At 38.7% G+C, this 144179-nt stretch overlaps 7 protein-coding genes and 2 long non-coding RNA genes across 19 annotated transcripts in view; 4 read left to right on the top strand and 5 right to left on the bottom strand.

The window, feature by feature from the left end:
• Positions 1-7607: 7607 nt before the first annotated feature.
• Positions 7608-45720, bottom strand: LOC122869871 (complement C1q-like protein 4). Its single transcript, XM_044183242.1, has 3 exons — positions 45615-45720; positions 10432-10557; positions 7608-9074 (listed from the first exon to the last, which is right to left on the bottom strand). The coding sequence occupies exons 1-3, from the start codon at positions 45703-45705 to the stop codon at positions 8794-8796; spliced, it is 498 nt and encodes a 165-aa protein (XP_044039177.1). The 5' UTR covers positions 45706-45720; the 3' UTR covers positions 7608-8793.
• LOC122869877 lies at positions 20497-22319 on the top strand. Its single transcript, XR_006376430.1, has 2 exons — positions 20497-20684; positions 20770-22319. It is a non-coding gene; the product is annotated as an uncharacterized LOC122869877 (long non-coding RNA).
• Positions 45721-53236: 7516 nt separating the features above from the next.
• LOC122869874 (complement C1q subcomponent subunit C-like) lies at positions 53237-57149 on the bottom strand. Its single transcript, XM_044183246.1, has 3 exons — positions 56577-57149; positions 56204-56329; positions 53237-55104 (listed from the first exon to the last, which is right to left on the bottom strand). Exons 1-3 carry the CDS (start codon positions 56629-56631, stop codon positions 54824-54826), a joined length of 462 nt encoding a protein of 153 aa, XP_044039181.1. The 5' UTR covers positions 56632-57149; the 3' UTR covers positions 53237-54823.
• Positions 57150-57761: 612 nt separating this feature from the next.
• On the bottom strand, positions 57762-60161 carry LOC122869875 (complement C1q-like protein 2). Its single transcript, XM_044183247.1, has 3 exons — positions 60117-60161; positions 59480-59608; positions 57762-58439 (listed from the first exon to the last, which is right to left on the bottom strand). Exons 1-3 carry the CDS (start codon positions 60121-60123, stop codon positions 58159-58161), a joined length of 417 nt encoding a protein of 138 aa, XP_044039182.1. The 5' UTR covers positions 60124-60161; the 3' UTR covers positions 57762-58158.
• Positions 60162-64050: 3889 nt separating this feature from the next.
• vbp1 (von Hippel-Lindau binding protein 1) lies at positions 64051-71335 on the top strand. Its single transcript, XM_044184526.1, has 6 exons — positions 64051-64207; positions 66391-66515; positions 67429-67495; positions 68434-68532; positions 68883-69021; positions 70378-71335. The coding sequence occupies exons 1-6, from the start codon at positions 64127-64129 to the stop codon at positions 70452-70454; spliced, it is 588 nt and encodes a 195-aa protein (XP_044040461.1). The 5' UTR covers positions 64051-64126; the 3' UTR covers positions 70455-71335.
• Positions 70603-75649, bottom strand: LOC122870387. Its single transcript, XR_006376577.1, has 2 exons — positions 72522-75649; positions 70603-71397 (listed from the first exon to the last, which is right to left on the bottom strand). It is a non-coding gene; the product is annotated as an uncharacterized LOC122870387 (long non-coding RNA).
• A 9923-nt stretch (positions 75650-85572) lies between these two features.
• rab39bb (RAB39B, member RAS oncogene family b) lies at positions 85573-101013 on the bottom strand. The gene is made up of 4 exons (XM_044184531.1): positions 100531-101013; positions 96512-96784; positions 90481-90661; positions 85573-89272 (listed from the first exon to the last, which is right to left on the bottom strand). Exons 2-4 carry the CDS (start codon positions 96724-96726, stop codon positions 89027-89029), a joined length of 642 nt encoding a protein of 213 aa, XP_044040466.1. The 5' UTR covers positions 96727-96784; positions 100531-101013; the 3' UTR covers positions 85573-89026.
• Positions 101014-102866: 1853 nt separating this feature from the next.
• On the top strand, positions 102867-116642 carry zgc:162171 (uncharacterized protein LOC565931 homolog). 4 transcript variants are annotated; one of them, XM_044184530.1, is made up of 5 exons: positions 102868-103162; positions 103312-103650; positions 107880-108010; positions 110563-110712; positions 113347-116642. In XM_044184530.1, exons 2-5 carry the CDS (start codon positions 103452-103454, stop codon positions 113566-113568), a joined length of 702 nt encoding a protein of 233 aa, XP_044040465.1. In that variant the 5' UTR covers positions 102868-103162; positions 103312-103451; the 3' UTR covers positions 113569-116642. The 4 variants fall into 4 exon arrangements, with proteins under 4 accessions (XP_044040463.1, XP_044040462.1, XP_044040465.1 ...); XM_044184528.1 differs by having other exon boundaries at positions 102867-103162; positions 110563-116642; XM_044184529.1 differs by having other exon boundaries at positions 102868-103650.
• Positions 116643-130727: 14085 nt separating this feature from the next.
• The window catches only part of si:ch211-200p22.4 (phosphatidylinositol-binding clathrin assembly protein), an 80122-nt gene continuing 66670 nt past the window's right edge, over positions 130728-144179 (top strand). For 4 of the 8 annotated variants that reach the window (XM_044184535.1, XM_044184539.1, XM_044184541.1 and 1 more), the window contains exon 1: positions 130731-132016. In XM_044184535.1, the coding sequence (XP_044040470.1) occupies positions 131887-132016 (130 nt within the window). In that variant the 5' untranslated portion in view covers positions 130731-131886. Of the gene's footprint in view, positions 132017-144179 lie in introns of all 8 variants that reach the window. The other 4 variants (XM_044184536.1, XM_044184537.1, XM_044184538.1 and 1 more) reach the window with 4 other exon arrangements.

Genomic DNA, 144179 nt, shown 5'->3' on the forward strand with positions numbered 1-144179 from the left:
TGCCAGGCAGGAGGTCTAGAGGAAGACCAAAGAGGAGATTTATGGATGTAGTGAGAGAGGACATGAAATTAATTGGTGTGAGTGAAGAGGATGCAGAGGACAGGGTTAGATGGAGGCACATGATTCGCTGTGGCGACCCCTGAAAGGGAACAGCTGAAAGGAAAAGAAGAAGACTCATTAAATGCATTTAGGTCTGACACTGTCCCATAATGAAGGATACGTGGAAATCACTTTAGTTTTTGGCTAAATCAAAGTGAAATTAATTTGACTGATTTTAATATTATCTGTGATAAATACCAATAGGGTCTGTAACACCAGAGGATATTGTGTTGGCTGGTATTTGTGACCTTATCTCACCTATCCTGACAGAGACTGAGCTTCAGTTTCCACGACAACAGCTCATCAAGTTTGCATATATTCAGGTTTTACTTATAATTTGTCCCCTGTCTGTCTATTTGTTATTGTATATAATTTCTAACTGTGGAAATCACTTTAGTTTTTGGCTGCCCTGCTGTCCAGACGCCGGCTTTCTGCCCGGCGGTCCCGACGCCGGCCCCCCTGATCTGGCTGGCAAGCCTCCAGGAGTCCCAGTCTTCGCTTCCTCCTCAGGCCGGCAGGTTCCAGGGGATCCCCGCCTTCGCCGCCAGGTTCCAGAGGGTCCCCGCCTTCACCTTCACTGCATCAAGCCTCCAGAAGGTCCCCACCTTCGTCTTCGCCGCTGGCTTCCTGTAACTCTCCGTCTTCGCTGCCGGCCTCCTTTGACCTTCCTCCTGTGCCACCGGCATTCCGCCAGGCCTCCAGATGGTGTTGATCTTTGTCACAGACCTCATGCAATCAGCTCCGCACCTGCCCAGCCCCCAGGCCATCCGCCCGAGGTCCCCAGCTCCGCACATGCCCAAACCCTGGTCATCCACCCTGATCACCCCTGCTGACGTGGTAGTCGTCCTCCACCACGGGGAGCGGGGTTTTTCGGCCCTCGGGAGCTGGCCGTGGAGGGGGGGATGCTGTCATGGATACGCCAGGCTCCACAACCTACTAATCATCCACACCTGCTCCCTATCTCACTCCTGCTCCCCATTAGCTCCCAATCCCAGCCTGCATAGAAGCCCTGCACTCACCTCAGTCTAGGTCCAATCTCGTTTGTACCTAGGACTCCCTATGTTACGCAGCATAACATTTATCTCCAGCGTTCTGCTGTCTCCAGCGATCCCCCTCTCAGCGAGTCTTCCCTCCTATAGACTTCCCTATCTACGTACCTGTACACCTGTACTATCTGGCTGTCATCCAATAAAGAACATTCTATCTCCATCTCGGTGTCCCCTGCATGTCTGTCCATAACATAGTCCTAGTTGATACAGAAATTTACGAGAGAAATATAAATATGACTTTAGTCATGTATAATGTAAGAATTTTGTTTTTATTCATGAGGTAATAATAACCCACACTTTCCCCTGACCTCAACAGTACAAATTGTTTTGAGGCTGGTTAAGGACAAACTCTACTGTCTCTTAATCTTGCTGAGAGAACGTACTGTTCAAACACATGAGAAATGTATAAGGGTACTTTTGTGTCTATTATTTTGTCAGCCTGTAAGTTAGCTGCTAGCTTAGCTCAATAAGTTAGTCGCTACAGTTACATGCCCAGGTTGCCTATTAGCCTGCGTGACGTTGTGCATGTCGCTACTAGTTAACAGGACTATTTGTGTTCAACGATCAAACGTTATTTAATGTTGTCATATTTTTTCGATTTATTAGTTTTAAACCTGATAAAGCCAAAAACTGATATAAATAGCATGTTCAATGATCAAACATTATTTAATGTTATATTTGTGAATATAAAATTTCAATCCGATGTCTTTACCAAAAGTAGCTTAACCTTTAATAACTGGATTATGTAAAACATGCAATGAGAGTAATTCAACCACGTTTAGAAACAAAAGAATTGAAATTGGACATCCTTGACAAACTGAGCTCAAAACAGGAAACCTTTGTGTAGTGTTTGGATACAGCATCACACCGCTGTCAACATTCTTATAAAACATTTCAACTGCCGATACAAAGTTTTGCAATTTAGGTCTGACAGTCTTAAATTATGGTGAAACAACAGCTGTGAGAGATGAGGAGAAAGCAGAAATTCTTGTTTAAATTCACAATTCGGACTATATTAGTTCAATCAGGAGAGACCAGCAAAAAGTGAAGATTAAAAAAAAAGTTAAAAAGTTAATTTAAACAGATGATGTGAGATGTTAATCTTGACACAGTCTTTGGCGCTTAGACTCCGCTTAGAACATGAAATCTGCAGCAAGCACATCTCTCAAAAAGTTAGATAGTTTTCAATATCAGGCTTTGAGATTATGCACAGGTGCATTTAAAACAACCCTAACAGCAGCATTACAGGTGGAAATGGGAGAAATGCCACTGGAAATGAGAAGGATACAGCTATCATTGAATTACTGGGTTAATTTACAGGGCCATAGTCAAGATCACACAACACATACCATATTCACATAACCCAGGTTTCATCAGACAGTGCTCTCTCCCACCATCTCCATAAGACCAAATGATATAATGTAAACTTTCATCTTCAGATCTATTTAGTGATGTCTGACTTCTTTCTAGCTGCTGTACTCAGGTCTGGCTTGCAAAAGAGATATTAATCTCAATGAGATTACTTGATTAAAATAAATATTAAATATTATGTATTCTCTTTTTTACTTTCATCCTTCACCAAGGCTCAGTTGTTCTTTTCCCCTGTAAGAATTTCCTCATTTGCAGCTTTTGTTTCGACATTGGTGTTGATTTCATCCAGTGTTTCTTAAGAAATATTGTAAGATATTGCTCAACGCCTGGTGAAACGTCTTGTTGATGCATGCCCAAAGTTTCCTGAAATATTAAACTGTGTGTGCGTTCCCATAAAAGGGGGTGTTTCACGTGCCATTTGAGCCTTTTTCTGCACAAATCATTCATTATCATTATAATGAAGTGTATATAAAAAATTATTACAGCAAAAAGCAACACTGTTGTTGCAAATAAGGCAAAAGAGGAATGTTGGCAGAAAATTGTTAATCGACTCAACGCACTCTCTATGCCTTCCATTTATGTGTATATTTGTATATATTTAAACATTGTACTCATTAAATCCGAAATGACACTGTCCCATAATGAAGGATACGTGGAAATCACTTTAGTTTTTGGCTAAATCAAAGTGAAATTAATTTGACTGATTTTAATATTATCTGTGATAAATACCAATAGGGTCTGTAACACAATAGATGATATTGTGTTGGCTGGTATTTGTGACCTCATCTCACCTATCCTGACACAGAGACTGAGCTTCAGTTTCCACGACAACAGCTCATCAAGTTTGCATATATTCAGGTTTTACTTTTAATTTGTCCCCTGTCTGTCTATTTGTTATTGTATATAATTTCTAACTTTGAGAACACACACAGACTAGAGCAGACACAAGTCCATAAAAATGAAAACACATCACACAGCTTTTCCCCAGTTCACCGAGACATTTTCAGCAATCTTGCCTTGATCACGGCGTTGTCAAAGGATCCAAAACAATATAAAAAGGTTTTTACAAAATACAATCGTTAGTCCTAGTTGATACAGAAATTCACTGAGAACGTACTGTTCAAACACATGAGAAATGTATAAGGGTACTTTTGTGTCTATTATTTTGTCAGCCTGTAAGTTAGCTGCTAGCTTAGCTCAATAAGTTAGTCGCTACAGTTACATACCCAGGTTGCCTATTAGCCTGCGTGACGTTGTGCATGTCGCTACTAGTTAACAGGACTATTTGTGTTCAACGATCAAACGTTATTTAATGTTGTCATATTTTTTCGATTTATTAGTTTTAAACCTGATAAAGCCAAAAACTGATATAAATAGCATGTTCAATCTGATGTTTATCCCTTAGAAATAGAGCTGTATCATCAGCTAACTGGGTCAATCCGATGTCTTTACCGAAAATAGCTTAACCTTTAATAACTGGATTATGTAAAACATACATAATGAGAGTAATTCAACCACGATCAGAAACAAGAGAGGTAAAATTGGACATCCTTGACATACTGAGCTCAAAACAGGAAACCTTTGTGTAGTGTTTGGATAAAGCATGACACCGCTGTCAACATTCTTATAAAACATTTCAACTGTCGATACAAAGTTTTGCCCGAAACTAAAAGTTAGGAGCGCTTTAAATAAGAAACAATATTCTACAGCATTGACTGCCTTATAAAAGTTTTCAATATCAGGCTTTGAAATTATGCACAGGTGCATCTAAAACAACCCTGAGAGCTTTTGTTTAGACGTTGGTGTTGATTTCATCCAGTGTTTCTTAAGAAATATTGTAAGATATTGCTCAACGCCTGGCGAAACTTCTGGTTGGTGCATGCCCAAAGTTTCCTGAGAAATTGTGTGGCCGTTCCCATAAAAGGGGTTTTTGCCCGAAATCAAAAGTTTGGAGCGCTTTCAATAGGAAATAGCAATGACTGCCTTAGAAAAATCAAGAAATACAATAAGAGCATCAGTTTCAATGTTACCAGTGTAAATCAAGAACAAGTCTTGTGTGTGTGTGTGTGTGTGTGTGTGTGTGTGTGTGTGTGTGTGTGTGTGTGTGTGTGCGTGCTGCAGGGCGTGGCCTCCAGTGAACTTCCAATCAGAGACTGACACACCTGCTACTCATCTGCTGCTGCTCACCTGCTCTCCATCCACCAGTCAGCACCTGGCAGTAAATCTACCTGGTACTTCTCACCAGTCTTCGCGAGGTCGTCCGTGTACTCAGAGTCTCTTCATTTGTATTTCCTCTTCCTCTAAAAGATTATATTTAATCATTAATGTATTTCATTGGTCCATAATGCTGATTTCTTTAGCTATATTATACATTTTTTTATTTAGCATTTATCATTGCTAATTCCCTGATCTTGAACTTGAAATGGTAAATGGGCTGTACTTGTGTAGCGACTTTCTAGTCTTTCCGACTACTCAAAGCGCTTCACACTAAGTAAACTCTTTGGTATCAGTATTTAAGAACCGCCAAACATCTATAACTGAAAGATGTTCACAAATAAATGCAGTACTTCTGAATCTTGAGTGCTGGACAGTTCCTGCAGGTACTCGATCTATAAGATCATCTGGAGCATCATTATAATCTCCTCCAATGACCATGTGTGCTTCCTAAAATTTGTTTTTGAGTGCTTCTAGTTTCATACAAAGTTGCATAAACATTATCTTTGCTTGAGTTGTGTTATTATGGCTATATAAATTACAAACTATAAAAAAAAGTTTTATCTCATTTGAAAACCAGGATTATCCATCGACCCTCATCTGAAGTGTCTGACTCAACAATGTCTCCTGTAAACTTGTTAAGGAGGACGGCGACACCTGCTGAATGTTGAGAGGCATGACAAAAATTATATTGGTCACCTCATTGTGCTTTCCAAAACTTCATATCACTGTCACCTGAATGAGTCTCTTGAAAAATATTAAGTCAGTATTTTTGATCTAGAGAACATAAGAACTGATTTCCTTTTAGTACTGTCATGGATACCTCTGGCATTAAGAGATATTATCTTTAAGGAACTATAATTTAAGTCTGGCATAAAGAAAGAAAAATGACATGAACTGGATGTCTGTTGAAGACAACTATGAACTTAAGGCTCTGAGATTTAAACTGTTCCTAAAAATCCTTAGGATCTCTCTCGTTTTCTAACCAATGAAGTGAACATATGGCTTATTTGAAAATGAAAATAAAAAGTAAACCACTCAAAATGTAGGTTACACAGTAAACCTAAAGTAGTTGAATCACCTTATGCAGTAAATCTCACACAGTCAATAATGGCAACAGCGCCCTGCCATGTGGTCGTCTTTCCCCGCTTCACAAAGGGCCAAAGTTTATTTCCGCACTGTCTAAGTAAGTTAGATCCTCCGCCATCCGCAGATTCTTTTTCTTCGTGACATCAGCGTTGAGGGAAGCCCTCCATACTTTGTGCCTGAAGGTGAGCGTGGTAAGCTGCATAATGATAGGGCACAGGGGCGTTTGTGGGATTTGAGGACATTCGGGGCTAAGCCTGGAGCTCTGTAGAGGGGTCCGGGGGGGATCCTCCCCTGTTATTTTTGTTTTTTAATACACAAGCTCTATTTTGATGCTTTTTAATGCACTCTGGTACCTTTTTATTTATATTCAAAGTACACAACTTAATCTTTGAAAAATTAAAATGTGTTCCTCAAAAACTGTTGTTTAACTTTCCAGATTAATTATGAATTGTGATCACGGAAATGAATCGCCAACAAATAACTGATAATCATGTAAGTCATCTTTTAGGCAAGAAAAACTCCAAAATTCATTGGTTTCAGCTTCTCAAACTGAATATTTGGAATTTGAATATGTCAGCTTGGGAAATTATGATGGGCATTTTTCACTATTTTCAGACATTATATAGACCAAATGAAATGATTTTGTACTTATGGCGCCATTTATTTATATATATTAATTCTATATGATTGCTCTTTTTAGTAAATGTAACTAGTAGAGGAAAAAAATACAATATAAAGTATATTTCCTCTAAATGAGTGAAAAATAAAATGGATGAAATGACAGTCTGGAGTGATGAACTTGGTAATAATGTTTTTACAGAATGTCTAAGATACATGGGTTTTATTTGTCCAAGCAGTGAGAACATTTAAAATCGAATTTGAAATTTAGCTTCTACTTTGCATCCAGATCAGTGACAGTAAATGTCCATGTGGTTCACTTCGTGGGGCGCAGGCCTTAGAGGGATTATTTTCTAAATCACCCACAACAGTGGAATAATTCAAATCAAGTTAAAAACAAAGATCAGGCTGCTGTTGGGGAGAAGATGTCGTCATTTGGAACTGACCAACTACATCCAACAAATGTTACCATCTGATTGGACCTTTTGATTGTAGCTTGTGTTTATTGGTATTAGAGTCCATTACAGTCCACACCTGCATATTAATTTATAATTTTAGAATTTAAAGAACCAAATCATTTTATCTATTTTAAAGGAAAACACACAGGCTTGCTGCTTTTTAAGTTTTAAGACATATTTACGACAAGCTGAAGTTGGACATACGGGAGTGAACGATATGTGCAATAAGTATGTATTATGTTGTGGTTCCATTTTAACTTTTGAATTCCTATAAAACGTATTTTTACTTCATCATTTTTAATAAAAGTTCATAATTCAGGGTCAACTTTGGACAAAAGTTTTTCATGTCGGTCTCATTACCATACCACTCCCTTTGCACTGCGCTCATTCCCACCACTACAACAAGGCTTTGCACTATAACTTGCATATTACGGTGATATTGCATATATTGTATATTCTGTTTTGTATGATTTGTGTGTATATGTGTATCCATATATATGAGATGTGTGTGAATATTTATAAATGTTGTAAATCTCGACACAGTGATGTATGATGACATGTAAGTGCATATCTTTGTATCAAATATGATGTTACGTATTTCAACAGCAGGCTTCACTCATTAGTTATATGTAAATGTCGTGGAAACTGAAAAATCAGTTCTCGTCTAGTGCGGGTGAGAGTTGGTACTCAAATACCAGATGAAACAATATTCAGATTCTCAGTCAATCTTTATTGCTTGCAAGCAAGAGCCATCATCAGCATTACACAGATATGAGGAGAGGCAGTCCCTCCTCGGTTCTTCTAGTACTTTGAGATAACATTAACTGGAGCCAACAACAAGAGGATGTTGCTCAAGGTGTTATTCGACCTTTCTTTACTTGGTCAAGACATTGTTCTTCTCTTAGCCTTCGTACCTCACAACATCTCAAACATCTGCCACCTGCACCTACTCCTTAAACTCCTCCACACATACATCCCGTTGTTGTACAGATATATTATCAACATTCAGAGCACATGTACACAGGAAGAGGTTTCAACCCCCCCTCCAGGCTAAACTCTTTTATAATGAGTTTACTTGTATTTAGTTTCCCAACAACTTAAGCATTGTAATATCATGGTGGATATATAAGACACATCTATTCATGCTAGCAAAAGCTGAATTAGATTGGAAAAAAACATGATTATAACAGGAATTTCCCTCACATACAGTCTGAGATCAGTAATTCAATATTTAATATTTGAATTTTATCTGGTAAATTTAATTAGATTATTTTAGAATAGATTCAACTTTCTTGTCAATGAGCAAGTTCAGGTACATAGCCAACGAAATGCAGCTAGCATCTGACCAGAAGTGCAAAACCAAGGTAACCCCACTGAGCCTCTCGTAAAAAGGAAACATTTGGAAACATCCAACCTGTCTAAGGTTGTCGTAAGCTGTTGTATTGTTCCCCTCAAGTGTTGGACAGAACCAACAATAAAATGGCCATTTTGATTTAGTTTCCCCTGTGGATGGTGAAAAGGGAAAGGCCACAGGCTATGTAATATCAAATGGGTTTTGGGGAAGATGACACAATTTTAGCACGATTTTGGCCAAATTGCCTAATAGTACATGTGATATCGCGTGTACAAAACTGACAAGTGGACCTGAGGGTGGTATGAGAGGAAAGCTCATGCAGTGTCCAAAATGAATGGGGTTGATCCTCTGTGGACCATTACATTTGGATGTTTCTTGTCACATGACATGAAACAGTCAAGACTCATTGGACTAATGTTTTAATGATATATTTCATTTGTCCTGGCATCTGTTTTAATTTAAATTTTAATTTTAATGGTAATATAGTAGATGCATCATTGATCTCAGGTTTTTGGAATCATCTTTCTGAAATCATCGATTCTCACAGTTGAGTGACCAGAAAACCACTGAAGGAGGTAGTGCTGCCGGCTGCCCAAACACGAGAATTTGCAGGCAGACGCACAGACACCTCTTCTCCTGCTTTCAGGTGCAGGAATGCTGCGTTTCCTGCATTAATATCTGTGTCAGAGCCTGCACTGTCATCAGATGTCGTGACAATGACGTTGTTGCTCTTGATCAGTGACAGCGCTGATTTACGTGCTCCTCCAGCATGATAGAAGAAGGTAAAATAATAAACAGCTGCATAAGGTGCAACAAAGATACCTGTGGAAACAAAAGAGTATTTAAAACTATCAAATTTAATGGTTTCTGAAAAGCTTTAAAATGAGTGGATCAAATTGAAAGTAATCTCTTTGATCTCTTTTAAGTAATGTTTATCATCACTACACGTTAGGGGTGTAACTGAATGCAATTATTTAGTTACACCCCTATAATAATTACGCATGCGCTCTGAATGGATACAAAAAATGAATACAGTTACATGGTTAAAATATTAGATTATTTTGTTAGCAAAATAAATGGTAATGGTAATGAAAACAATTTAATGCAGAAAATGAAGCAGACTTGACAATGTCTAACAATTTCCGGCATAAACCACGCCAACTTCTGGTTCAATCCAAATACAGATATTTTTGTGACAGACAGATACAGATAGTAGCGTTCCCCCCCCACTACACAAAACAGAGACTACTCTCGAGCATCAACTATTAACATCATGTAGAAAATCTTAAAGTTTGAATTGATATGTTAGATAGTTCTGTAACATTCTGCCTGCATTACGATCAAAGACATATCAAACAGTGCATATTAATATGGTTAAATGAATAACTCCGTAAACTGTATCCACAAATAGAAAATATGCTGTTTTCTGAAACTAAATGGAATAAAATGGATTGAAATTAGCATTAAAATACATTCAAATCTTATTATGTATAAAGGCTACATTTTTATATTCTGGTCATTTTCCATGTATTTATTTATTTCAACAAATTAATGAGACAGATTTCTTTAAAACCTAAATAAGTAAAAAAAAACTACAGGTAAGTAATAAAAGTTATGAAGACATAAATACTGTTAATACTGTATAAACATACTGTATGGCGTACTGAATATATACTGTATACTATGTAACCTATGTGGAGTTTTCACATCATTTGAGTAATCTTTAAGAAGATGTTGTTGCAAAATCTGCTGCAAAAAGTTCTGATCATGTCTCTCTTTAAATCTGCATTAATTACTATATTTGGACGCTTTGGGGCAAAAGAACTCCACAACAAGCTGTATGACACACACTTGTGATGTTCCCCCATCAAGTGGTTATGGCTAAGAAGTGACTATTTACATATTTATTTGGAGTCGTGTGTCTCATGTTTTTTGCTAAAAACAGCTGCCTTTCACCTTACATTAAGTCATTTGATCCCTTGTTAATATAGGAAATATTGATTATTGGAGTTTTATTGGTCTGGAATTGTGCTGGTTATCAGTAATTGGATTACTTATATGATTTATGATACACAGCTACAGTATATTCATGAAGCCAGTATGTAAAATGTCTCAACAATACTCAAACCAAACAATCAACATAGGTGATTATGAGTGTGGCTGCATGTGATGTATTTACCTGAAGTGGAATTGTAGGCATCACCATTGTTTGTAATCACTCTGTTGAAAATCAGAGTTCTGTCTGTCGAGAAGGGTCCATACTCCCCACCGTGATCTGCCACTGCAGTGAACATCACCTTTTTGTCTATACATAAAACAGAACATTATAATAACATTAACATTAAAATGAAATGTTATTTTGTTAAAGCATTTCTGTTCTATTTATCTTTTGTATTTCGTCACAACAAATGCATTGCTTAAAGTGAAACATTTTGGTTGAATTTCTGCTTTACAAGCAAGCAAAAATCAGAGAAACGATGTCCTAAAAAAAGCTTTATTTATTTATTTTTAACATCATATCAGATTATGTCACATATAATAAGGCAGTCTATTACTCCACAGTGCATTGAGCAGTAGTAGGTGTTAGTGAGTCTGGGCAGTGTCCATAGGCTGGACTCCATTTGGCTATGCCACTTCTATATGTAGCAGCAAAGGTGCAGGTTGGTACATTAGGTGGCAGGTATGATATTGAATATGTATCACCTAATAATCAAACAACAGCAGGTATTGGAGATTTACATTTGGATTTAGCCACTACAAGCCATGTGAAATTAGTTTTATTAAATAATTTTATTAAATAATTTTTTTTTAATCGACACCACTGTGGGGCACATAAAAAACACCACGTGTATCATTTACAGCACAGACCAATCAATATTTCACAAGGCTGGTATTGGCTGAATCTTGATGTAAAATGTGTCTCTCTCAACACTTAAAAGTTGTTAAAAGATGAAATCAAAGTTTACCATCTCCACTACCTGCAGCTGTTTGATTATCAGCTGATTCAACATCATACCTGCCACCTCATGCACTCACTTCAAGCGAATTTCCCCACCCTTGCCGCTATGTAACAAGCGTCACGCTGGTGTTGAACTGAAGTCTGCTTCGCCATTGATTTGTGTTTCCCCTTACCTTATCCTGAGCTCAATGTTTCCCCAACCAGTCTTCAGCTAACCATAACCTAACCATAGTCCTAAACCCAACCACTGTGGGCAACGGAACGGGAAACACTATTTGAAGGGGGGGAAACTGTATTTGAGAGGGAAAGAGACTTCGACACAAGACCTATTGGTCTCTCTCTCCCACACTGTAAATGTGGAGTTTTGTCTGGAAATACCCAACAAAATGGCTGAGCACTTTCCTTGCACTTTAGTTTCTGTTGTATCTCTCACCAGTATCAGACGATCCCTACTTTTGGTTTCTACCAAACGTGATAGCAAACTTTAAAACACTGTGAAGTGAAACAACACAGCGTTAGGTATCTTTAGCTAATGCTGGTCAGCTCTCCAACAGCTCTCCTAACACTACAACTCAGTTTAATGCTGATGGCCGTTTCTCCTCATTCCTGCCCATTACTGGCCCCCTGGATGCTTAGCAGGTTCAAAATTAGAAGAATGAGGTCCATCATATGCATTTGAATATGTATTTTCAACCTCATTATTGTCAAAACTAGCAGTGGAATCCATATTTATAACAATTAACTTTAAGAAATTCTTCATTAAAGTCTTGAAAGAGAAAGTGTCACTCTACCTCCCATCTCTGTCGGTCGATCACTCGTGTTGGGATGGCAGGCAGACTGTGTTTCGCTAGTCTTCGCTCCGTCTCCAAAGCTGTGCTTCATAGATCTCTGTGGCTGCTTTTATGTTGTTCGATCGATGATGATGTGTCGTCATGTCCCTCCCTTACCGCAAAGGCATTGAGCAATATCTTAAAATATTTCTTAGTATAAATGTTGATAACGACAATGATTAACAGTTTGCTGCTTTTCTTAGGAAACTTTGGACTTAATTGTTTTACTGGTTTGCAGAAGTTTTTTCCAAAAATCCTCCATAATTGTTCAACTGGGGTGAGATCTGAGGTGTGTACTACGAAGCAAGTTCAACACAGCCAGGTTTTCTTAGCGTTAGCTGGCTCGACAAAACCTAAAAGCCCAATCAGAGATAATGGTTATCACGACAGTGGTCATCAACTTTCTTCTTTAACCCAGGTTTCATCAGACAGTGCTCTCTCCCACCATCTCCATAAGACCAAATGATATAATGTAAACTTTCATCTTCAGATCTATTTAGTGATGTCTGACTTCTTTCTAGCTGCTGTACTCAGGTCTGGCTTGCAAAAGAGATCTTAATCTCAATGAGATTACTTGATTAAAATAAATATTAAATATTATGTATTCTCTTTTTTACTTTCATCCTTCACCAAGGCTCAGTTGTTCTTTCCCCTTTAAGAATTTCAACATTTGCAGCTTTTGTTTCGACATGGAATTGATTTCATCCAGTGTTTCTTAAGAAATATTGTAAGATATTGCTCAACGCCTGGTGAAACTTCTGGTTGATGCATGCCCAAAGTTTCCTGAAATATTAAATTGTGTGTGCGTTCCCATAAAAGGGGGTGTTTGACGTGCCATTTGAGCATTCTTCCGAACAAATCATTCATTATCATTATAATGAAGTATATAAAAATTTTTTTACAGCAAAACACTGTTGCTGCAAATAAGGCAAAAGAGGAATGTTGGCAGAAAATTGTTAATTGACTCAACGCACTGTCTATGCCTCCCGTTTATTTGTATATTTGTATATATTTAAACATTATACTCCTGTTTATTTGTATATTTGTATATATTTAAACATTATACTCATTAAATGCATTTGTGAATCGTGACAATGACTTCCATACAGGATCGGTCGGGGCCCGGGTTAACAACGACCGCCACCGGTGCTGTTGACCTACAGGGTACCGGTGGAAATTGGACTACTGTTGGTCGAAGACGAAGAAGGAGAGGAGGAAGGTGTGTTCGTAGGCAGAGAGAGAAGAGGAAAGCTAAGAATGTAGGACTGACAGTAGGGACTTTGAATGTTGGGACTATGACAGGGAAGGCTAGAGAGTTGATTGACATGATGCAGAGAAGGAAGGTGGACATACTGTGTGTCCAGGAGACCGAGTGGAAAGGTAGCAAGGATAGAAGCTTAGGAGCAGGGTTCAAGTTGTTCTACCATGGGTCAGATAGGAAGAGAAACGGAGTAGGAGTTATCCTGAAAGAGGAGTTTGTCAGGAGTGTTCTAGAGGTGAAAAGAGTTTCAGACAGGTTGATGAGTCTGAAGCTGGAAATTGAACGGGTGATGTTCAATGTTGTGAGTGGTTATGCCCCACAGGTAGGATGTGAGTTAGAAGAGAAGGAGAAATTCTGGAGTGAGTTAGATGAAATGATGCAGAGCATCCCCAGAGGTGAGAGAGTGGTGATTGGTGCAGATTTCAATGGGCATGTAGGTGAAGGGAACAGAGGTGATGAGAATGTGATGGGCAGGTTTGGTCTTCAGAACAGGAACGCAGAAGGACAGATGGGGGTAGACTTTGCAAAGAGGATGGAAAAGGCTGTAGTGAACACTTTCTTCCAGAAGAGGCAGGAACATAGGGTGACATATAAGAGCGGAGGTAGAAGCACTCAGGTGGACTACATCTTGTGTAGACGTTGTAATCTGAAAGAGACCAGTGACTGTAAAGTAGCGGTAGGGGAGAGTGTAGCCAGACAACACAGGATGGTAGTGTGTAAAATGACTCTGGTGGTGAGGAAGATGAAGAGGACAAAGGCAGAGCAGAGGACGAAGTGGTGGAAGTTGAAAAAGGAAGAATGTCGTGTAGTTTTCAGGGAGGAGCTGAGACAGACTCTGGGTGGTCAGGAAGTGCTCCCAGATGACTGGACCACTACAGCTAATGTGATCAGGAGACAGGTAGGAGGGTACTCAAAAGGTCGTCTGGAAAGAGGAAAGTGGACAAGGAGAACAAAGAAGTTCAGGAGTGGAGCAGGAAGTTGCAAAGATAAGCAAGAGTGAAGTGAGGAGGATGTTGAAGAAGATGAAGAGTGGAAAGGCAGTTGATCCTGATGACATACCTGTGGAGGTATGGAAGTGTCTAGGAGAGGTGGCAGTAGAGTTTGTTTAACAAGATCTTGGAGAGTGAGAGGATGCCCGAGGAATGGAGGAGAAGTGTCCTGGTGCCAATTTATAAGAACAAGGGAGATGTGCAGAGCTGTGGTAACTGCAGTGGAATAAAGCTGATGAGCCATACAATGAAGTTGTGGGAAAGAGTAGTGGAAGTTAGGCTAAGGGCAGAGGTGACCATTTGTGAGCAGCAATATGGTTTCATGCCTACAAAGAGTACAACAGATGCAGTATTTGCTTTGAGGATGCTGATGGAGAAGTACAGAGAAGGTCACAGGGTGTTGCATTGTGTCTTCGTAGATTTAGAGAAAGCGTATGACAGGGTGCCGAGAGAGGAGCTGTGGTATTGTATGAGGAAGTCTGGAGTGGCAGAGAAGTATGTTAGAGTGGTGCAGGACATGTATGAGAGCTGTAAGACCGTGGTGAGGTGTGCTGTAGGTGTGACAGAGGAGTTCAAGGTGGAGGTGGGTCTGCATCAAGGATTGGCTCTCAGCCCCTTCTTGTTTGCTCTGGTGATGGACAGGCTGACAGATGAGGTTAGACAGGAATCTCCATGGACTATGATGTTTGCGGATTACATTGTGATTTGTAGTGAGAGCAGGGAGCAGGTGGAGGAAAATCTAGAGAGATGGAGGTCTGCTCTGGAAAACAGAGGAATGAAGCTTAGCCGCAGTAAGACAGAATACATGTGTGTCAATGAGAGGGACCCAGGTGGAACGGTGAGGTTACAGGGAGCAGAGGTGAAGAAGGTGCAGGACTTTACGTACTTAGGGTCAACGGTTCAGAGCAATGGAGACTGTGGAAAAGAGGTGAAGAGGCGAGTGCAAGCAGGTTGGAACGGGTGGAGAAAAGTGTCAGGTGTGTTGTGTGATAAAAGAGTATCAGCAAGAATGAAAGGAAAGGTGTTCAAGACGGTGGTGAGACCAGCGATGTTGTACAGCTTAGAGACAGTGGCACTGAAGAAAAGACAAGAGGCAGAGCTGGAGGTAGCAGAATTTAAGATGTTGAGGTTCTCTTTGGGAGTGACGAGGATGGACAGGATCAGGAATGAGTACATCAGCTCATCAGTACCAACAGCTCATGTTAGATGTTTCGAAGATAAAGTCAGAGAGGCCAGATTGAGGTGGTTTGGACATGTTCAGAGGAGAGACTGTTAATATATTGGTAGAAGGATGCTGAGGTTGGAGCTGCCAGGCAGGAGGTCTAGAGGAAGACCAAAGAGGAGATTTATGGATGTAGTGAGAGAGGACATGAAGTTAATTGGTGTGAGTGAAGAGGATGCAGAGGACAGGGTTAGATGGAGGCACATGATTCGCTGTGGCGACCCCTGAAAGGGAACAGCCGAAAGGAAAAGAAGAAGACTCATTAAATGCATTTAGGTCTGACACTGTCCCATAATGAAGGATACGTGGAAATCACTTTAGTTTTTGGCTAAATCAAAGTGAAATTAATTTGACTGATTTTAATATTATCTGTGATAAATACCAATAGGGTCTGTAACACCAGAGGATATTGTGTTGGCTGGTATTTGTGACCTTATCTCACCTATCCTGACAGAGACTGAGCTTCAGTTTCCACGACAACAGCTCAGCAAGTTTGCATATATTCAGGTTTTACTTATAATTTGTCCCCTGTCTGTCTATTTGTTATTGTATATAATTTCTAAATTTGAGAACACACACAGACTAGTGCAGACACAAGTCCATAAAAATGAAAACACATCACACAGCTTTTCCCCAGTTCACCGAGACTAAACATTTTCAGCAATCTTGCCTTGATCACGGCGTTGTCAGAGGATCAGCGTCTTATATATAGATACTAAGTATCCAAAACAACATAAAAAGGTTTTTACAAAATACAATAGTTAGTCTGTCACGGATACGCCAGGCTCCACAACCTACTAATGATCCACACCTGCTCCCCATTAGCTCCAGTCACAGCCTGCATAAAAGCCCTGCACTCACCTCACAGGTGCATCTAAAACAACCCCAACAGCAGCATTACAGGTGGAAATGGGAGAAATGCAACTGGAAATGAGAAGGATACAGCTATCATTGAATTATTGGGTTAATTTACAGGGTCATAGTCAAGATCACACAACACATACCATATTCACATAACCCAGGTTTCATCAGACAGTGCTCTCTCCCACCATCTCCATAAGACCAAATGATATAATGTAAACTTTCATCTTCAGATCTATTTAGTGACGTCTGACTTCTTTCTAGGTGCTGTACTCAGGTCTGGCTTGCAAAAGAGATCTTAATCTCAATGAGATTACTTGATTAAAATAAATATTAAATATTATGTATTCTCTTTTTTACTTTCATCCTTCACCAAGGCTCAGTTGTTTTTTTCCCTTTAAGAATTTCAACATAAAAGGGGGTGTTTGACGCGCAATTTGAGCCTTCTTCCGCATGAATCATTCATTATCATTATAATGAAGTATATAAAAAATATTATTACAGCAAAAAGCAACACTGTTGCTGCAAAAGAGGAATGTTGGCAGAAAATTGTCAATCGACTCAACGCACTCTCTATGCCTCCCGTTTATTTGTATATTTGTATATATTTAAACATTATACTCATTAAATGCATTTAGGTCTGACACTGTCCCGTAATGAAGGATACGTGGAAATCACTTTAGTTTTTGGCTAAATCAAAGTGAAATTAATTTTACTGATTTAACATTATCTGTGATAAATACCAATAGGGTCTGTAAGACCGGAGGATATTGTCACTACGCCAGGCTCCACCGTCTGTTAATCACCCACTCCTGCTCCCCATCAGCACCCAGCACTCACCGCAGCCAGTTGTCCGACTTCGTTAATCGAAGGACTCCACATGATAGTCTTTATTCCCCCTACATACCGCTCCAGCGAGTCTTCCCTCCAACGGGCTTTCCCATCTCCATACCCGCTGACCTGTCTGTTCTGGCAATTATCCAAATATACCTACATCTGTCTCCTGCCTCTCTGTCCGTAACAGATATTGTGTTGGCTGGTATTTATGACCTCATCTCACCTATCCTGGCAGAGATTGAGCTTCAGTTTCCACGACAACGGCTCAGCAAGTTTGCATATATTAAGGTTTTACTTTCAATTTGTCCCCTGTCTGTCTATTTGTCATTGTATATAATTTCTAACTTTGAGAACACACACAGACTAGTGCAGACACAAGTCCATAAAAATGAAACACATCACACAGCTTTTCCCCAGTTCACCGAGACTAAACATTTTCGGCAATCTTGCCTTGATCACGGCGTTGTCAGAGGATCAGCGTCTTATATATAGATACTAAGTATCCAAAACAACATAAAAAGGTTTTTACAAAATACAATCGTTAGTCCTAGTTGATACAGAAATTCACGAGAGAAATATAAATATGACTATAGTCATGTATAATGTAAGAACTTTGTTTTTATTCATGAGGTAAAACTAACCCACACTTTCCCCTGACCTCAACAGTACAAATTGTTTTGATGCTGGTTAAGGACAAACTCTACTGTCTCTTAATCTTACTGAGAGAACGTACTGTTCAAACACATGAGAAATGTATAAGGGTACTTTTGTGTCTATTATTTTGTCAGCCTGTAAGTTAGCTGCTAGCTTAGCTCAATAAGTTAGTCGCTACAGTTACATGCCCAGGTTGCCTATTAGCCTGCGTGACGTTGTGCATGTCGCTACTAGTTAACAGGACTATTTGTGTTCAATGATCAAACGTTAATGTTATATTTGTGATATAAAATTTCAATCCTATGTTTACCAAAAATAGCTTAACCTTTAATAACTGGATGATGTAAAACATGCAATGAGAGTAATTCAACCACGTTTAGAAACAAGAATTGAAATTGGACATCCTTGACAAACTGAGCTCAAAACAGGAAACCTTTGTGTAGTGTTTGGATACAGCATCACACCGCTGTCAACATTCTTATAAAACATTTCAACTGTCGATACAAAGTTTTGCAATTTAGGTCTGACAGTCTTAAATGATGGTGAAACAACAGCTGTGAGAGATGAGGAGAAAGCAGAAACTCTTGTTTAAATTCACAATTCGGACAATATTAGTTCAATCAGGAGAGACAAGTGAAAAAAGTAAAGATAGTGTTAATTTAAACAGATGATGTGAGATGTTAATCTTGACACAGTCTTTGGCGCTTAGACTCCGCTTAGAACATGAAATCTGCAGCAAGCACATCTCTCAAAAAGTTAGATAGTTTTCAATATCAGGCTTTGAGATTATGCAAAGGTGCATCTAAAACAACCCTAACAGCAGCATTACAGGTGGAAATGGGAGAAATGCAACTGGAAATGAGAAGGATACAGCTATCATTGAATTATTGGGTTAATTTACAGGGCCATAGTCAAGATCACACAACACATACCATATTCACATAACCCAGGTTTCATCAGACAGTGCTCTCTCCCACCATCTCCATAAGACCAAATGATATAATGTAAACTTTCATCTTCAGATCTATTTAGTGACGTCTGACTTCTTTCTAGCTGCTGTACTCAGGTCTGGCTTGCAAAAGAGATCTTAATCTCAATGAGATTACTTGATTAAAATAAATATTAAATATTATGTATTCTCTTTTTTACTTTCATCCTTCACCAAGGCTCAGTTGTTCTTTTCCCCTTTAAGAATTTCAACATTTGCAGCTTTTGTTTCAACATTGGTGTTGATTTCATCCCGTGTTTCTTAAGAAATATTGTAAGATATTGCTCAACGCCTGGTGAAACTTCTTGTTGATGCATGCCCAAAGTTTCCTGAAATATTAAATTGTGTGTGTGTTCCCATAAAAGGGGGTGTTTGCCTTCTTCCGCATGAATCATTCATTATCATTATAATAAAGTATATAAAAAAATTATTACAGCAAAAAGCAACTCCGTTGCTGCAAATAAGGCAAAAGAGGAATGTTGGCAGAATATTTTCAATCGACTCAACGCACTGTCTATGCCTCCCGTTTATGTGTATATTTGTATATATTTAAACATTATACTCATTAAATGCATTTAGGTCTGACACTGTCCCATAATGAAGGATACGTGGAAATCACGTTAGTTTTTGGCTAAATCAAAGTGAAATTAATTTGACTGATTTTAATATTATCTGTGATAAATACCAATAGGGTCTGTAACACCAGAGGATATTGTGTTGGCTGGTATTTGTGACCTTATCTCACCTATCCTGACAGAGACTGAGCTTCAGTTTCCACGACAACGGCTCAGCAAGTTTGCATATATTCAGGTTTTACTTTTAATTTGTCCCCTGTCTGTCTATTTGTTATTGTATATAATTTCTAACTTTGAGAACACACACAGACTAGTGCAGACACAAGTCCATAAAAATGAAACACATCACACAGCTTTTCCCCAGTTCACCGAGACTAAACATTTTCGGCAATCTTGCCTTGATCATGGCGTTGTCAGAGGATCAACATCTTATATATAAATGCTAAGTATCCAAAACAACATAAAAAGCTTTTTACAAAATACAATCGTTAGTCCTAGTTGATACAGAAATTTACGAGAGAAATATAAATATGACTATAGTCATGTATAATGTAAGAATTTTGTTTTTATTCATGAGGTAAAAATAACACACACTTGGATACAGCATCACTCCGCTGTCAGTATTCTTATAAAACATTTCAACTGTCGGTATGTCGGTATGTTTTGCCCGAAACCAAAAGTTTGGAGTGCTTTAAATAAGAAACGATGTTCTACAGCATCGACTGCCTTATAAAAATCAAGAAATACAATAAGAGTATCAGTTTCAACGTTACCAGTGTAATCCAGTAAATGAAGAACAAGTCTCATATTAGAATTTACGTGACGGTTTCTCATAAAGCCTGTTTGCGCTTCACATGAGATCTTTTTTTAAACGCTTAGCAAATATCAAAGAGAAAATCTTGCAATCTAAGTTTAGGAGAGTAATAGGTCTCCATGTCATGGTACAGCTGTACCATTCCTAGTGTATCTGTCTGTTTATCCTCTGTGGGTTTCCCTCCTGTGTTTGTCTGTATATGTGTGTGTGTGTGTGTGTGTGTGTGTGTGTGTGTGTGTGTGTGTGTGTGTGTGTGTGTGTGTGTGTGTGTGTGTGTGTGTGCTGCGGGGCGCGACCTCCGGTGAACTTCCAATCAGATACTGACAAACCTGCTCCTCATCTGCTGCTGCTCACCTGCTCTCCATCCACCAGTCAACACCTGGCAGTACATCTACCCGGCTCTTCTCACCAGTCTTCGCGAGATCGTCCGTGTACTCAAGTGGTACAACCTCTGACTTACTGCTCTGAAAGATTTGCCTGCATGTTATCTGAACTCCTGACTAACTGCTCTGACTCCTTGAGTTCAGGTTGATTCCTCTCACCTGCCTTCCAGAGAGATCTCACCACGGACCCTCTGCTGCTCCACCACAGCCCGCTGTCCTCGCTCCGCCCGCCTGCTCTCACCAGTCTTGCCAGCCCGCTGTCTTCACCCAGTCCACCGGCTCATAGTGATTACCTCCAGACTCCTGGTTACTCCTTGTGTTTTTTACAATAAACTGAAAGTACTACTTTAACTCCCTCTGTGCTAGTTGTGCTTTTGGGTCCAGCCTCTGTGTACCATAACACTCCAATTATCTATTAGTAAAGGATCTTTATCAAGCTTAGAGTTTTATACCCTGCTTCATAGTTGTGGACATTTATTTTCTAACATTACATTCTTTAAATAATTCCAATGAAGGATTTTCAATGGTATCCCAAAAATGTACATAGAATTCAACAGAAAGCCCCTCAGTGCCTGGTGATTTCCCTTTTTTCAATGAGTGAATTGCCTCTGAGATTCAGAGTTTTGCAATGGATTGTTCACATTTCAGCTGAAAGTGTTCAGAGACAGTGGGTGATAGTACAATGAAGTGAACATATGGCTTATTTGAAAATGAAAATAAAAAGTAAACCACTCAAAATGTAGGTTACACAGTAAACCTAAAGTAGTTGAATCACCTTATGCAGTAAATCTCACACAGTCAATAATGGCAACAGAGACCTGCCATGTGGTCGTCTTCCCCTGCTTCACAAAGGGCCAAAGTTTATTTCCGCACTAAGTAAGTTAGATCCTCCGACATCCACAGATTTTTTTTCTTCGTGACATCAGCGTTGAGGGAAGCCCTCCATACTTTGTGCCTGAAGGTGCGCGTGGTAAGCTGCATAATGATAGGGCACAGGGGCGTTTGTGGGATTTGAGGACATTCGGGGCTAAGCCCGGAGCTCTGTAGAGGGGTCCGGGGGGGATCCTCCCCTGTCATTTTTGTTTTTTAATAAACAAGCTCTATTTTGATGCTTTTTAATGCACTCTGGTACCTTTTTATTTATATTCAAAGTACACAACTTAATCTTTGAAAAATTAAAATGTGTTCCTCAAAAACTGTTGTTTAACTTTCCAGATTAATTATGAATTGTGATCACGAAAATTAATCGCCAACAAATACTTGATAATCATGTAAGTCATCTTTTAGGCAAGAATGCCAAAAATTCATTGGTTTCAGCTTCCCAAATTGAATTTTTGCAATTTGAAAATGTCAGCTTGGGAAATTATGATGGGCATTTTTCACTATTTTCAGACATTATATAGGCCAAATGAAATGATTTTGTACTTGTGGCACCATTTATTTATATATATTAATTCTATATGATTGCTCTTTTAGTAAATGTAACTAGTAGAGGAAAAAAATACAATATACTAAAACAAGGCTTTTCACTATAACTTGCATATTACGGTGATATTGCATTTTATCTTCCCTGATCCAGATTTTTACTCAAGAAGAAGAAGAAGTTTTATCATCACTTTAAACCCTATTTGTCTATATTGAAGTTAATTTCCTTTTTTTCATACACAATTGCATGTTTAGATATTTCTAGTGTCATATAGAACAAGCAGTTGAAGAAATTGAGTTGCAACTTGGGAAACAGGTCAAAAATGTTTCTTATCATACATTGTTGATCAGTCGGCCACCGCTTTGGTCCAGGCTGAAATATCTCAAGAGTCATAATTACTATAATAACGTTTGTCAGTTGAAGGTAAACATAACAAACCTGGCGGTGTAGTCCCTCATTCGTCCAGGAGTGTTCTATCGTAGAAAAGGTTTCAGTCGTAGTCATCTGGACACTGTTTTCAGAATCAAGACGTTTCGGCTCCCATCCAGAAGTCATTCTCAATTGTGAAAAAATTGGACGGGAACTGGAAATTTAAACTACTCTGAGTTACATAAGCCCTGCCCTCAGGAAGGAATCTGCCTGAGTATCTGTAAATAGCTAGTTTCACCTGAAACTGACCTAATAGTTTCAAGATGGCCCAGTAATCAGTAATCAGGCCTATTGTTCTCTGGCTGCATCTACTTCATCACTGCTAAGTGCCTGATTAGCATGTGATAGGCGTGACCAAGGTGATAATACACTCTGATAGACTTTGGGCAGATTAAATCTCAGACCACCATTTCTGTTCAAAGAGGGGTTCTCTTTCTTCACAAAAATGGCTTCCTTGACGCCCCGTTCAAACCAACTCTTCTCTCTACTAAGAATCTTCACCTCGCTGTCTTCAAATGTGTGGTTTGTAGCTTTTAAATGCAAATGCACGGCGCTCTGTAATCCTGAGTTAGCGTGTCGTCTGTGCTGATAAAGTCTTCTGTGAAGTGGCTGTTTGGTTTCGCCTATGTACCGTTCTTTGCAGTTTTCCTCACTGCACTGAATGGAGTAGACAACATTGCTCTGTTTCTGTGTGGGTAACCTGTCCTTAGGGTGAACGAGTTTCTGTCTTAAAGTGTTGCCTGGTTTAAAGAAGACAGGAACATCGTGCTGTCTAAAGATCCTTTGTAGTTTTTCAGACAGTCCAGACACATAAGGAATGGAGACACCGTTCCTTCTTGGTTCAGTTACACTTTTGTCCTGTTTTTTGGCTCTTTTAACTTTGTTGATAGCCCAAGTAGGATAACCACAGGCTGAGAGTGCATTCTGGACATGCCTTTCCTCTTTCTTCTTACCCTCTGAGCCTGTGGGCACTTCTTTGGCTCTGTGCTGTAATGTCCGGATTACACCCAGCTTGTGCTGTAGTGGATGGTGTGAGTCAAAGAGCAGGTATTGATCCGTATGTGTTGGTTTCCTGTACACTTCTATCTGGAGCTTTCCGTCCTCTCCTCTGAGAGTAGAACAATCAAGAAAGGCCAAGCGGTTCTCTTTGCATCCTCACACGTGAACTTGATGTTGGGGTCCACCGTATTAATATGCTCTGAGAACGCTTCCAAGTCTTGTTTCTTGATTTTCACAAAGGTGTCATCCACGTAACGGTACCAATGACTTGGTGGTGTGCCCGGGACGAGGATAATGCCTTCTTCTCAAACTGTTCCATGTACAGGTTGGCCACAATGGGAGAGACCGGAGAGCCCATAGCACAACCGTGAATCTGTCTGTAGAAGTGTCCCCGGAATTGGAAGTAGGTTGTGTTGAGACAGATGTCTAATAGTTTACATATGTGTTCAGGTGTAAGCTTGGTCCTTTGCTGCAAGGTGGAGTCCTCCTGCAGTCTTCTCATCACCGCTGACACTGCTTCTGAGGTTGGGATGCAAGTGAACAAGGACACTACATCATAAGAAACCATAACGTCATCTGACGACACGCTAACTCAGGATTACAGAGCGCCGTGCATTTGCATTTAAAAGCTACAAACCACACATTTGAAGACAGCGAGGTGAAGATTCTTAGTAGAGAGAAGAGTTGGTTTGAACGGGGCGTCAAGGAAGCCATTTTTGTGAAGAAAGAGAACCCCTCTTTGAACAGAAATGGTGGTCTGAGATTTAATCTGCCCAAAGTCTATCAGAGTGTATTATCACCTTGGTCACGCCTATCACATGCTAATCAGGCACTTAGCAGTGATGAAGTAGATGCAGCCAGAGAACAATAGGCCTGATTACTGATTACTGGGCCATCTTGAAACTATTAGGTCAGTTTCAGGTGAAACTAGCTATTTACAGATACTCAGGCAGATTCCTTCCTGAGGGCAGGGCTTATGTAACTCAGAGTAGTTTAAATTTCCAGTTCCCGTCCAATTTTTTCACAATTGAGAATGACTTCCGGATGGGAGCCGAAACGTCTTGATTCTGAAAACAGTGTCCAGATGACTACGACTGAAACCTTTTCTACGATATAACAAACCTGCTGCTGTCTGCAGAAAACCCGGACTTGGGAGAAATACAATGAGCTCAGGCATAAAGCCAGAGCCTTAACAAAGGGACTTGTTGACAAGTAGAAATTTATATACATATAGAACACCAGCCTTATCCTTTAACATTCACATTTTTGACCAATGTGATCTGGCACTGTTAAAGAACTGTTACCTCATTGTCAAAAATGAGGTCACAGTTCTTTAACAGTGCCAGATCTGTTTCATGTTTTCCTCCAGCATGATAGAAAAAAGTAAAATAATAAAAACCTGCAACAGGTGCAACAAAGATACCGGTGGAAACAAACGAGTATTCATCAAATTTAAAGGTTTCTGAAAAGCTTTGAAAAACCTAGTGGGGAAAACAATCCTTCTTTTGCCTTCAAAGGTTTTCAAAATGAGTGGATGAAATTGAAATTACTTTTTTTTTTATCTCAACACTTCTCTCGAGAATCAACTATTACCATTGTGTAGAAAATCTTAGATAGTTACATAATATTCTACCTGCATTACAATATCAAAAGAAATATCAAACGATACCAAACAATCCACTAATGCATATTATTATTATGTTTGAATGAATAACACCAAAAACTATCCACAAAGAAAATTTGTGTAACTGTTTTCTGAAAAGGATACAAAACTGAAATTAAATTGAATAAAATGTATTGAAATTAACATTAAAATACATTATAATCGTATTACGTATAAAAAGTAACATATTTAATTGTATTATTGGTTTTCCATGTATTTATATATTTCAACAAATTAATGAGAGATTTTTTCAAAGCCAAAAGAAGTTTAAAAAACTACAGGTAAGTAATAAAAGGTAGACAATATGAAGCCATAAAGACATAAATACTGTTTAAACATGCTCTATGGCGTACTGAATATATACTGTATACAGTGTACCTATGTGGAGTTTGTAATCTTTAAGGAGATCTTGTTGCAAAATCTGCTGCAAAAAGTTCTGATCATGTCTCTCTTTAAAGCTGCATTAATTACTTTATTTGGACACTTTAGGGCAAAAGAACTCCACAACAAGCTGTAAAACATACACACATCCAGCATACATGGAGTAGCGTTAATATTTAATTGGCAATCCAGTAAATGTAAGTCCAATATTCACCTTCCTTTTTACCTCTGGTTTGGTCTCCACCAAATCCTCCTCTTGCCAGATGCTCCACTGTGTTTTCTAGCTAGTCTCTCATGTTTCTTGTCTGCAGTTTGGTGCTGGGCAGGTGGTGTACAGTAAGTTTAATCAGAGCTTTTTTTGCTAAAAACAGCTGCCTGATGCTGCTGGAAACGAGGTGGATCGCAACAATAAGACTGAACCAACCAGTAAAACCTGGTGCTGTAAAACCTAAATAATCAGCGACCCCTTTCACCTTACATGAAGTTATTTTATTCATTGTTAATATAGAAAATATTGATTATTGGAATTTTATTGGTCTTGAATTGCACTGGTTATCACTAATTAGATTACTGATATGATTTATGATACACAGCTACAGTATATACATGTATGTAAAATGTCTCAACAATACTCAAACCAAACAATCAACATGGGTGATTATGAGTGTGGCTGCATGTGATGTATTTACCTGTAGTGTTATTGTAGGCACCACCAAGGTTTGTAATCACTGTGTTGTAAACCAGAGTTTTGTCTGTGTTGAAGGGTCCATAGGCCCCACCATGCTCTGCCAGTGAACTGAATGCCAGCTGGGTTTTCTCTATATAAAACAAAACATTCTCATCATGTTATTTCGCAAAGCATTTCTATTCTATTTCTCTTGTGAATTTCATCACAACACATGCATTGCTTAAAAAGCAACTTGTTGGTTGAATTTTGGTGTATGTTGAACTGTTGTAAGTATCTCTCGCCAGCATCAGACGATCCCTACTTTTGGTTTCTGCCAAACGTGATAGCAAACTTTAGAACATTGTGAAGTCATTCAACATTCATACTTACAATCCCGCCCGTAACAGTTACGCTGTTCAGTGCTGATAAACACCTGTTCAGACATGGTGTCACATCACCTACACTGACATTTATCTCAGACTTCAAAACTGGACTTTTATTCATGTTTCACCAGTTTATTCATGTGTTGTGGGTTGTTTGTCCTTAAGCCAACTTTCACTTCCCCATTAGTTAAAGTTCATGCATAGTTCATCAGCACAGCAGACAGGGCACACACCGGTCATAGTACTTTTCTGTTGATCACGCAGTGTGCACACAGTCTCTGTGTTTTACAGGGCGCGGGCTGTTAGACAGAGATAGTCAGTCACCCTTACAGGCTGTTAGACATCTTTAATGCACGTGTAAGCTGTTATACATTTCAACACAGGTTAATACCATAATTTCCACTACACTGTACGTTAGGAATGCCACCAAACCAAGCTGTGTAATGACAATAACACAAACTGTATGTGTGGCGTTGTGTTTTTTTGCCACAGGAACCTACATGCATTCAGTTGGTGATGCAGAAAATCAGTTTTCCCGTTTGCTTCACAATTCATTCAGTAAAATTAATGGTTTGTGCGGAAGAAGGCTCAGATGACGCGTCAAACGCGTTGTTAAAAGATGAAATCAAAGTTTACCATCTCCACTACCTGCAGCTGTTTGATTATCAGCTGATTCAACATCATACCTGCCACCTCATGCACTCAGTTCAAGCGAATTTCCCCACCCTTGCCGCTATGTAACAAGTGTCACGCTGGTGTTGTACTGAAGTCTGCTTCACCATTGATTTGTGTTTCCCCTTACCTTATCCTGAGCCCAATCCTCAACCAGTCTTCAGCTAACCATAACCTAACCATAGTCCTAAACCCAATTACTGTGGGCAACGGAACGGGAAACACTATTTGAATTGCTGACAATAAGAAATATATATATATATATATATATATATATATATAACACCAGCCTTATCCTTTAACATTCACATTTTTGACCAACAGCAGGTGCATTTGCACAGCTGACCAGGTGGGAAATTTCACACTGCAACAGAGTAAATGGCCTTTTAGTAAGTGGTTTCATGGTTGATTCAAATGTGGTGCTGAACATAGTCCAGCATTTAAGAATTCAAGCTCCAGGGTCATGTGAGAATATGGGAGTTTCTTGTTTCCTGGTTGGACTCTAATGCAGAAAAAAAGTCTTTCTGTGCAAGAGACAAATCTTATATTTAAAATTCCACTCAAGCATTTAACCCACAACACTCCCTGTTACTAAACCTGCTAATAATAATAATGAAGTTCAGATGAGAACCACAGCTGGATCCGAATTATTATCAATATTATTGTTATAAATATTATCAGTTACCTAACATATACAGTATATAATAACGTAGCTCATAGGGATGAACAAACGAGTCAGACTGCTTATTGTTGCTACAGTTACATCAATTAGTTTTGCTGCAAATGTGGTGAGTATCAAGGCTCCAAATAAACTCAACTAAAATTTAAATGTTCTTCTAAAAATTGCCTCTTAGTTAATTACTATGAATTTGAATGAAGCATGGCTTGTTTGAAAAAAATTCTTGATCTCAATGGATATTAAGGATATAAAACAGATGCTTGTCTAATGCAAACTGTATATTGAACTGAGAAGTGTCTTCTTTTAGCATGAGCGTACAAACCATAATCTAAAATCTGAGATTATGCTAACAAATGTTCTGTGACAGGACAGTGACGGTGATGTCACACAACAAGTCAGTCAGATACACATTACACACATTAAACAAATACCGTGGCTGAAGTTGGACATACGGGAGTGAACGATATGTGCAATAAGTATGTATTATGTTGTGGTTCCATTGTAGCTTTTGAGTTCCTATAAAACATATTTTTACTTTTAATACATTTATTTTTAATAAAAGTTCATAATTCAGGGTCAACTTTGGACAAAAGTTTTTCCTGTCGGTCTCATTACCATACCACTCCCTTTGCACTACGCTCATTCCCACCACTACAACAAGGCTTTGCACTATAACTTGCATTTTATGGTGATATTGCATATATTGTATATTCTGTTATGTATGATTTGTGTGTATATGTGTATCCATATATACATGTGTGTATATATATAAATGTTGTAAATTTGGACACAGTGATGTATTTTGACATGTAAGTGCATATCTTTGTATCAAATATGATGTTACGTATTTCGAACAGCAGACTTCACTCATTAATTATATGTAAATGTTGTGGGAACTGAAAAATCAGTTCTCGTCTAGTGCAGGTGAGATTTGGTACTCAAATACCAGATGAACCAATATTCAGATTCTCAGTCAATCTTTATTGCTTGCAAGCAAGAGCCATCATCAGCATTACACAGATATGAGGAGAGGCAGTCTCTCCTCGGTTCTTCTAGTACTTTGAGATAACATTAACTGGAGCCAACAACAAGAGGATTTTGCTCAAGGTGTTATTCGACCTTTCTTTACTTGGTCAAGACATTGTTCTTCTCTTATCCTTCGTACCTCACAACATCTCAAACATCTGCCACCTGCACCTACTCAAACTCCTCCACACATACATCCCGTTGTTGTACAGATATATTATCAACATTCAGAGCACATGTACACAGGAAGAGGTTTCAACCCCCCCTCCAGGCTAAACTCTTTTATAATGAGTTTACTTGTATTTAGTTTCCCAACAACTTAAGCATTGTAATATCATAGTGGATATATAAGACACATCTATTCATGCTAGCAAAAGCTGAATCAGACTGGAAAAAAACATGATTATAACAGGAATTTCCCTCTCATACAGTCTGAGATCAGTAATTCAATATTTAATATTTGAGTTTTATCTGGTAAATTTAATTAGATTATTTTAGAATAGATTCAACTTTCTTGTCAATGAGCAACTTCAGGTACATAGCCAACGAAATGCAGTTAGCATCTGACCAGAAGTGCAAAACCAAGGTAACCCCACTGAGCCTCTCGTAAAAAGGAAACATTTGGAAACATCCAACCTGTCTAAGGTTGTTGTAAGCTGTTGTATTGTTCCCCTCGAGTGTTGGACAGAACCAACAATAAAATGGCCATTTTGATTTAGTTTCCCCTGTGGATGGTGAAAAGGGAAAGGCCACAGGCTATGTAATATCAAATGGATTTGGGGGAAGATGACACAATTTTAGCACGATTTTGGCCAAATTGCCTAATAGCACATTTGATATCGCGTGTACAAAACTGACATGTGGACCTGAGGGTGGTATGAGAGGAAAGCTCATGCAGTGTCCAAAATGAATGGGGTTGATCCTCTGTGGACCATTACATTTGGATGTTTCTTGTCACATGACATGAAACAGTCAAGACTCATTGGACTAATGTTTTAATGATATATTTCATTTGTCTTGGCATCTGTTTTAATCTAAATTTTAATTTTAATGGTAACATAGTAGATGCATCGATGATCTCAGGTTTTTGGAATCATCTTTCTGAAATCATCGATTCTCACAGTTGAGTGACCAGAAAACCACTGAAGGTGGTATGGCGTTCGTCTGCCCAAACATGAGAACCTTTTTCCAGGGATACATACACCTCGTCCCCTTTCTGCAGCTGCACGAACACTGCATTTCCTGCATTATCAGCCTTGTCAGAGCTTGTTTTGTGATCAGTTGTCCTGACAATGAGGTCGCAGTTCTTGAACAGCAACATCCCTGATTTATGTGTTGTTCCAGCATGATAGAAGAAGGTAAAATAATAAAAACCTGCAACAGGAGCACTGAAGATACCTGTGGAAACAAAAGATCATTCATCAAATTTAAAGGTTTCTTTAAAGGTTTCTTTTGCCTTAAAAAGTTTTCAAAATGAGTGTATCAAAATGAAAGAAAACACATTAGGGGTGTAACTGAATATGAATGCATTATTTGGATATGCACAGATAATGCGCTCTTAACAGAATTTCTGCAGTAAAATAAATTCAGGTACATGGTTAAAATATTATATTTTTTGTTGGCAGCTAAACTTATAGATGAATGAATGAATGAATGCTAGTAGACAACAATGTAATGCACAAAATGAAGCAGACTTGACAATGTCTAAAACTTCTGGTATAACCACGACCACTTCTGGGTAGAATCCAAATACAGATATTTTTGTGATGCCAACAGATACAGATATTAGCGTAACACCCTACAAAAGTAACAAAAAAACCTTAAGCAGGTAAGATAAAATATATGAACAATATATGAACAAAATATATGACAATATGAAGACATAAAGACATAAATACTGTTAATACTGTATAAACATTATGTATGGTGTACTGAATATATACTGTATACTATGTAACCTATGTGGAGTTTTCACATCATTGTTTGTGTAATCTTTAACAAGAAAATCTGCTGCAAAAAGTTCTGATCATGTCTCTCTTTAAAGCTGGATTAATTACTTTGTGTGTTGTCTTCTGGCAATCCAATGAAATTATGTCCAATATTCACTTTCCTTTTTAGCTCTCGTTTGGTTTCCACCAAATCCTCAACTTGCCAGATGCTCCACTGTGTTTTCTAGCTTTCTAGCTGTTTCTTGTCTGCAGTTTGGTGCTGGGCAGGTGGAGTACGTTAAGTTTAATCAGAGCTTTTTTGCTAAAAACAGCTGCCTGATTCTGCTGGAAATGAGGTGGATCGCAACAATAAGAATGAACCAACCAGTAAATGTGATCAGTAATAAGATTACTGATATGATTTATGATACACAGCTACAGTATATTTACAAAGCCAGTATGTAAAATATCAGTCAACATGGGTGATTATGAGTGTGGCTCCATGTGATGTATTTACCTGTACAGTTATTGTAGGCACCACCAAGGTTTGTAATCACTGTGTTGTAAACCACAGTTTTGTCTGTGTTGAAGGGTCCATAGGGCCCACCATGCTCTGCCAGTGCACTGAATATCACCTTTTTGTCTATATATAAAACAAAACATTCTCATCATGTTATTACATCAAAGCATTTCTATTCTATTTATCTTGTGAATTTCATCACAACACATGCATTGCTTAAAGAGCAACTTGTAGGTTGAATTTTGATGTATGTTGAACTGTTGTATCTCTCGCCAGCATCAGACGATCCCTACTTTTGGTTTCTGCCAAACGTGATAGCAAACTTTAGAACACTGTGAAGTGATACAACACAGCGTTAGGTATCTTTAGCTAATGCTGGTCAGCTCTCCAACGGCTCTCCTAACACTACAACTCAGTTTAATGCTGGTGGCCGATGTTTCTCCTCATTCCTGCCCATTATTGGCCCCTTGGATGCTTAGCAGGCTCAAAATTAAAAGATTGAGGTCTCTCATATGCAATTGAATATGTATTTTCAACCACATCATTGTCAGAACTACCACTGGAATCCATATTTATAACAATTAACTTAATAAATTCTTCATTAAACTCTTGAAAGAGAAAGTGTCACTCTACCTCCCATCTCTGTCGGTCGATCACTCGTGTTGGGATGGCAAGCAGACTGTGTTTCGCTAGTCTTCACTCCGTCTCCAAAGCTGTGATTCATAGGATCTCTGTGGCTGCTTTTATGTTGTTCGATCGATGATGATGTGTTGTCATGTCCCTCCCTTACCTCAAAGGCATTGAGCAATATCCTAAAATATGTCTTAATATAAATGTTGATAATGACAATTATTAACAGCCTGCTGCTTTTCTTAGGAAACTTTGGGCTGAAGTTGTTTTACTGGTTTGCAGAAGTTTCACCAGGATACATCTTGAGATATTTTTTTTAAGAAACCCGAATGATCACAAAACCAACATCTAAACAAAAGCTGCAAACGTTGAAATTCTTAAAGGGAAAAGAACAACTGAGCCTTGGTGAAGGATGAGAATAAAAAGAGAATACATAATATTGAATATTTATATTAATCTCATCGAGATCAAGATCTCTTTTGCAAGAGAGACCTGAGTACAGCAGCTAGAAAGAAGTCAGACATCACTAAATAGATCTGAATTTAGTGCATTTAGGTCTGACACTGTCCTATAATGAAGGATACGTGGAAATCACTTTAGTTTTTGGCTAAATCAAAGTGAATCAATTTTATTGATTAAATATTATCTGTGATAAATACCAAAAGACTAATCCATTTTCTAATTATTGTTCTATTGTTCTGCAACACCAGCCATGTAAAACGGACTTGACAGCAAATCAGGACCAAGCATAAAACCGTCATCCACAGTGGTATGTAGTTGCAACTTGCCAGATGCTCCACTGTGTTTTCTAGCTACTCTCTCATGTTTCTTGTCTGCAGTTTGGTGCTGGGCAGGTGGTGTACAGTAAGTTTAATCAGAGCTTTTTTTGCTAAAAACAGCTGCCTGATGCTGCTGGAAACGAGGTGGATCGCAACAATAAGACTGGACCAACCAGTAAAACCTGGTGCTGTAAAACCTAAATAATCAGCGACCCCTTTCACCTTACATGAAGTCATTTGATTCATTGTTAATATAGAAAATAATGATTATTGGAATTGTATTGGTTATTATTGGAATTGCACTGGTTATCACTAATTAGATTACTGATATAATTTATGATACACAGCTACAGTATATTCATGTATGTAAAATGTCTCAACAATACTCAAACCAAACAATCAACATGGGTGATTATGAGTGTGGCTGCATGTGATGTATTTACCTGTACAGTTATTGTAGGCACCTCCAAGGTTTGTAATCACTGTGTTGTAAACCAGAGTTTTGTCAATATTGAAGGGTCCATAGGGCCCACCATGCTCTGCCAGTGCACTGAAAATCACCTTTTTGTCTATATAAAAACAAAACATTCTCATCATGTTATTACATCAAAGCATTTCTATTCTATTTATCTTGTGAATTTCATCACAACACATGCATTGCTTAAAGAGCAACTTGTAGGTTGGATTTTGGTGTATGTTGAACTGTTGTATCTCTCGCCAGCATCAGACGATCCCTACTTTTGGTTTCTGCCAAACGTGATAGAAAACTTTAGAACACTGTGAAGTGAAACAACACAGCGTTAGGTATCTTTAGCTAATGCTGGTCATCTCTCCAACGGCTCTCCTAACACTACAACTCAGTTTCTTGCAGATTCCTGCCCATCACTGGCCCCTTGGACGCTTAGCAGGTTCAAAATTAATAGACTGAGGTCCATCATATGCGTATGAATATGTGTTTTCAACCTCATCAGTGTCAAAACTAGCACTGGAATCCATATTTATTACCCTTCATTTTTTGTTTAATGAATTTTCCATTTTTCTTTTTCAAATCCAGTATTCCAACACAATAATTAACTGAGGACACCGACACACAACTTGCTCTTTAATAAATTCTTCATTAAAGTCTTTAAAAAAAGTTTCATTCTACCGTTTCCCTCCAGTTCCTTCAGCCTGGTTTCCAAAGCTGCCAGTTGTTCTTTCATGGCATCCATCTCTGTCGGGCGATCACTCGTGACAGACTGTGTTTCACTAGTCTTGGCTTTGGCCTTCCTTTGAGATGAAACTCTGGAACAATAAGTGCTACTCCTGTTTTATTAACTGAACTAAACTATCTATATATGCCTGTATGGTATGTGAATTACACACCCTATCCTTGTTCTTCTTTTCTAATAATGTAAAATCTACTGCGGCGTGAGGAAGTATCCAAGGTGGTATTGCTGGCAAAGGTCCTGTTGGACTAAAGTGGCTTTTGTGTCACTGTCCATCCAAAGCTTTTTGTCTCCTTCCTCTCGTTTTCCCAACAAGTTTTTAAAGTGCCTTGTGTTGGGTGATCTTGACTATGGCCCTGTAAATTAACCCAGTATTTCAATGATAGCTGTATCCTTCTCATTTCTAGTGGCATTTCTTCCATTTCCACCTGTAATGCTGCTGATGAGGAGAAAGCAGAAACGCTTGTTTAAATTCACAATTCAGACTGTATTAGTTCAATCAGGAGAGACAAGTGAAAAAGGTAAAGATAGTGTTAATTTAAACAGATGATGTGAGATGTTAATCTTGACAGAGTCTTTGGAGCTGAGACACCGCTTAGAACATGAAATCTGCAGCAAGCACATCTCTCAAAAACTTAGATAGTTTTTAATATCAGGCTTTGAGATTATGCACAACCCGACAACCCAAGAATTTCAACGTTTGCAGCTTTTGCTTAGACGTTGGTGTTGATTTCATCCAGTGTTTCTTAAAAAATATTATAAGATATTGCTCAACGCCTGGCGAAACTTCTGGTTGGTGCATGCCCAAAGTTTCCTGAGAAATTTAATTATGTGTGCGTTCCCATAAAATCAGGTTTTGCCAAAACCAAAAGTTTGGAGCGCTTTCAATAGGAAACAGCATCGAGTGCCTGAGAAAAATCAAGGAATACAATAAGAGCATCAGTTTCAATGTTACCAGTGTAATCCAGTAAATGAAGAACAAGTCGTGTGTGTGTGTGTGTGTGTGTGCGTGCTGCAGGGCGCGGCCTCCAGTGAACTTCCAATCAGAGACTGACATACCTGCTCCTCATCTGCTGCTGCTCACCTGCTCTCCATCCACCAGTCAACACCTGGCAGTACATCTACCCGGCTCTTCTCACCAGTCTTCGCGAGGTCGTCCGTGTACTCAAGTGGTACGACGCCACGGCCTCTGACTTACTGCTCTGAAAGATTTGCCTGCATGTTATCTGAACCCCTGACTAACTCTTTCTCCTTGAGTTCAGGTTGATTCCTCTCACCTGCCTTCCAGAGATCTCACCACGGACCCTCCGCTGCTCCACCACAGCCCGCTGTCCTCGCTCCGCCCGCCTGCTCTCACCAGTCTTGCCAGCCCGCTGTCTTCACCCAGTCCACCGGCTCGCAGCGATTACCTCCACACTCCTGGTTACTCCTTGTGTTTTTTACAATAAACTGAAAGTACTACTTCAACTCCTCTGTGCTAGTCGTGCTTTTGGGTCCAGCCTCTGTGTACCATAACACTCCAATTATCTATTAGTAAAGGATCTTTATCAGGCTTGGAGTTATTATACCCTGCTTCATAGTTGTGGACATTTCTTTTCTAACAATACATTCAAAACCAGGATTATCCATCGACCCTCATCTGAAGTGTCTGACTCAACAATGTCTCCTGTAAACTTGTTAAGGAGGACGGCGACACCTGCTGAATGTTGAGAGGCATGACAAAAATTATATTGGTCACCCCATTGTGCTTTCCAAAACTTCATATCACTATCACCTGAATGAGCCTCTTGTAAAAAATATCAAGTCAGTATTTTTCATCTAGAGAACATAAGAACTGATTTCCTTTTAGTACTGCCACGGATACCTCTGACATTAAGAGATTATATCTTTAAGGAACTAAAATTTAAGTCTGGCATAAAGAAAGAAAAATGACATGAACTGGATGTCTGTTAATGTTGATTCATTTTCTTATTACCTGGAGTTCAATATTCACTATCTGTAAATTATTGATGATACAGCCATACTATATTTCTATGCGCCACATGCAGGAAAAAATTGTGAAACGAGGCTGCTGTCAGATACATGGTGTGTAATTTACTCTGAGCTCAGGCCTCAACATGTTCACCTATACAGACGATTTATCACTCTAGGTCCAAAACATTGTTTATGTCCTTAATTGTTAATTTGACACTTTTCTGGTGATTTTATCTCAACCGACGTCCTCACGTTTTATCTTCCCTGATCCAGATTTTTACTCAAGAAGAAGAATAAGTTTTATCATCACTTAAACCCTATTTGTCTATATTGAAGTTAATTTCCTTTCTTTCATACACAATTGCATGTTTAGTTATTTCTAGTGTCGTACAAAACAAGCAATTGAGGAAATTGAGTTGCAACTTGGGAAAAGGGTCAAAACTGTTTCTTATCATACATTGTTGGTCAGTCGGCCACCGCTTTGGTCCAGGCTGAAATATCGCAAGAGTTATAATTACTATAATAGCGTTTGTCAGTTGAAGGTAAACATAACAAACCTGCTGCTGTCTGCAGGAAAACCGGACTTGAGCTCAGGCATAAAGCCAGAGCCTTAACAAAGGGACTTGTTGACAATTAGAAATATATTTACATATAGAACACCAGCCTTATCCTTTAACATTCACATTTTTGACCAACAGCAGGTGCATTTGCACAGCAGACCAGGTGGGAAATTTCTCACTGCAACTCAGTAAATGGCCTTTTAGTAAGTAGTTTCATGGTTGATTCAAATGTGGTGCTGAACATAGTCCAGCATTTAAGAATTCAAGCTCCAGGGTCACGTGAGAATATGGGAGTTTCTTGTTTCCTGGTTGGACTCTAATGCAGAAAAAAATGTCTTTCTGTGCAAGAGACAAATCTTATATTTAAAATTCCACTCAAGCATTTAACCCGCAACACTCCCTGTTACTAAACCTGCTAATAATAATAATGGAGTGCAGATGAGAACCACAGCTGGATCCGAATTATTATCAGTATTATTGTTATAAATATTATCAGTTACCTAACATATACAGTATATAATAACGTAGCTAATAGGGATGAACAGATGAGTCAGACTGCTAATTGTTGTTACAGTTACATCAATTAGTTTTGCTGCAAATGTGGTGAGTATCAAGGCTCCAAATTAACTCAACTCAAATTTAAATGTTCTTCTAAAAATTGCCTTTAAGTTAAATATTACTATGAGTTTAAATGAAGCATGGCTTGTTTGAATTTTTTTTTCTTGATCTCAATGGATATTAAGGACGTAAAACAGATGCTTGTCTAATGCAAACTGTATGTTGAACTGAGAAGTGTCTTCTTTCAGCATGAGCGTACAAACCATAATCTAAAATCTGAGATTATGCTAACAAATGTTCTGTGACAGGACAGTGACGGTGATGTCACACAACAAGTCAGTCAGACACACGTTACACACATTAAACAAATACCGTGGCTGAAGTTGGACATACGGGAGTGAACGATATGTGCAATAAGTATGTATTATGTTGTGGTTCCATTGTAGCTTTTGAGTTCCTATAAAATATATTAAACTTAAAAACTGTTTTTTACTGCATCATTTTTAATAAAAGTTCCTAATTCAGGGTCAACTTTGGACAAAAGGTTTTGATGTCGGTCTCATTACCATACCACTCCCTTTGCACTACGCTCATTCCCACCACTACAACAAGGCTTTTCACTATAACTTGCATATTACGGTGATATTGCATATATTGTATAATCTGTTTTGTATGATTTGTGTGTATATGTGTATCCATATATACGTGAACCAATATTCAGATTCTCAGTCAATCTTTATTGCTCGCAAGCAAGAGCCATCATCAGCATTACACAGATATGAGGAGAGGCAGTCTCTCCTCGGTTCTTCTAGTATTTTGAGATAACATTAACTGGAGCCAACAACAAGAGGATTTTGCTCAAGACATAACACAATAATTAACTGAGGACACCGACACACAACTTGCTCTTTAATAAATTCTTCATTAAAGTCTTTAAAAAAAGTTTCATTCTACCGTTTCCCTCCAGTTCCTTCAGCCTGGTTTCCAAAGCTGCCAGTTGTTCTTTCATGGCATCCATCTCTGTCGGGCGATCACTCGTGACAGACTGTGTTTCACTAGTCTTGGCTTTGGCCTTCCTTTGAGATGAAACTCTGGAACAATAAGTGCTACTCCTGTTTTATTAACTGAACTAAACTATCTATATATGCCTGTATGGTATGTGAATTACACACCCTATCCTTGTTCTTCTTTTCTAATAATGTAAAATCTACTGCGGCGTGAGGAAGTATCCAAGGTGGTATTGCTGGCAAAGGTCCTGTTGGACTAAAGTGGCTTTTTGTGTCACTGTCCATCCAAAGCTTTTTGTCTCCTTCCTCTCGTTTTCCCAACAAGTTTTTAAAGTGCCTTGTGTTGGGTGATCTTGACTATGGCCCTGTAAATTAACCCAGTATTTCAATGATAGCTGTATCCTTCTCATTTCTAGTGGCATTTCTTCCATTTCCACCTGTAATGCTGCTGATGAGGAGAAAGCAGAAACGCTTGTTTAAATTCACAATTCAGACTGTATTAGTTCAATCAGGAGAGACAAGTGAAAAAGGTAAAGATAGTGTTAATTTAAACAGATGATGTGAGATGTTAATCTTGACAGAGTCTTTGGAGCTGAGACACCGCTTAGAACATGAAATCTGCAGCAAGCACATCTCTCAAAAACTTAGATAGTTTTTAATATCAGGCTTTGAGATTATGCACAACCCGACAACCCAAGAATTTCAACGTTTGCAGCTTTTGCTTAGACATTGGTGTTGATTTCATCCAGTGTTTCTTAAGAAATATTATAAGATATTGCTCAACGCCTGGAGAAACTTCTGGTTGGTGCATGCCCAAAGTTTCCTGAGAAATTTAATTATGTGTGCGTTCCCATAAAATCAGGTTTTGCCAAAACCAAAAGTTTGGAGCGCTTTCAATAGGAAACAGCATCGAGTGCCTGAGAAAAATCAAGGAATACAATAAGAGCATCAGTTTCAATGTTACCAGTGTAATCCAGTAAATGAAGAACAAGTCGTGTGTGTGTGTGTGTGTGTGTGTGTGTGTGTGTGTGTGTGTGTGTGTGTGTGTGTGTGCGTGCTGCAGGGCGCGGCCTCCAGTGAACTTCCAATCAGAGACTGACATACCTGCTCCTCATCTGCTGCTGCTCACCTGCTCTCCATCCACCAGTCAACACCTGGCAGTACATCTACCCGGCTCTTCTCACCAGTCTTCGCGAGGTCGTCCGTGTACTCAAGTGGTACGACGCCACGGCCTCTGACTTACTGCTCTGAAAGATTTGCCTGCATGTTATCTGAACCCCTGACTAACTCTTTCTCCTTGAGTTCAGGTTGATTCCTCTCACCTGCCTTCCAGAGAGATCTCACCACGGACCCTCCGCTGCTCCACCACAGCCCGCTGTCCTCGCTCCGCCCGCCTGCTCTCACCAGTCTTGCCAGCCCGCTGTCTTCACCCAGTCCACCGGCTCGCAGCGATTACCTCCACACTCCTGGTTACTCCTTGTGTTTTTTACAATAAACTGAAAGTACTACTTCAACTCCCTCTGTGCTAGTCGTGCTTTTGGGTCCAGCCTCTGTGTACCATAACACTCCAATTATCTATTAGTAAAGGATCTTTATCAGGCTTGGAGTTATTATACCCTGCTTCATAGTTGTGGACATTTCTTTTCTAACAATACATTCAAAACCAGGATTATCCATCGACCTCATCTGAAGTGTCTGACTCAACAATGTCTCCTGTAAACTTGTTAAGGAGGACGGCGACACCTGCTGAATGTTGAGAGGCATGACAAAAATTATATTGGTCACCCCATTGTGCTTTCCAAAACTTCATATCACTATCACCTGAATGAGCCTCTTGTAAAAAATATCAAGTCAGTATTTTTCATCTAGAGAACATAAGAACTGATTTCCTTTTAGTACTGCCACGGATACCTCTGACATTAAGAGATTATATCTTTAAGGAACTAAAATTTAAGTCTGGCATAAAGAAAGAAAAATGACATGAACTGGATGTCTGTTAATGTTGATTCATTTTCTTATTACCTGGAGTTCAATATTCACTATCTGTAAATTATTGATGATACAGCCATACTATATTTCTATGCGCCACATGCAGGAAAAAAATTGTGAAACGAGGCTGCTGTCAGATACATGGTGTGTAATTTACTCTGAGCTCAGGCCTCAACATGTTCACCTATCCAGACGATTTATCACTCTAGGTCCAAAACATTGTTTATGTCCTTAATTGTTAATTTGACACTTTTCTGGTGATTTTATCTCAACCGACGTCCTCACGTTTTATCTTCCCTGATCCAGATTTTTACTCAAGAAGAAGAATAAGTTTTATCATCACTTAAACCCTATTTGTCTATATTGAAGTTAATTTCCTTTCTTTCATACACAATTGCATGTTTAGTTATTTCTAGTGTCGTACAAAACAAGCAATTGAGGAAATTGAGTTGCAACTTGGGAAAAGGGTCAAAACTGTTTCTTATCATACATTGTTGGTCAGTCGGCCACCGCTTTGGTCCAGGCTGAAATATCGCAAGAGTTATAATTACTATAATAGCGTTTGTCAGTTGAAGGTAAACATAACAAACCTGCTGCTGTCTGCAGGAAACCGGACTTGAGCTCAGGCATAAAGCCAGAGCCTTAACAAAGGGACTTGTTGACAATTAGAAATATATTTACATATAGAACACCAGCCTTATCCTTTAACATTCACATTTTTGACCAACAGCAGGTGCATTTGCACAGCAGACCAGGTGGGAAATTTCTCACTGCAACTCAGTAAATGGCCTTTTAGTAAGTGGTTTCATGGTTGATTCAAATGTGGTGCTGAACATAGTCCAGCATTTAAGAATTCAAGCTCCAGGGTCACGTGAGAATATGGGAGTTTCTTGTTTCCTGGTTGGACTCTAATGCAGAAAAAAATGTCTTTCTGTGCAAGAGACAAATCTTATATTTAAAATTCCACTCAAGCATTTAACCCGCAACACTCCTGTTACTAAACCTGCTAATAATAATAATGGAGTGCAGATGAGAACCACAGCTGGATCCGAATTATTATCAGTATTATTGTTATAAATATTATCAGTTACCTAACATATACAGTATATAATAACGTAGCTAATAGGGATGAACAGATGAGTCAGACTGCTAATTGTTGTTACAGTTACATCAATTAGTTTTGCTGCAAATGTGGTGAGTATCAAGGCTCCAAATTAACTCAACTCAAATTTAAATGTTCTTCTAAAAATTGCCTTTAAGTTAAATATTACTATGAGTTTAAATGAAGCATGGCTTGTTTGAATTTTTTTTTCTTGATCTCAATGGATATTAAGGACGTAAAACAGATGCTTGTCTAATGCAAACTGTATGTTGAACTGAGAAGTGTCTTCTTTCAGCATGAGCGTACAAACCATAATCTAAAATCTGAGATTATGCTAACAAATGTTCTGTGACAGGACAGTGACGGTGATGTCACACAACAAGTCCGTCAGACACACATTACACACATTAAACAAATACCGTGGCTGAAGTTGGACATACGGGAGTGAACGATATATGCGATAAGTATGTATTATGTTGTGGTTCCATTGTAGCTTTTGAGTTCCTATAAAACATATTTTTACTTTTAATACATTTATTTTTAATAAAAGTTCATAATTCAGGGTCAACTTTGGACAAAAGTTTTTGTCGGTCTCATTACCATACCACTCCCTTTGCACTACGCTCATTCCCACCACTACAACAAGGCTTTGCACTATAACTTGCATATTATGGTGATATTGCATATATTGTATATTCTGTTATGTATGTTAAATTTGGACACAGTGATGTATTTTGACATGTAAGTGCATATCTTTGTTTCAAATATGATGTTATTGTTAAGGGTCCCAGATGTGGCGACCACAATAACAAAAAGAAAAAGTCTGTAAAATAAAAGTAGAGCATGAGAGAAAGAACGACAGGTACACTTGTGTCTTTTCCCAAATTGCGTCTAAAGGGGAACAGGAAGTTGGCCCGCTATAGGCAAACGGGGTGCGCGATCACAGTGTCAAAGGTTCTGCTTACTTTGTTCCACTCTTTTACTCACCAATACTAACACAGGGCTACATATTATAAATGTAAAAATAAAGCTCTTAATTAGTATATTTGCACAAATTTAAATAAAGAATTGTCTTTTTTTTTCAATAATACCAAATGTGGTCACACGTATTTGGGTGTACCACATTATGTATATGGAACAGCAGACTTCACTCATTAATTATATGTAAATGTCGTGGAAACTGAAAAATCAGTTCTCGTCTAGTGCAGGTGAGATTTGGTACTCAAATACCAGATGAAACAATATTCAGATTCTCAGTCAATCTTTATTGCTTGCAAGCAAGAGCCATCATCAGCATTACACAGATATGAGGAGAGGCAGTCTCTCCTCGGTTCTTCTAGTACTTTGAGATAACATTAACTGGAGCCAACAACAAGAGGATTTTGCTCAAGGTGTTATTCGACCTTTCTTTACTTGGTCAAGACATTGTTCTTCTCTTATCCTTCGTACCTCACAACATCGCAAACATCTGCCACCTGCACCTACTCCTTAAACTCCTCCACACATACATCCCGTTGTTGTACAGATATATTATCAACATTCAGAGCACATGTACACAGGAAGAGGTTTCAACCCCCCCTCCAGGCTAAACTCTTTTATAATGAGTTTACTTGTATTTAGTTTCCCAACAACTTAAGCATTGTAATATCATGGTGGATATATAAGACACATCTATTCATGCTAGCAAAAGCTGAATTAGATTGGAAATAACATGATTATAACAGGAATTTCCCTCACATACACTCTGAGATGAGTAATTCAATATTTCAATTTTATCTGCTGAAATAAATTAGATTAATTTAGAATAGATTCAACTTTCTCGTCAATGAGCAAGTTCAGGTACATAGCCAACGAAATGCAGTTAGCATCTGACCAGAAGTGCAAAACCAAGGTAACCCCACTGAGCCTCTCGTAAAAAGGAAACATTTGGAAACATCCAACCTGTCTAAGGTTGTTGTAAGCTGTTGTATTGTTCCCCTCAAGTGTTGGACAGAACCAACAATAAAATGGCCATTTTGATTTAGTTTCCCCTGTGGATGGTGAAAAGGGAAAGGCCACAGGCTATGTAATATCAAATGGGTTTTGGGGAAGATGACACAATTTTAGCACGATTTTGGCCAAATTGCCTAATAGTACATGTGATATCGTGTGTACAAAACTGACGTGTAGACCTGAGGGTGGTATGAGAGGAAAGCTCATGCAGTGTCCAAAATGAATGGGGTTGATCCTCTGTGGACCATTACATTTGGATGTTTCTTGTCACATGACATGAAACAGTCAAGACTCATTGGACTAATGTTTTAATGATATTTTTCATTTGTCTTGGCATCTGTTTTAATTTAAATTAAAATTGTATTGGTAATATAGCAGATGCATCATTGATCTCAGGTTTTTAGAATCATCTTTCTGAAATCATCGATTCTCACAGTTGAGTGACCAGAAAACCACTGAAGGTGGTATGGCGTTCGTCTGCCCAAACATGAGAATCTTTTGCCAGGGACACATACACCTCGTCCCCTTTCTGCAGCTGCACGAACACTGCATTTCCTCCATTATCAGCTGTGTCAGAGCTTGTTTTGTGATCAGATGTCTTGGCAATGAGGTCGCAGTTCTTGAACAGCAACAGCACTGATTTATGTTCTCCTCCAGCATGATAGAAGAAGGTAAAATAATAAACACCTGCAACAGGAGCACTGAAGATACCTGTGGAAACAAAGAAACATTCATCAAATTTAAAGGTTTCTGAAAAGCTTTGAGTGGGGGAAAAAATCCTTCTTTTGCCTTAAAAAGTTTTCAAAATGAGTGTATCAAAATGAAAGTAATCTCCTTTTTTGTCAGAACACGTTAGGGGTGTAACTGAATATGAATGCATTATTTGGATATGCACAGATAATGTACTCTTAACAGAATTTCTGCAGTAAAATAAATTCAGGTACATGGTTAAAATATTATATTTTTTGTTGGCAGCTAAACTTATAGATGAATGAATGAATGAATGCTAGTAGACAACAATGTAATACACAAAATGAAGCAGACTTGACAATGTCTAAAACTTCTGGTATAACCACGACCACTTCTGGGTAGAATCCAAATACAGATATTTTTGTGATGCCAACAGATACGGATATTAGCATAACACCCCTACAAAAGTAACAAAAAAACCTTAAGCAAGTAAGATAAAATATATGAACAATAAATGAACAAAATATATGACAATATGAAGACATAAAGACATAAATATTGTTAATACTGTATAAACATTCTGTATGGCGTACTGAATATATACTGTATACTATGTAACCTATGTGGAGTTTTCACATCATTGTTTGTGTAATCTTTAACGAGAAAATCTGCTGCAAAAAGTTCTGATCATGTCTCTCTTTAAAGCTGCATTAATTACTTTGTGTGTTGTGTTTCTGGCAATCCAATGAATTTAAGTCCAATATTCACTTTGCTTTTTAGCTCTGGTTTGGTTTCCACCAAATCCTCAACTTGCCAGATGCTCCACTGTGTTTTCTAGCTTTCTAGCTGTTTCTTGTCTGCAGTTTGGTGCTGGGCAGGTGGAGTACGTTAAGTTTAATCAGAGCATTTTTTGCTAAAAACAGCTGCCTGATGCTGCTGGAAACGAGGTGGATCGCAACAATAAGACTGAACCAACCAGTAAATTTTATCAGTAATTAGATTACTAATATGATTTATGATACACAGCTACAGTACATTCATGTATGTAAAATGTCTCAACAATACTCAAACCAAACAATCAACATGGGTGATTATGAGTGTGGCTGCATGTGATGTATTTACCTGTAGTGTTATTGTAGGCACAACCAAGGTTTGTAATCACTGTGTTGAAAACCACAGTTTTGTCTGTGTTGAAGGGTCCATAGGCCCCACCATGCTCTGCCACTGCACTGAAAATCACCTTTTTGTCTATATATAAAACAAAACATTCTCATCATGTTATTACATCAAAGCATTTCTATTCTATTTATCTTGTGAATTTCATCACAACACATGCATTGCTTAAAGAGCAACTTGTATCTCTCGCCAGCATCAGACGATCCCTACTTTTGGTTTCTGCCAAACGTGATAGCAAACTTTAAAACACTGTGAAGTGAAACAACACAGCGTTAGGTATCTTTAGCTAATGCTGGTCAGCTCTCCAACGGCTCTCCTAACACTACAACTCAGTTTAATGCTGCTGGCCGTTGTTTCTCCTCATTCCTGCCCATTACTGGCCCCTTGGATGCTTAGCAGGCTCAAAATTAGAAGAATGAGGTCCATCATATGCATTTGAATATGTATTTTCAACCTCATCATTGTCAAAACTAGCACTGGAATCCATATTTATAACAATTAACTTTAAGAAATTCTTCATTAATGTCTTGAAAGAGAAAGTGTCACTCTACCTCCCATCTCTGTCGGTCGATCACTCGTGTTGGGATGGCAGGCAGACTGTGTTTCGTTAGTCTTCGCTCCGTCTCCAAAGCTGTGCTTCATAGGATCTCTGTGGCTGCTTTTATGTTGTTCGATCGATGATGATGTGTTGTCATGTCCCTCCCTTATCGCAAAGGCATTGAACAATATCTTAAAATATTTCTTAGTATAAATGTTGCTAATGACCATGATTAACAGTCTGATGCTTTTCTTAGGAAACTTTGGGCTGAAGTTGTTTTACTGGTTTGCAGAAGTTTCACCAGGCTATAACTTGAGATATTTTTTAAGGAACCCGAATGATCACATGACCAACATCTAAACAAAAGCTGCAAACATTGAAATTCTTAAAGGCAAAAGAACAACTCAACCTTGGTGAAGGATGAAAATAAAAAGAGAATATATAATATTTCATATTTATTTTAATCAAGTAATCTCATCTCAAGCTAGACCTGAGTACAGCAGCTAGAAAGAAAAACAAACTTAGCCAGACATAACAAAAGGACATATGGTATCAGAGACTATCACAGACATCACTAATTAGATCTGAAGATGAAAGTTTATATTATATAATTTGGTCTTATGGAGATGATGGGAGAGCATTGTCTGACAACATTTCCAAAATCCTCCATAGTTGTTCAGCTGGGGTGAGATCTGAGGTGTGGACTACGAAGCAAGTTCAACACAGCTAGGCTTTCTTAGCGTTAGCTGGCTCGACAAAACCTAAAAGCCCAATCAGAGATAATGGATATCACGACAGTGTTCATCAACTTTCTTGTTAAGCCAGGTTTCATCAGACAGTGCTCTCTCCCACCATCTCCATAAGACCAAATGATTTAATGTAAACTTTCATCTTCAGATCTATTTAGTGATGTCTGACTTCTTTCTAGCTGCTGTACTCAGGTCTGGCTTGCAAAAGAGATCTTAATCTCAATGAGATTACTTGATTAAAATAAATATTAAATATTATGTATTCTCTTTTTACTTTCATCCTTCACCAAGGCTCAGTTGTTCTTTCCCCTTTAAGAATTTCCTCATTTGCAGCTTTTGTTTCAACATTGGTGTTGATTTCATCCCGTGTTTCTTAAGAAATATTGTAAGATATTGCTCAACGCCTGGTGAAACTTCTGGTTGATGCATGCCCAAAGTTTCCTGAAATATTAAATTGTGTGTGCGTTCCCATAAAAGGGGGTGTTTGACGTGCCATTTGAGCCTTCTTCCACACAAATCATTCATTATCATTATAATGAAGTATATAAAAAAATTATTACAGCAAAAAGCAACACTGTTGTTGCAAATAAGGCAAAAGAGGAATGTTGGCAGAAAATTGTTAATCGACTCAACGCACTCTCTATGCCTCTCGTTTATTTGTATATTTGTATATATTTAAACATTATACTTATTAAATGCATTTAGGTCTGACACTGTCCCATAATGAAGGATATGTGAAAATCACTTTAGTTTTTGGCTAAATCAAAGTGAAATTAATTTGACTGATTTTAATATTATCTGTGATAAATACCAATAGGGTCTGTAACACCAGAGGATATTGTGTTGGCTGGTATTTGTGACCTTATCTCACCTATCCTGACAGAGACTGAGCTTCAGTTTCCACGACAACGGCTCAGCAAGTTTGCATATATTCAGGTTTTACTTTTAATTTGTCCCCTGTCTGTCTATTTGTTATTGTATATAATTTCTAACTTTGAGAACACACACAGACTAGTGCAGACACAAGTCCATAAAAATGAAACACATCACACAGCTTTTCCCCAGTTCACCGAGACTAAACATTTTCGTCAATCTTGCCTTGATCATGGCGTTGTCAGAGGATCAGCATCTTATATATAAATGCTAAGTATCCAAAACAACATAAAAAGCTTTTTACAAAATACAATCGTTAGTCCTAGTTGATACAGAAATTTACGAGAGAAATATAAATATGACTATAGTCATGTATAACGTAAGAATTTTGTTTTTATTCATGAGGTAAAAATAACCCACACTTTCCCCTGACCTCAACAGTACAAATTGTTTTGATGCTGGTTAAGGACAAACTCTACTGTCTCTTAATCTTGCTGAGAGAACGTACTGTTCAAACACATGAGAAATGTATGAGGGTACTTTTGTGTCTATTATTTTGTCAGCCTGTAAGTTAGCTGCTAGCTTAGCTCATTAAGTTAGTCGCTACAGTTACATGCCCAGGCTGCCTATTAGCCTGCGTGACGTTGTGCATGTCGCTACTAGTTAACAGGACTATTGAAAAACTGATATAAATAGCGTGTTCAATCTGATGTTTATCCCTTAGAAATAGAGCTGTATCATCAGCTAACTGGGTCAATCCGATGTCTTTACCGAAAATAGCTAAACCTTTAATAACTGGATTATGTAAAACATACATAATGAGAGTAATTCAAACACGATCAGAAACAAGAGAGGTAAAACTGGACATCCTTGACATACTGAGCTCAAAACAGGAAACCTTTGTCTAGTGTTTGGATACAGCATGACACCGCTGTCAACATTCTTATAAAACATTTCAACTGTCGATACAAAGTTTGGAGCGCTTTAAATAAGAAACAATATTCTACAGCATTGACTGCCTTATAAAAGTTTTCAATATAAGGCTTTGAAATTATGCACAGGTGCATCTAAAACAACCCCGACAAACCAAGAATTTCAACGTTTGCAGCTTTTTTTTTAGATGTTGGTGTTGATTTCATCTAGTGTTTCTTAAGAAATATTGTAAGATATTGCTCAACGCCTGGTGAAACGTCTGGTTGGTACATGCCCAAAGTTTCCTGAGAAATTTAATTGTGTGTGCGTTCCCATAAAAGGGGTTTTTGCCCGAAACCAAAAGTTGGGAGCACTTTCAATAGGAAACAGCATCGACTGCCTTAGAAAAATCAAGAAATACAATAAGAGCATCAGTTTCAATGTTACCAGTGTAATCCAGTAAATCAAGGACAAGTCTTGTGTGTGTGTGTGTGTGTGTGTGTGTGTGTGTGTGTGTGTGTGTGTGTGTGTGTGTGTGTGTGTGTGTGCGTGCTGCGGGGCACGGCCTTCGGTGAACTTCCAAACAGAGACTGACACACCTGCTCCTCATCTGCTGCTGCTCACCTGCTCTCCATCCACCAGTCAACACCTGGCAGTAAATCTACCAGGCTCTTCTCACCAGTCTTCGCGAGATCGTTCGTGTACTCAAGTGGTACGACCTCTGACTTACTGCTCTGAAAGATTTGCCTGCATGTTATCTGAACCCCTGACTAACTCTCTGACTCCTTGAGTTCAGGTTGATTCCTCTCACCTGCCTTCTAGAGAGATCTCACCACGGACCCTCCGCTGCTCCACCACAGCCCGCTGTCCTCGCTCCGCCTGCCTGCTCTCACCAGTCTTGCCAGCCCGCTGTCTTCACCCAGTCCACCGGCTCACAGCGATTACCTCCACACTCCTGGTTACTGCTTGTGTTTTTTACAATAAACTGAAAGTACTACTTCAACTCCCTCTGTGCTAGTCGTGCTTTTGGGTCCAGCCTCTGTGTACCATAACACTCCAATTATCTATTAGTAAAGGATCTTTATCAGGCTTGGAGTTATTATACCCTGCTTCATAGTTGTGGACATTTCTTTTCTAACATTACATTCTTTAAATAATTCCAATGACAGATTTTCAATGGTATCCCAAAAATGTACATAGAATTCAACAGAAAGCCCCTCAGTGCCTGGTGATTTCCCTTTTTTCATTGAGTGAATTGCCTCTGAGATTCAGAGTTTTGTAATGGATTGTTCACATTTCAGCTGAAAGTGTTCAGAGACAGTGGGTGATAGTACAATGAAGTGAACATATGGCTTATTTAAAAATGAAAATAAAAAGTAAACCACTCAAAATGTAGGTTACATAGTAAACCTAAAGTAGTTGAATCACCTTATGCAGTAAATCTCACACAGTCAATAATGGCAACAGCGCCCTGCCATGTGGTCGTCTTTCCCCGCTTCACAAAGGGCCAAAGTTTATTTCCGCACTGTCTAAGTAAGTTAGATCCTCCGCCATCCGCAGATTTTTTTTCTTCAAGACATCAGCGTTGAGGGAAGCCCTCCATACTTTGTGCCTGAAGGTGCGCGTGGTAAACTGCATAATGATAGGGCACAGGGGCATTTCTTGGATTTGAGGACATTCAGGGCTAAACCCGGAGCTCTGTAGAGGGGTCCGGGGGGGATCCTCCCCTGTCATTTTTGTTTTTTAATAAACAAGCTCTATTTTGATGCTTTTTAATGCACTCTGGTACCTTTTTATTTACATTCAAAGTACACAACTTAATCTTTGAAAAATTAAAATGTGTTCCTCAAAAACTGTTGTTTAACTTTCCAGATGAATTATGAATTGTGATCACGAAAATTACTCGCCAACAAATAATTGATAATCATGTAAGTCATCTTTTAGGCAAGAATGCCAAAAAATTCATTGGTTTCAGCTTCTCAAATTGAATTTTTGCAATTTGAATATGTCAGCTTGGGAAATTATGATGGGCATTTTTCACTATTTTCAGACATTATATAGACCAAATGAAATGACTTTGTACTTGTGGCGCCATTTATTTATATATATTAATTCTATATGATTGCTCTTTTAGTAAATGTAACTAGTAGAGGAAAAAAATACAATATAAAGTATATTTCCTCTAAATGAGTGAAAAATAAAATGGATGTAATGACAATCTGGTGTGATGAACTTGGTAATAATGTTTTTACAGAATGTCTAAGATACATGGGTTTTATTTGTCCAAGCAGTGAGAACATTTAAAATCGAATTTGAAATTTAGCTTCTACTTTGCATCCAGATCAGTGACAGTAAATGTCCATGTGGTTCACTTCGTGGGGCGCAGGCCTTAGAGGGATTATTTTCTAAATCACCCACAACAGTGGAATAATTCAAATAAAGTTAAAAACAAAGATCAGGCTGCTGTTGGGGAGAAGATGTCGTAATTTGGAACTGACCGACTCAATCCAACAAATGTTACCATCTGATTGGACCTTTTGATTGTAGCTTGTGTTTATTGGCATTAGAGTCCATTACAGTACACACCTGCATATTAATTTATAATTTTATAATTTACAGTATCAAATCATTTTATCTATTTTAATGGAAAACACACAGGCTTGCTACTTTTTAAGTTTTAAGACAAATTTACAACAAGCCTTTCTGTTAAGTTTTATTGATTCTATTTTGATGTGTTGTATTCATAAACTCTCATTTGCTAACCTGTCATTCTCTTTTTCTTATTTGCTGTGTGCTTGTTGGCTTGTGTGATGGTGTACTTACATTTAATATTGCTTTGTTTTAAATAACTTGACTTTGTCTTTGATGCTCTGTGGTTTTGCACTCTGTGAAGAGCTTAACTGATGTTTTTACAGTTAATGTTGATTCATTTTCTTATTACCTAGATTTCAATATTCCCTATCTCTAAATTATTGATGATACAACCAAACTATATTTCTTTGCGCCACATGCAGGAAAATATTGTGAAACGAGGCTGCTGTCAGATACATGGTGTGTAATTTACTCTGAGCTCACACCTCAACATGTTCACCTATACAGACGATTTATCACTCTAGGTCCAAAACATTGTTTGTCCTTAATTGTTAATTTGACACTTTTCTGGGGATTTTATCTGAACCGACATCCTCACGTTTTATCTTCCCTGATCCAGATTTTTACTCAAGAAGAAGAAGAAGTTTTATCATCACTTTAAACCCTATTTGTCTATATTGAAGTTAATTTCCTTTTTTTCATACACAATTGCATGTTTAGATATTTCTAGTGTCGTACAAAACAAGCAATTGAGGAAATTGAGTTGCAACTTGGGAAACGGGTCAAAAATGTTTCTTATCATACATTGTTGATCAATCGGCCACCGCTTTGGTCCAGGCTGAAATATCTCAAGAGTCATAATTACTATAATAGCGTTTGTCAGTTGAAGGTAAACATAACAAACCTGCTGCTGTCTGCAGGAAACCCGAACTTGGGAGAAAGACAATGAGCTCAGGCATAAAGCCAGAGCCTTAACAAAGGGACTTGTTGACAATTAGAAATATATATACATATAGAACACCAGTCTTATCCTTTAACATTCACATTTTTGACCAACAGCAGGTGCATTTGGACAGCAGACCAGGTGGGAAATTTCACATTGCAACTCAGTAAGTGGCCTTTTAGTAAGTGGTTTCATGGTTGATTCAAATGCGGTGCTGAACATAGTCCAGCATTTAAGAATTCAAGCTCCAGGGTCACGTGAGAATATGGGAGTTTCTTGTTTCCTGGTTGGACTCTAATGCAAAAAAAAATGTCTTTCCGTGCAAGAGACAAATCTTATATTTAAAATTCCACTCAAGCATTTAACCCACAACACTCCCTGTTACTAAACCTGCTAATAATAATAATGGAGTGCAGATGAGAACCACAGCTGGATCCGAATTAGTATCAGTATTATTGTTATAAATATTATCAGTTACCTAACATATACAGTATATAATAACGTAGCTCATAAGGATGAACAGATGAGTCAGACTGCTAATTGTTGTTACAGTTACATCAATTAGTTTTGCGGCAAATGTGGTGAGTATCAAGGCTCCAAATAAACTCAACTAAAATTAAAATGTTCTTCTAAAAATTGCCTTTAAGTTAATTACTATGAGTTTAAATGAAGCATGGCTTGTTTGAAAACAATTCTTGATCTCAATGGATATTAAGGATATAAAACAGATGCTTGTCTAATGCAAACTGTATGTTGAACTGAGAAGTGTTTTCTTTCAGCATGAGCGTACAAACCATAAACTAAAATCTGAGATTATGCTAACAAATTTGCTAGGCTTTTAACCAGGACCAAGAAGTATGACCACATAACACCTGTTTTAGCCTCTTTACACTGGCTCCCTGTTGGTTTTAGGATTGATTTTAAGATCTTGTTGATTACTTTTAAGGCTCTTCATGGCCTGGCCCCAGATTATATTTTAGACCTTGTAATCCCTTATGAACCTTCACGTAGTTTGAGATCTTCGGGCAGGGGTCTCCTGTCTGTTCCTGAGTCCAGGATGAAAACTAAGGGGACAGAGCTTTTTGCTATCAGGGCACCGAGGCTCTGGAACAACTTGCCCGAAGAAATTAGGTTGTCTGAGTCAGTGTCTTCGTTTAAGTCTCGTCTCAAAACACATTTTTATCTGAAAGCATATCCTGATTTTACCTGAACTGGCTGTTTATTTTACTGTTTATTTTATTGCTTTTCTGTATTTCATGTGTTTTATTTCTTTATATTTCGTCATTCACTGTGTTATTTTATTTTTCTTGTTGTGAAGCACTTTGTACTTTGTTTTGATAAGTGCTCTATAAATAAAGTTTTATTATTATTTATTTATAAATGTTCTGTGACAGGACAGTGACGGTGATGTCACACAACAAGTCAGTCAGACAATTACACACATTAAAAAAATACTGTGGCTGAAGTTGGACATATGGGAGTGAACGGTTTGTGCAATAAGTATGTATTATGTTGTGGTTCCATTGTAGCTTTTGAGTTATTATTAAAACATATTTTTATTTTTAATACATTTATTTTTAATAAAAGTTCCTAATTCAGGGTCAACTTTGGACAAAAGTTTTTCATGTCGGTCTCATTACCATACCACTCCCTTTGCACTACGCTCATTCCCACCACTACAACAAGGCTTTGCACTTTAACTTGCATATTACAGTCATGTTGCATATATTGTCTATTCTGTTTTGTATAATTTGTGTGTATATGTGTATCCATATATACGTGTGTATATATAACTGTTGTAAATTTGGACACAGTGATGACATGTAAGTGCATATCTTTGTATCAAATATGATGTTACGTATTTCGAACAGCAGACTTCACTCATTAATTATATGTAAATGTCGTGGAAACTGAAAAATCAGTTCTCGTCTAGTGCGGGTGAGAGTTGGTACTCAAATACCAGATGAACCAATATTCAGATTCTCAATCAATCTTTATTGCTTGCAAGCAAGAGCCATCATCAGCATTACACAGATATGAGGAGAGGCAGTCCCTCCTCGGTTCTTCTAGTACTTTGAGATAACATTAACTGGAGCCAACAACAAGAGGATTTTGCTCAAGGTGTTATTCGACCTTTCTTTACTTGGTCAAGACATTGTTCTTCTCTTATCCTTCGTACCTCACAACATCGCAAACATCTGCCACCTGCACCTACTCCTTAAACTGCTCCACACATACATCCCGTTGTTGTACAGATATATTATCAACATTCAGAGCACATGTACACAGGAAGAGGTTTCAACCCCCCCTCCAGGCTAAACTCTTTTATAATGAGTTTACTTGTATTTAGTTTCCCAACAACTTAAGCATTGTAATATCATGGTGGATATATAAGACACATCTATTCATGCTAGCAAAAGCAGAATTAGATTGGAAAAAAACATGATTATAACAGGAATTTCCCTCACATACACTCTGAGATGAGTAATTCAATATTTCAATTTTATCTGCTGAAATTAATTAGATTATTTTAGAATAGATTCAACTTTCTCGTCAATGAGCAAGTTCAGGTACATAGCCAACGAAATGCAGTTAGCATCTGACCAGAAGTGCAAAACCAAGGTAACCCCACTGAGCCTCTCGTAAAAAGGAAACATTTGGAAACATCCAACCTGTCTAAGGTTGTTGTAAGCTGTTGTATTGTTCCCCTCAAGTGCTGGACAGAACCAACAATAAAATGGCCATTTTGATTTAGTTTCCCCTGTGGATGGTGAAAAGGGAAAGGCCACAGGCTATGTAATATCAAATGGGTTTTGGGGAAGATGACACAATTTTAGCACGATTTTGGCCAAATTGCCTAATAGTACATGTGATATCGCGTGTACAAAACTGACGTGTAGACCTGAGGGTGGTATGAGAGGAAAGCTCATGCAGTGTCCAAAATGAATGGGGTTGATCCTCTGTGGACCATTACATTTGGATGTTTCTTGTCACATGACATGAAACAGTCAAGACTCATTGGACTAATGTTTTAATGATATTTTTCATTTGTCTTGGCATCTGTTTTAATTTAAATTAAAATTGTATTGGTAATATAGCAGATGCATCATTGATCTCAGGTTTTTAAAATCATCTTTCTGAAATCATCAATTCTCACAGTTGAGTGACCAGAAAACCACTGAAGGTGGTATGGCGTCCGTCTGCCCAAACATGAGAATCTTTTTTCAGGGACACATACACCTCGTCCCCTTTCTGCAGCTGCACGAACACTGCATTTCCTCCATTATCAGCTGTGTCAGAGCTTGTTTTGTGATCAGATGTCTTGGCAATGAGGTCGCAGTTCTTGAACAGCAACAGCACTGATTTATGTTCTCCTCCAGCATGATAGAAGAAGGTAAAATAATAAACACCTGCAACAGGAGCACTGAAGATACCTGTGGAAACAAAAGATCATTCATCAAATTTAAAGGTTTCTGAAAAGCTTTGAGTGGAGGGAAAAAATCCTTCTTTTGCCTTAAAAGGTTTTCAAAATGAGTGTATCAAAATGAAAGAAAACACGTTAGGGGTGTAACTGAATATGAATGCATTATTTGGATATGCACAGATAATGCGCTCTTAACAGAATTTCTGCAGTAAAATAAATTCAGGTACATGGTTAAAATATTATATTTTTTGTTGGCAGCTAAACTTATAGATGAATGAATGAATGGATGCTAGTAGACAACAATGTAATGCACAAAATGAAGCAAACTTGACAATGTCTAAAACTTCTGGTATAACCACGACCACTTCTGGGTAGAATCCAAATACAGATATTTTTGTGATGCCAACAGATACAGATATTAGCGTAACACCCCTACAAAAGTAACAAAAGCAAACCTTAAGCAAGTAAGATAAAATATATGAACAATATATGAACAAAATATATGATAATAGGAAGACATAAAGACATAAATACTGTTAATACTGTAAAAACATTCTGTATGGTATACTGAATATATACTGTATACTATGTAACCTATGTGGAGTTTTCACATCATTGATTGTGTAATCTTTAACGAGAAAATCTGCTGCAAAAAGTTCTGATCATGTCTCTCTTTAAAGCTGCATTAATTACTTTGTGTGTTGTGATTCTGGCAATCCAATGAATTTAAGTCCAATATTCACTTTCCTTTTTAGCTCTGGTTTGGTTTCCACCAAATCCTCAACTTGCTGGATGCTCCACTGTGTTTTCTAGCTTTCTAGCTGTTTCTTGTCTGCAGTTTGGTGCTGGGCAGGTGGTGTAAAGTAAGTTTAATCACAGCATTTTTTGCTAAAAACAGCTGCCTGATGCTGCTGGAAACGAGGTGGGTCGCAACAATAAGACTGAACCAACCAGTAAATTTGATCAGTAATTAGATTACTAATATGATTTATGATACACAGCTACATGTATACATTTTACATACATCTGTATGTAAAATGTCTCAACAATACTCAAACTAAACAATCAACATGGGTGATTATGAGTGTGGCTGCATGTGATGTATTTACCTGTAGTGTTATTGTAGGCACCACCAAGGTTTGTAATCACTGTGTTGTAAACCACAGTTTTGTCTGTGTTGAAGGGTCCATACTCCCCACCATGCTCTGCCAGTGCACTGAAAATCACCTTTTTGTCTATATATAAAACAAAACATTCTCATCATGTTATTTCGCAAAGCATTTCTATTCTATTTATCTTGTGAATTTCATCACAACACATGCATTGCTTAAAGAGCAACTTGTAGGTTGAATTTTGGTGTATGTTGAACTGTTGTAAGTATCTCTCGCCAGCATCAGACGATCCCTACTTTTCTTACTCGTTTCTGTCAAACGTGATAGCAAACTTTAGAACATTGTGAAGTCATTCAACATTCATACTTACAATCCCGCCCGTAACAGTTACGCTGTTCAGTGCTGATAAACACCTGTTCAGACATGGTGTCACATCACCTACACTGACATTTATCTCAGACTTCAAAACTGTGCTTCCCAGTTTATTCATGTGTTATGGGTTGTTTGTCCTTAAGCCAACTTTCACTTCCCCATTAGTTAAAGTTCATGCATAGTTCATCAGCACAGCAGACAGGGCACACACCGGTCATAGTACTTTTCTGTTGATCACGCAGTGTGCACACAGTCTCTGTGTTTTACAGGGCGCGGGCTGTTAGACAGAGATAGTCAGTCACCCTTACAGGCTGTTAGACATCTTTAATGCACGTATAAGCTGTTATACATTTCAATACAGGTTAATACCATAATTTACACTACACTGTACGTTAGTAATGCCACCAAACCAAGCTGTGTAATGACAATAGCACAAACTGTATGTGTGGCGTTGTGTTTTTTTGCCACAGGAACCTACATGCATTCAGTTGGTGATGCAGAAAATCAGTTTTCCCGTTTGCTTCACAATTCATTCAGTAATATTAATGGTTTGTGCGGAAGAAGGCTCAGATGACGCGTCAAACGTGTTGTTAAAAGATGAAATCAAAGTTTACCATCTCCACTACCTGCAGCTGTTTGATTATCAGCTGATTCAACATCATACATGCCACCTCATGCACTCAGTTCAAGCGAATTTCCCCACCCTTGCCGCTATGTAACAAGTGTCACGCTGGTGTTGTACTGAAGTCTGCTTCACCATTGATTTGTGTTTCCCCTTAACTTATCCTGAGCCCAATCCTCAACCAGTCTTCAGCTAACCATAACCTAACCATAGTCCTAAACCCAACCACTGTGGGCAACGGAACGGGAAACACTATTTGACTTGTTGACAATAAGAAATATATATATATATATATATATATATATATAACACCAGCCTTATCCTTTAACATTCACATTTTTGACCAACAGCAGGTGCATTTGCACAGCTGACCAGGTGGGAAATTTCTCACTGCAACTCAGTAAGAGGCCTTTTAGTAAGTGGTTTCATGGTTGATTCAAATGTGGTGCTGAACATAGTCCAGCATTTAAGAATTCAAACTCCAGGGTCACGTGAGAATATGGGAGTTTCTTGTTTCCTGGTAGGACTCTAATGCAGAAAAAAATGTTAATTAATTAATATTTGAATTTTATCTGGTAAATTTAATTCGATTATTGTAGAATAGATTCAACTTTCTTGCCAATGAGCAAGTTCAGGTACATAGCCAACGAAATGCAGCTAGCATCTGACCAGAAGTGCAAAACCAAGGTAACCCCACTGAGCCTCTCGTAAAAAGGAAACATTTGGAAACATCCAACCTGTCTAAGGTTGTTGTAAGCTGTTGTATTGTTCCCCTCGAGTGTTGGACAGAACCAACAATAAAATGGCCATTTTGATTTAGTTTCCCCTGTGGATGGTGAAAAGGGAAAGGCCACGAGTAAGTAATATCAAATGGGTAAAATTAAAATTGTATTGGTAATATAGTAGATGCATCATTGATCTCAGGTTTTTAAAATCATCTTTCTGAAATCATCGATTCTCACAGTTGAGTGACCAGAAAACCACTGAAGGTGGTATGGCGTTCGGCTGCCCAAACATGAGAATCTTTTTTCAGGGACACATACACCTCGTCCCCTTTCTGCAGCTGCACGAATACTGCATTTCCTCCATTATCAGCTGTGTCAGCGCTTGTTTTGTGATCAGTTGTCCTGACAATGAGGTCGCCGTTCTTGAACAGCAACAGCCCTGATTGATGTTCTCCTCCAGCATGATAGAAGAAGGTAAAATAATAAAAACCTGCAACAGAAGCACTGAAGATACCTGTGGAAACAAAGAAACATTCATCAAATTTAAAGGTTTCTGAAAAGCTTTGAGTGTATCAAAAGGAAAGTAATCTCCTTTTTTGTCAGAACACGTTAGGGGTGTAACTGAATATGAATGCATTATTTGGATATTCACAGATAATGCGCTCTTAACAGAATTTCTGCAGTAAAATAAATTCAGGTACATGGTTAAAATATTATATTTTTTGTTGACAGCTAAACTTATAGATGAATGAATGAATGAATGCTAGTAGACAACAATGTAATACACAAAATGAAGCAGACTTGACAATGTCTAAAACTTCTGGTATGACCACGACCACTTCTGGGTAGAATCCAAATACAGATATATTTGTGATGCCAACAGATACGGATATTAGCGTAACACCCCTACAAAAGTAACAAAATAACCTTAAGCAAGTAAGATAAAATATATGAACAATATATGAATAAAATATATGACAATATGAAGACATTAAGACATAAATATTGTTAATACTGTATAAACATACTGTATGGCGTACTGAATATATACTGTATACTATGTAACCTATGTTGAGTTTTCACATCATTGTTTGTGTAATCTTTAACGAGAAAATCTGCTGCAAAAAGTTCTGATCATGTCTCTCTTTAAAGCTGCATTAATTACTTTGTGTGTTGTCTTCCGGCAATCCAATGAAATTAAGTCCAATATTCACTTTCCTTTTTAGCTCTGGTTTGGTTTACACCAAATCCTCAACTTGCCAGATGCTCCACTGTGTTTTCTAGCTTTCTAGTTGTTTCTTGTCTGCAGTTTGGTGCTGGGCAGGTGGTGTAAAGTAAGTTTAATCAGAGCTTTTTTTGCTAAAAACAGCTGCCTGATGCAGCTGGAAATGAGGTGGGTCGCAACAATAAGACTGAACCAACCAGTAAATTTGATCAGTAATTAGATTACTGATATGATTTATGAAACGCAGCTACAGTATATTCATGGAGCCAGTATGTAAAATATCAGTCAACATGGGTGATTATGAGTGTGGCTGCATGTGATGTATTTACCTGTAGTGTTATTGTAGGCACAACCAAGGTTTGTAATCACTCTGTTGTAAACCACAGTTTTGTCTGTGTTGAAGGGTCCATAGGCCCCACCATGCTCTGCCAGTGCACTGAATATCACCTGGGTTTTCTCTATATAAAACAAAACATTCTCATCATGTTGTTACATCAAAGCATTTCTATTCTATTTATCTTGTGAATTTCATCACAACACATGCATTGCTTAAAGAGCAACTTGTAGGTTGAATTTTGGTGTATGTTGAACTGTTCTATCTCTTGCCAGTATCAGACAATCCTTACTTTTGGTTTCTACCAAACGTGATAGCAAACTTTAAAACATTGTGAAGTGAAACAACACAGCGTTAGGTATCTTTAGCTAATGCTGGTCAGCTCTCCAACGGCTCTCCTAACACTACAACTCAATTTAATGCTGGTGGCCGATGTTTCTCCTCATTCCTGCCCATTACTGGCCCCTTGGATGCTTAGCAGGCTCAAAATTAGAAGACTGAGGTCCATCATATGCATTTGAATATGTATTTTCAACCTCTTCATTGCCAAACTAGGACTGGAATCCATATTTATAACAACTAACTTTAATAAATTCTTCATTAAAGTCTTGAAAGAGAAAGTGTCACTCTACCTCCCATCTCTGTCGGTCGATCACTCGTGTTGGGATGAGGCAGACTGTGTTGGGATGGCTTCAGACCGTCTTTCGCTGTGCTTCGATCTCTGCGTTGTCTCGATGATGCTGTGTCGTCATGTCCCTCCCTACCTCAAAGGCATGTGGCTGCTTTTATGTTGTTAAATGATCGATGATGATGTTTGCTGCTTCATGTCCTGGTTTGCTCCCTATACTGTACTTCATTGATGGTATAAAATAATGTTAAGATTGCCCTTGTTGATACTGGCGATGATAACGACAATTATTAACAGTCTGCTGCTTTTCTTAGGAAACTTTGGGCTTAATTGTTTTACCAGTTTGCAGAAGTTTCACCAGGATACATCTTGAGATATTTTTTAAGAAACCCCAATGATCACAACACCAACATCTAAACAAAAGCTGCAAATGTTGAAATTCCTAAAGGGTGAGGAACAACTGAGTCTTGGGAAAGGATGAGAATGAAAAGAGAATATATAATATTAATCTATTAAAACACACACACATACTATATACACTTCAGTTGTGAATGTAACTTAGTACATTTACATTGTACTTGAGTATTTATATTTTTTACTGCTTTATACTTCCACTCCCCTACATATCAGAGGCAAATATTGTTCTTGCATATACATTTTCCATTTTATTTCCTATTATGCATACAACAGGAGACTGAGGAGTATGAACATTCATTATCCCCTGTAAAACAAAAATTACCTCAGTCCAGAATCGTTCTACCATTGGACAGGACCACAGTAAGTGCCTGAGTGTACCAATCCTACCATACATACATATATAGCTGAGATAGTTCCTGGACATGAGCGTTTTTAAGATAGATCTCAGCTATAAGTATTGTAAAAAGTAGCATTCATGGAATGTCCCTCGTAAACTGTCCAATCATGGTGATATTTTGGTGTTTGGCCAAGTGCTCTTTGCCAGTGTTATACTGCCTGCAGTTAACAGTGAATTATTAGCACAATGGACAAAATAGTAGAGACAGTTTTTGTTGAAACTGTTTAAGAGAGGTGTTGATTCAATTGTATGGTCATTTTGGAGGCTGTAGCTTGGAATTGTATTGAGTTGAACTGACAGGTGTTTCTATTATTTTGTTCACCCTACTTATATCAATGACGGTAAGGTAAATACCTCTCTGAATAATGCAATACAGTTTAACAGCACCACAAACTACAGCCCCCAAAATGACCATCCAGTTGTCACTATTTTTTAGTGAACAACTACCGTATTTCCTCACATAAAATCCAGTCTGAATGAATGGCCAGGAAAGTGGATGATGTGAACAAATAAGGACAGGTCCCAAATACAGGCCGGGGGGGGGGGAAACAAGGGTGGATATTGTCAGGTTCAAGACACCTAGAACATTTAAATCATATACAAGGAAAGAAAGACAAAGGCATTAAGTTAAGTTTTACTCGAGGAGAGTAAGCATAGATGCATTCAGTTACATCTTCTACTCACTCTGAAGTGCATCTATGCAGCCTCCTCTCTTTTATTCAGTTTAGGAGATTCCCTGTTACATAGTTTTCTAAGGGGTGGGGGAAGTATATACTGCTACAATAAGAAAAGAAACAAAGTGGTGTTGTCAGGTCTATCTCGTGAGAGCGGCCTTGGGGGCAGCCACAACTCATGAGACCATCTGGTGCGGTGTCAGCCTGCCCTGTCGGTCATGGGATGGCAGGGTGCATTCCTGTTATTCTCACAGACATAAGTTTAATAACACACATATACACACAGCATTGCTGTGTACTTTAAAGGCTACTAAGAACAAAACATAAATGGGATAACTTATGTACATTTTTATTCTAACAGATATAATGGACATGCCAACTAAGCACATGTACATTTCCATCGCTTTAATTTAATAAATTCAACAATATAATCATGCTCTTTTCAACACTTTCTAGTTCTGGATTATTCATTTTAGTATTGTCCGATTTCAGTCACTGCGGGTGTGTGTGTGTGTTAATGTCCCAGCCAATCTGTATACTTTACAAGTGCCATAAGTTGGCAATAGCTACATTTGAGAACCATATGGAAACCGCTCAAGTCACTGAATTTTCACGGTCCTGCACATATTTCACAGATAAAAGCCTTGTTAAGAAATGAAGGGATTCTGTGCACAGAAACACTAGAGAGCTTTTAATTTGAAACAAGTGTGATGAGTTTGAGTTTGTATTAACAATGTATGGGCCACGGTTGGGTAGTGTGGTGTCTTGTTTGCCTTCACACACACACAGTGCTGGTTCTGGGCCACACCCGTCCAGCCGAGCCCAAACCTGAATTCAACAATGACACAATTTGTTGTACACAAAGTTACAACTGTTATACTATAAGGCACTTTTTTATCTTTGATCCAGAACTTACTTTCTTGTAATGTTTTTGTGTTTATTAAAGAAAAAAAAGAAAAACAAACAAATGTGTTGTCACGTGCCTCCCTTACCCACTTATAGAGAATCTGTGGTGGTGGGAAAATGCAAAAGATTCTGCAAACCAAAAAAAAAGTTAGTGCAAGCCCATCTAATCAGCCAGTATCACATTTTTCCACAACCACAGATCACCTGCGAGTTGTGGAAAGGCTGATGGGAATGTCATTAGTTTTGCAGGTATTTGGTCATAAAGCAAAGTATTGGACATTTTTACACACTGTGAGTTCTAGCGTCATCATCTGTGGTTTTGTTCAACTACATTTGTGTATGTCTGTGTATATGACACACACTGTCCATACTGGCTGTGAAGAGATCCCTTCCTAACATGATTTTTTTTTGTCAGAGATGGTGGACAAAATCCAGAGTCCTCAGTCTGTGTAAAAATGCAAAAATTAGTTAGACAAATGTTGTGGATATCTTTCAAAGTTAGAGTTTTTAGTAGAAAATTCTCTCTTTGTGTTTTCTCTGATAGTTGTTCCTAGCTGAGCTGCAGTGGAGAGACAGTAATGGGAAAATTGGCACTAAAAAGACCATAACTTTAGAAGATACCCACTTGATTTGTCCAACTCAGACTGCTGAAGTCACATATTAGCTTCAGCTAAACGTTTGTATGCACAGAAGGAGAACTGTGGCTCTTGTCCCCATCACTTACATTAAAATCACGTTAAGAAGGGATCTCTTCAGGCCCAGTATTGAAAAGAGGGATGATTATAGACCCATAACTCTTTCAGTGTACAAGTGAGTTTTGTTTCAGGACAGACTTAAACAAATGTGAACCTCAACCTCCTTTAATACCAATGGGAAATTGCAGTGTTACAGCAGCCAAGTCACAAATATGATCACAAAACAACAGGGTGGAAGAAGTACTCAGATCTTAAGTAAAAATAGCAATACCACAGTGTAGAAATACTCTGTTACAAGTAAAAGTCCTGCATTCAAAATTATACTTAAGTAGAAGTGCAAAAGCATTAGCATCAAAATATACTTAAGAAACCAAAAGTACTCACTATGCAGAATGACCCATTTTAGAAAAATATATATATATTATTGTATTATAATTATTGATGCATTCATGTGTAAGCATCACTAATGTTGCAGCTAGGAAAAGTGGAGCTAATTTTTTATTATATAAATTGCCAGGTAGCTTGAGTTGAATAAAGTTTTATCCTATTTTATCATATCACTTCATCATTCATCTGAATCTGCAAAGTAACTAGTAACTAAAAGTATAAAATATATGGAGTGGAGTAAAAGTATAAAGTATGAAAATACTCAGGTAAAGTACAAGTACTTCAATATTGTACTTGAGTAAATGCACTTAGTTATTTTCCACCACTGCAAAACAAAACATAAGAGGAAGGGGAAAAAAACTAACTAGAAATTGATAAAAAATTAAGAACTAGGGCCATACGCAAGTTTAGTAGGTGTAGTAATACTGGTAGTAGTACTACCTGTGGCCACTAGAGGCAGCCGAGCCTCCGCTCTCCTCTTGAGACGGTTGACGCCCAGACTTGTACGTAAGGAAGGAAGGAGTAGCCTCTCTCCAAGATGGCGGCGACCATAGACAACAGCAATGCCGTACAGGCGACAAAGAAAAAGCATCTCGGGATCCCCGAAGCCGTGTTTGTGGTGCGTAAAACCTGACACTCTCACTTTGTCACATGTCTACAATGGGATTAGACCGTTGAAAACACCCTTTTACACTTGTAGCCTGTGTGTGGGCTAGTCATGCTGGCTACGAGCTAGTTAGCTAAGTTAGCAAGAGAGCTAACTCAGTTAATCTTGCTGTGTGTGCAGGCTGAGCGGCTGCTCACGTCCATCTATGGACATTACAATGTCTGTGTGATAGCTGCTTCTTATGTTCAGTGTACCTCGTTTCCTCTCTAGGCTTTTAGGTATTTTAGTTAGCTACACGTTAGCCAGTTAACCGTGAGCTGCTTTGCTAATGAATCTCTTGCTGTCATTAAAAATAGCGTTAGCTGCCTCACTTCTCGTCCTCATCTCCTCCTTCATTAATTGTTAGTTAATATTAATACTGTAGAATCAGTCTAACAATACAGACATTACCATTGTAACAAGTACAGGTTGGATTTTGTGCTCGTTCAAACATGTAGGTTGTTGCATTGTATGGAGCACTAAATTAACCCAATAATATGTAATGAATGATACAGGTGCTGCCTGGCCCTTGTCAGGTTTTGGGGTTGGGGCCCAGCAAGGGGTCCCAAGATACATCACAAGTATTTATTCCCGTTTTTGGTGTAGGATACCTCTTTTTATTTCTTGTCACACATAGAATAAAGCAACACCAGTTTTCTCAGCAGTTTTCCCCTCAAAATCTGGCTCAGTGTCCCAACCAGGAAGTGAAACGAGCAGATTTTTTTGCTTCTACAAGAGTGGCCGTAGTAAGACATTTCATCAGAGGCCAAAAAAATGTTGGCTGTTGTTTGGACAAAACAAGCAATTTGAAAATATCAGCTTGGGCTCTTGGAAATTGTTATGGGCATTATTTACAATTTGTATTTTCAGACATTATATAGACCAATCAATCGAAAAAATTCTCAGCAGATTATTTGATACAAAAAATAATCGCTGGTTGCAGCCTTTGTGTACAAAGTCACAAGCCAAAAAGGTTGGTGTCTACTGATGTAGGCTTTTCTGGTGGTCTTGTAGAGCCAGACCGATCCATTGGTTGGTCCCTTATAATTCCAAGTAGGGGTGGGCGATATGACCTAAAATTAATTTCACGGTATTACAAAAAAAAAGATACTCCACTCGAAACATGATTCTGCCTCTTTTCACTCTATTGGCAATGTAAGGAACATATCTTAAGAAAAAAAAATGATTAAAACGTTGTGTGTTTATTGGCTCCAAATAGGAATGAAAATGAGGTATAGGCCTACATGTGTTTAGCAGCCTCTCCAATAATGTAATGTAGATTAATTTGTAAATGTAATGTGATTCATTCTCAGAGGTAGACAAGGGGTAGAATTAGACATCTCAACAGCATTTATTTGGCAGAAAAGTGTTTAGTATAAAGTAAGTACAATAGTCAATTTCTCTTGACTGTCCCTCAATATTACAACATTAGTCCAACTTCATTCCACCCTGTGGAAGTACAATCGATGCTAGTAGCTCTGCAATTTTTCAATGCCAAGTTCAACAGTCTAACCTGCAAAATAAACAGCAAAGGAACATAAAAATGACAAAACTTACAGCTTCCAGGTTTGAAGTCAGTATCAATCTATCCTTGAGCTTCAGTTTTGAAGTAGTTACTGGATGTAACTCCAGTTCTATGAGTACGTGCGTAGCCCTCTGCCTGCGTGTTAACGCAGCCACCGTATGGCACATTAGTTTTAATATGCTAAAACATTATTGTGGTAATGACGGAATTGCAAAATCCATGTCGTGGTAGAATGTGACCCCGCTGACGTTGACAAAACCAATATACCTCCCACCCCTAATTCAAAGATATTCGCTTATCAAAAAAGGATAGATATTTTTTGGTATTGGTGATTTGTCAGCAGATAAGTGGCAAGAAATTTCATGACATAAATGTCAAAGACATGTTTGAGTTCATTTAAAAACACTGTTGCCATAACATCCACCAGAGAGCACTGACAAGTTTACTTTTCCTGTTCCTGGACATTTGTCATAAGTCTTTAAAAACTAATTTAAGGGATCCTAATCAAAAATGTAATGTTAGATGCTCATGGTAAAAAAACAGCAATCAGCTGATATATTGTTATTGAGTCTTTGTGACTCAAAAACACACTCTGCTCACGGTGTGCTCTCTCCTCTGCTGGATTTTACAGGAGGATGTCGACTCTTTTATGAAGCAGCCAGGCAACGAGACAGCAGATTCAGCACTGAGGAAGCTGGATGAACAGTACCAGAAATATAAATACATGGAGCTCAACCTTTCTCAAAAGAAACTCCGGTAACACCAACAAAAAGACACTTTGTCTTCTCACATAAAATAAACTGACACCTTGGGTATGTCTTTGTGACTTTAGACAGTTCGGTTCCGGTGTTGGCCATAGCGCTGACACACATTTATTTATCTGTTTAAACATGTTTACATTTTAGATGTAATTCAGTGTATTCTACATCATTGGTTGATTGGTTGGTTTGTAAGAGCAACATTTATTATCATTATTAGTTATAAATGTACTTATTTATGTTTGTGATATCTCTTAAGCCACTTTGGATTTCAGAAAATGTCCTTGTTTGAAGTTATCCTCGCCTTGGTGTACACGCATACACAAAAACTACAATAACATCCACATTGCATTTGGCTGTGTAACCATGTAATGACTTAATTAATTCCTTCCTTACTCGACTAAAACATTTTGCTTCTCTTCTTGAATTGACTTCAAAATACTACTGTTGGTTTATAAAGCACTGAATGGTTTAGGGCCAAAATACATTTCTGATCTTCTGCTACATTATGAACCATCCAGACCTCTCAGGTGGTCTGGGACAGGTCTGCTTTCAGTCCCCAGATTTAAAACTAAACATGTAGAAGCAGCGTTCAGTTTCTCTGCACCATATATCTGGAACAAACTCCCAGAAAACTGCTGGTCTGCTGCAACTCTGTTCTTTTAAATCAAGGCTGAAGACTTTTCTGTTTGCCGCTGCATTATATCAAATAATGATTAATTTCTTACACTTCACTGCAACTTTTACTGTCCTGTGTTATCTTGGTTTTATTTTCTATTTAACTCTTAAGTGTTTTTAAATGTCTTTTTATATTGCCCTATGTAGCTTTTATGTTTTTATGTAAAGCACTTTGAATTGCCTTGTTGTTGAAATGTGCTATACAGATAAACTTGCCTTTTCTTGATGTGTAGGTTGAAAAGCCAGATCCCGCAAATCACACAGACGCTAGAAATCCTACGACACATGCAGAAGAAAAAGGTGTGTATCATCTTTGTAAACTACCTTTGAAATGATAAGGAGAATGGGCTATAATCTGTTTTTCAAAACATTTTGGAATGTACCAGTAAACCTGGCTGCAAGTTGTACCAAACTGACATCAGCATATTGTGCTGTTAGATATGCCGTGTGGTGGGTAAACATATTGCAGTTTGTGATTTGTTGTTGATTAATGTGTCTAAAGGAGGGATGGGTCGTGTAAATGACAAGAAATTAGAATAGAATTATTCATTCATTCGTAATTTGTCCACAGAAAGAATTACACACAAGACAGCAGTGCATACTTTTAAATTAGCTGTTTTAACAAAAGGTATAATTTCAACACAAATGCATGAAAGTTATTGGTCATTTAATTTATATTACAGAGCATGTAATGAGATTTTGATAGAGAAATCTTTTGAGGTATGAATTTATATCTTGCAGATATTCTGCTTTTCTTCAGATATATATGTGCTCTCTATCACCTTCCTGTACCCACATCCATCATCACATTGGGCTGGACAATATAGCAATCACATTTTTTTTCCCACATCAGTCCATATTGATACATGTAACAGAATAAATTAAGTCAATATTTCTGATGAACTTAGATTCCCTTAAGCTAAAAAACCCTTAGTAGTTAATTTAGAAAGTTTTTCAATTGAAAATATTTGTAGGCTGCAAACAAAATCTACTTGAATAAGTAAATTATACAAAAATAAATAAATCTTAGATCTTATTGTATAAATCCTTAAAAACCACAGACAACGATTCTTTATGTTTAAGGTTGTTGAAGGAGTGCTCGTCTCTTCCGTCCGTCTATCTGAGCAGTGTGTTAGAAAATGAAAATGTCTCAAAATCGGGCTTAATTAAAGAAAACTAGGTCAGTGTGAATAATGAAGGCCTTTTGACCAGTTTGCTGTAATGTTTTCTTTTCCCAGGAGACCACAGAGCCCATGGAAACACACTTCCTATTGGCTGACAATGTTTACTGCAAGGCCTCAGTGCCGCCCACCAACAAAGTCTGCCTATGGTTAGGGGTAAGTAGAGCTTTAAAATCGGTTTTATTTACTTGTATGTAGCCTTTCATCACAAAACCATGTCTGAGAGCAATTTACAAAGACTGATAAAACAACAGTGCAAGACAAGCATATATGGGTACAAGTTATAAAGTTACTTCACTTCAAAGAGAAAAAAGGTACATGATGACTGAAGTAATGGTGATGCTCAGTAGAGGTCAGACGCTGAGTTGGTTGTCATCCTGACCTCGGAAGGTTTTAAACTCCAAACTTCACAGTTTTCATTTATATGAAACCAAGTGCTATCGTGGGGGTAAAGGCCATAACTTGAGTCCTCTTTAAATCTTTCACCCCAACATTTTCCCCCAAAGGCTAACGTCATGTTAGAGTATGACATTGATGAAGCCCAGGCTCTCCTGGAGAAGAACCTATCCACAGCATCTCGTAACCTAGAGACACTCGAGGACGATCTGGATTTCCTGCGAGACCAGTTCACCACCACCGAAGTCAGTATCCTTCCACTATGTAGTCCACCCAGGTTGGGCTTACTGATGATACAAAGTGATAGAAAGTTCTGCGGAGCTGTTGTTGCAGTTTGTTTTTTTAACGCAAACTCATATGTTTTATTTAATGTTTTCCTTAGTGATGGGGGAAACAAAGCTTTGTGACGCACTGAATCACTATGAAGCAATTGTGTTGAAAATGGTTCATTGTTTCAGAGCATTTGATACAGTCAACAATGGTGACATCTGCTGGGGGAACCCTTGGTATTGCATTTGTATGGGTGGATTCAATCTGAGACCATGATGATAGTTAGTCAGAATACAGGTGGTCTTACTGCTCTCATTATTATTTTGGTTTAAAAAAAAACGCATCACTTTTAAACAGAGTCTACAGCTCTGTTTTTAAATACTGAGGCAGAACTTGCCAAGAACATTTGTTTTTGTTTTTTACAGTTACATAGGTAATAAAAAGGGTAACGCAAACGCAACAAATAGTAAGAAAAACAAAATGATTCATTTGTCAGTTTGTTGATGTGTAGCTTAATGCTATATGCTCTTTCATTGACACTGGATTGCCAGTAGTGCGTGTGTGGAGTATAGCATCATTTTATTTAAAGGTCCCATAAAATCACATCTTTACTTAAGTATTTCTTGATAAAACAGGATGTTGTTTTGGACAAATCTTGGAGGGGGGGGGTCATGTAAATCAGTATAATATCAGTCAAGAAGAGAAAGGCGGTTTTGTTGATGCCTAGAATCAGATCACCATTAAAGATTCACAATTTTTCCTTAATCCTATTAAGGACTTAATAAGATGATATATAACACATTATTAATTGCTTAATGACGTGTTTAAACGTTAAGCCAAAAAGGTGTGTTAAGAGTACCTATAAAGGATCAGTTCAACCAAATTGACTGACTACATTGCTAGAAACTTGAGGTAAGTGAGAAAATATGTATTTTGTAATTTGAGTGGAATGACCCTTTTAAAGCTGTTTAAATTTGAATTGCTTCTTTTGTTTGACCAGCAGCCCAAAACCAGTTTACAATTAAATGAAACACAGAAAAGCAGCTAATCCACACATTAGAGAAGCTGGAACATTTTGCTTTAAAAATGTACTGAAATAGTTTCTTTTCATTTTTTAACAAAACATTTTGCCAAATGTCCCTCTTAAATAAGTTCGGTCTTGATGGTTTTAGTTCTATAGTTTAAATATCCTGCCATAATCGGCCTTACTCAAGTTCAAAATAACTGACAAAAACTGGACACTACAACTACTGTCCAGCTCCAGTACATTATAAAGTTAAAATGTGAAACACGTTGCTCTGCTGCTGTTGTTCCTTAACTCACTGCTCCCCTCAGACATGGCACGAGTCTACAACTGGGACGTGAAGAGAAGGAGCAAAGAAAACCTCCTCAAGTCAGCAGACAAGTCTTAATATCGACAGGACAGCGTCCACGCCCCTTTCTGCTAACTATCTTCTCCTTAGTCAATAAAAAAACAAACCCTCGACCCCCCCTAAGTCATGTGTATGTTCACCCCAGAGCTTGGCAGATAAGAGGGCATGTTTGAAATACTTCTGGAAGTTGCAGTGTGCTTAATGAATGTGCACACTTCATAATTCAGTCTGTTTTATTTTGGATATGCCCTCTATCAAGTCAAGTTCAAACTTCCACCACTACTGTTTTCTGTTGATTTGTTACTTTTTAAAGTATTTTTTCAAGTAAAAACTAAGTAAAAAAACAAAGGCAACGAGGCAATTTTTGTATTCTTTTTAATGATTTAAGTATGTTCCTGTTATCTTTGGCAGATTGTGAGTGAGGGTCCTCTCGCATCGTCTCTTCTTCCCTGCATTTTCCCTCCTTACTGACCTGCACTTCTGTTTGTTTTTCCTCAACCTGCAACAACGTCATATGTGAGACTTTTTCCTGAGTTGTTAGTTCTTGAAGCGCAGCAGTTGCCATTATACTCGGTAGAATCAGGCTTGTAGGATAACAAAGATCGCAACAGAAGAAGAAGAAGAATACAGAATAAAACAAGTTCTGCCTTGTGGCTCCAGTTTTCACTCACTACATGACTTTTAGGCGTTCAGAAGGATCGACTGTAGTCCTGCTTCCAAACCGGCTGCTCCTCCTCCGTCCCTTGACTTTCCACACTGGAACCATCTCTTCCTCTCCTCTCCGGTTTTCCTTGTCCTCTTTCCTCCTCTTCCTCCCCTTTTAGTCGCTGTTCTGTCTGTATTTATTTGTCTCTCACTGTATTCATTAAACAATGAATGAAGTAAAAGAAAAACATTTGGGCAAAGAGACGAGACCTTGACCCGGTGCTCTGTGTGTTCATTCTTCTTCTTCAGGTTAAAGAAGGTGTTTGGACTCAAGTGCCTGCAAGTAACAATGCAGGATTTTCTTTTAAAAAAATGCATCCTATCAAGTAACAGTAAAGAATAAAGAGTACATTCATGCAACATCTGTTTACAGTAACTACAGTTGTCATGTGTCATGAAAACAATTATAAAGCATTCAATTCATTTAAATCTGACTGGAAAATAAAAACAGGAATTGATAAAAGATTTTACAAGTTCATTCCTAAATCATTTTAGTAATTTAGTCTACTTATGTATTTATTGACTTTTATGTTTTCATAAGTCCAAGTTTAATTTGACCTATTTATTGATGGATTCATTTATTTGTTTGTAAATTCTTTTTATAATTCCTTTTATTGCCAATTAAAATGTCAATTCATGAAATGCTTAGTAATTGAGTCTTTTCTTTTATGAATCAATTAATTCATTTGTAAATTGCATTAATTCCTTTTTATTGTCCAATTAGATATACAGGAATTAATGGATGAATGAATCCCTAAATAAACAATCAGTGAAAAGCTTTCTAATTTTTTCCATGACACTTGTGGTCTTCCATACACAGCTCCAACAAGATTATGAATTCCTTTTGATGCGGTTAAAAGTAAGTTGACCTCATCTGTATCACATGTTGCTGAAATGCTGAAGATTGTTTCCACTCAGTTCATCCCTCTTGTTCTTTCTCCTGCAGCTTTTATTACTTTTCCCTTTCCCCCCAAAATGTGACGTCCTTGTGATTTTCCTTTCATTCATCTGTTCCTCTTCCAGCTTCAAACTTTGGATATAGAAGTCTAAATAAGCAGCTAGTTAGAGGAAACACTGCAAGGCATTTTAACTCTATGTATTTGTGCAGTTACGCCTGTACAGGAAGCTGCTTCTCTGAATAATTTGAAGCAGATCAGCTGATGTGTTGCAATATCTCAAACCTGTACTGTTTAGTGTCCTCAGTGCTTCCACCCAGTGGTAATGTGTGGAACTACAGCACATCATACAGTACATTAAAAGTGCCGTGCTCTAGGGGTTTTCAAAGTCTGACACTGTGCCTACCCTGAAGACAAAAGTGAGACAACCATGCTACGATATTGCAGTTTTCCCAACAAATTAGCAATTTATCAAATTACTAAAACCATTTGGCATGGAGTGTACCTGGGGCTTTTGGGACACCTGTGTCTGGTCCTCCAGGTGAGCTGCCTGCTTTTCCTGGTTGATCGTGCAGACATGCTGGCTTGAGAGGTGCGTCCTTTCAGCTGCTGTGACAACAACATCTTGAGCAACGAGATGCATAAATCTCCTCAGCTCACCCCGATGACAGAACTCCGAACAATAATACACAGATTCTTGGGCGCAGAACTTTTTGGTTCTGCTGTTGTTGCTGATGTCTGGCAAGTATGGTAAACTGATAGTTTGGCCTGTATTTATTTTCCCTCTGTCCCAAGCATTGCTGTTTTAATACAAAAGCCATTTCACATCTATTTAACGGTAATGACCATGGGAACTAATTTCCATTCTATCCAAAACACATAAGTGATCAAAAGAAAACAACCTTTCAAAGCCATTTTGGTTGGTTTTTAAACATTGTGAAGTTGATATAATGACAAGATTCATGTAAAATCTGATAGGTATAAAATATTTTTTTAACATCAGAAACTTGGTACGTCAAGATCACAAAGCAAAAGGTAAAATATATGTTTGTCCTATCCAGTGAGATATTGTTGGATTTTTTTCATTTAGAAATGTCTGTACTAAAACACTTTTAACGTTTAACATGACTTGTTAAATTGCTTAAATTACAAAGAAAAACAGAACATTACCACACATGCTATCAGTATCTTGAATAATGTATCAGAATGGATTTTGTTCCTCATTTTTTATAGTATTTTTTCATATGTATCAATATTTTTGGAGAAGGGAGGGTAGTCTGGCTTTTTTTGGGAGGGGGGGGTTACTCTTTCACTTTTTCTTTTTGAATAAAATTGTGTTTTTGTGAATGCGGAGGACAGCACTCCTGTTTCTGTATCAGGGCTTTATTTTCCTCATCATAATCAAACAAGTAGCCAGTATCTGTTTTGAGAAACACAATACATGTAGATCTTATAAGTAGCCTGAATGAATGTTGTCTCATAAGCAAAGAGCACTTTTTCAGCCTCTATAGTTGCTCCTTTCTTCTGCATCATATCTGTTTGGCTCAGATATCTGGAGGAAGCAGTTCCCCTCTGAGTCTCCAGCTGCTGCTCCGAAAAACACCTGGTTTAAGACTAAGAATCTCGCCAGACGTTCGATACTAACTTTCGGTACTTTACACTTTTTAATACTTGGTGATACAGACACATTTTGTTTTGTACTCAGAAAGTGTTTTGGTTCAATACCCAGTCCTATAAAGTAGAAGTTTCACCAGAAGTTTATTCATGGCAGACTTTGAAACAGCATTTAAACCTCCATGTTGGATAATAGAATCTACAGAAAATATAATACAACCGTTAATTGATTAAATAAAATATGAAAAATTGCACTGATTAGTAAAATGTGTGTTTCTTTGCCCAAGTGTTAAAGGATGTATCAGGGCCCAAATCTAAATGCAGGAATACAGGAAATAAATGTAGAATATAAGTTATATTTCTTTATATATTTATTTCTGTATGATTTTTCCCTCATCCATCCATCCCGTGTTACATTTGGGTCTGATTAGGATCCATATAACCTCTGTAAACATTTATAACCTGTTTTAGTGTGTGTGTGTGTGTGTGTGTGTGTGTGTGTGTGTCAAAGTCAGCTAATCCACATTGTCTGTCTTATGACTCTAATTTAAGAAGAAGTTCCTCAGACATCAGAAATACAGTTAAACATTTTTATTGTCCAAACTGAGAGTGTGGGAGGAAACCGGAGCACCCGGAGTAAACCCACACCGACACAGGGAGAAACTCCACACAGCAACAAGAGTCAGCGCCGGTGTGACCCTGACCTTGATTCTGTGGGGCCACAGTGTTAACCACTGAGCCACTGTGCGGCCCTATAGTCTACTGACAGCAGACATTACTGCAATGTTGCAAACCTCCTCCACCTGCAGCTGCTGGTGTGCTGCTTTATGGGATGAGTGCAATTAAAATAAATACAGCTAGTAAACCTGCGGCAAAAGCAATGGACCGGAGCACATCCTTCCAGGAACTGCGGGAGGCAGTTTTCTTTGCGAGCCGAGCAGAAATTTCTTTGATTTGAGCCTGCAAAGACTGGACGATGGCTGCGTCCACAACTGGATCCTGTAATACTATTACAGACTCCAGCAGGCGCCTCCCGCAGAACTTCTTCTGCAGGTCCTTCACCACAGCCTTGCAGACTCTCTTGGTGTTCTTCACCTCCGGGCAGAAGCCTTCAGTGACAGTGAGTCCCTCCATCGTCTGGTTTACCAGGTGTCTGATGTGGGAGACCCACTCCTCCTGGCTGCGGTTCTGGAGAGCATGACACTTGGTCAACACTCTCGTCGTCAGCAGGGTCACAAACCACCGGAGCTGGGTCTCACTTTCTGCCTCGGTTATCGAATCACAGCCAGAGGCAGAAGGATCAGCAGACTCCGGGGATGTTTGAGATCGGTCCATGGTGACCTCAGAGTTGATTTGCTTCTGTAGGCAATCCTCTGGTGTATCTTCTTGAGATACGGCACTTTTTTGTGGCTCTTCCATTTTCTAGGATGCGTACTGTCTTCAGCAGTTTCTGATGTGTGCTTTGATCCTGAATGTGGGGAACTATGTGCTGCTGATGAGTCATGGATTCTAGAATGGATTCTAGAACGCCTTTGAGAGGTCACACACACACACACACACACACACACACACACACACACACACACATTCTCTTCCAAACTAAAAACTAAAAACAAACAAACAACTGAAATATTTAAAACTAAAAATAATTAATAGACACATCACCAGCATCCCCACCCATAACCAGTGGAAGAAGAACTCAGATCCTTTACTTAAGTAAAAGTACCAATACAACAGTGTAACAATACTCTACAAGTAGAAGTCCTGCATTCAAAATCATATTTAAAAGTTTAGAAAAGTATTATCGATAAAATGTACCTAAGTATCAAAGTAAAATGTCCCCTGTGATTGACATGGCCTATTATTCTATATTTGATTATTAATCCTGATGCACCAATCTGTAAGCAGCATTTTGCTGTTGTAGCTGGTTGAGTTAGTTAGTTAGTTAGTTAGTTAGTTAGTTAGTTAGTTAGTTAGTTAGTTAGTTAGTTAGTTAGTTAGTTAGTTAGTTAGTTAGTTAGTTAGTTAGTTATAACTAGTTGTATTACTTTATATACAGTTAGGTAGTTTAGTTCAGGCTTCCCAACCTAGGGGTCGGCCCCCTCAAAAGGGTCACAAGATAAATCTGAGGGGTCGTGAGACGAATAACGGGAGAAAGAAGAAAAAACTAAGTTCATTTTTTGGACCTTTCTCAAATCTTGTGAAATAATATTTGTGAAATATTGGATCATTTTAGCAGTTGCCCAATCAGTGTAGTGGAGAAAAAAGTAGAATATTTCCTTCTGAAATGTTGTGGAGTAGAAGTATAAAGTAGCATAAAAATGGAAGTACTCAAGTAAAAGTACCTCAAAACTGTACTTAATTACAGTACTCGAGTAAATGTACTTACAGTAGTTACTTTCCACCACTGCCCATAACTCCTAACTTCCTCAGACAGTTTTGGAGGAAGTACTCGGATCCTTTACACAAGTAAAATACCGATATATAACAATCTAAAATACTCTATAACAAGTGTGTGCAGAATCATGTTGCCTAATTGGTTTAACTGTGTAATTCAGAGTAAGTTTTACTATTTTGAATCTGGGGTGGGTGTTCAAGTCCCTCGAATGCCACAGCTGGATTAACGCACTGGAAAGCTCCATGTGTGCTGGGGGCAAGATTAGCTAGATTAAAAATTAAAAAGATCCTTAAAAATGGGATTGTTGCCTTGAAACAATAGGAACAAAATAGGTTTTTGTTTCTCATAATGGTCAACATCAATTTCCGCCATCTTTCCTTTCAAATACTTCACAAGATACCAACCGAAGACCAAAGTCAAGTTCAAACTTCCACCACTACTGTTTTCTGTTGATTTGTTACTTTTTAAAGTATTTTTCAAGTAAAAACTAAGTAAAAAAACAAAGGCAACGAGGCAATTTTTGTATTCTTTTTAATGATTTAAGTATGTTCCTGTTATCTTTGGCAGATTGTGAGTGAGGGTCCTCTCGCATCGTCTCTTCTTCCCTGCATTTTCCCTCCTTACTGACCTGCACTTCTGTTTGTTTTTCCTCAACCTGCAACAACGTCATATGTGAGACTTTTTCCTGAGTTGTTAGTTCTTGAAGCGCAGCAGTTGCCATTATACTCGGTAGAATCAGGCTTGTAGGATAACAAAGATCGCAACAGAAGAAGAAGAAGAATACAGAATAAAACAAGTTCTGCCTTGTGGCTCCAGTTTTCACTCACTACATGACTTTTAGGCGTTCAGAAGGATCGACTGTAGTCCTGCTTCCAAACCGGCTGCTCCTCCTCCGTCCCTTGACTTTCCACACTGGAACCATCTCTTCCTCTCCTCTCCGGTTTTCCTTGTCCTCTTTCCTCCTCTTCCTCCCCTTTTAGTCGCTGTTCTGTCTGTATTTATTTGTCTCTCACTGTATTCATTAAACAATGAATGAAGTAAAAGAAAAACATTTGGGCAAAGAGACGAGACCTTGACCCGGTGCTCTGTGTGTTCATTCTTCTTCTTCAGGTTAAAGAAGGTGTTTGGACTCAAGTGCCTGCAAGTAACAATGCAGGATTTTCTTTTAAAAAAATGCATCCCTATCAAGTAACAGTAAAGAATAAAGAGTACATTCATGCAACATCTGTTTACAGTAACTACAGTTGTCATGTGTCATGAAAACAATTATAAAGCATTCAATTCATTTAAATCTGACTGGAAAATAAAAACAGGAATTGATAAAAGATTTTACAAGTTCATTCCTAAATCATTTTAGTAATTTAGTCTACTTATGTATTTATTGACTTTTATGTTTTCATAAGTCCAAGTTTAATTTGACCTATTTATTGATGGATTCATTTATTTGTTTGTAAATTCTTTTTATAATTCCTTTTATTGCCAATTAAAATGTCAATTCATGAAATGCTTAGTAATTGAGTCTTTTCTTTTATGAATCAATTAATTCATTTGTAAATTGCATTAATTCCTTTTATTGTCCAATTAGATATACAGGAATTAATGGATGAATGAATCCCTAAATAAACAATCAGTGAAAAGCTTTCTAATTTTTTCCATGACACTTGTGGTCTTCCATACACAGCTCCAACAAGATTATGAATTCCTTTTGATGCGGTTAAAAGTAAGTTGACCTCATCTGTATCACATGTTGCTGAAATGCTGAAGATTGTTTCCACTCAGTTCATCCCTCTTGTTCTTTCTCCTGCAGCTTTTATTACTTTTCCCTTTCCCCCCAAAATGTGACGTCCTTGTGATTTTCCTTTCATTCATCTGTTCCTCTTCCAGCTTCAAACTTTGGATATAGAAGTCTAAATAAGCAGCTAGTTAGAGGAAACACTGCAAGGCATTTTAACTCTATGTATTTGTGCAGTTACGCCTGTACAGGAAGCTGCTTCTCTGAATAATTTGAAGCAGATCAGCTGATGTGTTGCAATTTCTCAAACCTGTACTGTTTAGTGTCCTCAGTGCTTCCACCCAGTGGTAATGTGTGGAACTACAGCACATCATACAGTACATTAAAAAGTGCCGTGCTCTAGGGGTTTTCAAAGTCTGACACTGTGCCTACCCCGAAGACAAAAGTGAGACAACCATGCTACGATATTGCAGTTTTCCCAACAAATTAGCAATTTATCAAATTACTAAAACCATTTGGCATGGAGTGTACCTGGGGCTTTTGGGACACCTGTGTCTGGTCCTCCAGGTGAGCTGCCTGCTTTTCCTGGTTGATCGTGCAGACATGCTGGCTTGAGAGGTGCGTCCTTTCAGCTGCTGTGACAACAACATCTTGAGCAACGAGATGCATAAATCTCCTCAGCTCACCCCGATGACAGAACTCCGAACAATAATACACAGATTCTTGGGCGCAGAACTTTTGGTTCTGCTGTTGTTGCTGATGTCTGGCAAGTATGGTAAACTGATAGTTTGGCCTGTATTTATTTTCCCTCTGTCCCAAGCATTGCTGTTTTAATACAAAAGCCATTTCACATCTATTTAACGGTAATGACCATGGGAACTAATTTCCATTCTATCCAAAACACATAAGTGATCAAAAGAAAACAACCTTTCAAAGCCATTTTGGTTGGTTTTAAACATTGTGAAGTTGATATAATGACAAGATTCATGTAAAATCTGATAGGTATAAAATATTTTTTAACATCAGAAACTTGGTACGTCAAGATCACAAAGCAAAAGGTAAAATATATGTTTGTCCTATCCAGTGAGATATTGTTGGATTTTTTTCATTTAGAAATGTCTGTACTAAAACACTTTTAACGTTTAACATGACTTGTTAAATTGCTTAAATTACAAAGAAAAACAGAACATTACCACACATGCTATCAGTATCTTGAATAATGTATCAGAATGGATTTTGTTCCTCATTTTTATAGTATTTTTTCATATGTATCAATATTTTTGGAGAAGGGAGGGTAGTCTGGCTTTTTTTTTGGAGGGGGTTACTCTTTCACTTTTTCTTTTTGAATAAAATTGTGTTTTTGTGAATGCGGAGGACAGCACTCCTGTTTCTGTATCAGGGCTTTATTTTCCTCATCATAATCAAACAAGTAGCCAGTATCTGTTTTGAGAAACACAATACATGTAGATCTTATAAGTAGCCTGAATGAATGTTGTCTCATAAGCAAAGAGCACTTTTTCAGCCTCTATAGTTGCTCCTTTCTTCTGCATCATATCTGTTTGGCTCAGATATCTGGAGGAAGCAGTTCCCCTCTGAGTCTCCAGCTGCTGCTCTGAAAAACACCTGGTTTAAGACTAAGAATCTCGCCAGACGTTCGATACTAACTTTCGGTACTTTACACTTTTTAATACTTGGTGATACAGACACATTTTGTTTTGTACTCAGAAAGTGTTTTGGTTCAATACCCAGTCCTATAAAGTAGAAGTTTCACCAGAAGTTTATTCATGGCAGACTTTGAAACAGCATTTAAACCTCCATGTTGGATAATAGAATCTACAGAAAATATAATACAACCGTTAATTGATTAAATAAAATATGAAAAATTGCACTGATTAGTAAAATGTGTGTTTCTTTGCCCAAGTGTTAAAGGATGTATCAGGGCCCAAATCTAAATGCAGGAATACAGGAAATAAATGTAGAATATCAGTTATATTTCTTTATATATTTATTTCTGTATGATTTTTCCCTCATCCATCCATCCCGTGTTACATTTGGGTCTGATTAGGATCCATATAACCTCTGTAAACATTTATAACCTGTTTTAGTGTGTGTGTGTGTGTGTGTGTGTGTGTGTGTGTGTGTGTGTGTGTGTGTGTGTGTCAAAGTCAGCTAATCCACATTGTCTGTCTTATGACTCTAATTTAAGAAGAAGTTCCTCAGACATCAGAAATACAGTTAAACATTTTTATTGTCCAAACTGAGAGTGTGGGAGGAAACCGGAGCACCCGGAGTAAACCCACGCCGACACAGGGAGAAACTCCACACAGCAACAAGAGTCAGTGCCGGTGTGACCCTGACCTTGATTCTGTGGGGCCACAGTGTTAACAACTGAGCCACTGTGCGGCCCTATAGTCTACTGACAGCAGACATTGCTGCAATGTTGCAAACCTCCTCCACCTGCAGCTGCTGGTGTGCTGCTTTATGGGATGAGTGCAATTAAAATAAATACAGCTAGTAAACCTGCGGCAAAAGCAATGGACCGGAGCACATCCTTCCAGGAACTGCGGGAGGCAGTTTTCTTTGCGAGCCGAGCAGAAATTTCTTTGATTTGAGCCTGCAAAGACTGGACAATGGCTGCGTCCACAACTGGATCCTGTAATACTATTACAGACTCCAGCAGGCGCCTCCCGCAGAACTTCTTCTGCAGGTCCTTCACCACAGCCTTGCAGACTCTCTTGGTGTTCTTCACCTCCGGGCAGAAGCCTTCAGTGACAGTGAGTCCCTCCATCGTCTGGTTTACCAGGTGTCTGATGTGGGAGACCCACTCCTCCTGGCTGCGGTTCTGGAGAGCGTGACACTTGGTCAACACTCTCGTCGTCAGCAGGGTCACAAACCACCGGAGCTGGGTCTCACTTTCTGCCTCGGTTGTCGAATCACAGCCAGAGGCAGAAGGATCAGCAGACTCCGGGGATGTTTGAGATCGGTCCATAGTGTCCTCAGAGTTGATTTGCTTCTGTAGGCAATCCTCTGGTGTATCTTCTTGAGATACGGCACTTTTTTGTGGCTCTTCCATTTTCTAGGATGCGTACTGTCTTCAGCAGTTTCTGATGTGAGCTTTGATCCTGAATGTGGGGAACTATGTGCTGCTGATGAGTCATGGATTCTAGAATGGATTCTAGAACGCCTTTGAGAGGTCACACACACACACACACACACACACACACACACACACACACACACACACACACACACACACACACACACACACATTCTCTTCCAAACAAAAAACTAAAAACAAACAAACAACTGAAATATTTAAAACTAAAAATAATTAATAGACACATCACCAGCATCCCCACCCATAACCAGTGGAAAAAGAACTCAGATCTTTTACTTAAGTAAAAGTACCAATACAACAGTGTAACAATACTCTACAAGAAGTCCTGCATTCAAAATCATATTTAAAAGTTTAGAAAAGTATTATCGATAAAATGTACCTAAAGTATCAAAGTAAAATGTCCCCTGTGATTGACATGGCCTATTATTCTATATTTGATTATTAATCCTGATGCATCAATCTGTAAGCAGCATTTTGCTGTTGTAGCTGGTTGAGTTAGTTAGTTAGTTAGTTAGTTAGTTAGTTAGTTAGTTAGTTAGTTAGTTAGTTAGTTAGTTAGTTAGTTAGTTAGTTATAAACTAGTTGTATTACTTTATATACAGTTAGGTAGTTTAGTTCAGGCTTCCCAACCTAGGGGTCGGCCCCCTCAAAAGGGTCACAAGATAAATCTGAGGGGTCGTGAGACGAATAACGGGAGAAAGAAGAAAAAACTAAGTTAATTTTTTGGACCTTTCTCAAATCTTGTGAAATAATATTTGTGAAATATTGGATAATTTTAGTAGTTGCCAAATCAGTGTAGTGGAGAAAAAAGTAGAATATTTCCTTCTGAAATGTTGTGGAGTAGAAGTATAAAGTAGCATAAAAATTGAAGTACTCAAGTAAAAGTACCTCAAAACTGTACTTAATTACAGTACTCGAGTAAATGTACTTACAGTAGTTACTTTCCACCACTGCCCATAACTCCTAACTTCCTCAGACAGTTTTGGAGGAAGTACTCGGATCCTTTACACAAGTAAAATACCGATATATAACAATCTAAAATACTCTATAACAAGTGTGTGCAGAATCATGTTGCCTAATTGGTTTAACTGTGTAATTCAGAGTAAGTTTTACTATTTTGAATCTGGGGTGGGTGTTCAAGTCCCTCGAATGCCACAGCTGGATTAACGCACTGGAAAGCTCCACGTGTGCTGGGGGCAAGATTAGCTAGATTAAAAAATAAAAAGATCCTTAAAAATGGGATTGTTGCCTTTAAACAATAGGAACAAAATAGGTTTTTGATTCTTATAATGGTCAACATCAATCTTTCCTTTCAAATACTTCACAAGATACCAACCGAAGACAGAAAAAGCAACCCCTTTGTGTAAAAAATAGCAGTGAGAATAGGTTTATTTTTCGAGTCACATTTTATTTATTTTTTTAGTACATTTCAGTTTGTTGAGACATAACTAGAGCAGAGGAAGAGAGACTGTCCACTTTAACCCAGCAGGATTAAGGACAGTGATATACAGTATTGTCTGTACAGCTCAGAGGGTTGAAAAGAACAAGTGAAACATTAGTTTTATTGTACCACGTCTCCTGTGAGAAGAAGGGTTACACTGAGGGCAGGAAATAGCTGTTGTCACCCAACAGACACATGCTTTTGAATACAGGGCTGACACACTGATGACATGTTGCCTGTCAGAGTAGAAAACCCAGCTAAAGATTAAACATGACAACAGTCCACCAGTGGCTGATATTAGTTTTGTCAGAATCACTATCTTTCCTTTGACCGTAAACAATGTGTGTGTGCAAGGTCAAAGAAAAGGACAATTTGGAAAGTCTTGAGGTGTAGCATGTTTCATTTGCTTGAAATATTCAGACTAATGACTTCTCTAAATGTCAGCTAAATACCCAGTTTTACCCATCTCAATATTATCAGCTTATTAGAATATTATTAGGCCTCCATTTTATTTTGGCAGGTAGACAAGCTTGTTGGTCACAGCCAGGAAATTCAACAAAATATGGAGGTTAATTTCCCATCCGCCTCAGGTTCCACTGCAAGATACATTTTCTTTAAGAACAAGGACATTTTTTATGGCAAATATTGCAAAGGAATAATGAAGCTTAAAGGAATTTTACAGTTCAAGATTTTTGGAAATACGCTTATTCGTTTTCTTGATTGACACCACTCTCACATCTGTAGGGTATATATGAAGCTATATCCAGCAGTCTTGTAGATTAGCTTAGCATCAAGACTGGAAATGGCCACCAAACAGCACCTCTAAAGCTCACTAATTAACATGTTACATATTATATATATTGTGTTTGTTTAATCTGTACAAAACCAAAGTGTAAAAACAACAAGTTACAACAGTTACTTCCTGGAATCTTGTCTTAAATATTGAGCTTTAGAGGTGCTGGTAGGTGGATTTTCATTCCTTTGGACAGAGCTAGGCTAGCTGTTTCCCCCTGTTTTCAGTCTTTATGCTAAGCTAAGCTAACTGGCTGCTGGCTGTAGATTCATATTTATTGTACAGATTAGTTTAAAAGTGATCAAATGTATTTCCCAACAAACTATTCCTTCAAACATAAATGTGTAACAAAGTGACAGCATAATTACCACAGAACCCTATTTTCAGCTTGTGTGAGGGTGCAGTTTGGTTGAGAGATCTCTTTACTGAGTCCGGCAGTCTTATGCATTCGGTGTGTGAAAGCAGACTTAGTAATGAAACCAAACGCTGCCAAGGATCCTGGCAGAGAACGGTGCAGTGCCAGTAAATCACCCCATACGTTTATCTGGAAACAAGCCAAAAAGCAGATTGCTTTGATGTCAAACATGGAACTGATTTCCATCATACGAGTGTGATTCCTTCAACGTGCCCTTCTTCCTTGATCCCTTCATGAATCTTGTGGTGACTTTGTAAGCAACTCCACATCTTTGTTCACACCAAGCCTCAGATCAATGAAAGACTTAAGCGGCTTGTGTGGGAAAAAAAGGTGACGGAGTGGACAGCCAAGTCAGCCAAAACTGCTTCTTTCGAGTCCAGTAATGTCATGTAACTAACTGAAGACTTTGCAATGGAGTCGGGGAAGGAAACTACTTTGCTACTCACAGTGAAGCCAAAAACATTAACAGTCACTTCCAGACCTTTAGCAGCTGCCTGGGCTTCTAGGAAAGAAGGGGGCCATTAGAGAGGCCTCTTCTTTCCTACATTTTCAGTGTTTAATTGCTTGCTGCTTATTTCACACACTAATTGAATTGTGTTTTACTAGAATCAGCTGAATGCTCTCTAAGCTCAGTAGCTTCAGGATTACTCTTAAAAAGGATGTGTATTCATATTACACATTTGTGACACTTTTCAGTTCAAAATAGAGAGCTAAGATGTAGATGCTTGATGACTTCCTCTTGCCAGAAAGCAACACAGATCAGTCATTTTTAATGTGTGATTAAAAGACACATTCTTTTAAAAAGTGAACCAACAATAAACTGCCAGCTCTCCTTACTTGGGCAACATTTTAAAACTATTTAGATGTGACAAGCTTCATGAGGGTTTAATGTTTCTGATGAAGCAGACAAAGCCTTCAGCAGGTTTCACCAAAATACATTTAAAATAAATTAAATTCCATTTTCTTGTAAACTTAAACATTGTAATTTTACCTAGATTTTGTTGACAGAAAAATAAAGTTGCTGTCCTGTAAAACCATGTATCTCCAAAATAGCAACAAGAAAAAAAGCACTATTTTAAGCTTTGTGACAATGCATTTTCAGACAATCCAGTGGATTTTAAGAAGGTTTATTTAGCCTAAGAAGTAGGAGAACTTTCTCAACCCATGAAGGGATATTTTATCTTTTAGTTTATCTGAAAAATCCATGTTCACCAAATTTCGAGATACATGATTTTAATTGGACAGCGAATGAATAAGGGAGCAAAACATTTGTTCCGAGGAAGTGGAAAAATAAATTCCAAACATGACATTTTAGAGACTTTGTATTTTATTGTAGCTACTTAAATGAATAGTTAAACATTTTGGGTTAGTATGCTTATTCGCTTTCGTGCAGAGCGTTAGATGAGAAGATAGATACCACTCTCATGTCTGTACTCTAAAAGTGAAGCTACAGCCTGTAGCTGGTTAGCTTAGCTTAGCATGAAGACTAAAAAGAAGGGGAAACAGCTAGCCTGGCTCTGACCTAAGGTAACAAAATCCACCTACCAGCACCTCTAAAGCTCACTAATTAACATGTTATATGTTGTTACCTTTGGACAGATCCCCTGTTACCAGTCTTTATGCTAAGCTAAGCTAACAGGCTGCTTGCAGTAGCTTCTAACTCTCAGCAAGAAAGCGAATATGTGTATTTCCCAAACTGTGGAACTACTGTATTTCTCTAAAACAATATTTCAGAGTGGAAGCATGATATTACAGAGCTTAGAGATATCCAACTGGGAGCTGTACAGCAGAGCAGATCTACCACCTGGCTGACATCTGGTGAATCTGGTTGGCAGCCCATAAGGAGGAGCTGCACACTCACAGGAGACTTCATCCACACCTACCCACGCAGACCTTAACACTTCTGAACTGTCTGATCCATGACATCCACTTGGGAACATTTAAAAGTGTTTCAGCAGAAAGCACTCGTGATGATACAGCAAGCAGAGAAAGGAAAACAGACTTTTAAAACGCTTGTGGGATAAAACACAAGCATCAGGGAGAACTCAGGCTTTTTTTTTTTATTCCTGGAAGGGTTTTTGCAGATCGATCTTTTCTGTCTGGCAACATTTCACTCATGTCAGTAAGGAATAATGCAATGTGTATAGCCGTGGAAATTGACTGTCATTTGAATGATTTTCAATCAAGTCTCAAAACATTATGATCACCTTTGTCAAAGCTTTTTGTAAGGAGAAGGGTGTGTCGCATTGACTGGAAGTGTTTCTCATTAACACATTCACACCTTTCTTATATGACAACTCGGTGTAAAATCTCACCTTTTCCCCTACTGATACATTCATGTAAAAATAAGATAACACAAGCAGAACTCTTTGGAGACATGTAAAATGAAGGCATACAGTGTGAGAAAATGAAGCACATACAGTTTCCTCAGATCTACAGAGGTCTGTAATTATTAACTGCAGGGAGAAAGGCATTAAATGAATTCATTTAAAAAAGAAATATAGCAAGGATCAACATAGGCATGTGTATCAGATTAAGGGGGTTGAAAAATGAAATGCTAATCAAATCATATTTCTTTTCTATGAAAAGAAAAAAAAGCTTAAACAAGAATTCTGCAAAAAAAAGGTGTATAGAAATATAGATCTACACCAAACCACCTGGTACTTAAGGTAGATATGGTAGTGTACATTTAATTGCTAACAATGCTAAAAGTCTCTCTGTTCCTTGTCAGCAATATATAGGTTGATGTGACTCACAAAAACATAAAACAAATTAATATATTTTGGTCCAGTGCTAATCTCATAAGAATATGTAGTTTGAATGGGAATCTACCGGTAGATTACTGGTGTTATCAGTCAAGCAGACATTTCTCCTCTCCAACTCACATGATTTTTGATGTTCCTTGAAAACACCTTTACAGTAAATGGCATTTTCTATGTTTTGCCCTGCTGCATGTATGTCTGCATGGTCTACAAGCCAATGTAACCGTACGATTCATTGTCTCTGATTTTCCTTGGCATATAGAGAAATGTCATTAACTGGCCTGACATCTTGAGCGAACATTAATGTATCAGTTAAAGAAATGCCTACTTAAAAGGTTAATTCACATAGAAACACATAGGGCAGAAAATGGCAATTTAAACCCTAAGTATGTTAGGCAAACCTTAAACAGTAATGTCATAACAGGTGTTATGTCTTGTTTTGGTGATGGCAAACACCTGCTGTGACCTCGCCGCTTGTCTCATTACCATAGCAGTGGTTTATTGTCCAACGTGATACACTTTGGATCTACTCTTTTATCCCATTTACACTCGTCATTTCATGTGTCAGGGATCAGACAAATGTTACAACAGCATGTTACACCTTCTGTATGATCATGTGTGTTGAAATCACTGGAGCCACTTTCTGCCTGTTGCTAATGAGACAGTGGGGGACGACTGCTAAATTCAGTGTAATTTCAGCTGCCATTATCACAGGGACAGACACTGTGAGCTACTACCTTCACAGACTGCTTATTGACAGAGTTACACTAGGAAGGAATGAAGATTACATACACTCAGTGGCCAGTTTATTAGGTACGGCTAGCTAAAATGAATGCAGTCTAATACAGCTGTCCTCTAATAAATCCTACCTTCAAGATTATAATGTTCGGTTTTTGTTTGGACCCATTTTAGAGAGGTGTTGATTCAACTTCATGGTGATTGTGGAGGCTGTAGTTTATCATGCTGTTAAAGTAGGTTGCATCATACTGAGGGGGTTATAATATTTTGTCCAACACAATTATATCAACAAGGGTAACACAATACAATTCACCAGCACCACAAACTACAACCTCCAAAATGATCATTGAATCAACACCTCTCTAAAACAATTTCAACAAAAACTGAACATTATAACCTTCATGCAGGTAGGATTTATTGCCTTGTATTTGACTGTATTAGTTTTAGTAAGGGTTACTTAATACAATGGCAACTGAGTGTATGTCTCTCCAAGACAGATGCATTCTTACCTAGAATGCATCTTAATCCACCTTCAAGGCATGAAGTTTCAAAGTGTAAGTTGCGTCTTTGAACTGCAGATTTCCCAAGTAACTATGGTGGTTACATCAACCTGTAGCATTTGAGTGTATTAAAATGAAAATAAAGGTTTGATGAGATATTACACTTGCGTACACATATAAAAAAGGCATATAAACCACTTGCTCAGAACAAAATTTAACCTTGTAGTTTCCCCGTGCCTGTATCTGTGTTGGCTTGATTTAATGCCTGCCAATTGGACTACTTTCTTTGCATGATTATATTGTCCATATGCGTGCATTGTGGATAATGTGGTTCTTTTGTGAAGTCCGTGGTCTGGTCCCTCTCTGTTTGCTTTGCTTTCAAGAAATAAATTATCGCCGGCTTGTTTAGCACCCTTCCAAAGTCCCAAATGAGGCTCCATAGTTAAGGTGGACTTGGCTGTTAAGGTGCTTTCTGGCTCCAACATTCCTATTGGTCCACCTTAACAAATCCCCAGTTAAAGGCAGACAGGTAGGAAATGTTAAGCTAGTCCAACAAGTCCACCTCGGTCAGTTAAGCTGTACACTTTGTCTCTTCCTGCTTAAGGGGTCCATTAGGAACTGCATGGGTGACAATGTTTTGTTTGTTATAGTGTGGTATTTAGCAGAATGATAGTGGATATAACCATCTAGTCAATGTCATTGAGCTCACTGGAGGCCTAAATTGCTCCAAAGAGAAATAATGTGGTCTCTGGCAACAAAATCACAGCTCCAGGAAAGAAATCGGTCTTCCCTCATTATATTTAGGACCTCCAGGACTCCTCCATTGAGCTGTGATAGTGGAATGTGGAGCAAAATGTCAGCACAAGAGAAACACAACTCTTGTTCAACAGGGAGGTTGAATCTAACAGTGCTGACTAAACTTTTTTCGAAAGATATGTGCTAGGATGATGTTGGACACCAACGTAAAAGTGATCGTTTCGTATGTGATCATGTAATTGCATATTGGAGGAGAGGAGAAGATTGAGAAGTAGTTGGAGGAGAGGTGAAGGAAGAGATAATGGGAGAAAGAAAGATTAAACAAGTCAAGAGTTTCATTGTATTTTGGTGAAGAACCAAAATGGATCCCCTTTCTAAGGCCTTTCAGGGAGGGATTTTCAGGCAAGAAGCCCAAACCAAAACTAAAGGAAATTAATCATGGGAGCCCTCGCAAGTAAATGAGCATCTGTGATCCTTCCTCTCTGAGAAATAAAAAGTAAACAGAAATGGGCACAACCCTTCAGCTATCCACCCACGTTCAAGGTGTTCTTCTCCACATTCTACCAGCCTTTTCATTGAAATTCCTCAAACATCCCCTTCTGTATCCAGTCTGAAGAAACAACAACAGAGGGTTTCCAACAGTTTCAGTCAGAGGGCTGACACCTCAGTCCGTCAGCCACTCCCCTCTGTATCCTGCCTGGATCCCTCCCCTTTTCACCTTCAGTCCCAAGACTCTTCCCAGATCAACATAGACAGCGGCGGTCACTCTTGGTCACTTCCTCCGAGGAGTGAACCACATTGGGGACAAACCCGCTCTTCACGCCCTCCCAGCCCTCCTGGATTGTGATATCGCCGGACCGCACCAAGGCGAAGATGTCTCTGGTCAGCTCGGTGAAGGCATGCTCCACATTGATGGCGTCACGGGCCGACGTCTCAACGTAGCGCATCCCGTACGCCCCCGCCAGCTTCTCTGCTTCCTGACGGCTCACCTAGAAGATCAAATGAGATGAGATGAAACTTCCCCATGTGGTAACTGGGCAGTCAAGAGTTAGTAGATGTAACACACTCTCTGAGAACTACAGTAGAAGTTCTGAGGTCTTAAATCCAGATCAACCAGAAATGGCTGCCAACTACCTTTTTTCAACCAAACAGTCCCAGGAACTAGGGAGCGCCAGGAACTAAATGTAGCATCTATTGTATTTTTCATTGATCTTTATATCCAATCTTATCCCACTGAGGTTTTGTGCATGTCAACCCTTGCCAATGGTTGGGAGATTTATGACATGGTCACTTAAATTTGGCAACGGATTAAACATAGAGATAAAAATGGAGTGAGCAGATAAAAGAGAGAGTCGTGCAAGCCTACTATAAAACAAATCATGCTATATTTGCCCAAATAACGTCCTTTGAAGTAGGATCCTGCAGTAGGGAGGAAACCTACGCAAAACTATTTATAATTGGGGGGTTTTCCCATGCAAAATATTGTTTTTTATTCTAAAGTGCATGAAATACAAGATAGCTAATGTTTTTTGGTCCTGCAACCACTGAGTGCAGTAATGCATTGACTGTGTGTGACGCTGCTTCCAAAGTTGCTAGATATTGTCTCAATCTGCATTTTGTTTATGCTGAAATAAACCAGACTGCACACTCAGAAATTAATAAAGATCATTTGGCAACTTAACTAAACCACACGAGACTGAACAAAAACATCAAATCATCTGCGCTGAGTAGCATCACTTACAATTTTGAGATGTGTGTGATAAGTGGCTTGTAAATGAGCCTTCTAGTTCAATTAAGTGATGAGAGTGAACAGATCAAGATCAGTCTGAAGCGGCTAAGACAGGAAACCTTACATCATTTCCTGGTTTGTTTGATTTTAATCCTTTTCCTGCAACATTGTATTATATGAATGTATGAGTGTTTTGTAGCTAGTCTAAATTTGTCTAATGTCTAAATTTCAAAGTGATATTTTTGCTTTCTGTCTGCCCCAAGAGATTTAAACAATGACGACTCGACTTTGATCCAAATGTGTGCTGATCTAAATGTGAACAAAAGGTTATTTTTAATGCTGCAGACTTTGCTAAATTGTATATTACATAATTCAAAAAAGCCACTATCCCCAGCAACAAATTCTAACTCAACAAAGCCTTACGAATATTGTTGTGTTTATTTCCATTCACTCTTATACTGTACACACCTGGCGCTGTGCCTCCAGGTCACACTTGTGCCCCACCAATAGGAAGACGATGCTGTGTGGCTGGACATGGCTGCGAGCCTCCTCCAGCCAATCATGGACGTTCTGGAAGGACCGGCGGTTGGTGATGTCGAACAGAAGGAGCCCGCCCACAGAGTTACGGTAGTAAGCCCTGGTGATGGACCTGCAGCGGTTGCAAAATGGAGGGGAAGATAAAGATCAGAGCCAGATACAATTCATTTGCAAAGTACAGTAAACATACAGGAATTTGTCTCAGTAAAATTGATGCAGAGAGTGACAGGAAGAAGGACAAACTGACCATTTGAGCCCTGACCCCTTAGTACTGCTGCTACACCTGTCAAGCTTTCCAATCTCGCACGGCACATGTGCAGTTTACAATGATAATTGTTGCAGATTTACCATTCAAAATTCTTAGTAATCTTTCAGTGAGTCCTTGATTGCAGACAGAGGTAGACAAAATAGAAAAAAAGCAGGCTTCTCATTTCTAACCGGCGACCGTCAGTTTTGCTGACTAACAACTGTCGCTGGCAGATTTTATCAGCTGTAGCTATAGCTAATTAAGCTAACATTGGCTCCATGAGTTGAAAACGCTGATTTTTAATATTTCCAGCGGACTCGTTTTAAAACAAGAATCTTGTAAAATGGGTCTTAAATATGCACTTGATGGTTACATACTAAAAAAAGACTGAGGCTAAAGCTACATGTTCCAGGCAAAAAGTCAGCATCCTTGATGATCCATGTGGGTACAAGATATGGAAATACAGAACAGCATTGTCCTCTTATCGCAGTAGAGCTAGGTAGTCCTAGTATTTAGTATGATAGTATGATGATGATTAAGCCAATACTTGGACACACAAGGTTAGATTTATGCTTTATAATGTTTGTATTTTCAAACAGTAGATTTTCACTTTTAATGTTACAAGAGAAAAGGCTTTTATATGAGGAGTAACCAAAGTGTTTGATGAGTGCTATCTCGGTTAACAACTTTGGCTGGGGTTGCTTTAGTGTAAACCTCCCCAAATCTAATAAAGAGCAGGACAGAAATACTACACATTGGATGTGCTATTGCTAGTGTGGCCTTTATTAGTAATTAATGTTTTGTAAGCTAACAAAATGCTCCTTGGCCTCGGACGTATTGGGGTTACACTGGGTTAGGTTACAGCAGTAAACTAGCTACATGCTAACATTTGCAGTTTACAGCAGACAAACAGATTAATCTGTTCCTTACACGGTTGGGGTTTTGGAAAGGCAAAGACTATCTCTGTTCAGGATAGAGAGACAGAGAGATGGAAAGCTAATCAGAAGAAGAAACTGATGAAAGGAGGTGTGAAAGAAGGAAAAGTAGAGATGGAGGTGTCAGGTGGAGAAATTGGGAACAAATTTGATGAAGAGAAGATGTTTTAGACAGCTGAGTATGAAGGATTATGCCTAAAATTATAATCTAGATCATTTTGATATGTTTTTAATGTAATCAATTTTGTTTGCTTTGATGATTTAAATGGCTATAATAATTGATTTCATGCAGGAACAACTGGTCCATTTATTGTATATGTTAGGACAGAACAAGGAAGGTGTTTTTTTCAAGTTCCTTGGAGAGCAAAATAAATTCAAACTGAAATAACACAGTCAAAAAATAGTAAGATAATTACTGAAATTACTTAATTTCCTGGTTACTGTTCATTTTACAATTTAGTAAAAAGAAATGGGCCTTTTTAACCAGAGTTTGAGTGGCCATTTGATTTTTAATGCATTTTTTAGTGTGAAGAACTGTACTGAACTGTAATTGTGGTGTTTGATTTTACAAAACGAACACTGCAGCGTGACTGGGAGGAGAAGTGCTGCTAGATTTTGACAAGATGTGACACCCACCCTGCATGCACACATACATGCACCAACCCTCTTATGATGCGTCTATCTTCCCACAACATCCTCACGAGAACGTCAACATAAACATAACGAGAAGGAAAATTACAGACTTGAGGAAGAGACGGAAAAAGAGCCGTGTCATGAAAGAGGAAGAAGGGAGGATTAGTCGATGGAGGGGATACAGTAAGGGAGGAGGAGTAGGTGGCAAAAACTCAGAACTAGCGAGTGATTCATTCGATTCAAAACACACACATGCATATATATATATTTATGGAAGGAAGGGCCACACAGATAAACAACAGTGAGTAATCAGTAGGAGAAGGGAACTGACAAGGAAGATGAGGTGGATTCAAATCAGAGGGGAGGCTAACTATGGTGTCACAAAATCCCAAAATATGTAAAAATGTCAGTGGATCTTAAATACGTTCCCAAAATGGCTACAGTACATGAGTCAAAATGGCTACCATGGTGATTTAAAGGATATTGTCTAGGAGCTTTAAACCTGCCACTAAAGTAATACCACAATGAAGATAAATAGAGACACAGGAAGGACAACCTATAACACATTCAAGTTCATCTCCTTGTATGTATCATCATGGGACATAGGTTTAGGGCTGCAACTTTTTGATTAAACGTTTGGTCTATTTAATGTCAGAAAATACTGAATGATGCTGTAACAATTTCCTTAAGTCCAAATTGATGTCTTCAAAAAGCTTGTTTTGTCCAATCAATGGTCCAAAAACCCCAAAATTATTGATTTACTATTACATAGGACAAATAAAGACAGCAACCCCCCACTCCCCCTACATGAAGGGAATCTTAAATTCATATGCTACAGTTTATAAGAGAACAATGATCAGAAGACAGATTTATTCATAAGAAACACTCAGACTGCAAAATGGCCCCTTGGTGTTTGAAAAAGGTTCTGATTTGTCCTTCGGTCTCAGAGGGACGTGTCACGGTTGCCATGGAGACACTAATCGTGCTGACAGGTGAGACCAGTCCCCTTCTGTCATGATGATGAGTAGAGCCTAATGTGTGTGGGTGTGTGTGCAAGCATGTGTGAAAGATGCATTTTAGGCTATGAGACATACATCATTCTGGCTTTATGACACCCCTCTACACTCTGATGGGGAAATAGTTGCATTTTAGACATTTAACTGCATTTCCTGTACTTTTAGGTGATGAGGTCAGGGTTCAGTGCTCATGGGCGCTTTTACAAGGCGCACGTCTGTTTTATGGCTGCTACAGGGTTTGAATCCAGCCAGTTTATCAACATGTCGTCTAGCTTGAGGCTTGAAAACAGGCTGATGACTAGATTTACTAAAATCATATAGTATTTTAATTCTTCTGTTACATTATTTGGTAGCACTTTGCATTACAGCTCAGTAAAAACAGCTCAGGTAATAAAGGGGTGATATCTTGGGAACACTGCAATTACAGAGATAATAGTCTAGTTATATTTTGAGAGTAGTGGTGTTTGTTGTGTAGTGTTTGTTTCTGTTAGCAAGAATGGGTTAACAATAACATCTCTGTAATAATATGGTAATAATCGGCTAACAATAAGCTAATCTGCTATTACCATGGCATTACCTTGTTATTACTGAGCTGTAATGTACGGTACTATACTAGTATTTGTTATATTTTTAAAGAATAATGTTTTATTTTTCTTCAGCATACACTGTACCAGATTTGTCTGTGTGTGAGTCACACATTGCAATTAAATATGAAAATGGACAGTAAAAGGCAATATTGTTGCGCCATGTTTTTTAAGTGACTGATATATAAGTACTCTCGTGAGTTTCTTTTAATAAAACGTACGATAACATGCCTAGTTATCTTAAAGATACTAAACAAATTGCTTTTATAGGCTCTGCACACCCATGGTGCACCCACAGGTGACTCCACTAGACTGAGGACTGTGTGTGTACAGACTGAGGCCGTGTCACTCATTCACTACTCCCTATGTAAAAGACAGCCAATAGTTCAAACTATAGTGAGCAGAGATTTTGGTCACTTATGAATCATCATTTTCTGTCATCACTGACAGGTGTCAAACGATGATCATTTTTGCATCCAAAAAGTTGGATGTAGTGTACATCCCACAGACACTACTTTTTTCATTCCATTATGGGATTTTTTGAAGTCTGTATATCATTATAATATCTTATACTGTAGATATACTGCACTAACAGTGTTTCTCATATGTGTTTTCAGTAGCTTCGACCTCACTCCTGACCTCACACTTTAAAGTAACCTCTAAAGTAAATTTCTCTTAACATGTCATTAACACATTGAACTGACTTCTTTTAACAGTGTGAAACAACCTTTCATACCTTTGCCCCCAAAGCATGTCTATTTTATTCTTTCTCATGTGAATTTCAGATATTAGGGGCACTTTCATCTGTTTACATATTAGAAGCAACCCCTCTAGTTGTTTTCTCTGCTTGTGTCACCTCAAACCCAATTTGAATAACTGATCTTTCTTTTGTGCGGGCAAACAAATTAGTCTCAGGTAGTAATTCCAGTTTTGAGACCTCCAGGCTATGTTGTTAAGCTCTAATAACTTAACAAGTATTCCCTAACATTAAGTTGTAATCGTCCAATTTTTTGACTGACATATTACATATGAGCCTTGATATGGAAATTTACCTAAATTGCAATTCTTTGACCCTATTTTTGTCTGGTGTTAGATGTTAATCAGATATCTAATCTTTCTAATCTTATAATAATGTGATTTTTTTCCTTTATTCTTTATTGATCTCTATGAGAAAAGCCAATTTCACCCTCCAACAAAGAGGTCAGAGGTCAGCTTCAGGACTTCCGTCCATCCATCTCTCAGTTCTGTAAAAGCAACTCAACTCTTCCAGTTGAATATCCACAAGGTACGAGAAAACATTTCAGCCTGGATGACTCTTTCAGTTTCCAAATGAATCAGAATTAAAAGTTCCTTGTTTTCCTCAGTGTTGCACTGCATTTCCCAGACATCACCTCTCAGTACACCAGTTTATTGTGATTACTGTGACGTGTTTTCCTTAAATTTTCTGCTGACTTAGTTTGAGTTCCTCTTTTATTTTGTCAGTCAGCTGCTCGTGCTGACTACTCAGTTCTTCTTTGTGTGTTAATTCCACATAAACTGCTGTTACAGAAACATACGATGCATTATGTCCTACTGTGCACCGCTGACTTTTTTTGCCAGAAAAGACAGCAGATGTTTCGCAACAGCAGACGGTGAAGCTAAGTCATTTTACATCACTCTGTGATTTGAAAGTGTTGCAAAGTAGCACTTTGCATCTGCAAACTCTCATGTTTGCTTTGTCTTTTTCTGTCACTATATGTTTATATTGAAATATTACAAAATATTACACAATAATGAGTCCATGGCCAGGGGTGGAATGTAACTAAGTACATTTACTCAAGTACAATTTTGAGGTACTTGTACTGTACTTGAATATTTTCATTTTATTTTTACTTATTCCACTACAAAAATATTCTACTTTTTACTCCACTACTTTATTTTTCATCTATTTTTATTAATTACTTTTTCAGATTCAGATTTTACTTACAAAACAAATGATCATCTCATTAAATATGACAGCCTATATTTCTATAGATTAAACAATATATAAAATAGTTTACATTAGCTTAAACACAAGCTACAATATTAAAATGCTGCTCACACATTAAAGCATCAGCAATAATTATCAAATATTATTATGATATATAATAACACTGGACAGGGTCATTCTGCATAATATGCATAATAGGAAGTACCTTTTCCTAATAATACTTCTTAGAATACAGGGTTTTTTACTTGAAGTGAAGTAGCCTCTTCTTTACAGTGTGGTATTGCCACTTTTACTGAAGGGTCTGAATACTTCTTTCACCTCTTCTCATGGCAAACAAATACCATAAATTACCATGTATTATCTCACAATTTAGCACTAGGGGCACACTTGCGTCACTAATGGCATATTATAGTAATATCATGAAATAAAACACAGAAATTACTGCATATTAAACTCAGTAGCCTATAAAAAAAACACCACAAGCTAGTAAATTCACTATAGACTGACTCCAGCACACATTATTATGGGAATATTAAAGTAAAGATAACTCTCCCACACACACACCCAGCTGTTCTCACCTGAAGCGCTCCTGACCCGCGGTGTCCCAGATCTGCAGCTTGATCCGCTTGCCCGGCTCGATCTCCACCAGCCTGGAGAAGAAGTCCACGCCGACGGTGGGGTCCGACACCTGGGCGAAGCGGCCCTCTGTGAACCGCCGGATCAGACACGACTTGCCCACCGTGGAGTCCCCGATGACGATCAGCCGGAACTGATAGAGCCATATCGCCTCCATGACTTGGCTGTGCCTGTCTGTCGCTCTTACCGGTGTGACTGTCTGTCTGTCGGTCGGCCTGTTTGTTTGTTGCAGTGTGAGAGTTGGGTATGCGCGTGCGTGGGGGAGAGGGGGAGAGAGAGAGAGAAAGAAAGAGAGAGAGAGCAACAACATTAGAGTATCTCTCTATATTTTTTATCCTAATATTTAGCAACTCTGGGCCAACTTGCAGGAACTTTTTATCTGGTGCATAATCAGCGGTGGATGGTAAGTAAGTAGGGGAGACCAGGGGCAATTGTAACGTCTCACATGCACATGGTCTGTAATGATGCCTCTCTGCCTGCCTACTTGTCAAATTTTTGCTGCCAAGACACATTTTTGAGGTATGAAAGCAATTTCTTTTCATCTACAGTATTTTCCTCAAACTTTATTAACCTTTAATGTCTATGAATTTAAATCTGTCTAGTTTTGATGACCACTCTGTTGTCTAACATTTGATATCTTTGTCAAATGTTAGCTTCGTTGTTTCTAGCCAGCAGGGTAGCTTGTGTCCTGGGTGGTACGGTGCACCATCAAACTGGTGTCCAGGTTAGTAAAGACATCAAATTATCAATTAATCAATTATTTTTCTAATAATTTAAGAAAAGTGTTTTGTGTTCAGTTTAAATGTAACTTCAATCTTTCTGTAACATTGGGGACTATACTGCTACTACTGAATTCAAACACAGAAGAGTCACAAGGGACAAACATATTAAAACAATACATATTTGTGGACTAACTTTCCCTTGATTCAGTTACTGAAATATAATCTTTGATTGGCTATTTGCCCACACACCCCTCCCCTCTAACACACACAACTGGCTTACTGTGCTTCATTGTATTCATGCGTGATTCAATTAAAATCACGCGATATAAGAGAAAATCCTCTTATGCTTTTCTCGTCACTTGATGCCGTCGATTGATGTCTTAATAAGCCAGCTTTTTGGATTATTTGGCTGTCGCCTAATGCCTTTTTTGATATGAGGCTTTGGCATTTGGAAGTGTGACCCTGCTGGTTTGTTTACTAATTCATACTATAGTAGCATTTTTCGGCATTTCTTATCCATGACACAACCCTACAAACATGTCTGAGTGACCCCATTTAAGAAACTTTTTATTTAAGTACTGTACTTTGGTACAATTTTGAAGTTCTTGTACTTTACTTGATTATTTCCATTTCATGCCTCCATTTCCATTTTACTCTGCCTTATTTCAGAAGGAAATATTGTACTTTTTACTCCACTACATTTATCTGACAACTATAGTTACTTTGCAGATTAAGACTTTATTTACAAAACATATGATCGGCCTTTGAAAAGTATTGATTTGTTATAGAAAAGTTTGCTCCTACTACACTAAAATATTGTTTACATGTTAAAGCATCCAATAATGTAATATGCATAATAATATAACAATCTGAATGGTCATGCTGCATAATACTTGCTTAATGCTTTAAGTATATATTGCTCATGATACTTTTGTATCTTTATGTAAGAAAAGGATTTGAATACTTCCTTCACCACTGGGTTTTGCACAGAATATGTTTCTTTACCTCATAGCAAAGACAAGCTAGCATTACCACATAAATCTCTGTCTGACAACTTTAAAATCAATTAAATAAATTTCTAAAACTCCCTTAAAATGTAACATTTAGATGAAAATTGCATGAAATTGAAATTGCAAGTAACTTCAAGGAGTCGAAACAAGTGAAATTGATCTTTAATACACCAAAGCCAAGCCTTATTTGTATGCTCCTATCCTGCATTACATTAATGATTAACAATATATATCATAATATAACAATCTGAAAGGGGTCATTCTGCATAATGAGCACTTTTGGTGCTTTAAGTATAAGTTGCTCACACTACTTTTGTACTTTTACTTAAGTAAAGACTATGAATACTGGATTTGGCACAGAATAGGTTTCTTTACTTCACAGCAAAGAACAAACTAGCATTACCACATAAATCTCTCGTTGTACTATCTTGACAATCAGTTAAATGAATTCCTAAAACTCCCTTAAAATGGTTACATTTGCTTGTAATAAGTAATTCTAATGAGTTGAAGTGAAATTGACCTTTAATACAATAATGGCGAGCTGTAAATGTTACTTATATGTTCCTACCTGCCCTTACATGAATGATTAACAGGTTTAACTCTTGACTGACTTAAGGTAACCCTAATGTTGTGTTTAGTCCCTCTTCAACAGCTCAACAAACATTCTTAACATTGTTTTATCACCTTGATACTTTATGAATGTTCCTATTTTTATGATGACAACAGAAAATTACACATTACTTCTGTTTGGCGCCTCAGAGCTGTAAAACACGGTTAAATAAAGTGAGTGTTCATATGCTCTATATCTGTGATTGGCGCTGTCATCGCTTTCTATAAATCCATATGAGTTTATGTTATTGGCGTTTAGTCTAACAAGGAGACCAAGGAAACATAATCGCTATTATGTCTGTAAATGACTTTGGAAACATGAATTTGTTCATGCGCAACCCACATAACACATAAAACATGAAAAGGCTCATTTGTGTATTTTGTCACCTTTATTTGCAAGTCACGTTAGGGAAAGTTAGTACTTCAATATTTTTCTACAGTGGTGGAATGTAACTAAGAACATGTACTCAAGTACTGTACTTAAGTACTATTTGGACATACTTACACATATTTTAGTTGAGTATTTCCATTTTCTGCCACTTTATATTTCTGCTCCACCAAAATTCAGAGGCACATATTGAACTTCTCACTCCACTCCAAGATAAGGGGGGTAAATCACAAGCTAGCAGTGTATAAAGTAATTAAAATCAGCTCCACCTTTAGCAGCTGCAACATTAAAGTGATTTAAACATGAATGCATCATTGTTATCGAATAATATAATATACATTATTCTGAAATGGGCCATTCTGCATGTGTACATTTACTTTTGGTACTTTTAGTATATTTGGATGCTAATGCTTTTGTACTTTTACAATTTTGAATGCACTTGTAACAGAGTAGCCTATTTCTGCACTGTAGTATTGCTACTTTTACTTAAGTACAAGATCTGATTACTTCTTCCACCACTGGTAATTTGGGAGATCCTTAAATGAAATAGAGATTTTCTACACGCTAGCTATTCCTTATATTGTACCTACTGTATATCTTTACACTACAGCTACAGACCAGGCCATCAGGCGGGCAGGGAGCCAGACACATGCAGCCTCCCATCTCCCCCTCCGTGCCTCTGTAGAGTCGGGTTGCGTACCTCGGTCGGTATGCAAACATTAGTGGCCGAATCCCCGGTGAATAGCAGCCCTCTGGGCTCTCACACCGGATGCGTTACATGGCAATTTGGCGCACAGCATATCACATATCCACCATTCACAGATGGATCTGTCTCCAGTCATATTTCAAATCTAAATATGTATTCATGTGGGGCTGTTATTGACTGGACTTTTTATCTCCTGTAGTAGGCGATCGCTGTTGTGTTTGTGGTGATTTTGTGACGTGTGATCTTTGTTAACAGGCTTTCCAAAACGTAAAAGGTTTATTTTTCAGAGTTTATGCTTATTTGCATATCTTATGTAGAGTCTAATAAAGATTAGGATGGACTCCAGCCATACTCCATACTTATAAAACGTCTTTTAGCAGAGATTGCTTTTCCTGCAAGCTATTATTAGACCGGTGCACATCATGACTGAAAAATAGGTCTGATGCTTTCTTAAGGAACCACTTTAAGGCTTAATGACATGATAAATACCAGAAATACACACTGTAAATGCTAAAACCCAGCCTACTTGGAGTAGTGGAGTTCAGGCCAGAATGGTTGCTCTTCTTATGCTTTTTCCTTGCGCCGTTCAGGACCAGGCTGATGTGGGCTTCATGGCACCGACGAGTCTGGCTGGATCGATCCTCGGGACGCAGCAAAAAAAAACCGAAACTCCGACAAAGCCTCCGGGAGTCGATGTTTGCCTTAAAGCCCGTAAACAGAGGCTGGTGTACAGCAGTAGGCCCTGGAGTCCGGGCTGGTTTCCTTGTTAATGTCAGGCCCGATCAGAGTCAGAGCGGAAAGAAAAACGCATCCAGAGCAGGTGCAGTAAAAACAGGATCTTGCGCTTTCACCCGGAGCCACGAATAAACCACAAACAAGTCCCAGTTCTCTGTTTCGACACCGTGAAACGTGGATGTTTATGAAGGCAGGATGCGCGCTGTCAGAGGGGAATCCCGCGGTCTCATTTCTGTGTTTGCTGTGTGTTTGTAGGGTTTCGCTGCTGATGAAATGGCAGCAGTAGCAGCAGCATCATATAGCCTGACTCATCCCGCATCAGTACCACTACCGTAAAGGACTGCGGAGAGGCGCAACACTGAACGAAAACTACTATGGTCAATCTTAAATAGACATAGAAAAGAAAATAACAAACGATTCGTCTAAGGGAATAATAAGAATACTGTGGATTGTTTTATTATTATTGTTATATTTTGTCAATATCAAAATGGTGGAATAAGAAGTAGAAAATCGTCCAGTATGATTTTGGGGACATGAAGGGCATGGATATGTTTCAATATCTTTAAGTAAGTAAATACAACGATAGAAGATGAAAAAGCAAACATCAGACACACAAACGCTGTAGTTTAGGAAAATAATATAATTTGTATTAAACTGTAGTGTTTGTTTTTCACGAATATGTTTACTTCAACAGTAGTAACGCTGCACACAGTTATTGCAACAAGAGGGAAGCTGCCCGGTGCGCTGTCCATGTGCGCACGCATCATTGCGCAGGCACGGAACTGGACGAGCTGCACGGTGGGACGTGTAGTTTTTTTTTTTTTTCTTACACATGCAGCCCAGAGCAGTAATCCACATTCTGGGTGAACATAGAGCTTCAAAATGAATCTGTGAGACTCCACAGTTGGAGTTCCAAGAAACTTTTGTAGTTCAGGTAAGAGAGTGTCTTAATCTTTCTGGGGTTTTCATTATTGTTTCTATTCTTGAGTTTTTAATATCAGCAGACTCTGGAATGCAGAGACACATCGGATACAAAAGTAACATTGAAGCAACAAAATAGCCTCACCAGAAAGAACCAGGTCATCTCTCAGCTCAAGGCAGGAATCGAAAAACCAAACGTCAACCCTCATTTATCCTGTCTCAAGATATTGTAGAAGAAGTGCCCCCTTTTTTCCCATGTGGACACATTTCGAGTTATTAAAACAACGTTTTTCCAAAGGTATAACAGAAATCAGTTCTTGTAACCATCTTTGTTGTCTTTCATTCTTTAAGAATCATTTTTTTTAATCTTTCTGTTTTGGGTCAAGATTGGGAGACTGCGAGTCACTGCAGGAAACTAAAAGTCAATCTTGGGCTCTATGAACACTGGAAATGTCATTTTATTAAAGTGCAGACACTCAGTCAAGGGATACACCTGATCAGCAACAACGCTTATAGCTACACTTTAGAAGTTATGTTGTTCACTTGGTATTTAAGCTGAAATCAGTCATTTTATTTGAATTAAAATATCTTTATTATATCTACCTGTATGGTGCAGTTTGGTGGAACACATATTACCATGGTTGGAGACGCTCTCTATACTCTGCTACTGAGAAATGTACCTGGTTTGTTGAGTCACATATGTCCTGTTTGCCCTCTGCGTCATCATTTCTGTAAATAACATCTTCCTGTAGTTTGCATCAGTTGCAAACACCAAAAAAAATAAAATAAATCATGTGGCAAAAACTAAATTCTCCTAAATCACAAGGAAGAAAACTACACAGGGAAAGAAAAACCTGACCATTTCAACAAGCACAAACTTAATGAAATTCACATTATATTGTAAGGTACTAATATGCTCATATTGTAGGGTGTCCTCACTTGCCCTCACAAAACAATGAAGAAAGAAGAAACACAGACAAGGTGCATTACATTGAAGGATAAAAACACTAAAGGTTTATATAACTTTTTTCCACAGTGTGCTATTTTGAGTTGCAGCCACATGATTCACTAATGCTTTCATTAAAATGCAGGTGCACCTAGCGGCCACTAGACTCACTCACACACACACACACACACACACACACACACACACAGTATGGGGGGCGTGGTCGTCCAGGCAGCTCCTGCACAAACCGCTGACAGGCCTCTCACCGCAGTTTCTGATCTGGGGACCTGGCAGCGGACCAGACAGCAGAAGGAGATGTGCACACAAACCGCAGGCTAAACAGATAACAGCACTAAAGTTGTTTTCTTTCCCTTCTTTGACTTGGCCACGACAGCGTTTTACATGCAGCAAGTTCTTCTTCTTACTGCTGTAAACTTTAAAGTTTTGCGCGGAGCACATGCTGCGTTAACGATGATAAGGAAACCTGAACTACAGTATTAGGCGACATGGCCGGCGGTTCCTGTGCGGGCTCGCTTTGTATCTGCAGGACTCAATAGTGAGTTTATAGCGACTTTTACTGTTTTTTAATACTGAGAGTCAAACATTTAAATAACATTTATATAGCCTAGCTCTTATAATATTACTAATGGGGTTCATAGTGCCTATTTAAGTGTCAGATATTACAAGTAGTACTCGGTGTTTCAGCTGTCTGCCTCCATGCATGACTTCAGACCGACTGTCTCTGGCCAAACCCTCCGCATTTTGCAACCCTTCTTCATGCGGAACCCATAATTGGAGACCTCACTCTGCCGTCCATTTAACGCGCGCTCTCCACCGGAGCAGAAATGATGCAGCAGCACGAGCGCCTGCTCAAAGTTCTGGTCATCGGCGACCTTGGAGTCGGTAAAACGTCCATCATAAAGCGCTACGTGCACCAGGTCTTCTCCCAGCATTACCGCGCCACCATCGGAGTGGACTTCGCCCTCAAAGTGCTCAACTGGGATCATAAGACGGTGGTGCGGCTGCAGCTGTGGGACATCGCCGGTGCGTCAAAAGTGTGTCTGTATGAAGGAGTGTGTGTGTGTGTGTGTTTAGGGGGGTAAACAGCCTAGAATTTACTATTTATAAAGCGTGTTAATAAAAATGCACAGACTGTGGATTTTGTCCTAAATGTTCATGACTCCTGGCAGACTCATTCATATTCTGTTTTGCATATGACACGCATGTCAAAACACATATTTAGCACTCAGCATACAAAGCATGAGTGAAATCTGTATGTAAGTGGTTAGAGACATATTGTGTTTTCTATTTGGGCTTAGACACAGCAAATACATGGCACACAGGCACGTTTAACGTCTAATAATGATTCTTTCTAGTCAGAATATAATTAGAGATATCTTAAATTTGAATTTTGATTAATCAAAATGTAATTAGATATCAAGGCATAAATGCATTGCGGATATTTTTATCCTGATCTATAAAATGTCAGATCTCCTTGCCATAGTAAAGTGGCAAAGTGGCACTTGGTTGAACATCTACTTTTTGTCACCTGGTACTTACTTGAGCATCAACATTGGACTTTCCAAGTACAATGCAGCCAAGAAGCAAATATACATACAGTAATCTGCTTTTTTTCACTCGTTGGCTGCATCTTGCTGACGCATCCAGTGATGATAATGCATGACACGAGTAGTGACCGCCTAGAAAATGTGGTTAGCCTCTGTTCCTGCAGATGAAATGTTGAGTGTACCCTCCAGTACATCACATTACCTAACAGATTAGGTATTTTAAAAAGAAAAGCTTGTTGTATTCTGCTTATAAAACCCACCATGTCTCCCTAATTTCATGTAATTTGATGTTCTTTTGGAAACACTTTTCCTCCTCGTCTCTCAGCTGCCTCACACGCTTTGACACACACTGTAATTTATCTTCCTCTTGCTGAGTGAATGGCTGTTGAACGACATGATAGCTGATAAGAGCCGTCATTTACATGAAGATGTCCGGCTGAGGCTGTTAGCCCGACAGACTTTAGACCAGTAACCAGTGATGACTTCACACTGGAGTCACTGCATGGAGGCTTTTAAATTGGGTCAGTGGGTCTTTCTCACACACACAGAGTTGGCAGATTATCCTCATCAGTGCGTCAAAGTGATAATTGCATTACTGTTTTGTGTGAGTGAGGGTTTTTCTGGATGAAGTCAAGCACACTCATTTGTCTTTTAGCTGACTCTTCTTAAGGGCCGTCCACACCAAGAGCGATAACTATAACAATAACTATAAATATATCGTTTTAAACTTTAAAGTTTCTAACTAAAGTGGATGGCAGAGTCCACACCACAACTATAAGACAACGACAGTGGCGAACGACATTGTTGGTATAACTTTCAGAGTCGATAGAAACACTGGCAGCCAATCAAAATCCATCCAGATATTAGGCTGCAAATTACACATAAAAAAAACGGCCTTTTACCTGAGACATACTGCCAAACGGTCTTTGGTGCTGATGGGGTCTCTGAAGTTCGTTTGGTCCTTACTGATGTCCTCTTTGACGATTGCCAGGATACCATCAAATAGATGTTGACTCATACAACATTTACATAAAATTTGTTTTCAAAAGACAACAACTTTGTTGAGTGTTGGATTCTCCTAACTCCTCTCATTTCATGAACCCATATCCTTCTGGGGTTTTTTTTGTTTCTCTGCACAACGTACAGCTTTAACAGGTCATCAATATCTATTTTCCAAAGCTGTCCAGTCACAGCTGGAGCGGTCACAGGAGTGTTTTCATGTCAAAATGTCGAACTTTTTGCATTATAACATTTTCAATAGCCTATTTTATTAGCTACACGTGTCAAGATAAAATTAGTAGGCTATGTAAAGTCAGTTTTTATACCATCAACACAAAAATGTCAATGAAAGGTCTGTATAATCAGTTTTTTTAGATGCTATTTAAAACACTAGTCAAGTTATGACATTTTTTTGTAGACCAACCCGGAAGTTAGCTTCACTCAGGGCTAAATCAGCAGATTTCCAATGGAAGTTTTTCACTGGAAGACAATTTGCTTGTAGTCAGTAAAGACTTACAGATTGATATTCACATTCTGTTCGAAGACAATCTCCAAAAATCTACACACTTTTAACTATATTTGAACCACTCAATTATTGTAAAACAAATAGCCTAGATAATATTGTGCTGCTTGGAAATTCACAGTGGAGATATTTAAAAGAACAGTTTGACATTTTGGGAAATGTGCTTATTTGTTTTACTGCCGATAGTTAGATGAGAAGATCGATACCACTCACATCTGTACAGTAAATATTAAGCTACAGCAAGGTAACAGTTAGCTTAGCTTAGCATAAAGAGTGGAAGCAGGGGCAAACACACATAACACCCCCCTAAAATCACAACTTATTGTTTTTACACTTCAGTTGTTACTTTTGGGCAGAGCCAGGATAGCTGTTTTCCCTTGTTTCCAGTCTGTGCTAGCTGGCTAGCTTATGCTAAGCTAACCATATCCTGGTGATAGCTTCATATTTACCATTTAGTTGTGAGAGTAGTATCAATCTACTCATCTAACTCTTGGCAAGAAAGCAAATAAGCGTATTCCCCAAAATGTTGAACTAGTCCTTTAATATATCCACTCTGAGTCTCCATGCTGTAGCCTACATTGTAATCTGTCTATTTGTGTCACTGTACAGTAGTTGAGTGTATTGGTCAGGTCTGTTTTTGATGTGATTGTTGGAGATTCTTTTATGGAGCTAAATTGTCATATTGTATATATTTACTCACTACAAGCTGATTTTTATATATATGAAAAATGCAAATTTATGCAAAACTCCCATTGAAATACAGCCAATTGAGCCCTGAGCAAAACCGCATTTTAAAAACGGATTGTTCAGACATTGTGTGTGTTGTTTTAGTGTACGACTTTCTGTCGTTTGTTTAGTTACTTATGAAGCACTTTGTGATGCTCGAGAAAAATGGTTTGCAAATTGACTTTACATGTTGTATACTAACATTTGTAGCTAATAAAATATAGCAAAGGTTATGATACAAAAAGTTTTATATTTTGATTTACCTTGTATGAACTGTCAGCTAATTTTAGGTTCTGCAGAAACTGAAAATAATGTGGGGAAAAGCTTCAGAAACTTAAATGTTTCCAGATTCCAGGACTGACCTAATGTCAATAGGAGGGTTATGGAGCTACAACAGCAACAACTTTGTCACTATTGGTCTTCAGCTTTGACTGTTAGCGCTGATCAGATAGTGTTAAGAAAGAGTTTAGAGTCTCACGCTCTCTCTTGGTGAGTTAGAGACAAAGATAGCTGTTAGGGAAACAACTGTCAGACTGCTTGTATGTGTTCAGTTTTTGTATCAGCTGTTTTGCTGCGTAGGTCATGTGTGGTGTGTGTGTGTGTGTGCGCGCGTGTGTGTATCAGATGCTCACTTCTTGATTCACAACCATTTTAGGATCATGTGAAGGAAGTTAGCGTCGAGGATAGAGACTTATTCATATATTCAGTTACACACACACGTGGTCACACACATACTTGCATGCAACAACATTTTTCTGCATGCACACACGTTTTAACAAAATTGTATTTTAATCTGATTCTGCCCTCCTTGAGCATGACACTGATATTTGAGCTTTAACGATTAATAATTTAATTGATTAGTTGATTGACAGAAATGTAATGGGTAACTATTTTCATAATTGGATGATTGTTTATGTGATTTTTCAAGCAAAAATGCCAAACAATACAGCTTCTCAAATGTCAAGATTTTCTGCTTTTTTGGGGGGTGGGGGTCATATGTGAATATGTTTGGGTTTTGGATTGTGGGTCAAATAAAACAAGCAATTTGAATGCTTCACATTGGATTACAGGAATTATGATCGTGCATTTGTCACTATTCTGTCATTTTATAGATAAAATTATTATTTATTTAATTGAGAAAATGAGACAGAAGATTAATCAATAATGATTGAAAGGCAAACAATGCTGCAAAGGTCTTTAAATACCAAGTAAAGAGTTGTGTCTTTAATAATTATAATGATGTTTATTTCATTTTGATATAAAACTCTTAACTCGCTTTAAAGGCTTGCTACAAGTTAGAAGTCTCCTTTTTCTCTATTCTGTTGGTCTGTAATCAAGTTTAGTTTAGAGATAAGAATATTTTCAGGTATCTAATCAAGTTTAATGAAGTCTCAAATAAAAAATAGCCTAGATATTGGAAACAGTATGTATTCTGCCATTTCTGTTTTCTTTAAAAGGGCAGGAACGCTATGGCAACATGACCCGTGTGTACTACAGAGAGGCAGTAGGGGCCCTCGTCGTTTTCGACATGACTAGACTGTCCACATTTCAGGCCGTCCTCAAGTGGAAAGGAGACCTGGATTCAAAGGTAAATATGATGAAGGAAGGTAGGAGGACGTGAGAAGCAAGGGAAGGAGTGAGGGAAGGAATGAGGTAGAAAGAGGCTTTGAGAAGGAATGAAATAAAGTTAAAGAGCAATCCTCACTTTGTTTCTATAATTGTTTTAGTTTAAAACCTATAGGGACAACAGTGAGGAGTTTAAAGAAAATATTCACCCCCCGATGGAGGTGAGTGTTTGATTCACAAAAGTTTTTGTGTGAAATATTCCTTTGTTCTAATGCTGTGTTCATTTGTTATTTTGTATCAACATTTCCTTCCACTTGTTATGTCTACTTCTGCTTCAGTCATGACTAGCCACATTACCAAGAAATAGCCTTGACAGATCGAGCATGAACTTGTTTCACTCTGCTTGCATTGTTTGGATATTTTTACACTTACAGTGTTTTCTGCAGTTTTTCTTATACAACCGCTATTTCAAATGGTTAGGTGCTGGAAGGACGCAGGATGGAACCTGCTCCACCTTCTCAGATAAAACAGTCCAGCCTCACAGACTCCAAAACTAATGGTGCATTCACATGCTCCACATCAACTCATAAAGTCAAATATTTCCAGGTTTGTTACCAGGAAATTGCCCTCAAAGTGTAAATAGCAGCGATAAGCTAGGACAAGTTTCATAATGGGACAAGTTTCATAAACAACTAGCAAACAGTGTGCAAGTTGGTGGTTAATATATCTGCATGACCTCTTTTTTTCTGTAACACCCTGTGATTAACAACTTGTACGGGTTCCTATCAAGAAGTTTATTGTGGTGGCTTTTTCATTACACAACATGTGAAATACTGTATTTCCCCTCGACTGATGACTACCTGAATCAAACACAGGTACCTGGTAAATACAACATGGTTATGGGATATTTCCCAACTTTTTGATGAGGATCATCCAGATATTCCTTTGAACAATTGACCAGTGCACAGTGGATTACGGAATACTGAAAACTGTATATTTAATAATAATAATAATAACTTTATTTATATATATAGCACCTTTGAAAACAAAGTTACAAAGTGCTTTACAATAAAAACATATAATAAAAGCAAATAAGATCCAGAACTTAAGATATAAACACGATAAAATAATTTAAATAATTACAACAAATACCATCACCAGATTAAGAAAAAGCCATATGATAAAAGTGAGTCTTAAGAAGAGATTTAAAGGAGGATACCATGTTTGCCTTCCTGAGATCCTCTGGCAGGGAGTTCCACAGCTGAGGGGCCCAGACCACAAAAGTCCGGTCACCTTTAGTGACAAGTCGAGATTTTGGAACCATAAGAAGGGCCCTGCCAGAGGATCTCAAGCAGTGAATAGGCTCATAGTAGTTAGCAGATCACAGATATAGGCAGGGGCCTGACCATTCAAGGCTTTTAAAAACAAGCAGTAAAATCATAAAATCAATTCTAAAACTAACCAGCAAACCAGGTAACCAGTGAAGGGCAGCAAGGATCGATGTGATCGAAGTGGTCGCTTTTCTTAGTACGTGTTAAAAGCCTGACAGCATCAGCAACAGTATCAGCTGCAATCTTTGGATGTTTCACCTGCTGATACCAGAATAAAGTACATTGTAATAGTCAACTCTGGAAGAGATAAAAGCATGGATGACCTTTTCTAAGTCTGTAGAGGAAAGGAATGACCTGATACTGATTTGCTGTCTCAGTTTTGCAAAGCAGGACTGCACCACTTTAGTCACCTGAGCATCAAAGGACAATTCTGAATCAAAAACAACACCTAGGTTGCGGGCCTCTTTTCGAACATTATTAGATAAGGCACCCAGACTAGAGGAGAGATTATTAATGCTGCTAGTACTGGCCTCATGGGGTAGTTATAATTACCTCTGATTTGTTGTCATTCAATTTCAGAAAATGTTTGGACATCCAATTTTTAATCTCAATGAGGCAGGACATAATACAGGATGCATCCGTGGTACCAGGCTTTATCAGGACATATCAGGACACTTAACTTGACAGTTCATGCACTATTACCTTATACCGTATTATTATCATCAACCGGTAAACCCACTTGGTACTTCACACTTATTTTATTTTATACTTATACCCACTTGGTAGTTAATTTATTTTCTGACCTGTATTATATTTTTTGCTAGTACTTCTATTCCTGTGTGCACTGACGTAAAGGCGAGCTGCTGTAACAAAAGAGTTTCCCCTCGGGGATCAATAAAGTATTTCTGATTCTGATAGATTTGGGTGTCATCTGCGTAGCAATGGAAGTCAATGTTGTGACTACGCATGATTTGACCCAGCGGTAGCATGTATATGGTAAACGGGAGGGGACCCAAAATAGATCCTTGGGGGACCCCACAAAATAGAGGAACACGAGAGGAGGAGGCATCTCTAAGCACTACAGAGAGGGACCTGTTCGACAGATAGAAGATAAACCAATCCAGAGCCACATCATATTTGGACAAGGAGGGTAGCCATCACATTTCAGAGCACAGCACAAAACACACTGGCAGAGTAAGTGAGTGACTGATTTGAAGTCTTGCCTACTTCCTGGTTCTATTAGGTCGCCCTTAGCAACGGGAGGACAGTTCCAGCCGTTTTGTTGGCCAACAAGTGTGACCAACGGCGTCAGGGTTTGTGCCCCAAGCTGCCAAAACTGGAGAACTTCACCAGAGAGTACGGATTCGTTGGCTGGTATGAAACCTCTGCCAAGGTAAGACGTGACTGTCTTTGTCTTTGTTTGTGTGTGTGTCTTCAAATCACTCTCCTCATGGGAGGCAAATATGGTTTTAAACTGATCTGTTTCTGTCTCTCTCGCTGGAACTCTCGCTCCGGTCTTTGTCTTTACTCTGCATGTTTCCCACACCTTAAACATAAAATTCAAGGACTTTCCAGGCCCAATTCCCTCAAATTCAATTCAAATAGTTTGAGACACTAATCAAGGTTAATTACTGTTACAACACTGAGAATTTTTATAATGAGAACTAGCAGGCTTTACAGAAGCTCACAGACAATTAAAAAGAGAGAGGCTTGAATATGGGAACACTTCTCAATTGTGCTGTGTTACAGTCATACATAAATTCAAGCACTTTCAGTGACCCATATCTATTTATGTCTATTTTCACAAACTTTCAAGGCCTTGATTTTCCCCCCACAAAATTTCAAGGTTTTTAAGGACCAGTGGGAACCCTGTCTCTGTAAACAAATGTCACTGCATATTTTGTCAATGTTTCGCTTATTCTTCTGTCTCACACACACCTCCACTTCAATTAGGTCCTCTTTTCTGTCTACGTTTACCCTAATATCTCTCTCGTTCTCTCTTTCTCTCTTATTTTCATGTCTGCCTCTGTCAGTGTCTGTTTATCTGCTTTTAAAGCTGCACTAGTCAATACTTTCATGTAAAAAAAAAAAAACACTTCTCACCTGCCAACGTCATGAAATTTGTCTGGTAAGGTCACTAGCAGCAAGTCTTTTCTACACACAGGAAGTAGCTCATTCACACTTTAAAGCCAATTAAATTAAAGCCAAAATTTCCCCTAAACTTCAGATAAGCTGCCAACATGCAGTAACACGTTTATCTGCTGCAGCTAAAATTAGAAACAATAAACTGCAGAGAAGAGAAGATAAATTTGATTTGTGGACAAGGAACTTATTGTGATACATCTGTTCTATTTTGTTGATTAGATTTCATGTATCTACTTATTCAATTGATCTCTATTTGAAGGTGCAAGTTAGAAGCACAGCTTTTTATAGCACTCAATGAAGAACCTTTATAGCCTTAATCTCTTGTCTCTGCCTTCATGTCCCTTTTTTTAACCTTTCTTCACAGAAAGAACTTCCTTCACAGTGAAGACATGAAAGAGATTAACCTGAACACATCTTGAAGTAATGATCCATGTCACCTGACCCCGCTCGTCAATCTTCGTACTTGTGGAATATGTACAGTAACTGGGTGGAGATAATAGTTTCAATCTGTGATAAAGGAAATAATGTTTAAAGGACCAGTGTGTAGGATTTAGTGGCATCTAGCAGTGAAATTGCAACCATTTAAACACCACTCGCCTCACCCTCCCCTTCCAAGCATGTAGGAGAAACTACTGTGGCCACGAAACGCGCAGAAAAACACGAAAGACCCTAGCTAGAGCCAGTGTTTGGTTTATCTGTTCTGGGCTACTGTAGAAACATAGCGGTTCAACGCTTCTGTGGAAGAGAACCCGCTCCCTCTGTAGATATAAAGGGCTTATTATAAGGTAATTAAAACACAACAATTCTTATTTTCAGGTGATTATACACTATGAAAACATACTTATGAATATTATCATCATATTCTGCATACAGAGCCCCTTAAACTGCTCCTTTAATTTAACTGAACTGAACAGATTTGAATTTGTAACGGGTAATGCATTTGACTTTGTTGTTGTGGTTGCCGTCAAAAAGAATATCTGATGAATTTAAGGAATTATTTAAAGCTGCACCAATTTATATTTTCATGTTAACAATGGAAAAAGGATCCCGAGGCGTTCCCAAGTGTGTTCTTGGTCTACCTCGAGGGCTCCTACTAGTTGGACGTGCCTGGGAAAACTTCCAAAGGATGGTGCCCAGGACACATCCTGATCAGATGCCCGAACCACCTCAACTGGCTCCTTTCGACGCAAAAGGAGTAGCGGCTCTGCTCTGACCGCCCTCCGGATGTCTGGGCTCCTTACCCTATCTCTAAGATTGAGCCCAACCACCATATGGAGAAAACTCATTTCAGCCGCTTATATCCACAATCTCATGCTTTCGGTCACTACCCAAAGCTCATGACCATAAGTGAGGGTTGGAACAGAGACCGACTGGTAAATCAAAAGCTTTGCCTTCTGGCTCAGCTCCTTTTTCACCACAACAGCCTGGTACAACGCCTGCATTACTGCTGACGCCACACCAATCCGCCTGTCGAGCTCACGCTCCATTTTACCCTCACTCATGAACAAGACCCCAAGATACTTGAACTCCTTCACTTGTGGCTGCAAGTCTCTCCCAACCTGGAGGGAATAATTCACAGTTTTTTCAGCAGAGAACCATGGCCTCAGACTTGGAGGTGCTGGCTCATCTGACCGCTTCACGCTCCACTGCAAAACAGCCCCAGTGCATGCTGGAGGTCTCAGTCTGATGAAGACAACAGAACCACATCATCTGCAAATAACAGAAGCAATGCTAAGGTTCCCATGTAAATAGCATTTTCAAATTTAGCTAGCTTAGTGTGGACATGGTCTGTGTCTGTTGTTACAGCTCTCTCCTCCCTTGTTTCTCTCTGTCTTCCTCCATTGTCCTTCTCTAACCCTTCTCCTCTGTCCTGTCTCTCCAGGATAACACCAACATTGATGCTGCCATCACATGCTTGGTGAAGAACATAATGTCTGTGGAGGAGGAGAGAGCCTTGAGTGACGCCACAGCCACCGCCACCAAAACCGAACCGGAAGGTAACGTTCTGGTTCTGCCTCGCTTCGACTACAGCACAAAGAAGAAGGGACTCGGTGGATGTTCAGGATGCCCGTCGTTTAAACCTAGAGACGGAGAAAACGACTGAAGGAGGGATGGATGGATGGGTCTGAACCAAGACACTGGAAGAAGACAGAGAGGAGGGAGGAGATTACTTTGTTGAATGATTTATATGTTGTAACTTAACGATGCTTCCCCTTCCTCCCTCTCTTTGTCCTCACAAATGCATTTCTTCAGAGATTTTAGAGGAAACTGTTTAACAGTTTGGGATTTTTCTGAAAAATCCATAACAAAATAATTTAATTATTGTATTTATATAACAGCACTTGACTCAAAAATGAGTTCCGTTATTACAAAAGTCTGTTATTTTGGAAAAAGTGATACTAAAATGGATTTGAAAGAAAATGTGATTTGAAAATGTGAATTGCGAAAATGATTTTGGTGCCCTGAACACAACTGTGTTAGTTTACTAGAAAACTCCACAGGGTGTCTTTTAAAATGGTGATGTTAGTCCACCCTGTCTTGGTTTTATATGCTTTGTCTTCATCTATAGTCCTCAGTGGTGTGTTCTCACTAAACTGTACTTTGAAATCACCTGTCAAACATTCAGTGTGAGCTTATTAGTTTTTACCCACACTAACAGCGTGGCTCTAGGGATAGACATGTCTGTCTGTCAGTCAATCCAACAATTCTGGACAGATTGCCATGAAATTTTGTACAGATATTCATAGTGCCCAGATAGCCTGTACTGACTTTTCCATAACTTTTCATCAAGTGCCATCATCAGGGTTTATGACCTGCAAAAAGATGGCATTCCCATCAGCCTCAGCAGTACTTTATGTTTAGTGCTAATTAGCAAATGTTAGTATGCTAACACGCTAAACCAAGATGGTGAACATGGTAAAAGTTATACCTTCCTCCCTCCCTTTGTCCTCACAAATGCATTTCTTCAGAGTTTTTAGATGAAACTGAAACAGTTTAGGATTTTTCCAAAAAATCCAAAACAAAATAATTTAATTATTGTATTTTTATAACAGCACTTGACTCAAAAATGAGTTCCGTTATTACAAAAGTCTGTTATTTTGGAAAAAGTTATACTAAAATGGATTTGAAAGAAAATGTGACTCCTGAAAACCGAAGGCAACGTGACAGATACATTTTAAGAGAAGTTCTTGTTATATAATGATACTTGTGAATAACAGATCACATCTTCTCTATCTCTTGTCCAAACATTTCGAAGGTCTTTTATTGGCTTTGATGCTTTTGTTGTACAAAACAGACAAATTATATGTCTAGTATTTTGTCTATAAATTAAATGCTAATTACTTTATATATTTAGCAGCAGTTATCATGGTACAGTACTATGTAAGCAGCTACTTTAGTGATTCTTGATTTATTGATATATAAGGTAAATTAAAAGAGTGGTTTGTTTTGTATCTTGAGTGTAAGTGAACAGTATTTTAACTGTCACAACATGGTCTGACGAGTTTCACACCCACATAAGGCAAAAGTGTTGAGTTTGTCAAAGTAGGGCTAACAAACGCTGTTCAAGGCATCACTTTAATGTTTCTGTTTAAAGGTGATAATGACTTGCTGTGACAAACAAGAATGCAGTTTTGTATTTTTAAACATGTGCGTGTGTGTTATCTGTGGTGGAAGTCAGTATTTATCTCCATTCTCTTTCCGTTTCTCTTCTGTCTCACTGATTTTATTTTATGTTCATTACTGTTAATGTCTGTTGCTGGTGTCATTAAAAAATGCAAAATAGTCATTTGCATAATGTTTACACTTCAGTTTCTGTTCAGTTACAGATATTCAGCTAAGGACTTACAGGCACCCTTTGGAGTTTTTAATCACTGGTGGCGCAGTGGAGCAATGTTTTAATGAGCTAGTCCCCATTTTGTTTGCATCTCAAGCTCTACAAGCATGTGCACAAGGAGGCATATGTACACACACACAAGCACAAAGGTGATGCAATGCACATTCCTGCTGACTGCAGAGGGCGGCAATAAAAATGTGTTGTGCGTGCAAGCCACGCTATTCCACTGTTAGATAGTTGGCAGTAATGCACCAAGAAACATTGCAATGTGCCAGTGAACGGCAGGACGGAAGAAGACTGCTAGCCGATGTAAACCTAGCTGGTTTTAAAATATTCAAATAATTGGATTTGAAAATGTTTTATGAGAAATAAAATGCATTTTTGTCAGGCCTCAAGGATACTCACAATGAATTTTGGTGCCTTGAACACAACTGTGTTAGTTTACAACAAAACTCCACAGAGTACCTTTTAAAATGGTGATGTTAGTCCACCCTGTCTTCGGTTTTTATGCTTTATCTCCATCTATAGTCCTCAGTGGTATGTTCTCACTAAACTGTACCATGAGATCACATTCAGTGTGAGCTTCTTAGTTTTTACCCGCACTAGCAGCGTGGCTCTAGGGATGGAAATGTCAGTCTGTCGGTCAATCTACCACTTTGGTCCAGACTGAAACATCTCAACTAATATTGGACAGATTGCCATGAAATTTTGTTTAGATATGCATAGTGCCCAGATAGCCTGTACTGACTTTGGTATAACTTTTCCATAACTTTTCATCTAGTGCCATCGTCAGGGCAAAACTATGACATTCCCATCAGCCTCAGCCGTACTTCATGTTTACTCATACTTAGCAAATGTTAGTATGCTAACACGCTCAATATCTTCATGTTAGCATGGTCATTGTGAGCATGTTAGTATCAGATTCTGCAAATAGTACACATCTCTCTTTTCATTTCTGCAACATTTTTCTGGGTATTGTATAGACAATCTTTATTTTTTAAATGATCAAAACCTTGAATCAGTTTTCACACACAGTTGTCATCAAGTGAAATATCATTGTACATGTCTAGTATTTACTCATTCTGTCTTTGTTTACTCACCTCACTCACCTCTCGCTGTTAAACAGCAACAACAGGTAGAATGAGTTAATTTTCTTCCATCCTCATTTTCACTGCTTTCATTATATTTTGCTTTTATCTGTATATATATTTCTTTGCTGTTGTTCTCATCTTTTTCTTTCCACTGTTATCTTTGTATGTATTGACTGTCTTATCTGGATTTGCAAAGTGTCCTTGGGATACTTGAAAGGCACATATAAATAAAATGTATTATTATTAATATTATTTTTTTCTTTTATTTTTTATGCTCACTGTCTCTGTTCTCTGAATGTTTACCAGCTCTTACAGCTGTATCTCTCTGTTGTTAAAAGCTTGAAAACTAACCCTAATTATATGAAAGATTGTCAAAAGCAGCGTGTGTGTGTGTGTGTGTGTGTGTTTTGTTCAGCTCAGTTGTTCTCTCTACTTGCTGTTCTGCCTGATGGGTAATGCACTATAATTTTGCACCCACCCATGTGAATACTGCCATTCACTGTGCCAGAATATGCATAATACTCACTTTCTCTGGGAAAAGCGTTCCTTTTTTCCATCACCCTGCATCATGCATTCACAGTCCAACCTCACAAGCCGAAATCATCCACATTCCCACCATGGTAGCTACTTAAAGTCAACACTGAAAAGATGGCTCTATTGAAAAACATGTTTTTTATATGGAACTGTACTTTCGTCTCCTTCCTGGAAGACAGTGTGTCGTTAATGGTGTCCTCTTGCTATATCAGTAGTCCAAAATGCAAATTCCAACAAATAGAAGCATTGCAGATTTTTGAACAATCCCACCACTCATTCTCATACCACTGACATCCCAATGGTACATTTTTAGCCGTGCTAGCAGCAGCTCTGGAATGGCGATGTCAGTCAGTGCACCACTCCAGACTGAAACTATTAGATAGGTTGCCATGAAATTTGGTACAGACACTCATGTTTCCCTCAGGATGACTTGTATTGGTGATTCCTTCCCTTTTCGTTTACTGCCATCATCAGGTCAAAATGTCTATTTGTCCAATACTTTGGTTTATGATCAAATACCTGAAAAAGTAATCATGGTGATCATAGCATACATTATACCTGCTAAAAAAACAGCATCTTAGCATCATTGTTGGCATGCTGATGTTAGCATTTAGCTCAAAGCACCACTGTGCCTAATGCTGCATTCACGCAATGTCGACAGAATGGGAAGACCCCATATTCCGACTTGGGAATGTTCACGTATTATTACAAGGTGGTTAGCACTCGTATTACGTATTTGTAGAAGTTCGTTACCAAGTTCAACCCCATACAAACACTGTATAGCTCCTATAAAATTAGCGGAATTGATTGTTATAAGTGTTAATATTGGATTTTGTTTTGATGTAACGGCCAGTGGTGGTGAAACATCTTCATCTCTATTAGATGGTGTAGCTTTTTCAATTATTTCAGGTGAGCAATCATGCACACTTTCACTTTTTGTGGAAATAAAAGCAGTTCCTTTGTATAAAAGAGAGATTTAGAGATTTATTTTCGCAGCATATTTCATGTCAGTTTTGCCACTTACTGACACTTACTGACATGAAATTGAAAACCTGGCTGCAAATTTCTTAAAGCATCATTGAATTTACAGCTGCTGCAATATTCTGAGTTTTGAGGTAGGCCTACACATGGAGGTAAATGGACCAGTGGACCAATCTCCAAAACTTGTGTGCTTGTTTTTGCTTTTCTTGTCCTCTTCATATGTCAACGCAGTAGGTAGTTAAGAAAGCATTTCGTATTGTTTATCTGCTTTTCATCTCAGATATGAGGCAGCTGTTTTTATTTAAGAATCATAAAAGCATTTTTAAAATAACTAGTGCGAGAACGACATTCGTTCATAAATGTCATAAACGTGTGTTTGCCATATGAGGACAACAATCAGTTGGACAGTGTCTCTGTATCAGGGGTTTATTTTCCTCGTCAGATTAAACTAGAAGCTAATGAGATCAATATGGCAGTTTTGAAAAACAGAACAGATGTGGATCTTTTGTTATTGATTGAACAATGTCAGGGAGAGGGTCTAAAAAAATATTAATAATACTATGGAGGGTTTTACTTTTTTTAAAAGTGAACCAAATGAGTCAGCCCCAACTTCCCACCCCAATCATTTTCATACAGTCCCTAAATAAGAACGCAAATACTGTAATGTGCATTGTCTTTGTTATGCAGAACAAAACAAACTATCCTGTTTGCAACAAACAAAGTAACCACTGTTTTCTCTTTACATTATCTATACATGTCTTGTTTACATGCACAAACACAAACGTTTCCTGTTGTCTCTTCTCTTCCTCCCACTTGTCATATCACTTGAACACATGAACACAGGGAAAGGAACGAAAGGTGCACAGCTGCGGCTGACAGCAGTTTGAACCACTAGAGGGAGCCACAAGCTGTGGTTTTATTCTAACGTGGAAAACGTGTGTACACAGTGATTTCCAGCTGAAATTAGTGTGTGTGTGTGTGTGTTTCATGTTCTTATATCCAGGTGGGGACTTTAACCTACACATCACACTAACCCATGGGGACTTTTAAAAATTGAGGTCCCCACGAGTAGAGACTGCTTTTTGAGGGTTAAGACTAGGTTTTAGGGTACAGGTTACAATTGGGTTAAGGTTAGGGTAAGGGGCTAGGGAAAGCATTATGACAATGACTGTCCCCCACGGGGATAGTGAAACAAACGCGTGTGTGTGAATATGTGTACATTTTAAATTATTCATGTTTTGAAGTAGGCTCCATTTTGCACTCGTTTCTTCACTGCTCATGCATCTGTTTCTATATCCCCCCCTCTCTCTGCTCATCTTTCAGTCTTACAGGAGTGAAACCTGTTATAGCTCTTTTCTCTGTTACCGTCCCAATGGCTTCTGTTTTTGGATGCTGACTCCTCTCTCTCACTCTCTCTCTATCCCCTTCTGTTTTACCGGTGCTCCTGATTCCCATTATCAGCCTGCTGCAAAGCGGCATTGACCGAAATCAGTGACAGAAGCAAACAAGGATCAACACTGAGTGAAGGTGGGGGGGGGGCATAGTAATAGAAGTCGCTGCTCATTCCTCCAGACAGGAAGACGGTCGTCGTCTGTGCAGATGCTGGCTGCAAAACCTCCCCCTTGAATTGGTTTTTGAAGAAATTGAAAAAACATTTTGTTGAGAAACCTTTTTTTTTTTTTTGTTGAGGACATTTTGTTCTGTGAGTTGGGACAAAAGAAGAAAATCGTAGTTACCAGGTTGGCAAATCTTCTCACACATCCATCTTTTGTTTTACATCTTCATGAGTTCATTTTCTTGCAGGTTTCTATTTCACTTTCCACAAGGCTCAGTTATAATCACATCTTGTTTGAAGTGTTTAATTTGTAGATGAAAGGTAAGCAGGTTGTGTGTGTTTCAAGTCAGCATAACTGAAAATCTAGGCTTGTTTACTCTTTATTGTATTAATAACTTAAAAATAACTTAATGACTAAATACAATTTTGTTGTTTTATAGTGTAAAAGCCTTAATCAGTTGGAGAGTATTAAAGCAAATTTCAGTCCTGTGTTTTAAATTTTAGTTTATATTTGGACTACATACTCTTCAATAAAATTCAAATAAAATCCTCCTTCTACTGTAGCATCAATAGAATGATTTTCTTACTTGTTGCATTTCTATTTGCATTTCAAAAGAGTATTTTCCAATAAGGTAATGGTTTTCCAAACCATTATTGGTTTGGAAAATGTGTCCTGTCTTCCCAGTGAATCCACCACGAAGATGGTCACTGCTGTTAAGCTCCTCATCAGTCTGCTGCTGATTCTACACTTCAGCAGAGGTGAGTGGCTCTGAGTGCAGTTTATGTAACAGGTTGCCCACCAGACAAGCCTTTTTCAAGCATGCTGATAATTATTGAAAAGTTTTTATCCCTTTGGGCTTCTAATTTAAAGAGAAGTCTGTATGGTTAATGTACAATATAATATGCAGGTGTGATTTCGCCTACACCATGGTATTTAACTTTAACTTTACTACTATTCATAATGCAATGTCCATATAGCTCCACAGCATTTGATTTCCACTACAAATACACATTTACTGTGAAGTTTAAATGTTAAAAGTTTTCACAGAACATGCCCCTTTTGTCCTTTAGTTCTTTCATTTGATCTCCTGTTGTTTGGATCCAAACAGTAAATCAAGTCAGTGTTATTTATATAGCCCACACATATGACACACATGTACAACATATGACATCCTCTATCCTTAGACCCTCGATATGCAAAAGGAAAAACTCCATAAACAAACCCTTTGACGTAAAACTAAAAGACAAAGAGTCTACAGCCATGCTAGCAGCTCTGTGAGCCTGTACTTAGGTACAGCGGTGCTTCTTAACGAAATCCTTACTTCAGTATGCTAACATGCTCACAATGACTAACATAGCAGGTACAATGTTTATGTTTACATTTATTCATTTGGCAGACACTTTTGTCCAAAGCGACGTACATGAGGTACAATCCAAGCCACAGTAGATCAAGATGTGGATCTTGGGGATCACCAAAGTCGTAAGTATTCATCCTTTCAGCACCTACTAAATTTCCTCCATGCGATAGTTGTTGAGAAATTTCACTCAAAATTACAAATGTCAACCTCATGGTGGCGCCAAAATGAAAGTCAGGGGGTCACCAAGGTCATTAGGATACATCATCTGGGAACCATGAATGTACAAAATATGGTGCCAATCCACTGACTAGATGAAGTCAGCTAATCACCATAGTCATTAAAATTCAGGGCAACATGAATGTCTCTACCAAATTTCCTGGCAATCCATCCAATAATAGTTGAAATATTTCATTAAGGACCATAGTGGTGGGCAAACCAACCAACCGACAGATCAACATTGCCATCAACAAAGCCATGCAGTCAACATGGCTGAAAAGGGAGAAATAGGTGTTTATATGTGTATTAATGTGACAAAATGCAATTATTTTCCAATGCCTCTACAAGGGAGCTTAATAGTAGAAAGATATTTAACTCTCTGAAACATCAGTGGTAAACTGCAGGTTTTGTGTCAGTGTCTCAGAAGCAAGATAAAAAGCCTCTTGCCAGACACATTTTGCACTGTATTGAATACTTACACAGGCAGAAATGATTTTAGAAATTAGGATTCTGCTGGATTTTCATTTTCTACTTTTATTAAACATTAATCAAACAGTAAAACCACATTTGAACTTGGACCATGTCCACCTTTGTGAGGATGAATGTTGTTTTTCTGCATTGGCCTTCCATCCACATTTAACTGTCAAAAATGTACATTTTGAAAAGTGTTCTGTCAAGTGGATGAATTTCTGATTTTAAAGTCAGCAGTTTCATTTTATATGTTGTAGTAGGAAATAGGAAATGGGAAACCAGAGTATTGGCATGTGATTGCATGTCCACTTATGTCATTTGATAAATCTTTCATCAACAAGCCAGGCATACTTCCACTTTGCAGCTGTGTTAAGAAGCCAAGCTGTAGCCTCCGATTCTCAGTGAGATCTTATTTAGTGCTTCAGATCACACACCGTCATGGCTGGATTAACCTACAAGGAGGCCTTTGGGCAAAAATAAACTGTGGGCCTACTTGACCACCTGCTTCCTCCCTCTCTCTGCATTGTGTATGCATCCTGTTATCCTCAAGTACCCTTCAGATACAGTGATTAAGGGTCTTTGTGCTAGCACCCCAGGATTTTGAATTAGACTTGATTAGATGGTAGCATTCATGATGTATGCTACATAGAATAAATCTCAATTTACAGATTTTTTTCTCTTTCCTTATCTTTGTTAATTTCTCTTTCTGTTTTCTTCTCTTTCTTTCTGCAACACCTCAGTAAACTATACTGTTTCGCTAGCAGCGTGGCTCCAAGGATGGCAATGTCTGTCTATTGGGGGGTCCACCACTTTGGTCCAGACTGAAATATCTCCACAACTATTGGATGGATTGCCATGAAATTCAAGGTCCCCAGGGGATGAATCCCAATGAGTTTGGTGATCCCCCTGCTGTTCCTCTAGCACCACCATGAGGTTGACATTTTCCATTTTTAGTGACATGGCTATTATAACAACTATTGAATGGATTTTTGGATTTGGGTGGACATTCAAGCCCCCCTCGGGATAAACTGTAATAACTTGGTGATCCTCTGACTTTTCCTCTAGTGCCATCCTCAGGTCAAAATTCTAATTTGTCCAATACTTTGGTTTATGACCAAATACCTTCACAACAAATGGCATTACCATTGGTCTTAGCTGTGTATTTAGTGCTAATTAGTAAATGTTAGCATTCTAACATCCTAAACTAAGATGGTGAACATGGTAAACATTCACCTGCTAAACATCAGCATGCCAGCATTGTCACTGTGAGCATGTTGGCATGCTGACATTAGCATTTAGCTCATAGCACCACTGTGCTCAAGTACAGCCTCACAAAGCTGCCAGCATGTCTGCAGACTCTTTGTTTATTTGCAAGGTAAAGGCAACAGTTCCCAGCGTCATTTGAGGCCCTACACCCTGCTTTACCTCATGACAGCCCTTAGTAAAGTCTCTGTTTTGTGACTATTTTTTTCTGCTTCTTCTTCTAGCCCAGAAATCCAGTGATGACTCCATCCACACCTCCCTCGTCATGCTGTTCAGTGTGAGTCCTCAGTCCCTCCTCAGCCTCCTGCTGCTGGGCCTGACCGTCATCCTGTCCGGGATCATCTACCTATGGGTCCTCAAATACATCTGCATTGGCTGTTGCCAGCCCATCGAGGTCGGCAGTGAATCAGAAGTCCTGGCTGGGATGGTGTGAACCATCAGCCCCTGTCTGAGTGAATTCGAGTATCACTCACTCACATGTAAGCTAACAAGTCCCTTTCTTCACAGGTAGAAATTACACTCTTCGCACCTGTGAATTGGCTTTATTCACAAGAGAACTGGGACTTTGATACAAGAAATTACATGTCTCACAAGTGACACGTCAGCTACGCCACAATGTGTGACAAAATGTTTGCTCATACTTGATAGATAAGACTTTTTCATACTTCTTGTTGTTGAAGACATGTGTAAATTTAGCATTTTCACATGTGACAGAAATTTGAACCTATTTGAAATTTACGGAGCCCGGTAAATTAGTCATTCTAGCGTGGTCCCAGACCTCCTAATTGCTGCCCACATCCCTGATATTTTGATTGTTTCCCAGCTTGAAGATAAAATAAAAGCTTTGTTGGCAGGATTAAGAATAGGGACATTATCTTCCTTTGCCAGAACCGGAAAACTGACAGCAGAACAGTCACCACAAAAATGGTAACAAGCGTGGGTGAGATCATCACCCTTCCATCTCTACTGAAGTTGACGTTGACGGAAAGGTTATGTCACTCACTACGAATTAGTAAAAAAAATTAAATACATTTTATACCTGTTTTCTCTTTAAAACTCAAAGAGAAAACGGGTAACATGACCTCGATGTCAGACTAATGAGGTGAAACCAAATGGCAGTTCAGTTTAATTATCAGGCTAAATAAATTTGTGCTCTTGAAGTAAAGCAGTAATAGTTTATTTTCTATTGTTGGCCACTTGGGGGCAGTGCAACAAGCTGTAAACACAAACACTGACATATCATTACTGTAAGATGTTTTGGCTAAAGTGGTAGCAAATTATTGCCTAGCAACTGCAATAATTTAGAGTCGTGTTTGTGGCCACCTGACAAATGTATGTCCAATACTTTTAGCTCTGTTTTGGTCTCAACCAGCCCTTGAGAAAAATATGTGGCTCTTTTGCTGCTAAATGGTCCACTCTAGTCCAGCTAGTCATTAACTTTGCTAACATCTGCTGTTTGCTGGGCAGGTAACCTACAGTAGGTTTATCAGAGAGTTTGGGCTGATAACAACTGCCTGTAGGTGCTGGAAACAAGGTTAGCGAGAGCAGTTTTCATATGTTATTGTCAGTTTTCTATTTATGCTTCTTGACTAGCAGTACTTGCTTTATCGTTCTTTATATTTTCTACTTACTATGTTTATTGTTATGCACCAATATACCAAGGCAAATTCCTTGAATGTGAAAACCTGCTTGGCAATAAACCTGATTCTGATTTTGAGATTGAACCAAAACAGTAATGTTGGGGTAATTTATAGTCTCAAAATAATTACTTTGTGCTTTCAAATTAAACCAGATGTTTGAAAAACAGCGTCAAAGGGACAAGGACAAATTTAATGAATGTGATAACCTAACAATATTGGTATGTAGGAGTGGATTCAGTATTTGTAGACGCCTCAGTACCAAAACACAGCTGCTAGCCTACTGCTAACATGCTACTTTCTCCCCCCTAACTAACTGGAGTAGCCACAACAACCTGTGATTTCAGTTCCCACTGCTACAATTTGACACCAATTTGAAAACACAAATGACTAATTTAACTATTGATACATAAACTAATAATTAAGCAATTTAAGAAGTCAAATGACTAATTCATGCACATGAGTTAAAAAATGTGTTGCTCCCAATTCTTGATCTATGATCAACCTGAGTGTACTTGTATTTGTATGTACAAGTGAGTACTTGTGACTACAAGTTTGGTTTTATAAATAGACACACCTTTTATCAGAGTGAAAAATCCATCCTCTATTTTTTACTCTACATGTACAAAATGACTGGAAGACACAAGGACAAGGCACTGGAGAGTTTATATAAACAAATATAAAATGATGCAAGGCTGTACTCCTTTTCTTTATCTCAGTCTGAGATACACACACACACACACACACACACACACACAATGGTATATAGGCTACTCTTCTCTGTTCTATTTTATTGGTCTTCTTTCAATTAATTTTCAAATAAACCCTCAATAAACTAAAGAACACTATCTGACCCTCTGTACTGTCTGTACCTGTCATCGATTACATAAGAAAATAACATTTCAGATGAAAGATGAGTCACCTCACAGTCTGCCTGAATAATGGACTGAGCGCTTTCTGCAAGATGGAGGCTATCAAGTTAGCATCTTAACAGATCCAATTAAATTTGATCGGTCTCATAATTCAACAGCTTCATATCTCTTAAAGGCTCGATGAATGAATAAGTGATCTGTGAGAATCCCGAGCAGGCAGAAGGCTTCGCTGTAGTGGTGGCTTTTAATATTTTAGTCTGGAATTATGCATGCGAACACAAATCCACGACCTCCCACACACATACACACGTCATATGCATACAGGTGAAAATGTTGATTGAAGGATATTTCTGAACGCTGTGGAGCAGAACATAAACCTTTTCAAGCTCTATATGTTGACAGCTTTTATTGATTTATGCAGTTTTCAACATCAGATTTCAGATTTGAAATCTGAAGTTCTGCTTGATAAAAGCTTGAAATGACTGACAGGGAGGAAAGCCCTTTGTGTTGAGCACCAGTCAGACAAATGGTAAGATAATGTGTATATTGACCTTTTTATTGCAGTGTTTAATGTAACTGCTGAGTTCTGTGTTGATGACCTAAGCCCAGCATTTCTTTGGACCTGGTCTTCTTCCTTAATATAATTGATGCACCTGAGCTTTACTCTGCGCAGGATAAGCAGCTTTAGATAATGAATAGATGGATATACAAAGTATCCTAAAACAGGTATACTACCATTCCATGCCAAATAGTGCCATTTCTGAATAATTCAACTTAAGTTTAATTTTAAGTGACGTTATTGGCCATTGGCAGTCTTGGACTTTTCTCTGAGTGATTTAAAGAAGGAAAACTGTATTGTATCAAGGCTGATTCTATTCCCTGACGTTTTGTAGATGAAAAATTACATATTACGACCAGTATTTACAGTATGCACAATAAAACAGTATGACAATGGACAATTTACAGCATTGTAGGATATAAAGTAGTTGCATGGAGAGAAAGATTATCCAAAAGTTATGTAAGTACAAGTTATGTCCTTTCTGAAAAAAGTTCCCAACATGTCTTTACTGTGCTATGAAACATCATTGGGTTCAAAAGGTTAACATGTGCCTCCAGTCATTCTGAAAGTGGAAGTTTTAGAACATATGCACCAGGAATCATTGGAAACTACAGAACTGAATATGATTTGGGAAAGGTGGGAGGTGGGAAAATGATGCCCACCTCTTCTAAACAAGAGGGGGAAAGTGAAAGAAGAAAAAGATGATTATGGAGGTACTACAAGTAGGAGCTGGAGCTCATGGAGTCAAAGTCATAGAAACATTATGGTCATGGATGGATTTCAGAACAGACATGCCGAGCACTGACCCAGGGGGCCTTAGGGTCCCCTCAGCCAGAGCGTGTGTTTAAAGTGAGAATAACCAACATTTCTTGTTGGAAATTCAAAGGGCTCAGTCAAAAGCAGGGATCCCAGTCACCTCTTTCTGATCTGGTTTTTATTTTTATCATAATTTTAGTACTGTTAGGTAGGAGGGGAGCCCTTTAAAATTACAGATGTACTGTGCCCATTGTCTCATAATCCATCCATGATTGTAATGATGGAGCACCAGATGTTGTGTAATCATGCAATACTGTTTATGGCTAAACATCTGGGTTACACTACTTTAGAGGAGTCTTTCCTGCTAGTACACATGCCACAGTAGTGTAAAGGTCAAGTACTGTCAAAGAGCTGTTATTATATAGCTGACCTCGCCTGATGTTGAGCTACTCCATCGATCGTAACCATGGTAATCACAGTGAAAACTATTCCCTGACATACTATAGTCAATTTACACATTGTGGATGAACTGTGGGCACCTCTGGGTCCTCCGCTCTCTGTATTTGTCTCTGCGAGTGCTTCCAGCTGACCCCGTCTCTGTGACTTGCACGGTAATGGATTTATTCCTATCTCTCTGAGCACATTGGATTGGCCTTAGGCAAGGCAGTGGCTCATCCCGTGATTGACAGCTGCTGATAGGACTCCAATCCCGGCCGAGAGCCTGTTGCCAGGGACTACGGGGGGCTCCCGCATCTACGCAGTTGCCATGGAAATAGGGAGTTCAGCCATTCCGCCTGCAGATGGCAACACTGCACTCCAAGTCAGAAGGGAGGGATGAGTCCTCTTTGTATGAGAGGTGAAATACGAGGGCGGCGAGGCGAATCAGTGTTTGGCACCGACACCTCATAAAGAACAGGATGTGGGTTTGCTTTCATGGTTTGCATGTTCACCCTGAGTTCACCTTAGTCTCCTCTGGGTGCTGCAGTTTATTTCAATTACATGCAAGTCAGTAGCACACTCTACATTCCCCGTAGGCATCAGCGTGACTGTCTGCCTGCCAATCTTTGTGCTGCTGTACATCAATTCTTCATGTGCATCGCTTGTTTTTTTTTTTTTTATATAATCCAATAAAGTAACGTTTGTATGTTTGGTTCTATCTCATGAGACTGAAGACAAAAAAACATGCTAAAAGACTGTAATAGTTGCAAGAACATAATTGCAAATGATCTTTGATGATAATTATAAACAGTTGATGTAGTCCAGTGTCGCAGCTGCACATGAAAGAAGCTGTTTGTTTTTTTTATTCAGTGCATGTTGGCATACCTTCAGCTGTGACAGAGCATAAACACACTGGGAACTGAACCCTCTTTGGTGGCCTGACTCTGTGCAGCGCTAACCACTTCCATCTACTGTGGTTGCATTTCTAATTTCCTTGTTTCTGCAGCATGCACGTTTTTTTTAACACACACAGACATACACACCTCATTAGATTTGGCAGAAATGAGTGAAAAAGAAACCAGATAAGCTCAGTTAGGCTGAAAGTTGCTAATAGGTGGATTACATGCACATGCACACACACACACACACACACACACAATTTCAGTTTCCAAGTGATGATCACTTCTGGCTGGTTGCGTCGGTAAACGTGTGTTTCTCATCACCCACTCTTGACAGTTCATCGTATCAATCATTACATTTTGGAGAGACTTTTCTCTCCTGTTGGAAAGGAGAGGAGAGAGGAGAGGTCATTGGAGGTCAAAAAGCAGCGGTTGATTCCAGGAATTCACCTGCTGCTGCTGCTGCGGTCAATTTGCAGTATTTCTCACCTGGGCAGGAAATACTGCAGCTGGCTCTCTGACAGAAACTATCTGAGAGACTGAGACACACACATGCACACACAGGGAAAATCACCTACAGTCATCAGGCACTACATCTGTGAGTTATGGTATCACTCAACCTCTCTCTTTCTCTCATAAGTCACACACTCAAACACACACATCTCACGCCCTCGTGCACTCTCAATCACAGGTCGTGTCTTGAGAAAATCTGATTTTTTTAATAAAGGTTTATTGTATCATGACAGGCTGCTTGCATGCATGCAGCTGTAATCAATGTGAACCACTTATGATGACTGGGAACAGCAGCCTCCTATGTAATTACATTTTATACTATGTGTGAAATACAGTCAAATATTTGATTTACTCAGCTCACAGATCCGGTATGAAACCCACCGAGCTGTGCACTGTGCAGCATGAGCGGTTCCCACTGATTTTTCAGCACACCGTGTTCCATATAGACTGGTGTCAAACAAGGACACGGTGTTTGAGGAATAATATCATACGACCTTAAATTTGGATTAGTGCGGATTAGTGATGCATTTATAATGAGTGAGCGCAGAGATTAAAGTCATTTTGCTGTTGTATTGTAGCACAAACGCCTTTATGATGTAAAAAAAATTTTGAAATTTGATACGTTTATAAATAAATTCCGCTACAATTTAAACCATAACACCTTAAAGTCTACACTCACTGCTCAGGTTTTGTCCAATAGATTATGGAGGCGTTCAAGAACTGTCGGAAATACACGACATGAAGAGTGTAAAGACGCTGGATTTTGTCTTTCTTTTTTTTTTTTGTCGAGATGTAGGCCTACCTACAGTACTTCAATAGACTGTTTGCAAAAAATATGAATACATTTTTATTTTATTTTATATATTTTATGAAATATGTTTTATTGCACATATTAGCCTATTTATAGCCTACTTTATACCCTACCTTGGCCAAAATTTTGCACATTCCATCCTCTATGTACTTTACATATATTTTTCTTATTTTTTATGGTACATTTTTTTCTATTTTTCAATTTTCTATTTATGATTCGTGACTTTTGCAGTTGTTTTTCTTTTTCTTTTCTCTTACTATGTTTATTGTCACCAAAATACCAAGGCAGACTCCTTGTATGTGAAAACCTACTTAATAAACCTGATTCTGATTAAAGTTTTACACACTGCTGTATTCCTCTACTTTTATTCTTTGCTCTTTAGTTTTCACTTTTATCATAAATCAGTTCAAACATAAAATAAGCTAACTCTGTGGTTGACAAAGAATAATGAAAATATAACAGAGACTTGCTGATTGCTAACAGATTGCTAGGTTGTCCAAGTTCATATAAGACTCAGCCCTGTACACCACAGTGGTGTAGTGCAGTGGTGTGTCCAGACTTTTTTGACTGGGGTGGCAAGTGGGGCACTGACTTATGCAGGGGTGGCATGAAGTGCGTGTGCAGGCACATTCAAAAAATACTTGTCAAACAGTTGGTTTGAACTAAGATCCTGCCTCTGTATGGGCAGATAGCCAATCATAATTTAGGATAATGGAGTGGCAACTTGGGTGGCCAATCAGATTTCAGGGCTGGCCTGTGCCACCCCAGGCCACTGTCTGGTCACACCCCTAGTGTCAATCCTACAATCCTACAAAATTACATTTGTTTTTACTTGCAAACTAACAATTACTGTCAATATCAATTCATCGGTCAGTTTAAAAAAAAAACGTCTGTGAAATGTGAAGAAAAATGTGAAAAATATACATTTCCCAGAGCACATCTTCAAAGTGGACACACGATCCAACACCCAAAGGCATTCAATTTAGAAAGATACAAAACAAAGAAAAGCAGCGAATAGTCATATTTGAGTCTGTAAATGTATATAAGCATTTTTGCTTATTCAGAATTGTTGTCAGTGACTTTTCTGTCACTTGATTCATTTATTAATCAACTAGAACTTATCGTTACAGTACAAGATAAACATCTGAAACCACATTGTTGCAACAAAAAAACAAAACAAAATATGGATATACATATGGAAACAAGATGCTACAGGTTTGAACAGAGTCTAGGATGGCAAGGGGGCAGTTGGTAGCTCAGCCAACCAGCCAGCTAGCTGGTGTGTGAGTCAGCTAACAAGTCCACTGATTGCTAACAGATTGCTAGGTTGTCCAAGTTCATATATACTATTAAATAAAAAGCGGAAGAGGAACAGTAGAGTACTATGTACGCTCGGAAAGTTGTAGGATTCTAGCGCTCTACATTCCGAGCCGACCAGGGACCCCTGAAGGCAGCACAGTTGTGAGATCAGCTGATTTTTTACGCTGCCATTTTGTCCGGCAGAGAAGCAACCAGCCAGCAAGTCCGTAAAGCGAAACCACTGGCGAGACTTTTTAGACAGCAGCACAGCGCAGCACAGGACGGGACTGTCGGTGAAAAACGAACCGATAATGTGGAGTCGGCAGCCGAAGGACAGCACCAACTGAGCCTGAAGAACGTGAAGGGAAACAACCGAGCTGTCGTTTTTAACTTAACGGGTCCGCCGGTTCTGCTCTTCTGTCACAGACTACAGGCACTCGCTGGGCTCTTTGGCTTGCTGGCAGGTTAGCTAACCCCGCTAGCTACTCGGCTAACACCCACCGCTCCTCGCATCTTTTCTCACCGGGAGAAGCTGCACCTGTCCCGGCTGTCAGTCTCACGGTATCTACTTATAAACTTCAAACAATGTGCTGCTCAGTTCTGAGTGACTTTTTACGCCCGAGGTGGGGTTTAACACACACTTTGCCAAGCGACCAGTGATAGCTAAACGGTCCAAGCTAACAAGTTGACGTGGAAGAGGAACTCGAGATTGTTGTTGGCGTTCTCCAAGTTGTGATTTCATACGGATTACTTTTATTTTTTGCCCCGAGGTGGTCTCTTTGGTGACCCCAAACAAATCGTCCAGGTTACATACAAACCAGCCAGTTAGCTATGTTTATTTGTGGCCAGAAAGTCATTTCCAGTGTTTACAAATTCTACAGTGGGACTCTTTCCTGGTTCGAGTACTGCAACGGAAACATTAGCTAACACAGACTAGCTCAGATTAGTGTTGTCGTGTTTTGTTTACTAGCTAGATAGTCGTAATAAACTGTTGCCAAACGATTTAACTATAAAGAAAAACTACAAATCAGCTGTTGATTGTGGATTTCATTGTAAAGCCAATCAGATATTCTTGTACCTGCATTTTGTTTTGCCACCACTGATCTGACATTACTGCAGACGAGACTGCACAGGTTTTGTACGCACCTGGGGGGGAGAAAAAAAAAAACTTAACACAACAGTGGGTGTCTGATCGCAACCCTTTACCTCCTCTTGACAGTGAAGTCACGTTGAGTTGTGTCCCGCAGGGAGTTGATCCATTGATCGGATCGTTATTGTGCTATTTTAGCTGATTGAGGAAAAAGCAGACAGAGACAGAGAGAGGAATAGAAGCGATGTCGGGCCAATCAATCACGGATCGGATCGCAGCAGCGCAGCACAGCATGACCGGGTCGGCTATCAGCAAGGCTGTGTGCAAAGCCACCACACATGAAGTCAGCGGACCCAAGAAGAAACACCTTGACTGTGAGTATATGCTCTTTATCTGTGTGGTTGTTGGTCAGCTGCAGGGCTTCAAAAGCAGACATACCAGTCCTCTGAAGCTCTGATACACACACACACATTCCTTTACACTTCCTGGCTGGTTGGACAAGCGATAGTGAGTCCACCAGGAAGACAGTCAAAAAACCATACATACTGGGTTTGGAGAATAAAGATACATGATCATATACAACATGTAAAATGAGACAATATACTTATCATTAATCTTTTGGATTTTCATCAATCCCTTGGTCTACAAATGCCCTGTAAGATGACAAGTGCCCATTTTAAGTTACCAAATCCCAAAGTGATGTCCTAAAATTGCTCTAGGAACAGACAAATATCCTTAAGTATTAAATTAAAGCTACAAATAATGATTAATTTCATTATGTTTAACCTGTTAATTACTTTAACGGTCAATCTATTAATTTTCTATACTTAAAAATGTTTGAAAATAGTGAACAATGCCCTTTAAAATGTCCCAGAGCCGAAGGCTTTCAAATAAGGGCTGCAACTAACCATTATTTTCATTATCGATTATAATTTCTCAGAGGCTCAACGTGACTTATTCAAATTGCTTGTGTTACCTGACCATCTGTCCAAAATACTAAATTTACAATCATATATGACCCCACAAAAAAGCTTTTCAAGACCTGGAAAAAGAGAACATTTAAAATTTTCACTTGAAAAATCAGTGAAACAGTTGATCGATTATCAAATAAGTTGGGGATTTATCGTCTGTCGCTCGACTAATCATTTCAGCAGTGCTTCAAATTGCTTGTTTTGAATGAACAGTGTAAAACCCAAAGATATTACTTTTTTAATTATATAAAACAGTGAAAAGCAGAAAACCCTGACATTTGAGAAGCTGGAACTAGCAAATACTTGTCAATTATTTGCTTGATAAATGACTAAACGATTAATCTCTTTTCAAAACAGTTGCCGAATAACTTTGTCGATAGACTAACCCATTAATCGATTAATTGTTTCACCACCAATTCAGTTTATGTTAAAACAGAACCAAGAAAAACAAACAACTCTTTGTATTTGTTAAGCTGCAACCAGCAACCGTTCGCTAGACAATTCACGACTTCCATTAAAAACATGTTATTACGGGCCCTGGCTCAGTTACAAGAGTGTTTAAAGCAGGTTTGTGTCGTACAGACTTCAAGGCAAGTCACACACAGATAACAAAACAAGTGACAAAAACAACAGAAATCATCAGACTGGACAGACTACGCTCACCTTATTTCTAAGGAGAGACAAAAAGACAGAGCTGTACACTCTAAAATCTCAGGTAACTTCATATTTCCTTCCTTGGTGGCCTTTATTTTTTTTGGGGGGGGACCCTCTCACACAACAAATTCATGTGCACCACTGAAGGGAATGTCGTCAGCAAAAGCACATACAGCAAATTCCTGGATCTTAGTTGCTGATGTTATTTCTCTAGATCCATGTCTTTAGGCAGTTGATACCTGGTTGTCATTTCACATTTTGCTTTGGTAATGAAGAGTGGATTAAGTCCTTGAACTACCCACTGAAATTAAACATGAGTCATATTGAAGGTGGTAGTGATGCAAGTGGGACAACACAAAAGAAAGAATGAATGCATTTATTAAAAAGTAAGTGACTCAGGCAAGGGCATGTGCATAATGGTAGAGGTTGTGTTAGACATTACTGGGACGAAATGTGCTGAAGTTCGGTTTCTGGGAACCAGCCTTTTGTCGGCATGAGATGCACATGTTTGATCGACGCTTCAGCTCAGCTGCCTCACATCCGTCAACTCCTCCTCCTCCTCCTCCTCCTCACTCACTCACAAGACTCAGCTGCTGGCGTTCAGCTAAAGTCATGTATTGTCTCCGCTCCTTTGTGAGCTTGGCCAGACCTTTACAGCCAATACGCCACGTCAAGCTTAATCATTGTAGGATATTGATTTCTTTGTGAGAGCAACGACCTCAGTGCCGCAAGGGGAATGGCCAGTGAGTGGTGCATTGCATGAAGGCCCGATTGTCATGTTATTTGTCCATTTGATGATTTTCCCATGAAGGTAACATCCAGCGTTGTCAGGCTGTCATGTTCATTGTGTTGTTTGGATTATAAGGAAGGGCGGCCAGCAGGCAGGAATAAAGGCAGGTTATAGGTTTGGTCGTCACTCAGTCAGGCAGATAGTCAATTTGTGAGTCGGTTAGCAAGCCGGTGAGGCTGGCAGGCAGTGTATTTGATTGTTGCTCAGTCAACTAGCCAGCCAGCTGATCCAACCATCCAGTAATGTAATGAACACAAGCAGCCAGGTAAGATAGTTTGCCAGTCATTCAGTCAGCCCTATTCATACTTAAAATAAAATGATCTGATCACACAGGTCTAACAGGTGTGAATGTACCCAGAATGTATGGGGGATACATTGGAAATCCAAGGGGTCAGTTCACAGCCAGGTGTGGATGCATATATAGTGTAGTAAATGCTAATATGTCTCGTCTGTGACTGCAGCACTCCGCACGATACTCTGTGATTCGTTCATATAGGGTTCCCAATGCAAATCTTAGGGGGATAATCAAAACATTATAATAGCTGTTTTTTTTAACCTGTTTTCCAGCAGCGAGTTGCATCTTCAGAGGTATTGTTATCTCACAGATGTCTTCAGTCTGTCGGGAGTGATTAAAATATTTCTGCAATCTGCACCCGAAGTCCAGATTCACGCAACTTGCTGGAGGTTTATCTTTTTCTGAGCGTAAACGTGTTTTCAGCAACAATCAAATATGGTAAAGGGAAGTGAAATCGAATCACAAGTTGTCAATAGAGACACATTTAAGATGCATTCAGAAGCCGGGGCCAAACTGCAGTCCATTTCAACTGGATATTGGCACAATCTAGATACATATGGAAACAAGATGCTACAGGTTTGAACAGAGTCTAGGATGGCAAGGGGGCAGTTGGTAGCTCAGCCAACCAGCCAGCTAGCTGGTGTGCGAGTCAGCTAACAAGTCCACTGGTTAGTGAATTGTATGCCTGCAGAGCCATTTATCTGAGAGAAATCTGGAAACCTGACAGGCTTTGATACTAAAAACCTAGGTTAGGTGGTGTTGTCACTAACTTTGTTTATTTTTCTTTCAACATCTATTTTTCACGCAGTCAGGGGCCCTTCCATCCACCTACACACAAACACACACACAACCGTCATTTTCTCTCACTTTTGCTCTCCCCTTGGCACAATTTCACCGCAAGCAGCTGTGACTGTCTGACAGCAAGCTGTGAATGATCTCACCGGCATATTTGCATCTAGACCCAATAACCAAATAACCATGGCAGAAGCCTTCCAGCACTGCCAGCCCTCAGCCAGCAGTGAGTGTGCGAGGGTTCAGGGGGCTGCTGTTAGCTCGAGCAGCCGTGACATTCACGCACCACTGGCGAAAATAAGTGCCGTTTGAAAGCCATTTAGTGTCATGATTAGGACTGTCCACCTCAATTAACCCCAGCTTGTGAGTGAGGGGCAAAAATGACCTATCATTCCCATCACTTCTGAAAAGCTCTTCTATTTATAGAAATTATCGTCATAAAAATCAATGAGGGAGGGTTCAAATGTGTTGCAATATGTCTGTGTCTGCTTGCACACCTGCTTGCAGTTGTCAAGGTGAGAGTTATCGTGTGTTTTAATCCACCATTTATAAGCAGCTAACTGATTGCCATGGCGCACACATACATACACGGGAGGCCACTTCTTTCCACTTCGGCATCATTGAAACACTGATTGTTTCACCATCTTACAGCTGTTAGAGAGAAGTTGTGACATTTAAACTGAAGTCTGGTTTCCCCTTCGACGACACTCTGTTGTCATGGCAGCAAACCAGCCAACTGGCTTGTGTTAAATGGACTTTAGTTGACAGGGGAAGTTGGATGGTGAAATTAGCTGCAGCCTCAGTCATGGTGCTGTTTTTATAACCTTTGTTTATGCGGTTGAGCTGGGTGTTGAGCGCTTTTTAGAAGTAGTAAATGAGACTCTAATGAAGCTTCCCAGTAATCCAGGTAATGGAATATCTAATAATCGTAAACAAAGCCAACTGGAAGAATTACTTTCTTCTCTTGCCATTTATCTGTTTTACTGAATGACTGGTGGGAAGTTTCCCCAGCATTTAACCTCTGTGAGCAATTCACACCTTGACATCATATGAGAGGTAGTCATGTTACAGTCTGGAGTCACATAAATGGAGGTGTTAATGAACTGATGTAAGTGGCTGGTAAAGTGATGCTGCAGTCCCACCCCGGCTTTGTTCAGGGATGGTTGATCCAGCTTGATGTACTATTGATGGCCTTTTTCACGCCTCCTCTAAACCATCTGTCTTCTCTGTCCAAAATGTGCCCTTCATTGTCTTCAAAGGAGTGAATGAGAAGAAGGTGGGGAGAATGAGAGTTGAGGGGAAATCAACTTTGGCAGGGTGATTCAGAAAAAAAAGGCCACAAGAAGACCTTTTCCATTTAACTTTATTTCCAACTGACATAGAGATAGATGATGATGAATGATATGTATCAATCTGTTGCTCAGCCCAGACATACCCTGGTAAGAGAGTTGAGCAAGCTGTGGTCACAGACTTCAGAGGTGTCAAGAAGACGTTATGATGCTCAGTCAAGGTGTATGCTTCGGACGAAGTGCTTCTCGGATGCTCAAAAAGCATCTGAAAGCCCCTCCCGCAACACCTTTCCAGCATCGGAATTGGAGGGGCTGCATCTTTGTAACTTTCCAAAACCATCAAGCCCACTTCATGTAGTGATTGGCCAGGGGTAGGATAGGAGGAAGGCAGAATTCAAACTTCTTTCTGGAGCTCCCCCTTTTTAAAATCTTAACACAACTATTTGCGCCACTTCTCATGTGTAAAAAGTAGTTTCAACACCAAGAATGCCTCAGAGGCAGTGTTGCCAACTTGGCGATTTTGTCACTAGATTTTGCAACTTTTCAGACCCTCTTAGCGACTTTATTTCTAAAAAGTGACTTATGCAGACCATCAGGGGAAAGGCGAGAAATATATTCAAATATATTATATTGTAATTAATTCCCATGCATGCTGCGACTCTTCTGCCAACAGTGTCTCTCTCCTTGCGCTGGCATGTCGGACAGCTTCACTCTTTCTCTCCGGATCTCTGGATTAGGATGTTATAGCTTGAAAATATGTAAATAGTTCGTTTGTGCTTCTCTCTCACTCTTTCTCTCTGGATTAAGATGTTACTACACGTTGTAAATATGTAAATCGTTCGATCTTGTAAATATTTAGTTTGTTTCGATTGAGCTTCTCCCTCCTCCATCCCTTTTTATAGATTTAAATTTTTGTTTTTTAACTAAAAATATGTGGTGAGTTTCTGATTATTTGGCCAAAGATTTCTCTATCTACGTTTTATGTCTTTAATTAAGATGATCTCTCCCTCACTGCACTAAACTAAAATACGAAAATAAATGCGTAATGACATCATCATCAACATGCAACTGAGCATATGACGTCATCTGGCGACTTTTAGCGACTTTTGGAGCTAGTGCTAGCTACTTTCATTGTAAAAGAGTTGGCAACACTGCTCAGAGGAGAGACTGTAGCACGTAAAATCTCCAATTATCTCAATGTGAACGGTTGTTGCATCTTACCCCTCCACAATGGCAGGCTTTTCACCCCATCTTTTAGTGTGGCCGTTGTGAAAAGCTAAAAACACACAAAAAAAACCCCACACTGTACGCACTAGTTCGTTTCAAGCATACCATGGCCTTAAGCCCCAGCCGCTCTGTAGAAAGTAAAGTACATGGCAAAATGTCTGCTGCCAGGAGGAACTTGTGTACAGGCATCCTCCCTGTTAAAATGCCTTTGCTCAACACAATGACTCTTTATTTGAAGCAGAGCTTTCCTTCAGATGATCTTGACCTTTTGACCTCTCAGAGGGCAGGAACAGGTGAAAAGAGAACTCCCCTGTAATGAACGTTAAATAATCCCAGTGATACATGTTTATTGCAGCATCTCTTGTGGAGTTGCTAGGAAACGTTCGACATGTTTTTGACCCTTTTGTTGGCTTTGTTGGCTATTGCTAGATGCATTGTCCATGTGCATTGCTTGTCAGCCCAGATATACTCTAAAATGGATGTGGACATGGACAGTGGACATGCACATGGTTTTATTAATACTACATTAGGTGTCTGCATACACTGATGTGTTGACTCATGTTTGTAGGCACATAGGCTACAGTCATGCAGACAAATGACAACATTTACGGTATGTGGACCATCACAGCTATGCGAATATGGAAAGTATAACTTAACAGTAGAGCCCAGTAAAGGAATCTGTTTTTGTTTACAATTTTAAAAATCCCTGGTGATGTTGTTTTTCATACTATAACAGGACTTCCAAAAGTTGCTGTCAGGTGGACAGACTTACTTTAGCCAGAGTCAAAATGACCAATTTGGCTGGTAAGCTGCTGTTGGTGTCGTCCCACCCTGGTCAGGCAGTTTTTTTACCCACCTACATGCCAATCTTAGCCGAAATCTTAACCACAGCTTTTGGCTCAGCTGCTTAGTCAGGCTGTCCTGTGAGTACTGAGGTCATTTTCAGGCTTTCTACTCAGTAGCAGCTAAGGTTATGGTAACTTAATACAACATGCCACATCATTTTTACCAGCTGGCTGAGCTGCTGGCCCACATGTCCTTTAACATCAAGTTGTGTTGGGCCTTTTTTAGCCAAACCTTAAAACTGGGATTATTTCAAAGTTGTTATACAAACATTTATTTCCCCTGTACAATAATGAATAGGATTTTAAGAATAATGTTGAATTTTTTTTAAGTGGAAGTGAGGAAACATAAAAATAATCTTCAAAAAATAGTTGGTTAACTGTTTTCTTTCCCTTAAAGTCCAATATGTGTGTGTGCTAATGTTGTTAGCTGTTGCTTTAGTCCCATCTGTGATTTGAGCCCCCACAACATTTCTCTGTGACTCTGTGATTCTTTACGTTAGCTACTATTACCTGTTGCTGTGAGTTTTGACAGTCTCCTCATTTGTCATCACTGACAGACAGTTAATGCTAGCTAGACTCTCTCCTTTCTGTACTGTGTGTGCAGGAGCCGCCGATTACTAAGCAAGTGTTGAAATAACATAAAAGAAAATACACGTCCTGTGGGAATCAGTGCTAACATTAGCCACCTAGACTAACTAGCTTCCACTTTCTGAGTGAAAGTTAGTTAGCCTAGCCTGCTAGCTTCCACTTTCTGAGTGGAATATGAACTTAACAGCTTGATGGGTCCTCCCAAATGTTACACGCTTTAAAGGGACAGACTTCTTAAATTGCTAATAGTTGAAAGTCAACACTATGTGGGCTTGTTGAAAAAGGGAAATATTGTATAAACGGTCATAGGCTAAACAGGGCTATGACGTGCTCTAGTCAGTAGTGGAAGTTGACAACGTGTCTCCTCACAACACTGGGTCTTAAATGTCAGTCAAACAGTGCCATGGGAAGCTAAGATGCTGTTTCCACAAATATGTCAAAAAACGGTTTTATCATCTTTTGAAAAAATATGCACAGTAGCTACAGTGTCATTGTAGTTATTCTTTACACTAAACGTGTGGAGAATTAAAACATCAATTTGTCTTTAAAGATCAATATATTTGCTTTTGAATCTTGATTCCTCCCCATATTTAGTGTTTTCCTTTTCTGTCATTCTGTCACTCTGTTACTCTACTGCTCTCCCATTGCACAGTGTACACACATGGAGTGATTTATTGCCATCCACTGAATACCACTAAAAAAAGTATTCAGGGAACTGAAAGGGTTCAGTGTAATTTAAGGACATTTAAGGATACAAATGGTCCAGCTTATTTCCTGCTATTTGTGTTACATTGATTCCAGCCCTGATTAGACCTGCTGCTGAAGGGTGTAGCTGGTTAGTAACATGGTGGGGTCGTCTGTGTCTTAAGTGATTGTAGGTGAGTCTAATGCTATCTTAACAGAGCGGTACAGCCCCTCCCCTGGCTGCAGCGCCGAGATAGGCCCAGTTTAGACTACCGGGCAGGAAAAAGGCTTACTGCTGACTGTCTGGATACGTCTGTTTCAAGTGAAGCTCAAGGGAATGCATGTCAATTGTTTGAGTGTGTGAGACTCTCTGTGTGTTTGCGTGTGGGAAGAGGGAGAAACTGTAGTGGTGTTTTTGCCTCTCTGTAAGAGTGCTTCAGTCTCTTTGAGTGTATGGAAGCAGTTGCATACACGCTACACAGTCAGTGAATACGTAATACCCACTGCGCACTCAAGTAATGATTGAGTGAACAAATATCACTGCACACTTCACTTGAAAGCACATTCAACAGGACCTCACCTGACCAGATCATGCTATAAAGCAACACTGAGGAGAAGCAGTATAGAAGCAGCCTGCTTTTTTAGAGTCTAATACATAATTCAGGGTCTATAAAACATTTGTGACATTACTTGAAAGTCTTAGTTTGCTTTAAATTACATTAGTCATGCTAAAGTCATGCTAGAAATTCCCAATGTAATTCGCTTTCTTTTGCATAATTCCACACATTTTTTCCTATCATGTACTAATTTATTATTAAATAATAAAGTTAACCACATCTTCAACATCCCAAATCCCCCCTGCTCCTTCAGCCATAGCACTACCATATATACCTGAATTATAAATGCTTCTTTGAAGTCAGTATTGATGAGCAAGTGGCAAGTTACCACCCTGCATCTTATTTGATGTGGTCAATCAGAAGTGCTCCTGTACACGTCATAGAGACATGCAAGTCTTAAAGCTGCACTAATCAGTATTTGTATACTAACAATGGATCAAATGACTGTGTGTAATGTGAAAGGGGTCGCCTGTAGTGACAAACCCCAAAGAAAATGATCAACCAGTTTCCCTCAGCTCTATGGGGCACTGACGCTCTTTAAGCTCATTGTTTTGGTTTTCTGGTCTGCAACTTTACCGTTTTGGCTCACTCTCACCTCTCTCAACAACCTTGTTTCTAGCCGCAGGTGAAAGCTGTTTTCAGTGGAAAAAGCTCTGAAAAATCCACTGTAAACTACCTGCCCACCACTAAGTGGCAGACAGGCAAAATGAGCAATCAGCTAGTAAACATAGTGGGGCATTTAGCAGCTAAAGACCTAGATATTTTTCTTAGGAGTGGGTGAAAACAGAGCTAAAAGGAAATCGAATATTGGACTTACATTCTTCATGTGGGCGGAAACAGGACTCCAAATGAATGGTCATGTTGCTCTGTGTATCCTGAATGTGTAGATTTGCAATTATTTGCTAACACGTTGAACATAACTTCAGAAGGTAATAACGTATGAAAATGTTGTGTTTTCAACTTGTTCTGCAGCCTCCAAGAGGCTAGAAAAGTCAGTTAATGCAGCTTTAAAACAGTGAAACAACCAAGTATGGTGATTTATTATTTGCAGATAACTTAAATGTTCCTCCATGGGTTGAGAAAATTGCTTATCTTTGTCTAAAAACACTTTCATAACCCATTGAAATATCTGAAAAAAATCCTTGTCATCAAGCTTAAAACCCTTAAACCTCCTTTAAAAACTGCCATTTTTTAAAATTAAATCAGTACTCTGAGAATTTATTAATTAAATGCCTTTCTCTCATTGGTAGACAGAAAAATGGACATTAACCATAAATCTCAAATTATTCTCAGCAGCAAACAAGCTGCAAGCTAGCGCTGTGTAAATTACTGCAAGTTGGCTAACAAGCTAGTGTACTTGTAGGACTGTTAATTATTATTTAGCATCTGCGTCCACAGATCTCGAAGAACAGTTATCGGTACACTAAGAATGTATTTAACCTTTATTTATCCATGGAAATGTCACTGGACTAGTTGGGGTTAAGTGTCCTTCTCACGTGAACCCACGCTGTCACCTCGACTACACAAATCCAATGTAGTGTACTATACAGAGGGAACACTACATACTAATTTTATGCATTTTGTGTATTAAGTAATGATAGTGCATGGTTTTAAATAGGCTTTATCTGCGTCTGTGTTTGTGTGCGTGTGTTTGGGAACATTCAGTGCTTCTGTAGCTGCCCCGTTCTGATGTCTGGTTATTTTTAGCCGTGTTCTCTCTGGAGCCTTTGGCTGGGTTCAACTGCTTGTTTTTCTTCCTGTTCTCTACCTGTGTGCATGTACGTCTGTCTGCCTGCCTGCCATTCTCTCTGTCGGTGTCACTGTCTTTTTCTGACAGGAACCGGTAGACGTTCCCCCCAAGGCGTTCTCGCACAGACACACTCTCAGAGACATACAAGCAGAGACTTCAATCCTATTCACTTGACAAGATTTCCCGAATCCTCCCATGAAAACACAGCAGTTGGAGACGAAAGAGTTTGACTGTCCCTTATTCTCTGTCTCTATATATTTCTGTGTGACTAAGAGAGACAGAGGAGAGACCGCTGTTATTTAAGACCTCAAGGGGAGAATTAAAGCTATAGAACCAGAGCTAGTTTATTAATAGACCAACTTCTGGTGACACTTTGTCTAAGTGTCTACACTCTCTGCCTCTTTCTACCCTCCTTAATTCTCTGTTTCTGCTCTCTCTATTTCTCCTCCTCCCTTACTTCCTTGCTCATCATCTCATCCCTCTTTCCATCTTTCCTCCCTGTCCTCCCACATACAGATTCTCAGGGATTTGGGCAGATCGACTACTGATCTGATAGCAGTGGTCTTTTTTTCTTTATTTTATTTTATTTTTTTCAATTTAAAATCTAGCGACCTTACTGCTTGGGATCATTCTTCTATGTATAAGGTAACATAAGGCTGTAACCACACTTTTTTGGCTTGGCTCATGTTGTAGATAATTGCAAATAACAATTATTTTTCTGGTTAATCGAGGATTTCTTTGGGCTGAAAAATGTCCCAAACCCAAAGTTGTTTGGTTTACGATTACATAAGACAAAGAAAAGCAGCAAATCCTCAAACTTGAAGCTAGAACTAGAGAATCTTTGGTGATTTGGCTTGAAAGATGAAAATGAAGCAATTTTCAAAATAGTTGCTATTACTTTTATTCTGTCTATCAACTCAGCTCTATTGTAGTGGAACGTTTTTAAGTTGCATTTTTATCATTTCATTAACAGCAGTGACTAAGAAATGGTATACTGGGTTCGTCAAATATGGCCGGAACCCAATCCTTTTTCTAATGTCAGTAATCCCTCTCTTCTCCTCTACTTTGGGCCTAGTCCACACTAAGGTGGATAGAAATGAATATACCATTTACATGTGAAAATGACTTCCGTCCAACCAGGTAATTTTTCAAAAGTTCTCCACACTGAAATGCCTAAACTTTATGAAAACAGCTAAATCTCTTCCTCCCCTCCCGTTAGCAGTGCAGGCACAGTCTAGGTCAGTTTTGTAGCTTTTAATTTGTTTCAGCATAGCTGAATACGCAGCTTAGTGGTTCTCTTTGCTGTCTGATAACAGCCAACTGACAGACCAAACAACAAGAATAAAATAGGGATTTGATTTCAGCTTTTAAATGCTAGCTGTTAATCAGGGCAAAGCACAATTCCTGTTCTGTTGCACTGAGATTGTCAATCAAATCACTTTTAATGCTCTAGAAGTCGTCTTACAACAGGCCCACATAAGTCCACATAAGATAAAAGAGACATCCTGTCCACATTTTCAGGTCATTTTCAAGAAGTTCTCTGTCCACTCTAAATTGGCAATAGAGGAAAAAAAGGAAAACACAGAAACAGTCTGTTCATTCTGTTACCCCCTTCTCTACGTGATCACTTATTTTGTCTTTTAACATACCGCGGAAATGCAATTTAGTTGTCATTGACATTTTTCTGTTTCTGTCATGAGAATAAAATAATTTTTTGTTTGTGGCTCGTAAATGCTACCTGTTAACCACAGTGAACAGTAACTCCTGTGCTGCTGCCATAAGACAGTCCGTCAAATCACTGTTTTATTCTCGAAGTCGTCTGACAGCATAAACATAAATACAGATCAATGATAAAACCTCTGAGATGTCATGGACTACATTGGCAGTAAAGTGAGTGACCATAGAAAGAATTGGATGTGACAGAGTCTGTGAAGGTGTACTTCATTGTGTAGTAAAAGCTTTGCTTTCCTCTCAACACTACAAAGTGTACAAAGTATTTACAAAAAGTACTGTTAGTTAGGGGTTTTAAAACGCC

The sequence above is a fragment of the Siniperca chuatsi genome, linkage group LG22, assembly GCF_020085105.1.
Source record: "Siniperca chuatsi isolate FFG_IHB_CAS linkage group LG22, ASM2008510v1, whole genome shotgun sequence".
Taxonomy (NCBI): domain Eukaryota; kingdom Metazoa; phylum Chordata; class Actinopteri; order Centrarchiformes; family Sinipercidae; genus Siniperca; species Siniperca chuatsi.

Coding starts and splice junctions, on each gene's coding strand:
- LOC122869871 (XM_044183242.1), bottom strand. CDS start 45,705: ATGAAGCACAGCTTTGGAGACGGAGCGAAGACTAACGAAACACAGTCT. Junction 10,558..45,614: donor TCGACCGACAGAGATGGGAG/GTAGAGTGACAC, acceptor TTTTATGTATAG/ACAAAAAGGTGATGTTCACT. Junction 9,075..10,431: donor TGCCTACAATTCCACTTCAG/GTAAATACATCA, acceptor TTGTTTCCACAG/GTATCTTTGTTGCACCTTAT.
- LOC122869874 (XM_044183246.1), bottom strand. CDS start 56,631: ATGTCTGAACAGGTGTTTATCAGCACTGAACAGCGTAACTGTTACGGG. Junction 56,330..56,576: donor TAACTGTTACGGGCGGGATT/GTAAGTATGAAT, acceptor TTTTATATATAG/ACAAAAAGGTGATTTTCAGT. Junction 55,105..56,203: donor TGCCTACAATAACACTACAG/GTAAATACATCA, acceptor TTGTTTCCACAG/GTATCTTCAGTGCTCCTGTT.
- LOC122869875 (XM_044183247.1), bottom strand. Junction 58,440..59,479: donor TGCCTACAATAACACTACAG/GTAAATACATCA, acceptor TTGTTTCCACAG/GTATCTTCAGTGCTTCTGTT.
- vbp1 (XM_044184526.1), top strand. CDS start 64,127: ATGGCGGCGACCATAGACAACAGCAATGCCGTACAGGCGACAAAGAAA. Junction 66,516..67,428: donor CTTTCTCAAAAGAAACTCCG/GTAACACCAACA, acceptor CTTGATGTGTAG/GTTGAAAAGCCAGATCCCGC. Junction 69,022..70,377: donor GTTCACCACCACCGAAGTCA/GTATCCTTCCAC, acceptor TGCTCCCCTCAG/ACATGGCACGAGTCTACAAC.
- rab39bb (XM_044184531.1), bottom strand. CDS start 96,726: ATGGAGGCGATATGGCTCTATCAGTTCCGGCTGATCGTCATCGGGGAC. Junction 90,662..96,511: donor GCGGGTCAGGAGCGCTTCAG/GTGAGAACAGCT, acceptor CAACCGCTGCAG/GTCCATCACCAGGGCTTACT. Junction 89,273..90,480: donor ACCTGGAGGCACAGCGCCAG/GTGTGTACAGTA, acceptor TTGATCTTCTAG/GTGAGCCGTCAGGAAGCAGA.
- zgc:162171 (XM_044184527.1), top strand. CDS start 103,452: ATGATGCAGCAGCACGAGCGCCTGCTCAAAGTTCTGGTCATCGGCGAC. Junction 103,651..107,879: donor GCAGCTGTGGGACATCGCCG/GTGCGTCAAAAG, acceptor TTTCTTTAAAAG/GGCAGGAACGCTATGGCAAC. Junction 108,011..110,562: donor AAGGAGACCTGGATTCAAAG/GTAAATATGATG, acceptor TGGTTCTATTAG/GTCGCCCTTAGCAACGGGAG.